Genomic DNA, 144179 nt, shown 5'->3' with positions numbered 1-144179 from the left:
CAGAGAAAGGAAGAGGAGAGGAGGAAGTAGAGTTATAAGAAACGCTAAAGGTGCGGTTGGATAAGTAGGAAGAGAACCAGTGAAGTGTACAGTCACAGAGACCAAAGGCGTGTAGTTTTTTGAGGAGGAGGGGATGGTCAACCGTATCAAAGGCAGCAGAGAGGTCCAGGAGTAGGAGTACAGAATAGTGTCGATTGGTTTTGGATGTTAGTAGATCGTTTGTTAGTTTTAGGAGAGCAGTTTCTGTGGAGTGTTGAGGACGAAATCCAGACTGAAGGGGATCAAGAAGGCCATTATCAGCAAGGTGGACGCTCAGTCGGTTGTAGACCAGACGTTCGAGGAGTTTGGATAAGAAGGGGAGCAAGGAGATGGAGCGTAGGTTGTTAAGATTGGATGGGTCCAGTAAGGGCTTTTTAAGTATGGGTCTGACAAGTGCATGTTTTAGAGAGTTAGTTAAGATGCCAGAAGAGAGGGAGAGATTAAAGATGTGGGTTAGAGAGTGTAGCATAGGGCCAGAGGGTGAATGTAGCATTTGTGAGGGAACAGGATCCAGAGGACAGGTGGTAAGGTGGACATTAGCAAGTAGTTTAGCAACTTCGTCTGTAGTGGTGGGGTTGAAAGAGGGAAATAATGATTGTGCCTGTGGGCATGAAGTGTAAAGCGTGGAGGGTGTCGGCACAGTAGAGATCTCCGCGCGAATAGTATCAATCTTCTGTTTGAGTGATTGGCGATCTCCTGGGCAGTGAGTGAGTTGGTGGGTGGAGGCGGTGGAGGACGAAGTAGAGAGTTGAAGGTGGAAAAGAGTTGACGGGGACAGGATGATAAGTTGCTAATGAGAGTGGTAAAATAGGTCTGCTTGGCAGAGAGGAGGCTGGAATTGTATTTTTGGAGGGCAGATTTATATTGGTTATATATTCTGGGACTTAGTCTTACGCCACAGGTGCTTTTTCAGACTTCTAGTATCATCTAAAAAAGATGGTCCGCTCAAGAACAAACTGTTATGAACCTAAAAAACTTTATTGTGTCATAATACTAAATAGAACAATAATCCACTAACCATGTATATTTAAAAATAGGGCAAAAAAGTCCTATTATGTGCTGGTGGCCACCACAGACATTACACATACATCATAGATTCATGCACTCACACTCATCAGAATAATGTCACTGAAGACCCGGGTCCGTGCAATTTTCATGGAATTCCAAAGCCAGAGTGGCTGCATGAATAATAGACTTTCGGTCCTTCTTAGGTAAGGTGCAAGTGCTAATGATAAATGAGGGTCCCTTCAGATGTGAACCGATAGCCAGTTAGACATATGTAAGTGTCAAAACCGACAAGGTGAAAAGCAAGAGTGTCCTGGTTGGTTGGTAAAAAGTGGCAACTCCAGGGGGGGCAAACTCACATTAAATACATAGAGGATGGACGGAGAATGGCCATTGATAAGATGCTTCCTATATGTAAAGGTACAGTTTAGCTCACCGTCTGGCGTCTTCAATAGAGAGGTGATAAAGCCCAGGAGAGTTGCTGATAGCCGCACTAGTGTGGGTTGAGGAGACGTTCATGCGGCGTGTTAGTCTATTATGGACATGAGCTGTTGCTTCCGGGTCTCCTCCAGCAAGATGTAAGGTGAGTCGCAGGGTTCAAACGTATTGGCGTTTCATACCTTGTGGGTTAGGCAATCAAAAGAGACGCTCAACGTCAGTGTTCACCGCAAGGGCTCAACCTGATGTCTGAGATCCGATCGAGACAATCAGGATGTTCACATCCAGTTACGGGGGTATCCTCATTGATGTGTGAGGGTCTGTGTGCCACCTGCACATGGGTCAGATGCTAGGCGCTTACGCGTTTCGCTTGTTTCCAAGCTTCTTCAGAGCTAGTGTGGTATCGGTAGCTGAATGTTTAAATAGCCTTGCGGCTAGTATTCAATTTCCTGTCATCATGGTCAGCACCTGATTACCATAGCCTAACCTTAATTACATTCACCAAAATGTGCCAATCACACTCATGCATACATCTATGTTACGAATTCAGACAAACCATTGATGGTAGTGGATACATAGAGGTTCAATCTGATCGGCTTGTGTATGTGGTCAGATTCAAATATTACACTTCCCACCATTATAGGAAATGGTAGGGGGGTGACTTGTCAAACAATCGCTGTTAATGCATGGGGCCCATAGTCAGAGAGTGCTGCATTATCGATCTAGTCGGTGCATATATAGCCATATAGTGGACACAAAATGAAATGATAAAGATAACATTATATAAAGGTGAGAAGGGACAATCTGTCATTTCAATTAAATTACATCTCACACATTATATACTATCATCCAAACCAAAAGGCAAAAATATCGTAGCAATTGAGTAAGGTAATTCGATTAATGTATGGTCAAATAGTGGACACACAAGGAATGAGACAATTGAAATAAAAAGCGGAACAGGCTATCATTCCAATTAAATTGAATTACAACTCACATCTTGTGTATTGTCATCCATGCATGGGACAAAAATATTATTGCTAATGAAATTGCAAGTAAAATCGCACATGATAGCTGGATATAGAATAATTCCAAGCGATCTAGATATACAGTTATGTTTGGACATTCCAATATCATTGCCCCTATATGAGATGACAAGGTAGTATGTTATGCAGATTATTGTTGAGATATAAAACCCATAATCAAAGGGCACTGCAGCATCAATCTGATTGGTTAGTATTTGGCCAGATGAGTGACACGGACTAAAGTAAAGAGAGATCATAGACTGCCATTTCACATAGATTGCATCTCACACATTAGATACTATCATCCATGTGGAAGGCAAGGATATTGTTGTAAATCAAATTGCATACAGTCTGTTTTCTTAGAAAATGCCGATCACAGTCAGGAGAAGATGTAGGTCCCCAGTTGAAGTTTATTAGACTCCGGAAGAGTGCAATTAGAGGAGTGAGTGAACCTCCCCCAGCCCGATGCCTCCGTGTCTATAGGAAACTACTCCAGCGCCTCCGACCCGGCTGCGAGTGCTCTCTCCCCCCATAGAACTTGGCGCCTAGCCAGCTGATCGGCTCCCCCGCCCCTGTCTGTCCCGGAGCGCGACGCCGCAATACCAGCTCAGCCGCTCGGGAGAAGCTGTACATCTGAACCCCTTGGAGTGGAGAGGAGGGGCGGTTGTCAGGGCGACGGCTTCGGCTTCAGCACTAGGGGAAGGAGACGGCGGGGACGGCGTGCGCTCTCAGAGAAAGAGCCATTAAGCATTCCCAGAGAAAGGAGCGTCCCTGTGCTGCCCAGGTATCCGGCAGCGCCAAGGTACCAGCTTTTGTGGCCACACTAGGGGGTGTATTAGAAGTGGACTATCTCTCCCCCCTCCCCAGGGGTTAGCCTATTGTTGTGGACAAAGGGGGAGCGGAGACACATGTGAGCCCTGGCAGCCTGACATGTTATCAGCCTATGACCTGTCTTGAGCCTAGGCTGCCTTAAGCAGCCTGTTACACTATTACATAGAGACCTGTGCATATCTGGGGAAAGTTATTTTATGACGGTTGGTGGAGGGCTATATTAATAAGGGATATTATTGGGCCTGAGACAGCACCGAGCGAAGAGAAGAGGAGTAGGGGAAGAGATAAGAGAGGGGGGGAGGAAACATTAACCCCACGAGCGGCTAAACCTTCTCACACATCCCCCCGGCTTATACAACAAGCCATGACCAGGAAAAAGGGAGAGGAATTACAACAACAGGACAACACTAGCTCCCAAATGACCCGTACTTCAAAAGAAAAGGCGAACCAGGCAGCAGTTGCAGCAGCGGCCAAACTGGAAAAGTTTGCTCACCCCTCCACTTCACCATCATCTAAAAACACTCAGCAGCAGCAGGACAGGCCGCAAGCAGGGGGCTCAGGGGATAGAAAGAGCTTAGGAAAAGGACCAGCTGTAACGCACACAATGAAAATGGCGACCAGTAAAGGTTCTGTGGGCGACTCCGCGGGAGTAGCAACCAGCAATGCTGCTGCGCAAAACGCATCAGCAGACGCTGAACCCACGCTGAAAGATGTTCTGCAGGCTGTCAACTCCTGCAAAGCCTCCTTAAACGACCTGAGCGATCAGCTGACGGGATTAAAGGAAGAGATAATTAGGGTAAGCCAAGAACTGCAAAGGACTATAACTAGAACATCTGAACTGGAGGAGAGAGTAAGCCAGGTTGAAGACGATTTAACCCCACTGAAGTAAGATCTCAAGTTATTAAAAACGCAGATGGGACTATATAAAGCGAAAATGGAGGAAATCGAAAATAGGTCCCGCAGGAATAACGTGAGAGTGGTAAGCCTACCGGAGCGGTGTGAGGGCCCCCACCCTGAGGAGTTCTTGGAGAAGTGGCTTAGGGGTATATTCGGGACGGAAACTTTCTCTCATCTTTTTGCCATCGAGAGAGCCCACAGAGTACCAACTAGGACCCCACCATCAGGGGGGTACCCCAGGCCAATAATAATGAAACTTTTTAATTATAGAGATAAGGCAACATTGATGCGTAGGGCCAGAGAACTGGGGGATATTCTGTACAACGGAGTTAAGATCTTATTTTTTCCTGATTATTCCCCAGACCTCCAGAAACGAAGGGCTGAATTTAGGGATATCAAGCGTAACTTACGGACTTACAATATAGAATACGCCCTGTTATACCCTGCACGGCTACGCATTACTGCCTTAGGGTCTACCCATTTTTTCGATACAACAGCAGGGGCAACAAAATGGCTGGAGGATAATAAAACGGGCCTACAGAGTTAAGGGCCAAATAAGGTTATCTAAACCTGGACAGGAAAGGAGGAAAATGCAATCTTTTTTTTTTCTCTTGATTTTTTCCCATTTTTTGTCTTTTTTTTTTTTTTTTCCCTTTGTTTGTTTTCCTCATAGCAAATTAGCAGATGACACGGGGGTGGGGGGTTGGGGGGGGCACGAGAGTGGAAGCACGGATGAAGGAGGTGACTCCACTAGTTGCACATGTTTTTTTGTGGGCTTGGAAGTGGGTCGTGGGAGGGGGGGTGGGGGGGATGAGTGTGGTAGCAAACCACAATGTATCCTTTCAGTATATGTGTGGGAAGTCACTTCTTGTATGGTTGGGAGGGGGGAAAAAGGTCACAAGCGCAGCCCCTAGGGCTAGCCTAACTAGGCAGGGGGGGGGTCACGAATAAGGGTGGGAAGAAGGGGGTTGGATAAAGTTGAAGGGGGGTGGGAAGGGGGGCTTACAGTGAGTCATAGGGATAGGCAATGGCGCAAAAGTAAGGCACACATAGGTATGAAGGGTCGGTTCACAAAAACAAATGCAATGTATATTAGCACAAGTAATTTGTATTTGCAGTTAGAAATTGTAGGGGGGGGGTCCCCGGACGTGGGGGCCCCTTGCCCTCCTCACTTTATCTTTTCTTATTTTTCTTCGTATTTTTTCTTGGCTAACACAATCACAGAGTTTACGATGAGTTTGGTACCCACAAATGTACAAACGATTTTTTTTTTTTTTTCTTTTCTTGGGTTTTTCTAGTTTTTTTTTTTTTTTTTTTTTTCTTTAGATGCCTCTTAAAACATTAAGGATAGGCTCCTGGAACATCAGGGGCATGGGTGATCCCGCCAAAAGGGCAGCAGTATTTTTGGCAATGGAAGCTCACGGCGTCGGACTGGCTTGTCTGCAGGAAACCCACCTTACCAATGATACTAAATCACAGGCTCGGAACCACAAATTCCAAGAACAGTACCACTCAGTTTACACCTCATACTCAAGAGGGGTGAGCATATTGGTGGGGAGAGGCTTTTCGTTTTCCTGCAGGGAAGCCAGAATAGACGCGTTGGGTCGTTATGTCTTCCTGAGCTGCGTTGTGGAAAACCAGCCCCTGGTGATAGCAAATATTTACATCCCCCCTCCGTTTAAAACAGAGACTATTTTGGACCTGCTGGAGTTTGTGGAAAGCAAAGTAGACGTACCGATTATACTAGTGGGGGACTTTAATACAGTTCTGGATAATAAATTGGATCGTTTCCCGCCCATGAACCGGGCAGAAAGGCTATCAGAGGGCCGCTTAGGCCAGCTTCTGGAGGAGGTGGGGTGGTGCGACCTATGGAGATCTCACAACCCAAATATCCGACAGTATTCCTGCTACTCAGGGACACACTCCACTCTCTCGCGCATAGACATGGCGGTAGGCAAATGGGGATGCTATGCAATTAATAGGGAATATAGAGTACAAGCCGAGGGGAATTTCAGATCATTCTCCCTTGATCTTGACTCTGAACCTAACTGTTGGGTCTAGCCGCAAGAGGTGGACAATAAAACCATTGTGGTTGGATTTAATAAGTAGTTCAGCAGAAGTAACCTCTAAATTAAAAGAGTTTGTAACATTTAACTCTGGCTCAGCCCCTGTGGGAGTAGTGTGGGACACCTTAAAAGCGTTCCTTAGGGGACTATTACATCAGCAGGTCGTCATAGCTAAGAAAACGTCAAGGGAATGGGAGGAGAGGGCTAGTAGGGAAGCTACGGTATCAGAAGCACAATATGTGGCGGACCCAACCCCGGAAAAACAGGCGGTATGGCTCAGCAGACAGCAAGAGTATAGAGAAGTAATTAACAGAAGAGTAGAAAACAAAAGACTCTTCCAGAAGCAAAATTATTTTGGCGAAGGGGAGAGGGTGGGCCGGATGTTGGCACTTATAACTAAGTCTAACATATCCCCATCGGTTATTTTCTCAATTAAGACACCGTCTGGAGAAATTACTTCCGACCCCGCCAAGGTCCTAGAGACTTTCTCGGCGTTCTACAGGGATCTGTACAGGTCGCGCAGGGGGCCGGACCGGCGCGATATGGACAGGTTTATGGAAGGGGTAGAGCTGCCTGTGCTCTCGGATAGGGACAGGAGCGAGATGGATTCTCCCCTGACCCTGGAGGAGTTGCAAAAAGCTGTTGCGGAGTTGTCAGGCCAGAAATCTCCAGGCCCGGACGGCTTGCCATTGGAGATCTATAGAAAGTATGGGGAAGTGCTACTTCCAGAGCTCCTAAAAGTACTGGAGCAGTCGATTAAGGACGGAAGGTTACCCCTGTCGATGTCGGAGGCCGATATAGTGGTGATACCAAAGGAGGGGAAAGATTTATCGGAAGTCTCCTCATACAGACCAATATCATTACTGTGTACGGACGCCAAGATTGTTGCAAGGGTACTGGCATCCAGACTAAATAAATGCATTACAAAACTTGTGCATCCAGACCAATCGGGGTTTATCCCCGGTCGGTCCACTAGCACCAATATCAGAAGGGCCTATTTGAATCTTCAGGTATCGGCGGAGAATGAGGGGTCTAGAGCCATATTGTCCTTAGACACCGCCAAGGCTTTCGATAGCCTGGAGTGGGAATATCTTTGGTGGGTCCTGGAGAGGTTTGGATTTGGCCCCGTATTCATCAGCTGGTTAAAAACCCTATACAACCACCCAAAGGCAAGACTCAAGGTAAACAATGACTACTCGGAAAGCTTCCCCCTCGAAAGAGGAACTAGGCAGGGCTGCCCCTTGTCCCCTTTGCTGTTTGTTTTGGCTATGGAGCCATTGGCGGGAGCAGTGAGATTATCAGCCGAACTGCAGGGTTTCCATAGGAACGGCGAGGAAGAGAGAATAGCGCTTTTTGCGGACGATGTTTTATTTTTCCTTGGGGACACGATCTCCTCACTGGAGAAAGTGGTCCATTTGGTGGAGGACTTTGGTAAATTCTCAGGTCTGACCATCAACTGGGAGAAGTCATCGCTTCTGCCGGTCGATCCATCGGCTAACTCTATCCCACTGAGCCTACCTCAATTAAGAGTCACGGGGAAAATGAAGTACCTTGGTGTTGTGCTGTCCAGGGACCCCGACGCGTTTATTGAGGACAACCTGGTCCCTCTTCTACTGAAATTTAAAAAAAAGTGCGACATCTGGTGTAGACTCCCTCTCTCTACAGCGGGTCGGGCCAACTTGATTAAAATGATATGGCTGCCTCAGTTGTTATACCTGCTCCACAATTCCCCAGTGTGGATTGGGGAGAAGTGGTTCCAAAGAATCCAATCCCTCTTTAGGGAATTAATTTGGAAAAAAGGGCAGGCCAGGATAGGTTTACAAAAACTGCAGTGCCCCGATACGGAGAGGGGATTGGGGATCCCCCACCCGTTTACCTATTTTTTGGCTGCCCAGCTACAACAACTTGGTGGATGCGCCACTGATGGAGGGGGAGGTAAGAGTGTCCAAATTATCCTACAGGGAAGCCCTCATAGTTCATTAGTTGAAGCACTGGAGGCAGATTCGCTACGAGAGATCCCAACACTTAAAATTATTACTAAGGTTTGGCAGGCAGCTAAGCGAATAATGGGGTACAAGGGAATCTCGGAATATTCACCAATCTGGAACAACAGGTTCCTGCAGGAACTATTATTAGTTGATAGGAACAAGTTGTGGGAAAGGAGTGGGATACGCCGGCTGACACAATTATACGAGGGGGACACCCTGAAACCCTTCGAGGAACTGAGGCATGAGTATGGGTTGCCAAACTGAGTATTTTTTAGTTACTTACAGATTAGGCACGCCTTGAGTAAACAGTTCGGAAGGCAAACCCCCATATGGTGCAAGATCCCATTATTACAAACAATAATAAAATCAGAGACCTCCAAGGGGTTAATCACAGTGATATATACCCAATTAATAAAGAAAATAAACACACAGGCAGGCTTTCCCGGGGGCAGGGACAGGTGGGCGGCTGACGTGGGGGAAATTACGGACACGCAGTGGAAAAGGATTCTGGAATTTGGACCAGAAGTGTCGGTTTCTCCCGCGCAAAAAGCCTCTCACCTGATGCTGCTGCACAGATCCTACTATACACCGAAAAAGCTTTTTATATTTGGTCGCAGAGCTAATGATGAGTGCCCTAGATGTGGAAATACAGGCGATTTAATCCATATGTACTGGAGGTGCCCAAAACTAGTCAGGTACTGGCCTGAGATTTTAAAGAAAATAAATACCACGCTTAAAACTAACTTAGAGCTAGATCCCAAAACCTGTGTGCTGGGATACGTTACCAATGGACTGGGAGACAGAAGCACGGTGGTAGCAGCAGCAAGATGCCTGTTCCAGGCCAGGAAACTAATTGCACAGTCTTGGCAATCAAGAACTCTCCCTACCCCGGAAGATTGGATTAGAACCGTCAACTCCACTGTGTGGAGCGAAAGAACATTCTACACTAGGTCAGGCAACCACAATAAGTTTGCGAAAATGTGGAACCCGTGGATCCAAGCAATGCCCTGTCCGCTAGCAGTGTTACTCTAGTGCTGAATATACCTGTTCCCCCCATTAATGGAGCGAGGTTGAGTGAGTAGTAGTTTAGAGGTTAGAGCCGAGAGAGAATAATGTATTGAATTAATACCGGCCACCGTATGCGCTTTGGAAATATGGGGGCTCAACAAGGGGGGGTTAAAAGGGGGGTGGGGGGGTGGGTGCACTAGTGAGAGAAGTACCAATGCATAAATACGCACAATAGCAATACGAGGGTACGCGGCCAATTGACTCTGAGAGGCAGGATGTAGGTTTTACACTTGTATTGCGGCACTTTTACAACTATTTATACACTGAAACGCATATGGTTATACAATACCTTACAAAAAAAAAAAAAAAAATCTTTGAATGGCCACAATGATGTGACTGGATTAGAGACATATATGAATATTACTCTGAAGGCAGTCTCTGGATAAAGTTAACTGATGAAAAAAAAAAAAAAAAAAAAAAAAAAGATTATTTACTATTAAATCATTGTTCCAAAAAAGGGGACAAATTAAATTCATTATTCAATCCGGAAGGTTGCATACTGTTTAAATAGAAGATCCACATCTTCTCCTTCTGGTATAGGATCTTGTCGAAATCTCCACGTCTATGGGGTAAGTTAAGTCTGTATATACCCTTAACCTTAAGGCCATCTGGTTTACCTTCGTGTTTTTCAAGGAAATGTAAGGATAGAGGCCGGTCATCATCCTTATTGAGGATGCTCTGGATGTGCTCGCCAGTTCTGATTTTTAGTTCTCTTTTGGTCTTACCAACATAGATAAGACCACACGGGCAAGTCAACATATAGACTACCCGTGTGGTTGTACAGTTAATAAAACTGTTGATTTTAAACTGTCTTTTATTGTCAGAACTGGCGAACACATCCGTTCTATCCACATACCCACACACATGGCATCTGCCACAACTGTACATACCCCTCAAGGGTGGGAGGTCAGTAAGCCAGCTGCGTTTTTTGGGGCGGTTGTACTCTGAATGTACCAGACGGTCCCTCAGATTTGTTGCTCTACGAGCAGTGAGCAGGGGTTTTTTGCTGACAAGCTTTCCCAACATGGGGGCCTCAGACAAGATATGCCAGTGACGGCCCAAGATTTCTTTAATTTGGTCCCACTGGGTACCAAATTTGGTAATAATTCTTAGGGGAGGATGACTTGGGGTTTTTCCCTTTTCTTTGGTGGAGTTCATCAATAGGGACGATCTATTTGTTTGCAGTGCTCTTTTTTTAGCACGTCTGATACTGTACATGCATGCGAGTAACCCCTGTCGCGAAACCTCCCATATAGGTCATACATTTCCCTGTGAAAATCCCCTTCCTCCGTGCAATTCCTTCTTGCACGGAGGAACTGTCCCACGGGGATACCCCGTATAAGGGATGTGGGATGGTGGCTAGATGCCAACAGCAAAGTATTTGCCGCTGTGTCTTTTCGAAAGGTTTTTGTATGCAGCTTATCATCCTTTACAAATACCGTGAGGTCCAAAAATGACAATTCGTTGGTGTCATACGTATATGTTAATTTGATGTTACGATCATTGTCATTAAGTTCCTCAATAAATTGTGTCAATTCAGATGGTAGGCCGTCCCAAATCATGATCACATCATCGATGTACCTCAGCCACAAGCGACAGTGGCTGAGGTACATCGGCGAGGGGTACACGCATTCAGATTCCCAGAGGCCAAGGTGCAGGCATGCATACGATGGGGCCCATGGGGCACCCATCGATGTGCCTCTAATTTGTTTGTAGTATATCCCGAGAAATTGGAAATAGTTATTTTCTAACATGAATTGCAACAATTCAATGATGAATTCATTTTGCCCTGCTAGTAATGGGAATTTATTGTCTAAAAAGAATTGTGTCGCTGCTAACCCCCATCTGTGCGGAATCAATGTGTATAACGACTCTACATCGATTCCAATAAGTAACATGCCTTTGGGTAATGATATGTCTTCCAAGTGCCTCAAGACATCCCGTGTATCCTGAACATATGATGGTAGTTCATGTACAAGTTCTTTAATCAGTGAGTCCACATACTTCCCGACCCTTTCAAGGGGACCCTTCACAGCCGATACTATCGGTCTCCCCGGGGGGTCGGTGATGGACTTATGTAATTTGGGGATGGTATATAGGGTGGGGGTGTTGAAATCACTAACACTGAGGTATTCACATTCTTTTTTAATAATTAGACCTGCCTCAAGGGCTAATTCAAGTTTAAAGTTTAAATCTGACACCATTTGAGGGAAGGGGTTCTGATGTAACCTTAAGTACGTGGATCCATCACGAAGGAGACGCATGGTTTGTTCCTCGTACAGGGTATGGGACATGAGGACCGTGTTGCCTCCTTTGTCACTTGCTTTAATGACAATATCTTTTGCGTTCTCTAGTTCCCGTAGGGCCCTTCTCTCTTCACGACTGAGATTGTCATGTCCTTTATACTCCCAGTTGACCCCAGCAAGATCCCTTTTTACCTGTTCCAGGAAGAACTGAATGTGTCTATGTTTGGACAGGGGGGGGCATTTTTTGGGATTTAATCGTCAATTGGGATGGGCGGGGGCAACTCGGTGACAGCTGGATAGCTTCCCCTTCTGAGTTCCATTCTTGATTTTCATCAAGAAGGGCAATCAGGGCCTCAAGAGAGTCCCGCTCTTGTTTATCTAACATTATCATAGGATTTGACTTCCTTTCTGGACCCTTAGTCTCCTTGTCAGATAGCAACACCATCCACCCCATGTTTTTTAACACCACACTAAAGTGCATATTCTTAGGATCAGACTCTATAATCACTTTTTAAGTACATCTATATTGGCTTGTCAGGCAACTGCTCTATAATCCCTGACTGAATTATTGTTCCTCTCTTCCTAACCCCCTCTCCCCCCAACCCCCCCCTCTCCTTCTCCCCTTTTCTCTCCCCCCCCCTTTCCCCCCCCACCTCTTCCCCTCTCCCCCCCCTCCTCCCCCCCCCCCCCCCCACCCCCGGAACAATGGCCTACCTACTGGCAGATGAGATTGACTTGGAAATACAGTCTGCGTTTTCCAGTGAATCTCCAGCCGCATCCGACCATGATGAGACCCTTAGGAAATTATTCAAGAATCATAAAAAACTAACAATAAAATATCTTAATAGGAAATGGGATATTTCCTCATTGAAGTCCCATATTGAACATAAAGTTATACCCAGAGGACTGAGGGAAAAGGTAGTACCTGCTGCCCACCTACACACACACCGAGATTTTTGGAAATATGGAAACAAAGTTGTCTTGAACGTGGACTAGCAGTTCTGCATATGATTATTAATGAGGAACAAACACAATTAGATGACATCAAAAAAGAGATTGATATCAGTGCACAACTGCTAGAACCATATAAAAATGATCAGGACTTTAATAAATAAAACGACTCGCTCAAAAAGGAGGTTGAAAAAACACAAAAAACCCTCAAATCCACCAAACAAGAGAAATTCAAACAGAATCTTTTAGATTGGGAGAAAGGAGATGTCTTTGACCCCACAGTACCTCGAGGGAGGAGTAGGTCACGTAAGGGTAGGAGAAATCGATCAGGCACATCTAGACCCAGATACACCTCTACTGATAGTGACCCTGAACAACCAGAAAAAACTGTGGCTTTTTTAGACCAGGAAGGGGATGCGATCCCCAGGACAGGCACCCAACCAACTACACCTATGACCAAAACCCAGGCTCAAACCAACAGAGGAAACCGGGGAAAAGGAAAAGAAGGAAGAGAAAACCAAAGGGAACTCAGGTCAGGGCCACGCAAGTTCTAGATAGCCAACAAAATCTACCCAGTGACCCCTCAGAAAAACCACAACCAGATCTGAAGGTTGTTAACCTATCAGATTTCCCCTTAAACCACCATCATATCTCCCTGTTACAAAAGGGTCTAACATTCTCTCCCACTACAACGATGAGTGAGTTTGAGGTTTTTAAAGATATCAATTTGTTTTTGAGGAAACTAATTTTTAGGTACTGGCACACAAAGAGGGACACTCAAGATACAGATATGGACCAGTTAGATAAACAAGAGCGGGACTCTCTTGAGGCCCTGATTGCCCTTCTTGATGAAAATCAAGAATGGAACTCAGAAGGGGAAGCTATCCAGCTGTCACCGAGTTGCCCCCGCCCATCCCAATTGACGATTAAATCCCAAAAAATGCCCCCCCTGTCCAAACATAGACACATTCAGTTCTTCCTGGAACAGGTAAAAAGGGATCTTGCTGGGGTCAACTGGGAGTATAAAGGACATGACAATCTCAGTCGTGAAGAGAGAAGGGCCCTACGGGAACTAGAGAACGCAAAAGATATTGTCATTAAAGCAAGTGACAAAGGAGGCAACACGGTCCTCATGTCCCATACCCTGTACGAGGAACAAACCATGCGTCTCCTTCGTGATGGATCCACGTACTTAAGGTTACATCAGAACCCCTTCCCTCAAATGGTGTCAGATTTAAACTTTAAACTTGAATTAGCCCTTGAGGCAGGTCTAATTATTAAAAAAGAATGTGAATACCTCAGTGTTAGTGATTTCAACACCCCCACCCTATATACCATCCCCAAATTACATAAGTCCATCACCGACCCCCCGGGGAGACCGATAGTATCGGCTGTGAAGGGTCCCCTTGAAAGGGTCGGGAAGTATGTGGACTCACTAATTAAAGAACTTGTACATGAACTACCATCATATGTTCAGGATACACGGGATGTCTTGAGGCACTTGGAAGACATATCATTACCCAAAGGCATGTTACTTGTTGGAATCGATGTAGAGTCGTTATACACATTGATTCCGCACAGATGGGGGTTAGCAGCGACACAATTCTTTTTAGACAATAAATTCCCATTACTAGCAGGGCAAAATGAATTCATCATTGAATTGTTGCAATTCATGTTAGAAAATAACTATTTCCAATTTCTCGGGATATACTACAAACAAATTAGAGGCACATCGATGGGTGCCCCATGGGCCCCATCGTATGCATGCCTGCACCTTGGCCTCTGGGAATCTGAATGCGTGTACCCCTCGCCGATGTACCTCAGCCACTGTCGCTTGTGGCTGAGGTACATCGATGATGTGATCATGATTTGGGACGGCCTACCATCTGAATTGACACAATTTATTGAGGAACTTAATGACAATGATCGTAACATCAAATTAACATATACGTATGACACCAACGAATTGTCATTTTTGGACCTCACGGTATTTGTAAAGGATGATAAGCTGCATACAAAAACCTTTCGAAAAGACACAGCGGCAAATACTTTGCTGTTGGCATCTAGCCACCATCCCACATCCCTTATACGGGGTATCCCCGTGGGACAGTTCCTCCGTGCAAGAAGGAATTGCATGGAGGAAGGGGATTTTCACAGGGAAATGTATGACCTATATGGGAGGTTTCGCGACAGGGGTTACTCGCATGCATGTATCAGACGTGCTAAAAAAAGAGCACTGCAAACAAATAGATCGTCCCTATTGATGAACTCCACCAAAGAAAAGGGAAAAACCCCAAGTCATCCTCCCCTAAGAATTATTACCAAATTTGGTACCCAGTGGGACCAAATTAAAGAAATCTTGGGCCGTCACTGGCATATCTTGTCTGAGGCCCCCATGTTGGGAAAGCTTGTCAGCAAAAAACCCCTGCTCACTGCTCGTAGAGCAACAAATCTGAGGGACCGTCTGGTACATTCAGAGTACAACCGCCCCAAAAAACGCAGCTGGCTTACTGACCTCCCACCCTTGAGGGGTATGTACAGTTGTGGCAGATGCCATGTGTGTGGGTATGTGGATAGAACGGATGTGTTCGCCAGTTCTGACAATAAAAGACAGTTTAAAATCAACAGTTTTATTAACTGTACAACCACACGGGTAGTCTATATGTTGACTTGCCCGTGTGGTCTTATCTATGTTGGTAAGACCAAAAGAGAACTAAAAATCAGAACTGGCGAGCACATCCAGAGCATCCTCAATAAGGATGATGACCGGCCACTATCCTTACATTTCCTTGAAAAACACGAAGGTAAACCAGATGGCCTTAAGGTTAAGGGTATATACAGACTTAACTTACCCCATAGACGTGGAGATTTCGACAAGATCCTATACCAGAAGGAGAAGATGTGGATCTTCTATTTAAACAGTATGCAACCTTCCGGATTGAATAATGAATTTAATTTGTCCCCTTTTTTGGAACAATGATTTAATAGTAAATAATCTAATTGCACTCTTCCGGAGTCTAATAAACTTCGACTGGGGACCTACATCTTCTCCTGACTGTGATCGGCATTTTCTAAGAAAACAGACTGTATGCAATTTGATTTACAACAATATCCTTGCCTTCCACATGGATGATAGTATCTAATGTGTGAGATGCAATCTATGTGAAATGGCAGTCTATGATCTCTCTTTATTTTAGTCCGTGTCACTCATCTGGCCAAATACTAACCGATCAGATTGATGCTGCAGTGCCCTTTGATTATGGGTTTTATATCTCAACAATAATCTGCATAACATACTACCTTGTCATCTCATATAGGGGCAATGATATTGGAATGTCCAAACGTAACTGTATATCTAGATCGCTTGGAATTATTCTATATCCAGCTATCATGTGCGATTTTACTTGCAATTTCATTAGCAATAATATTTTTGTCCCATGCATGGATGACAATACACAAGATGTGAGTTGTAATTCAATTTAATTGGAATGATAGCCTGTTCCACTTTTTATTTCAATTGTCTCATTCCTTGTGTGTCCACTATTTGACCATACATTAATCGATTACCTTACTCAATTGCTACGATATTTTTGCCTTTTGGTTTGGATGATAGTATATAATGTGTGAGATGTAATTTAATTGAAATGACAGATTGTCCCTTCTCACCTTTATATAATGTTATCTTTATCATTTCATTTTGTGTCCACTATATGGCTATATATGCACCGACTAGATCAATAATGCAGCACTCTCTGACTATGGGCCCCATGCATTAACAACGATTGTTTGACAAGTCACCCCCTACCATTTCCTATAATGGTGGGAAGTGTAATATTTGAATCTGACCACATACACAAGCCGATCAGATTGAACCTCTATGTATCCACTACCATCAATGGTTTGTCTGAATTCGTAACATAGATGTATGCATGAGTGTGATTGGCACATTTTGGTGAATGTAATTAAGGTTAGGCTATGGTATTCAGGTGCTGACCATGATGACAGGAAATTGAATACTAGCCGCAAGGCTATTTAAACATTCAGCTACCGATACCACACTAGCTCTGAAGAAGCTTGGAAACAAGCGAAACGCGTAAGCGCCTAGCATCTGACCCATGTGCAGGTGGCACACAGACCCTCACACATCAATGAGGATACCCCCGTAACTGGATGTGAACATCCTGATTGTCTCGATCGGATCTCGGACATCAGGTTGAGCCCTTGCGGTGAACACTGACGTTGAGCGTCTCTTTTGATTGCCTAACCCACAAGGTATGAAACGCCAATACGTTTGAACCCTGCGACTCACCTTACATCTTGCTGGAGGAGACCCGGAAGCAACAGCTCATGTCCATAATAGACTAACACGCCGCATGAACGTGTCCTCAACCCACACTAGTGCGGCTATCAGCAACTCTCCTGGGCTTTATCACCTCTCTATTGAAGACGCCAGACGGTGAGCTAAACTGTACCTTTACATATAGGAAGCATCTTATCAATGGCCATTCTCCGTCCATCCTCTATGTATTTAATGTGAGTTTGCCCCCCCTGGAGTTGCCACTTTTTACCAACCAACCAGGACACTCTTGCTTTTCACCTTGTCGGTTTTGACACATACATATGTCTAACTGGCTATCGGTTCACATCTGAAGGGACCCTCATTTATCATTAGCACTTGCACCTTACCTAAGAAGGACCGAAAGTCTATTATTCATGCAGCCACTCTGGCTTTGGAATTCCATGAAAATTGCACGGACCCGGGTCTTCAGTGACATTATTCTGATGAGTGTGAGTGCATGAATCTATGATGTATGTGTAATGTCTGTGGTGGCCACCAGCACATAATAGGACTTTTTTGCCCTATTTTTAAATATACATGGTTAGTGGATTATTGTTCTATTTAGTATTATGACACAATAAAGTTTTTTAGGTTCATAACAGTTTGTTCTTTAGCGGACCATCTCTTTTAGGGGGCTTTCTCCCGCCCCCTTCCTTTTTCTCTTTATATATGCCCTTATGGTCCATTGAACAACCATTTGATTGCTTGTCAGCTATACACCGTTGAGCCAATCAACAAATGATATGGGTGACATTAGGGGCACAATAATTTAATTTAAATAAACTACGTTAGCGGGTGAAAAATTCCCCCCCCCCCCCCTATCTCTCTCCCTTCCTCCCAGAACCTATTTTTGGATGAATTTAAGGTGTCCTCCTCCCCCTTCTCTTTCTAGTATCATCTGTTTGCCAAGGTTGAAGGGGTCTGGGCTTGAATCTGTGTTTAGTGAGGGGGGCCAGTGAGTTCAGTGAGGCTAGAATTGAAGCGTTGTACACAGAAGTGGCTAGGTTGGTGCAGGATAGGGGTGAGATTTTGTCGTAGAGGTTGTTGATAGCAGAGTAGAGAAGAGAAGGGTTGAGATGATGTAGGTTTCTGCGGGTAACTTTAAGGTGGAGGGAGGGAGAGGAGGTGAAGGAAAGGGAGAGAGTGAAACGAATAAGGTGGTGATCAGAGAGAGGCAATGGATAATTAGAGAGGTTGCATGGAGTGCAAAGGTGAGAAAACACGAGGTCAAGGATATTGCCTTCTGAGTGAGTTGGAGCATGTATCCACTGCTTCAGGTCAAAGGAGGATGTTAGGCTAAGAAGCTTGGAAGTGGAAGGAGTGTTAGTATTAATAGGGATGTTGAAGTCTCCGAGAATGATTGTGGGGATTTCAGAAGAAAGAACGTAGGGTAGCCAGGCAGAGAAGTCTTCAAGAAAGGTTGATACTGGTCCAGGGGGCCTGTAGATCACAGCTATCCTTAGAGAAATTGGAGTGAAAAGACGAATGCAGTGTGCTTCGAAAGAGGAGAGCGACAGAGAGGGAGGTGGCTGAAGTATCTGAAAGGTGCTATGTGGGGCTAGAAGGATTCCGACACCTCCTCCCTTACGTCTGCTGCATCTGAGGCTGGGGGAGTGAGTCCAGAGAAGACCACCATGGGATAGGGCAGCAGAAGATGCAGTGTCAGATTCATGGAGCCAGGTTTCGGTAATGGCGAGTAGGTTAAATGAGTTGGCAATAAAGAGGTCATGGAGAGAGGTGAGTTTGTTGCAGACAGAGCGGGAGTTCCAAAGGGCACAAGAATAAGGGAGTCTGGTCTTGGGAAAAATAGAAATGGGAACTAAATTGTGTTGATTGCGGCTGCTGCCAGAGGGTGCAGGGTGATGGGTGCATGGGGTACAGTTAAATGATGGAGGCCCAGGGTTTGGGGATATATCTCCAGAGGTTAGGAGAAGCAAGAGGGTGAGGGAGGTAATATGGGAGTTGGATTTATATGAAGGGACATGCCCCTGGGTCTTGGAGATTTTTAGTGTGTGTGGATTTAGATTTAGCAGGAGTTGGTGGGTGCAGTAATAAGGACAGGACAGAAGTGAGGGTGATATATATATGCTGTGGGGGGGAGAAGAGGGGTGAAGGAGAGATAGTTTTAGGATGGAGGACAAAGTTGTCAAAAGCAGTGGTAGAGAAAGCATGTTACAAGGAAAAAGAGCTAAAGGAGTAAACAAGTTCACCTGATGTCTGTGTTCTGTTTTTCAAAGTGTTTATCTTGTGTCCCTTCGCTTTGTGCATTCGCTGAAGTGCAGAGTCAGAAGTGCATTCCACTTATAGAAATTGCCACTTTGGGAAAGAGCCAAGTTGCAAATGTGTACCCCCTGCCGAAACTTATTATGAGTTTCGGTGAGAAGTTCGGTGATAAACGTTCTGGCTTGCTGGGCTCTAAGAGCGCCAGCAGTTTCCCGCACTTGTTACTGTGCATGTAGAAAGTTTTTCTGCATTTGGAAATCACCGCTTTCGCCCTGTGCAGAGCCAGGGTGTGCAGTTTGTTCTGCAAGTCTGGTCAGCAAGAGCCCGGGTTGCTAGCGATTTTTTATGTACGGCCTCTAAAGACCGGATTTTGTCCAACAGATTGATAATCTGTTGTTCTCTGGCTTTCTTGATTTGGGATCCTACCTTTATCAAGAGACCCCTAATGTAGCCTTTGTGCGCCTCCCATACCATTGTTGGAGCTACCTCTGGGTTTACGTTAGTGGAAAAAAACTGCTGCAGTTCCCTAGATACCTCCTCGGCAACCTCAGGCAATTGGATCAAAGAATTGTTTATCTTGCATGTCCACTGTTTAGGAGTGGGTTGTAGGAGGTCAATGTCTACAAGAACCGGCACGTGGTCTGAAAATGTTATGGAGCCAATAGAGGCTGAAGTAACCCTGGACAAGAGGGATTGAGGCATCATAAAAATATCAATTCGGGTGTACGAGTCATGAGGGTGTGAGTAGAACATGTAGTCTCTATGGTTCGGATGAAGAATCCGCCACATGTCTACAATATGGAAGGCATAAAAGCTTCTCTTTAGGCATTTCAATGCCGCATAAGAGAGCTGGGAGGGTGACAAATTACAAAATTTATGTCGCCTCCCAGGATCACCACACCTTCAGCAAACTCCCCAAGTTTGGTCAAGATTGGATCCAGGAAGTTGATCTGGTTTGTATTTGGGAGGTATAGGTTCACTCGAATGACCAAGGAGCCCCCTAGTGTTCCCTTTACGAACAAAGCCCTGCCCTTCGTATCACTCAACTTATCCTTCTCCAACCACGGAGTTGTATTCCGAATCAGAACACTCACTCCCTTTGACTTGGAATCCAACGAGCACCCGTGGTATGGCATCGGGAAAAAGCGGCTCCGGAGACCTGGTATTTTATCGGCACAAAAATTTGTCTCCTGGAGAAAACAAACGTGAGCTTTCATATGTTTCAGGTTGGCCAACACTATGGTGCGCTTCTCTGGAGTGTTAAGCCCCTTCACATTTATAGAGACCAGATGAACGGGCTCCTTTTTGCCTGTGGCCACGGTGGGAGCTGGCGGAGGCCTGAGATCAATAAAAGCCAAAAAAAAAGAGGTTAGTAAAAGATCAAGAAAAAACAAAGACAAGAACAACTAGTACGCCTTATGCATATAAGAGACCTAGTCTCAATGCACCACAGTGACTCCAAATATGGAGGCGCTTAACGGGTGCCACCCTATGTGGGGTAAGTGGTTGTATACAGCAGGGGACAGAAACTTCCTATCCCCACCCGCATTGTTTGCAAAGACATAAAACAAAAATTTTGAGTAGCAGAAATGCCAAGGAAAGCCAATACCAATGGCCTATACCGAAATGACTAAACAATCTGCATGGCCTGTCCCACAAGCCACGTCCTGGCTAGCAGGAGGAGGCAGCTGTACCTGGGTTAACCTTTTATTTTTACGTACAACCTATAGTGCAACATATAATAAACCTCAAAGAGAAGAAAAACAAGAAAAAACTTTGTAAACAGTAGAGTCCTAACAAGAGTAGAAAACGGAACTTAAAAGAGCAAGCAAAGACAGTCACGAAGCAATGCATATTGTCAGGCATGACCCTGAAAGGTAGTCCTCCGCTGCCTGGGCCAAACGGAGACAAGAGCTATCTTGTATATGGGCTGACACAGCCGGGCTGCACACATGGGATGAAAGTAAAGCAAGGGGATAGGGATAGAGGGGAGCAAAGGGGGGGGGTATGGGGGAAAGAAGAAAGGGGGGAACGATGAGGGGGGGAGGAAGGGGGAAGGACGAGGGGGGGTGGAGTGGGGGGATATTAAGGAGAGAGAGGGTGGGGGGCTGGGGGGGCAGGAGAAGGAGGGACAGAGATGAATGGAAGATGGGAGAAGAAAGGGGGGTAAGGGGAGAGATAGGGGGCAAGAGGGGGGCGGAAGGAGGGAGACAGGGGCCCGGAGGGCAGTTGGGAGCAAGCCCAGAGGGCTCAGGAAGACCTAGTGGGAGGGAGGAATCCTATAAACGTCACAGGGAAATCTAGTCTCCTTTGTTAGAGGGACGTTGGCAGCTTAGGGAGCGTCTCCCTAATTACATTATAAATGTATTATGAGAAGATTTCCCTATCCGTCATCTCCACCAGCCCAGCACATCAAGCTCCTGAGGCCAAACAGCATCTCCCGCCCCCACCCATCCCCCCCCCCTTAGGCAAGCATTTCCAATCAAGTCACAATGTACTCCCCACATCTGGAATGAAAAATGATCAATGCTGGAGGGGTTTGTGTGTAGTTCTTGGCATTGTCTATTGTTCCTTCCTGTGGTGGATGGGCATTGGAGTCTCTTTGGGAAGCAGGGAGGGGGAGGATGCACCCTCAGCTCCAAAGAGGGAGGGTGAGAGTACACATCTAGCAGTGGTAAGGGGGATCCCAGAGGCTCTGAATGTGGGGTCACCGGGCCTCCCCCCATAGTACAGTGTCAAAAGCAGGATCTGTCCATGGGCCATGTGTCAACCAGCTCTGAGCAGCCCAAGACAAGCTCACTTATGTTCGTAGTTACCCGGGCATCACATTTCAGGATCCTGCACCCGCAACGGTGTCTGGTCTCCTCTTCTGTGTCTGGCGGAGTGGCAGGGTAATCCCGGTCTGGGTGCCCGAGATGTATAGCGGGAATCCCTGGTAGGTAGTGGGCTCAGGCAGTTCGGCAGAGGTATAGGCTCCATGTCTAGAAAGGCAAACAGGTCCGGGAGATCAGAGTGGCATCTCAGGATAAAGGTATCTCTGTTTCTGCAGATAATCAGGTGTAGCGAGAAACCCCAGCAGTATGGCAGGGCTGCGCAGCGTAGCGGCTCCAGCAGAAGTTTCAACATAGCACGTCTTTGCAGGGTGGCCCTGGAAACATCCGGGAAGATGGAGACTTGAGCATCATCAAAATCTATCTGGCCTTTAGACCAAGCGGCTCGGATGATTTGTTCTTTCTGAGTGCACCGGTGTAGACGGCAGATCACGTCTCGAGGTCGGTCATGTTCCGACAGGTTAAGGTCCCAGCGCCCTGTGCACCCGATCGAACTCCAGGCTAGCGGAGGCATCTGTATCCAAAATGCCAAGCAGAATCGCCTGGATAGTGGCCTGAAGTTTCTCAGGGCTAGTCACTTCGTTTAGCCCCCAGATGCACAAATTGTTGCAGCAGCTCCGGTTTTCTAAGTCCTCTGCATGGAGCTGGACTCCCGCTAGATTATCCTGGAACACTGTGTTTTCCCTCTCCAGATGAACAACACGGAGCTCCAAGGCGCTCATATCTGATTCCTCTCTGCTCAGTCTGTCATCTAGCCCATTTACCTCAGAGCAGAGCTCTTGGAAGTTGCGACGGTGCTGTTCCTCCACCCTCATGACCAGAGCCTCCATGTTCACTTTCGTGGGTAGTGCACGAAGCAGGGTCCTGATGTCGGCATTGATGTGGGGTGACTGTGTGGGGGTTCCCGATATGCTCGGAGCGCTGGGTGATGGGTTCAGTACCGATGGTATCCCCTGTAGAGAGCTAGGCACGGGTCGCTGTGAAGCCACCATGGACAGGGAAGGTAAATTTGCGGGCTCCTCTCTGACACTTGTCCCCTCCGGGGAGGCCATAGAATGTGCTCTGCCTTGGAAGAATCGGCAAATCGGGGCCGTCGTGGTAGCTTTCGGTGTTCCCCTGGTCTTCAAACGTTTGCGGTATGTCATGGCAGTGTAGAGGGTGTAGTTATATTGGCATTTCAGCTGATTTTAGCAGGTTGGGAGTCGGGAGCTGTAGCATTGAGCGTCCTCACTCTGCCATGACCAAGCAACACCCCCCAAACACTTTTTATGACAATAACTTGCATATAAGCCTTTAAAATGAGCACTTTTGGTTTTTCATGTTCGTGTCCCATAGACTTTAACGGTGTTCCACGGCTTTCGAATTTGCCGCAACACCGCATATTGTTCAGTGTTCACCGAATGTCCGAACACCCAAAGTTCGGCCCGAGCGTAAGTTCGCCAATCCCTACTAGTAACACTGGGACTGGCGTGGTGGTGATCAGGAACGCTGTTGCTGGCTTTACTGGCCTGGTGACACTGGGGCTTGTGTGGCAATGATTAGGAACGCTGTTGCTGGCTGCACTGGTCTAGTGACATAGGACTGGTGTGGCGCATATTGTTCAGTGTTCACCGAATGTCCGAACACCCAAAGTTCGGCCCGAGCGTAAGTTTGCCAATCCCTACTAGTAACACTGGGACTGGCGTGGTGGTGATCAGGAACGCTGTTGCTGGCTTTACTGGCCTGGTGACACTGGGGCTTGTGTGGCAATGATTAGGAACGCTGTTGCTGGCTGCACTGGTCTAGTGACATGGGACTGGTGTGGCGGCAATCAGGGATACTGTTCCTGGCTTACACTGGTCTTGTGACACTATACAGTTGTGGCAGTGATAGAAACCATGTAGTGATACTGGGACTGGTATGACAGTGATCACTGATCAACAACACTTTTGATGGCGTACACTGGTCTAGTGACTGGGACTGGTATGGCAGTGATCAAGAACACTGTTGATGGCTTAAACTGGTCTGGTGACACTGGGACTGATGTGGCAGTAATCAGGAACACTGTTTCTGGCTGCACTGGTGATACTGGGTCTTGTGTAGCAATAGATCCATCTATGACTGGCTTTAGAAGCGCCCTCTTCCTTTTATATTTCATTCTTTTTGCCTATATTGCAGGATGGACTCTTGAGACCCCGATGTAAGGAGCAGGGGGGACCCTGATGTAAAGGGGGGACTTTGGGCATCTGATATAACTAGGGAAACTCTGGGAACTCTCATTTAAGGGAGTGACTCTAAGGACCCTGATGTAAGAGAGGGTGATTTTGGGGACCCTGATGTTAGAGGGTGACTCTGGGGATCATGATGTAAGGGGGCACTCTGGGGGCTCTAAGGTAAAGCTAGGGAACCCTGGGGACCCTGATGTGATGGGGGAGACTCTAAGAACCCTAATGTTGGGGGAGTGACTCTGGTGACCATGATGTAGTGGGGTTATTCTGGGGACTGTAATGTTTGGGGGGTGGGGACTCTGGGGACAATAGTGCAAGTGGGAGAACTCAGATGTATAGGGGAGACTCTGGGGACTCTGTGGGGGGGGAACTCTGATGCGGATTTGTTAGAGAAATTATACTTTAAATGTCAGTTATGAAAACCACCATTTTGTTTATCGTGGCCTAGATATAATTTATAACTTAGCTATAGATTAGTGATAATATGCTTAGACTCAGCAATATTTAGCTTAGTGATAAGATGCTTAGACTTGCATTATTTGAATACATCCTGTATTTTTGTGTTGGCTTGGTCAGTTTTCAAAGTCAGTATTCTGTAACCATTGTGAATGTAGATAAGAAAGTCTGTAACAGACACTTCCACCTTTCCTGTTGTGTTCAGAATAAAGTTGAAACACATGTGACTGGGCATTTTTAAAACAGGAAAGGGGGGTGTCCAGGACCTATAAAAAAGACATGTACCACAGTATTTTCCTCAGAAATGACGATGACTGCATGAACATGTAATGCAATTCATTTCTCTTGCACATGCAATAAATATTATCTTGATCCTTGAGGATGGTCTTAGACGGTAATTTATTTCCATAACAATTTGGTCCTTCCAGCCGGAAGTCCAAGTTCCCAAGATGCACTGGATCAACTCAGTGACCGATGACCGTACGGCAAAACTGTAAGCCCTCCATCTCAAATTAAACGTTAAAGAGAGGCCGGCCTGCTGAACTAGTGCCTCCCGGGTAGCGACTTATCGGATCAGCACAAGAGACCGCTCTCGGGACAAGGTAAGATTTTTATATATTTATTTATTTTTTTATTTTTATTATTAACCTTTTGGGCTAGACTTGATTAGGAATTTAATGAATAAGGTATTTTAATACATACATACAATATAGAGATTGATCAATCTGTTTCTGTTCTATCTGCTTTACCCTTGTTGAGGGGAAATAAGTGGTCACGTATTCCCCGTATAGCTCCGTCTGTGGCCATCCTGGATGGGCAGACCTAGTGACTAACTTGCGTTTTGGGAAGACGCGCTCAGGGCAACCTGGCGGCAGTCGAGCACTGCGGGTGTTCTGTTTTGTGTGTTCTTGTTTGTTTCTCCGAGTTACTTGTCATTTGATATAGGGGTATGGTCCCATACTAATATCCGAGTGCAGATAAAGGAAATTTGTGGATTAGATCTTAAATCCTGACAGCCTTGTAAACTGCAGAAAATTCCCGTGGGGACACATAAATACTCCTAGATCAAAACATAAAGAATCCCCTGTTGATACAAGGGTGTGGCCTGATAGATTTCCAGGTAACAAACAGAGGACATTTGGTGGACCCGCAGTGTTCATACCAGCCTCATATGTTGTATAAACCCTAAGCAGGCACATAAATACTCTTTGATCAAAAATAGTCCCAGATAAAAAACCTAAAGAATTCCCTGTTGATACAAGGGTGTGGCCTGATAGATTTCCAGGTAACAAACAGAGGACATTTGGTGGACCCGCAGTGTTCATACCAGCCTCATATGTTGTATAAATCCTGAGTAGGCACATAAATACCTTTGGATCAAGGATTGAAATGTTTTGATAGGATGAAAGAACAGTTGGGAGAACTCAATCTCCTTGTAATTCTGTAAATACTCTCTACAAGTTAGTGAAGTATTAAGTAAATAGACACCAATGTTTTAGCAGAACACGAGATCAGTAATCTAGATGTGATATATCATGGCTAGAAAGTCTGTGAGTGACTGCAAGTGATAAGATACTGCGTGTGTGTGTGTTGTGTCATTGTGAGAAGACCTTAAAAAAAAAGAGCTCTGTGTGCACGATAAACAAAATGGGTATGATCCATGGAAAATCTGTTGGTATGAATGAAGATGTTAAGTATATGTGTAGTCTAGACAAATGTGAATGTGAAATTTCTTAAGAGGTGGAAAACAAAGTATGATTTTGATGGATCTTTAAATAAGGATTGTTGTGTAAAACTGTGTAGAAAGTTTAAAAATGATGCCGGAATGAAAATAAGGAAACAGAAGAAATTAGGCCTTCCCCAGGCAAAGAAATAGCTTGAGGAGGCTAACCGTAGGTTAAATTTAGAAAACCATAAAAAGACTATGTTTTTGGACAAAGAGGAGGACAATAATATGACCATCCTCCGAAGTTTAGTGCAGCAAGTATTGGCTGAACAAAATGCAGCCGACAGCCCCCGCACATACTTTGGAGAACTCTCCAACCCCACCGACAGTCGCTGCTCCCCCTCCGACTTCAACACCCGCTCCCAATTCCCTATATCCTATTGCAGACCTGCAGTCCCCACCACCGTATGGGACAGAGGCATGCAATAAGTCGCCCACATTGACCCCCGACTATCGACGAATAACCCTTTTACCATGCAACCTGGCTCTCAACTGTTTGTTGTTCCTCCGTGGTCACCTGGATCACCCGCAGATGCAACCAATTCTCCTATGGATGCAGCTAAACCCCCTCTCAAGATGACTCTTGCTGCCCAGAGGAGTCCACAAGGGACCCCCCTTACAGCAACGGTTACAAAATTTTTCAGGGATCTGGTGAACAAATTGATATCCCCCTCAGCAGGGGAACAAACAGAATGTGGAGAGGAAGAGTTTCCACTAATTGAAGTTCCTGACCCTAGGGCAGGACAAAATGTAGGAGGTATAGTAGTCCCCAACACTATGATGGTCTATCGCCCCTGGACCCCCGAGGATGTTTAAAAAGCTACTGAAGGGATACCACATCCCAAGGTCAACATAGCTCAATTCAGGGATTGTATCATGGGAATGATTGCTAGCTATCATCTCAATGGGAGGGAAATAGAGCAGGTCATCAGACAGATCCTGGGTCCCGACTGGCATCATGTAGTGGGAGATTGAAGTGGATTAAACAACCAGGGAGGAGTGTTGCCTCATAATGATGCAGCACTCGAAAACAGGAGAAATGCTTTTATAGCAAGGATAGAGAATAGATGGATACATCGAGCCGATTGTCCATTATAAATCAGTGTGTGCAGGGAGAAGAGGAAACAGTGGACAATTTCATTGTTAGGATGAGGGAGATTTTCAATAATCACTCTGGAATAGAAGTCCCAGTAAATCAAGTAAACGATAGCCCATATGAGCAACAGCTAAAGAATGCTCTCTTGAAGGGGCTGCTTGCCCCTATATCAAGTTTTGTTACCAAACACATGATCAACCATAGGATCTGCAGACTTTAGGAGCTGATTAAGTATAGAAAGAAAGGGAAAGTGCTTATGGTAGGTGAAGGTAATGATGTGTATGTCATTGAGAAGGAGAACAGAAGGATGGGAAACACCCAAACAAGGCCCCGCATTCAGGATTTTGAGGGGAAAAAGAAGAGGGGGGAGTGTTTCCTGTGTGGTAAAAGAGGACATTTAGCAAGAGAATGCAGGTCAAACAGAGAGGAAGAAGCATGACTAGATGTTGGTATGTCTGCAGAGAGAGTTACAGAGGAAAATGATGAAAAAGAATCTTAAATTTTGGATGTGTGCACTGTTGAAACTTGTTTGCATGCTGAAGTCAAACCAGAAATAGCCTTGCTTGTGAAGGGTAGATGGGTAACATTTCTCTGTGACACTTGGGCTTGTAGGATCCTAATACACCCACTGGATTTGCCCCCAGGGGTAATGAAAAAAGGTGTAGTATATGTAAAATCTGCAAATGGGTTGATGCACCAGGAGGCCGTGTCTGAAGGCCTTACTGTGGAAGATCCACAGACAGGTAAAAAAGCTCAGTGTAAAATTGTAATTTCAACTAAATGCCCTGTTAATTTGTTGGGTAGAGACATGTTGCACGCTCTTGATATTTCTGTCGTACCAGTGGAGGGAGGTCTCAAAGCCCATCGGCTGTGTGAAAAACAAATCACAGCCATGGATAATGAGCCCCGATATTGGTACAGCCTGGATTTGCAAACTGAGGGATTAAATATACCCAAAACCAAATACCCTGGCAGAAATAATTGAAGAAGAGCCTGCGAGGAAAGGGTATAAGGTCCAGACAAACCTCTATTGCACCATGTACTACAGAAAGACCTCTGGGCCCGATAAGTCCTATGAGAAACAGTTAATGAGTCTCACTAACACTGAAGTTCTCTTAAAATGCTTGTACTGTGATAAGGAAGGAAATAGCGTGGCTACTTGTCTTCTACCACAGCCTATTCTGCAAATATACAGGCAGGATACTGTACCTCATGTTTCGGTTACCCGGAACCCCAGGGTATCATGGCATGAGCTAGGAGAACTTATCACTGACTGGGTCCAATTGACAGAAGAGGAACTAAAATCCAGAGGGATTCGGAGGTACAAATTGGCGTGGTTTGTTAAGTGTACACCCAGAACTCACATGATTAAAATTTGTGACAAAAGCCAGTGACTGACACTTTTGACCCAAGAGGAAGAGGATGCCCTAAAAGACGTCCCCGATTTCTTGTGGTTAAGAGGAAAAACAGACGTAGGCCTAATTAAAACAGCCAGTGAGGCCTCACCAAAAACAATATCCACTTAGGAAAGACGCTGAAGAGAGTGTAGATCCCTTGATAAAGGAATTATTAGTAAAAGGTGTCATCATTGAATGCCCAGATTCACCATGCAACACGCCCTTGTTCCCAGTTAGGAAACAGAAGGGAGGGGAAGATGGGTGGAGACTCGTGCAGGATTTATAGGCGGTCAATAGGGCCGTATTACTGAGGGCCCCGGTGGTCCCAGACCCGCATGTCCTCCTGAACGACCTCCACCCAGAGAATAAGGTATTTTCTGTCATCGATATCAGTAACGCTTTCTTTTCCATTCCCTTACACAAAGATAGTCAGTTCTGGTTTGCATTTACGTACAAAAAAAAAAATACACATACACGAGGTTACCCCAGGGATATTGTGAAAGTCCAACTATATTCTCACAAGAAATTTCCAATAATTTGTCTCGGTTTGTACCTCCCAGTGGGAGCCAAATTCTCTTGTATGTGGATGACATTTTGGTAGCGGCTCCTACAGAGCAACAATGTAAAATTTAAACCTTGGCTCTGATGCATTTCCTCGCAGACCAAGGTCACAAGGTCAGCAAAGACAAATTGCAACTGTGGAAAGGTGAAATACCTGGGTTATATTTTATCTCAAGAAGGCAGACATTTGGATGAGATCCGAAAAGAGGCCATCCTTCAAGCCCCAAACCACATACCAAAAAAGAAATGATGTCATTTCTTGGCATGGCAAATTTCTGTAGAGCATGGATAGCAAAATTATGCTACGGAGGTGGCGCCTCTTTCTGATCTCATCTATGGTTCACTAATGTCTGCAAAAGATTCCATACAGTGGAATGTGCAAGCAGAGGATGCATTTACAAAGGTAAAGCACCTCATTGTGGGTTTCTCTGTGCTTGGTCTTCCCAATTACAGTAAAACCTTTTATCAGACTGTAGATTGTAAGGAAGGGTACATGACTTCTGTTCTCACACAGGTTTATGGGGACAAGCACAAACCAATTGCATTCTATTCAACTAAATTAAATCCAGTGGCCCGGAGTTTGCCCCACTGTGTACAAGCTGTAGTAGCACCCTCATTGGCCATACGGTCCTCTGCACTGATAGTACTGTTCCACCCCCTGGTACTTAAGGTCCCACATGCCATTTCAGTAATCTTATTACAAGACAAAATCTCCTATTTATCTCCAGCCAGGCATCTATCATGTATGACTACTCTTCTGGGACAGCTGCACCTTTCAACCGAGAGGTGTACCACATTGAACCCAGCCACACTGTTACCAACACCTAGTGACGGGGATCCACATGATTGTATAGCTCAAATTGATGAACGGGTACTCCCTAGGAAGGATCTCACTGATGTTCCCTTTCCAGATGCTGACATTACCTTTTTTGTTGATGGGTCTTGTAAAAAGGATGATAAAGGGGTAAATCAAACAGCATACGCTATAGTAACACATGACCAGGTCATTGAAGCCAGACCGCTTCCCAGTTCCTACTCTGCACAACAAGCTGAAATTATTGCCTTATCCAGAGCCTGTAGTCTAGGGGAAGAGAAGAAAATAAATATTTATACAGACAGCCAATACGCTTTCTCTACTATACACATATTTGCCCAGCAATGGAAAAATAGGGGTATGATTACGTCCACAGGTAAACCAATCTCACATAGAGATCTTATCCTTGCCCTTCTAGAAAATGTACAAAAACCAACACAAGTGGCTATTTGTAAATGTACAGCACACAGAAAGGGAACAGATCCAATTACTCTAGGGAATGCACTAGCAGACAAGACCGCAAGGGAAGCTGCTACAAGACAGCAAATAACACATATATACTATACAGGTCCCCAAGAAAATGATGAGGTACGGAAAGCTATTGATAAAACATGGTTATCAGAAATGCAGAAAACATCACCGGCAGGTGAAAAACAAAAGTGGTTATCTAAAGGGGCAACGTTGGTCAATGGTATATACACAAGTACAGAAGGTAAACCCATCTTACCTACATCACTGTTTAGATATGCTGCGTTATTGAGCCATGGCAAGCCCATATCTCAAAAGGAGGGATGGTACAGGTGATCAACAAGGTGTTCACAACATATTGGTTTATGAACTATTCTAGAAATTTTTGCCTCACATGTCCGCTTTGTAACAGATACCATGCTCAAGGTGCTCTAAGACCCTTAAGGGGCCATTTCTCACAACCCCCTTATCCCTTTCACACAATATGCGGGCACAGTAGAGAGACACAATGGTACCTTAAAGAGTAAACTAAGAAAATTGATAGAGGAAACAGGAAAGAACTGGGTTCAGTGTTTGCCAATGGCATTGTTGAGTACAAGAATTACCCCTACTGCTAAAGGACTAACACCCTATGAAATGCTGTATGGTAAACCTTATTATATTCCACAACTTAGAGCATTTGCTCGAGATGACGAGGAAATGGACTATGAACTGGCAAATTATATGAGGAAGTTGCTAACAACTAAAGAACTCCTATGCCCAAATTCTCTTACAGGTCAAGAAATTAAATCAGAACAGGAAGATCTTGTACAACCTGGATATTGGGTCTGGATAAAAAAAAAAGAGAAAGACTTGGTCTGACCCCAGGTGGGAAGGACCCTATCAAGTATTGTTGTCTACCCCTACTTCAGTAAAAATCGTGGAACAGATACCTTGGATACAATTCACCCACTGCAAGAAGGCACACCATTTGATTAAAAAGACAGATTAAGAATTAAGTACCACACAACAGAGGAAGAACATGGTGCAATATGAACTCATAGGGGTAGAGGGAAGATCCAGAGAGAGACTTATGTTCAAGCCAGGGTATTTTACCAAGACATGGAAGGGGAGAATACTTTTTGCAATATTGATAATAGTGGGCATAGTTGTGGAAATGTATATGCTTCTTGACCTTATTCCGATATTGAGCATAATGGGTCAAAGGGGGGAAAGACAGATTACGAAGGGACCAGACGGTGCCACCATAACTGTTACACAGGGTAAAACCACCACCATACAATTCGATCTCAGTCAGGTCATAGACATTGGGCATCAAACGTATGTCTTTGATGGCAAATACCTATGCTCTACTCCAGAATGCGGTACATGGGCTGACATATGGTGGTCATCCGATGATGACGGATGGCTTGTTAGTTCTGCCGTGATCCCTGAACAAAGGAAGGATCAGGTAGAACGTATATCAATGTACAGCCTAAGAGGGTGGACTGGGAGCTGTCAGTCCCATACTATACGTGGGAAGTGTAATCCCATCTCAATAACAATAAAAAACCCACAGGTATCAGATGCTGGAGTTTATGGACTAGGAGTATATAGGGCAAATCAGGGTGATCTACTAGGGAGAATTACTATTAAGGTTGTAACCCCTGGTCAGACCAACCCAGCCCCAGAACCAACACAGTTTAAACTTAATCCCTCTTTGGTTCAAACAGATTTTACCTATAAAGAACAATTAAGTATAGAAACAGGATTTGGAGACAAAAATGAATGGTTAGAGTGGATCAGATACACAACCCAATCTAAGGGGTTAGGTGATTGTATTTCTTGTGCAAACCCAAGACTACAACTAGCCACCGCTCCTCTCCCTGAAGAGGAAACAAACTTGACTTGTATAATAAGAATGTTTTCAGAAAATATTACTGGGCCGGAATGTGCAAATGAGAAAAAGAGCTACCCTAAGACTAAACTGCAAAGTATACCCCCATCAGTACAAGCATTACCAGGAAATTTTACTTGTTTCTCTAACAATGACAGGAATGGTACAAATGTTGGCACCCTATCCCCTGAATACTGTGCAACTACAACCCTTACTACAGACATTAAGTACCAACTAAAATGGTTTCAGGAAAAGAAACAGCAATTGGCTGATGTTTGGTGGCTGTGTGGAGATAAGAGACTAAGGCCCAGACTACCACCTAGATGGGAGGGTAGTTGTGCCCTTACCCGATTGCTGCTTCCCTTTTATATAGTTCCTATGAGTGATAAATCAATGAAACTGCCAGGTAAATACTATTTTAAAGAAATTAAGCGAGAAACACAACAAGGATCATTTGACAATCGAGTGTATATAGACGAAATAGGTGTTCCAGGAGGAGTTCCAGATGAATTTAAAGTGCAAAATCAAATAACAGCAGGACTCACCTCACACCAGCCCAATAAGAATGTTGACTGGATAAACTACATCTACTACAACCAGCAGAGGTTTGTGAATTACACCAGAGATGCTATCAAAGGCATATCAAAGGCATAGCAGCACAATTGGACGCCACCTCTTTGACAGCGTGGCAGAACCGTATAGCGTTGGATATGTTGCTGGCAGAAAGGGGTGGGGTATGCAAAATGTTCGGCACCTTCTGCTGCACTTTTATTCCAAACAATACGGCACCTGATGCAAGTATCACCAAAGCCTTACAAGGCCTACAAATGCTATCCGAAGAATTAGCCGAGAACTCTGGTGTAGAGAACCCACTGACAGGACTCTTCGAAAAATGGTTTGGTAAATGGGGTGATCTTGCAAAAAGTTTGCTTATCTCTATTGTCATGGCAGCCGCAGTTCTTACATTGTGGGGATGTTGCTGCATTCCCTGTATTAGGGGAATTCTTCAAAGACTGATTGACACATCTTTAACAAAAACTATGCTCCTCCAGAGCGGCACTGAACTATACTCGGAACCTGATGATGAATTTACAACTCTCGCTAAGGGCTCATCTGTCTAAATGATAATACCTGGTAAAATAAAAGAACCTGGATGTTTGAATTATTGACATTATGAGTACAAAAGGAGGGAGATGTTAGAGAAATTATACTTTAAATGTCAGTTATGAAAACCGCCATTTTATTTATCTTGGCCTAGATATAATTTATAACATAGCTATAGATTAGTGATAATATGCTTAGACTCAGCAATATTTAGCTTAGTGATAAGATGCATAGACTTGCATTATTTGGATACATCCTGTATTTTTGTGTTGGCTTGGGGAGTTTTCAAAGTCAGTACCCTGTAACCATTGTGAATGTAGATAAGAAAGTCTGTAACAGACACTTCCACCTTTCCTGTTGTGTTCAGAATAAAGTTGAAACACATGTGACTGGGCATTTTTAAAACAGGAAAGGGGGGTGTCCAGGGCCTATAAAAAAGACATGTACCGCAGTATTTTCCTCAGAAATGACGATGACTGCATGAACATGTAATGCAATTCATTTCTCTTGCATATGCAATAAATATTATCTTGATCCTTGAGGACGGTCTTAGACGGTAATTTATTTCCTTAACAGGATTCTTGATGTAAGCGAGAATCAAATGTAAATAGGTGGGCTCATCTTGATGCTGCACTCTATATGTTGTTATGATGTTACTTACTCCTGACCCCTGGACTCTATACATTATGTTGTATATTACATAGTCCTCCTGACCACAGTGTACATTGTCCCAACAGTTGCTGGTTTTAAAGAAGTTCTTCCTTTAAGGTAGACTCAGACCGAAAAGGATCTCCTTGAGGAAGTCACATGACCAGAGACGAAACCATTTTGAGGTGAAGTCAAGCCAAACAGGAAGTGGGATTGGAATGCATGGTTAGAAGGTGATGCTGATTTCCTGATTTTTCTTAAGGAGACAGAATATTGTATGCCTACAAGTGATATATTCATGTGCACATTTTAAGTGCACTGTTCCATGTGAGTATAATTTTTGAGTTTTAATAACATTTTAATCTTTTAATACAGTAAAACACCATGATGGCCTTTTTTGATTCTGTTTGAGCCTTGTTTTCTGGAGGATCCATCTTATTGAAGCAGAAGCAGCTGGTAAAGCAGACAATATCCTATACAATTTTCCCCCAGGGTGGGGAAGGCATGCAGTGACACTCTGAGGTCTAACATGAAGGTGAGCACACAGGATCGCGGTTGAGCAGTACATTTTTCAGTGGACTGTTTTTCATGACACAGAGTTTATTTCATTAGATTTTAGAGTTGAGGAAACATTTTTTTTAATTAACTTCATATTAACTTCATATTCACACAATGGAGGTTCTCACCATGATTCACTATATACTATATACAGTATATACATATATATAAAACATTTTTTGAAGTTCTGTTTATTATCACATGTGCTGAGATTATTTCATATTGCACATAGGGCACTTTGCAGTGATGCACAATATATATATTTGGATGTATATACCCTCAAATTAAAGCTGAAAGTCTGCAGTTAAAGCACATCTTGTTTGTTTCATTTCAAATCCATTATGGTGGTGTATATACACACAGTATTATATATATATATATATATATATATATATATATATATATATATATATATATATATATATATATATATAATACTGTGTGTATATACACCACCATAATGGATTTGAAATGAAACAAACAAGATGTGCTTTAACTGCAGACTTTCAGCTTTAATTTGAGGGTATATACATCCAAATCAGGTGAACGGTGTAGGAATTACAACAGTTTGTATATGTGACTCCCACTTTTTAAGGGACCAAATGTAATGGGACAATTGGCTGCTCAGTTGTTCCATGGTCAGGTGTGTGTCATTCCCTCATTATCCCATTTACAAGGAGCAGATAAAAGGTCCAGAGTTCATTTCAAGTGTGCTATTTGCATTTGGAATCAGTTGCTGTCAACTCTCAATATGAGATCCAAAGACCTGTCACTATCAGTGAAGCAAGCCATCATTAGGCTGAAAAAACGAAACAAACTCATCAGAGAGATAGCAAAAACTTTAGGTGTGGCCAAATCAACTGTTTGGAACATCTTAAAAAGAAAGAACGCGCTGGTGAACTCAGCAACACCAAAAGACCCGGAAGACCACGGAAAACAACTGTGGTGGATGACCGAATAATTCTTTCCCTGGTGAAGAAAACACCCTTCACAACAGTTGGCCAGATCAAGAACACTTTCCAGGAGGTAGGTGTATGTGTGTCAGGAGAGTGTCGGCTGCCTGGGACTCTCAATCCTCATTGGCTGAGATGGCAGCGTGGCGCCATTGGCTCCCACTGCTTTAAAGCAAAGTCAGTGAACCAATGAGGAGAGAGAGAGGGGCAGAACCACAGCTCTGTGTCCTAATGGACACACAGAGCAGCGGCTCGGCTCAAGCTGCTTGCTGTGGGGGCACTCGGCAGGAGGGAGGGGCCAGGAGTGCCGGGGAGGGACCCAAGAAGAAGAGGATCTGGGCTGCTCTGTGCAAAACCACTGCACAGAGGAGGTAAGTATAACATGTCTGTTATTTTTAAAGAAAAAAAAACTGAGACTTTAATATCACTTTAACCAGGCTGTAAGGGTTAAAAAAAATTCCTGCCATTTTCCGCCGGATCACTGCCCTATACTTGACCCCTGCAGATCAACCAACATAAAAGGGGCTGCTCTGGGAGCTTTTTCTGGGGAAATACTGCCAAAATGTAGCCAGATACTCTGCTGGTGAGATCAGTCCTTTGGGAGGGGGGGTGATAGGAGCCTAATTAGGGTTGCTGGTGGGGTTTCAAGTTTGGGACCCTATGGACTTGTAGCTGGGAATCAAGGACTTACTGCCTTTGTGGATTACTGCCAATCAATGATTCTAAGGGACTTGTAGTGCATCCTGTGGATTATTGCCTAAGTGGCCTTAAAAAGGATTGCTTTATGGACTTGCCTTCTATATAAGGTACACACACCCTATGGATATTAGAAGAGTTCTGTATAGGAGCTGTGTTGAAACTGCTTTGTGATAACTGTACTGTATTTAGCAACTAACTCAGTAAAGGTAGTTTGTTTGTTTACTTGCTTTACTTGGTCTGAGGTCTCTTAACCTCTTCCCACCAATGCCTTCCGGCCCTTTAAGAACTTCTAGATGCCCTGAGGTGGGGGGTGTCACAGTGATCACATGATCGGAAAGCTCCTGATCACAAGTATGTATCAGGAGCTTTCCCGTCCCCTCTAATGATTGAGCTGGGAGCGTGCAGGGCATGCACTCTCAGCACAGTTTTGTGTTTATATAGGGTCGCATATATGTGGCCTCTCAGCGTTAAAGCCCACCCGCGAAGAGGCTACACATATGCATACGGCCGTCAGGAAGACATTAAAGGGTGCATGCACAGCATATCAAAGGAACAAGGCTTGCAATACAGCAAGGGGACTGAGCTAGAGGAAGATGTGTTTGTGTCACATGCAAGGCAGCCATTCAGTCAGGAGACAGTTCGGCCAATCAGAAGGTGACGGTTAGTCTGGTAGAGGGGATTAAGTGGTTGACAACCATGGGATGGATCAATGGGAGAGATGTGATATGAACTGCTGGATTAGTGGAGCCCGGTATAGGCTGGGCAGTACCGGCCTCTAAATGCTGCACACCTGGGAGTGGTGTCCTATATGCAAAGGAGTACGTAAAGTGGAACTCCATCCAAAAGGGGAAGTTCTACTTTAAGGCCTCCTTCCTCTCTCCTCTTCCCCAAATGGCAGGGGGGCGGGGGTTAACAGGTAGGTGATCCAACCAGAAGTTATCTTCTCCCCCTCCCTCCCCACAGTCATCTGGGACATGTCACGGGTCCCAGCAGACTGTGCGACCATTCACAATGTGCAGAGCAATGGTCAACCGGCTGTGAAGCTGCAAGCTGGCACAGCTGAATGTCCAGAGTTGAGATGCTGGGGACAGAAGATGGAGGGAAGGGGCAGCTTGGTTGAGCACATCGCTGGATCCTGGAACAGGTGAATGTGTGTTTATTAAAAGTCAGCAGCTACAGTTTTTGTAGCATCTGACTTCTAATAAACACAAAAATGGCTGGAGCTTCTCTTTAAGTGTCATCAGTGTAATGTAGTCAGCGCAGAGAGCAAAGTGTTTAACAGTGTCATTGAAGTGTCATACAGCATTAGTGAGTGCAGTTCCACCTGTCCCCACCTGGGAGCCTAAGTATCACCCACAAGGGTTTATGGCCCTGCTGGCAGGATTGTTTATTCAACATGCTTTACATGCTCCTTACAGGCTGTGCAGATGCATTCCATTCCCTAATCTACTTTGTGTATATAGGTGTGTTCTGTTGAGAGAGGGAGAGATATTTTGTTCAACCCACTGGTTGAATGAAAAAGAAAATGGCTAATGTATGAACTGCCTTAGTATGTGGTAGTGTCACATGCTCTGACTGGACACAATTACTTAAATGTTCCCTTTTGTTTGTATCTTTGCAGTGTGAGTCTTTTTGACTGGACTGTCGGTCTGTGCTTATGGTACATTTTTATTCAATGCATTGTATTTTGACTAATTAATTAGGAAGTTTTGAATTTTAAGTGCCTGTAGAGATGGGCTGAACATCCCCCGATTCGGTTTGCACTAGAACTCTTGAACATCGCAAAAGTTTAGACCCCAACCGCAAACCCCATTGAAGTCTATAGGACCCTAATTAAAAAAATCAAAAGTCCCCATTTTGAAGGCTTATATGCAAGTTATTGTTGCTCAAGATTCCAATTCCTGTGTTGGCAACAATTGTCTCCAATATGGCCACTATCCGGTCTCCGGATTTTGCCATTACGGAGACTGGAAATGACGCTGCAACGCATGACGTCAACACGACGTGCATGCGCGATATATGGGGGCACCGGAAATCACAATGGATGCAATTTTTTTGTCTATACAGAGATGGAATGGCCCCCAAGGGGACATACTAGAGAACCTCTGATCATTTTCTTTAAAGAGGAGTTCCACCCATTTTTATGTTTATTAAAGTCAGCAGCTACAAAAAGTGTAGCTGCTGACTTTTAATAAACACACATTTATCTGTCCCATGATCCAGCGATGCGGGCGCCCGAACCCTCGCTTCCTTCCCTCGCCTTTCCGCGGCACCGGCATTGCAAGTGTGGGCACCTGGCTGTGACAGCTTTCAGCTTCACAGCTGGGTGCGCACTGCACATGCACAAGTCCAGCAGCGCCTCCCCATTGGTCAGGCAATCTTCTGGGACCTGTGACTTGTCCCAGAAGATTGCAAGGAGGGAGGGGGAGAGGAGAACTTCCCGTCAAAACTAGGTACCTGGCCCCCCCAAAAAAATGGGGGACGGAGTGTTTAAAATGGAACTTCCCCTTTTGGGCAGAGCTCCGCTTTAACTTGATGGCCTGATTCCTATAGTGGATAACATAGAATTGCACAATAACTTGTAAGTACCCCCTTTCTACTCTTTATTATTATTATTATACAGGATTTATATAGCGCCGACAGTTTACGCCGCGCTTTACAACATTAGGGCAGACAGTACAAGTACAATACAATTCAATACAGGAGAACCTCTATTGCCACCTTCAGATAATCTTCAACGAGTTTTAGCTCTTAACTCAGAACGGATTTCGGCTTGTTGGGGGGTTTCTGAAGGAAGGGAATTATGGCCTTATTAAGGGTCTCGTGTTCCCACCTCTCGGGCGATGGTAGGTCCCCGGGGGTGGGTACGGTAGGTTTTCTGGATCAGCCTCAATGCTCTCCCTGTGGAGGGCGGAGTCCTAGCACAGTGAGTTCCCGTCAGGGGTGCTGGGATTCTCCGCCAACACGGGGAACATCAACATCAGTTTTACCTAACGTATCAAAGGCTACAGTTTACGGTTTTGAACCTTTGTTTGCTTGCGATATCCATGCATAACTACTATCCCTTACTAATGGGGGATTCTTCCAATATCCCTTTGTAACTTATGTTCATCTTTGTACTGCACTGCTCTTTAATAAAGCTTTAAATTTTGAAAAAAAAAAAAAAAATTCAATACAGGAGGAATCAGAGGGTACTCTTTAATACATAAATAATAAGTCCCTGGATAATTATCTTTTAAAGTGAGAGATATGCAAATTCCAAACATTAAGTGTTAAATATCATTTAAAATGGAAGTAAATGTAATACTCCTTAGAATCTCTGCTCGATTTCTTAAGCTATGGTGTCGGATTTATGGACATGATCCAACAGTCCTTGTGTATCGTGAACAATAAACCACAACAATATTATTTGGGCAGTTTGAACTGTGAGAGCACTCTAGCTAAAGATAGCACACTATGTAAGTGTTATTAAATGTATTAAATAAGCTCAATATATGTGAGCATGATGTATTGATTTGAAAACAAATTTGTTCTATGTTACAGAGTGGGAAAAATCCCTGAATAATTTTTTTATTTCGAAAGGGAGGACAAAAGGTTAGTGCCATTATGGCCACCACCATTCGTGGCTCAAGCTGCTGTGGCATGAACCACCTCTGGGCTTGCCCCAGCAAAGCTGAAAGAATCTCTGCTCCAGTGTGGCTCTTGTCCCCTAGACAGACCAGCTGAAGCACTGCATGGCATCTTTTAGCCCGACTCATTGAATAGCCCCTTGAATGTTTAGGGGGTACTGCTGGTTCATAGGAAAATTCAGCAGAGGAGGGCATGGAGGAGTAGGAAGTCGAGCTGACAGATCTTGCATCATGACCACCAGCTGTATGGAGACGTGGCAGCAAAACAAGCTCCAGCACTGAGCCTTGTCCTGCATCCTTCCTATTTGAAAGCAGAGTTACCCATTGTGCTGTTAATTAAATATATCGTCCCTGACCATGTTTACTGGACCACTTGTCGACAGTAATGTGGACCTTGCTGCTGACTGCCTTGCCTAATGATGCCAAAACATTGCCTGATGGTACAGAACTGGAATGGCCTTAAGTGAAAAGAAATATCAACTGGGAACCTGCCATTGTGATACAGCACATTCTGCAAATTCACAGAAGAGGGCATAATCCACCAGATGGAAAGGCAGGAGTTGTAAAGCCAGCAGTTTGGACAAGCTGAAATTTAGATGCTGGGCATGTGGGTGGCAGGTAGTGTATTTTTTATTTTCGCTGCAGCAGCTGTGGCAGAGAAATTTGCCTGCTATGCTCTACAGCTGGGGGTGTGCTGCTGGCATATGTGTTGCAAAGACCTGTGACACTGTTTACTATGCCATTATGCCTGTTATCGGAGGCTGCTGAGAGGTCATGAGATATAGCGGAGGTAGACATGAAAAGTGAGGAGGAGAAAAATTGTGACCTTTGTGTTTGGCTTTCAGGTGCTCATGCCAACGGGCTGAGTGTTGGGAGGTTAAATGCCTGGTCAAGCATGTGGTACCCAAATGGCTGATGTTTTTGCCACGCTTGATCTGCAAAGATTGCAAGTTGCAACAGTGCGATCAGCTGCACATGTGGTAAAGAAAGGCTATACTTACACTATACTCACACTACTCTATACTGACACACTATACTCACACTATACTCACACTACACTCAGAGTCACAATAAGTGAACACACTAACTTGCTAGTAGCAAACTGAGCCCTGCTTTGTCTATCTCCACTACAACAACACACTGCCAAAGCTTCCTGTGGGAAGGAACCTTTTATTGTGTGGGGTTGGGCTATGAGCACTGAGCCATGATTGGACAAAGACATCATCACTTTGTCCAATCAGGGCTCTGACAGTGCTCTGTGCCGTACTTGGCAAAGCCTTGCACCCAATCAGTGGTTGCTTCATCCAATTAGGGCCCTGGAATGCACTGTGAAGCGTGTAGTGCATTCTGGGTGCTGGACAGGCAAACATCCCGCTGAGCGCCCCCCGCAAATTCAGGTGTTCGCTGAACGGACGAACAGGCAATGTTCGGGCTGAATTTGTTCTCATCCCCTGTTTGTCCAACTCTAATTACCTGTCTAAAACCTATAATACATTACAATGACAATTTCAGTCATGTGATGTCAGATTTCATTAGGGCTTTATTACACACAAAGGATTTTACTTCACTCAGGTAAACCCAGGTATTACCTTGTAAAAGTATTGGTAACATTACAGTTTTGCTGCACCTAGCCTATGTAAAGAGCCAAGCAAACCCACCCACTATATGCTGCCGGCAGAGAAATACAGGAGGGGTGGATACAAGACCAGTCATCCTGAGGGCAGCAGTGAATAGTCAGTGTTACAGGAAGCTCTTCTACAGAAGCAAAGTATCATACTGGATTGCTGCATAAACCTGGAGAAAATACACAAAGCACACCAATATTCAAGTAGTAATTAGATCTACTTTAAGAGTAGTACTGAGACAGGGTGCCGCAGTGTTTTCAGGAAGATATGTATGTGTTCAACATAGTGGCGTAGCATGGGTTGTCAGCACCCGGGGCAAGGCAAGTAATTTGTGCCCCCAAACCCCCCTGACATAAAGCCAGTTATAGGTTATAGGACAGGGGGGGAGAGAGAGGGGGAATGAAAGAGAGGAGGATGAGAGAAGGGGGTGAGAGAGAGGGGGATTAAAGAGAGAGAGGGGAGGGATGAGAGAGAGGGGGGGTTAAGGAGAGAGAGGTGTAGGATGGGAGAGAAAGGAGGGATGAGAGAAGGGGGATGAGAGAGAGAGAGTTATAAGAGAGAGAGGGGAGGAGAGAAAGGGTGAGAAAGAGGGGGGATGAGAGAGGCGGTGAGAGAGAGAGGCGGTGAGAGAGAGGGGGGTGAAAGAGACGGGATGAAAAAGAGAGGGGAATGAGGGAGAAGGGAGTGAGAGAGAGGGGGATTAAAGAGAGAGCAGGGAGGGATAAGAGAGAGAGAGGGAGGGATGAAAGAGAGCGAGGGGGGTGAGAGGGAGGAGGAGAGAGAGAAAGGGGGGTTACAAGAGAGAGAGAGAGAGCGGAGGGATGGGGGGGGAAGAGGGGGGTGAGAGAGGGGGATGTGAAAGAGAGAGAGGGGGAATTAAAGAGAGGGAGGGATGAGAGAGAGAGGGGGATTGAGAAAGAGAGAGGGGGATGGGAGAGAAAGAGAGAGAGAGAGGGGGGGTATGAGAGAAAGACAGAGGGGGATGAGAGAGAAGGGAGATGTGAGAGAAGGGGTGAGAGAGAGAAAGGGGGAATGAAAAAAAGAGAGGGGGAAAGTGAGAAAGAGGAGGGTGAGAGAGTGGGGGGACAGAGAAAAGATCAGGGTTAGAGGGGGTGAGAGAGAGAGTGGGTAAGAGCAAGAGGGGGGTGAGTAAGAGAGAGAGGGGGTGAGAAAGAGAGAGGGGGTGAGAGGGGGGGGTGAGTGCAGCAGCAGTGGTAATGAGTAGCTGCCTGTGTTATGAAAACTGTGCCTTCCTGTGAAACCCGCCCCCTCCCTAACACATGCTTCACCCCGCAACCCATGCCTTGTCTTGCGCCCCATGTACACAGATTACACTGTAAGCTGGAGTATGGGACTTCCGTTGTCGGGGCGACTCTGTTGCTGCAACGTGCCAGGGAAAAGCCTGCCATGTCTGGATCACGGTGTCTGTGTTGAGGGACAGGTGGGGATGTACGGCTGCTTCGTTACGGTCTGCGCTCCTCCAAATGTGTAGCCCAGCTGCCCGCCCCCCTTCTGTTACATATGTGTATTATAAATATGCTTTAGATTACAGCTTCCCAATTTTTTATAAAATTCCCTTTTTTCATTTGGTGACATCATAACTTGCATTGAGAAAGAGCAACAATGACTGGGAACCCGGAGAAGGTATCGAGTAAGCACCACCATTATTTTGCTCACTGTGTGGTTTTGCTTGTAAAAACTAAAATTTCCATCATGCAGTGGTGAATTATAGTTGCGAATAGGAGTGAATGTAGGTGGGATAGAGGAAAAGGTGGCTGATCTAAAACCTGCTAGTCATTCTTTTAATTGCCTTCTGTTTATCAAATGATGCAATGATATGGGTGGGTCAGACCAAGACGCGTTCTTACTGATAATGGTATTACACAGGGGATGTTACAAGGCCCGTGGTGCCGTTCTTACATAATGGAAATTAACTACCTCAGACCCACGCTGTAGCCAAAAGATGACTACAGCATGTCTCTCTTGTTCTGGGAGGGCATCCATGAACGTCCTCCTAGAACCACGCACCCCCCTCCCCCCCTGGCGCACGCATCGAATGCACTCTGTGGTCGCATTGTCTTGTGGACGCAGTTGATCACAGATTGCAGAAAAGGCCCAATCATAGCTGACTACCACATCTAAGGAAACTTGCTAGTTATTGGCATTCCTGTAACAGCGTGAGGAGAGGAAAGCCAGTAACCTGCAAGTGTGACAGGGGACAATACACAAACAATCCGGGCACTGATCATCAGTGCCTTGATTATCAGTGCAGCCCCATCAGTGCTTCTCAGTGCCCATCATTTCCGCCTGTCAGTGTCCATCAGTGCTGCCTATTAATGTCCATCAGTGCCGCCTATCAGTGTCAATCAGTGCCACCTTTCAGTGCAGCCTCATCAGTGCCTTCCCATCAGTGCCCATCAGTGCCGCCTCATCAGTAAATTTTATAACAGAAACTAAGAAAACATGTTTTTTTTCTGTCTTTTTTCATTTGTTTAGCAAAAAATAAAAAACCCAGTGGCGATAAAAATATGACCAAAAGAAAGCTCTATCTGTCTCAAAAAAAATGATAAAAATCTTATATGGGTACAGTGTTGTATGACCGCACAATTGTCACTCAAAGTGCGACAGCACTAAAAGCTGAAAATTGGCCTGTATTGAAGTGGTTAAAGTGGTTGTAAAGGCTGAAGGTTTTTTACCTTCATGTATTCTATGCTTGAAGGTAAAAACTTTCTGTGTCCAACAGCCCCCCCCCCCCCAATACTTACCTGAGCCTATTTGTGCACAAGAGCCTCGGCTCTCTGGGGACTCTTTCTACTTATTGGCTAAGACAGCAGAGGGAGCCAGTGTCAATCACAGCCAGTTAGCCAATGAGAAGGGGGGGCAGCCGCGGCTCAGTGTGTGAATGGGAGCGAGCCTGCTTGGGTGCCCCCATAGCAAGCTGCTTGCTCTGGGGGAACTCGACTAGAGGGAGGGGCCAAGAGCGTTATCAGGGGACCAGAGAAGAGGAGGATCAGGGCTGCTCTGTGCAAAACTCACTGCACAGAGCAGGTAAGTATAACACGTTTGTTTTTTGTTTTTTTTATTTTCCTTCAATATCTTTTTAAAGTGGACCTTCATGCCAGGAAATTTTTGCACATGCGCACAGATGCTCTGGGTTTCTGCCATGTTCATGATACCAGAAACTAGCAACATCCGTGCACGTGAAGGAGAATCCCCAGTGCCTTCATAGTCATGCAGTGGATCTCTGCCAGGTCTCAAATACAGACATCAGAGATTTGCACACGCACTTATTTTTAAAGATAGCGACAAAGTGGGGGGATAATATAGTCAGGGTGAAGTTCTGCTTTAAGTGGACAGAGCCCTCCCTATGATCACTACCAAAGGTTATTTCTCATTTTTATTTGGAAACATGGAGAAATTGCTAAGTTAGGGAAACATATCAGAGTCTAGTGCTTGAGAAAACGAATGCAACAAAGAAAAAGAAACTTTAAACTGTAACAGTACTCTCCACTGAAAGAGCTCTGGGAAAGTGAGCCTTCTAACCCGCACTTGTAGTGTGAAAAGAAATGTAGATGTGAAAACATATCATAATGAGTTATTATTCCCCTGGCAAATGCAAACAATGCTTCTCTCTGAAAATAACTTCATCCAGGAAAAAAACATGCTTAGTGTTCCAGTGGATCACAGCAGCCAGCCAAAAGTTTTCCCCTGCAGCTAAGGGAAGAGGAGCTGGCAGCTGCCCAGGAGAGGGAGTTTTCTGCCTGTATGAAGTCATTACTGATATTCCACAAGCTAAAAAAAATGTAAACCCTCACTTCTAAAATCTCGCTCAGATGGAGGGTATGCATGCGACACACCCCTGAATCTGAGAGTTAGCCTTTTGTAGTTTGGATAATTCATCTTTCACCTCCCCCTGGGTGGAGCAGAGGCTTACAAGAGAAGCTGGAATGTAGTTGTTAGGAGTGTTTTGCTGCAGCCTGGTACTTCGCCTACTATTCTGTCCAAGCAGACTGTCTGCGGCTTGCCTTCTAATACAACTCAGAAGAAAAGTTAGGCATCTGACTAAATCACAGCAGAATCATGGAAGAGAATTCAATTCAATTAGAGCATGCCATAAGCGAAGAGTTTCACAAGGCTGGTGAGCATGAAAGTCAGGAGCTGGTGGTGCCCAGCCACAGCCCTGCAGAATCACCAAGCTCCAGCCCCACACCTCAACAACATGGAGTGGATTCCATCAAAGACACCAACCAGGTCAACGCCATCACAGTTCTCACCCTGCTAGATAAACTGGTCAATATGCTGGACTCAGTACAAGAGAACCAGCAAAAAATGGAAAAGAGGCAGATCGACATAGAAAACTCTGTCAAGGGGATTCAGAATGACATCACAAAGTTATCAAAGAGTCATACTTCTACAAGCAACACTGTCAGCAAACTTCTGGAAAAGTCTCGCAAAGTCAGCACTAACATGAGGGAAGTAAAGGATCGCATGGACAAGCAGACAGCGCAAGTGAAAAAACTGGAGAACAACCAAAGCCAGCTACTCAGAAGGAATAACTTCAAAGTCCTGATTTTCCAGGTAGGTGACACTCATGGGGGAATTTACTAAAACTGGAGCACACTGAATCTGGTGCAGCTCTGCAAAGTAACCAATCAGCTTCAAACCTCAGCGTGTCCAATTAAGCTTCAACAATAAATCCTAGAAGCTGATTGGTTTTTACGCAGAGCTACACCAGATTCTGTGTGCTTCAGTTTTAGTAAATCTCCCCCTCTGACTTTAAAGTCCAGATTTTCCAGGTAGGTGACACTTGGGGGTTGATTTACTAAAGGCAAATAGACTGTGCACTTTGCAGAGTGCAGTTGCCCTCTGCAAGTGCAATTGCTCCAGAGATTAGTAAATGAGGTAAGGCTTGACTTTGCAAAGAGTACCCAATCCTGCGCAAAGAAAATGAAAAAAACAGCATTTTTGCTTGCACATGATTGGATGATGGAAGTCAGCAGAGCTTCTGCTCATTTACTAAGCTCTGGAGCAACTGCTCTTGCAGAGGGCAACTGCACTTTTTAAAGTGCACAGTCTTTTTCCCTTTAGTAAATCAACCCCTTGGACTTCAAAGGCCCCTTCCACATGGGGCAGAACTCCGCCTGCTCAGCAGAGAATGGCGGATGATTGGTCCGTGTCCACTCCACTTATGCAGAGTGGACACAGACACAACCCGACCTGATCCACTAAGCAGATGAGGAACAGATCCCCATTCATCTGTTTTTAGCAGATCGGATCGGATTGGATGTGAGCGGGTGTAAATGAACACGTCTGTTTACATCCGCTGCTCCGTAGAGGATAATGGAGGCTCCGATTGGGTGCGCCTGAAAAACTGAACGGCAGACCCAATTGGTCCGCCCATGTGAAAGGGGCCAAAGTCCTGATTTTCCAGGTTGGAGACCTTTGGGCTTCAAAGTCCTGATTTTCCAAATAGGTGACACTTGGACTTCAAAGTCCTGATCTTGCAGGTAGGTTACATGTGGACATCAAAGTCCTAATCTTGCAGGTAGGTTACACTTGGAGGTGATTGGTGATGTTTAGAGAGCTGGGCAGTGTCAGACTCTTTATACGCCGCCATGTATGTGTTCATTTTTCCAGCTCCACCCTGGCTATGATTTATACAAGCTGGTACCCTGACAAAGCCACTCCTGTTTTACTGTTCTGCAGCTAGTTGTTTCATACTATGTAGGAATATCTACATTCTTCATCTGAGACTAGTTGTATCCTGTAGTAGTGTCATCTAATCACCTGATCTGTGCAGTTACATTCTTATATCTTTATAAAACCTTCTTCTGTCCCCTTTGCTTTATTAACGCTAGCAGTTCTGAGTATCACCTTGCTGCTTGGACTGACTGCAAAACATATCAGGAGAGACCGCTGGAACGTAATAAGAACATTCTAGAGGAAAGAAGGGAAAGGGAGGGGGCATGATTGAAACCTTTATAATTGTGAAGTATATTATTACATTCAATTACTATTTTTTTTAAAAACTATGAAGCTAAGATAAAGAACACATGGGCATGACCTCAAACTATCAGGAGGAAAAAAACTAACGTTAGAAAGTATTATTTTACCAAAATAGTAGTTAATGCTTAGAATAGACTTTCAGCAGAGCTAGAGAGTCAGTCATCGGTAAGTCAGGCAAAAAAGGTTAAAAACAAAAAAGGAGGTAGACATGATAGACTACTTGATCTTTTTCTGCTGTCACTCAGTTTTTATGATTGCCAGCAGGCTAGCAGAGACTGAACTGTACATTAATAAGCTATTTAATGTCCAGGTTTATGATCAGAGAGCCATGGGTAACTAACTTCTCCTAAATATACAAAATAATATTATATATCTCTATGGTAGAGATTTTCCTTTTGCACTACAACCCTGATAAAAGATTATCATAGTACAACAAAGTAAGTTATTATCTATGACACGTTCAACTAGGCTGCATAGTTCAAAAAAATATTAAAACTTTTTTTGTAGGGTTGAAACCATACATGGCTGAAGGGGTGTGGTCTTTTGGCAAAAACTGCATTTCCCAAATGCCGTGGAAGGAATGACCTGCAGAATATCCACAAGGAAACTTGTACTGAGAGAAACATAAGGACTATCATTGCTAACCTTGTAAAACTGCTATCTGCCTGGCTGCCACTGCTTTCAATTCTTTCTGGGTTAGTGGTCTGGAACAAGCATGCAGCAAGGAAAGTCAGTGATGTAAAAATTTCTGATCTTGTGCCTACCCCAGGTCAATGACTCAAAGTATTGACAATTATTGGGTTACAATGACAACCAGTATTTTCGGAAGGAGAGTCAGCAATGGTTTCCTACAAATCTCATTTCCCATAAATGGTTATTAAAGTCGATAGTGGAACTAATTAAAAATGCAATATAAGTACAATATCCTAGACTTTGATAAACTGTAATAAGCTGATGCTGGCTTTTCAATAACAGCATGTACTACCTTTATATTAGCTGCAGTATGAAGTATCACAATGAAGGGTACCTACAGTATGCACACAGTTGACATGTATTTCATTGGGAACCTGGTCTATGGAAAGGTGCACTTATTTAGTGTATGTTACCTAGGTATGGGCTATGAACTAAACTACTCAGATATTAGGTGAAAAATTCATTTTTGGCTGATTCAATTTTCTACAAATATGCATTTAATAATCATTAAAATTAGGGAGTTATGCTGACCGTAGATAAGGCAATTTGGTGGCCTATAGGGGTTTATTTACTAAAGGCAAATCCACTTTGCACTACAAGTGCACTGCAAGCGCACTTGGTAGTGCACTTGGAAGTGCAGTCGCTGTAGATCTGAGGGGGACATGCAAGGAAAATAAAAAACAGTATTTTTGCTTGTAAATGATTGGATGATAAAATCGGCAGAGCTTCTCCTGATTTCAAATCTTCCCTTCAGATTTACAGTGAATGCACTTCCAAGTGCACTTTCAAGTGCACTTGCAGTGCACTTGTAGTGCAGAGTGGATTTGCTTTTAGTAAATTGACCCCATAGTCATATTTGTTTCTTTATTCAATGTGACCAAATAATCACAAATAGAGTGTAAGTGGATCAAAAAGCCACTGTGCCACCTGAAAAGGTATTTTTGTTCATTTTCTGCCTTTTGCTATCTTGAAACCAAGTAACACTGGTGATTGAAATCTGATTGAAAGCAACAAAATTTGCATGCATTTGGTCAATATTAACCGCTTCAACCCCGAAAGAATTTACACCCTTCCTGATCAGAGCACTTTTTGCGATTCGGCACTGCGTCGCTTTAACTGACAATTGCGCAGTCGTGCGACGTTGTACCCAAACAAAATTGACGTCCTTTTTTCCCCACAAATAGAGCTTTCTTTTGGTGGTATTTGAATCTGTGGTTTTTATTTTTTGCGCTATATACAAAGAAAGAGCGACAATTTTGAAAAAAAGCAATATGTTTTACTTTTTGCTATAATAAATATCCCCAAAAAATATAAAAAATATATTTTTTTCCTCAGTTTAGGCCGATACGTATTCTTCTACATATTTTTGGTAAAAAAAAAATCACAATAAGCATTTATTGATTGGTTTGCGCAAAAGTTATAGCGTCTACAAAATAGGGGATAGATTTATGGCATTTTTATTAATAATTTTTTTTTTTTACTAGTAATAGCAGCGATCTGCGATTTTTATTGTGACTGCAACATTATGGCGGACACATTGGACACTTTTGGCGCTATTTTGGGACCATTCACATTTACAGTGATTAGTGTGATTAAAAATGCACTGATTACTGTGTAAATGTGACTGGCAGTGAAGGGGTTAACCAGGAGGGGGCGCTGTAGGGGTTAAGTGTGTCCTAGGGAGTGATTCTAACTGTGGGGGGGAGGGGCTGTGTGTGATTAACACTGATCACCGCTCACGATTACAGGGAGCGATGATCAGTGTCCTGTCACTAGGCAGAATGGGCAAATGCTTGTTTACATCAGCATTTCCCCATTCTTCCTTACCGTGAGACGATCGCGGGTATCCCTGCGGACATCGAGTCCACAGGACCCGCGGTCAGACTCATAGAGCTTGTGGCAGGCGTGCGAGCGCACCTGCTATCCGGACCTCGCGAGATCACGTACATTAATGTGATTTCACGCAGCGGAGCCAACCTGCCGCAGTAAAACTGCAGTGGCTGGTCCGCAACTGGGTTAAAGGATAGGTTCACCTTTTGAACATGTTAAAGGGGTTGTAAACCCTTGTTTTTTTTGGTTTTTTAATAAACATAACAAACATGCCTATGCTTACCTGCTCTGTGCAATAGTTTTTCACAGAGCAGCTCTGATCCTCCTTTTCTGGGGTGCCCCGCTGGCACTCCAGGCCCCTCCTCTTCATCTGGTGCCCCCCCCCCCCCATGGAAAGCCGCTTTTGTCCATTGTCCTGCTGTTGCATCCATTGACACAGACAACGGGACTCGGCCCTGCCCTTCACTCCCATGTCACTAGATTTGATCAACAGCAACAGGAGCCAATGGCTCCTGCTGCTATCAATCTGTCCAATGAGGAGACAGACAGCGGCTGGAGCTGCTGCGCTCATGCACATCGCTGGATCGGATCGGGCTCAGGTAAGAAAAAGGAAGGGTGATCTGGGGAGGGGGGAGCTGCAGCACAGAAGGTTTTCCACCTTACTGCATGGAATGCAGTAAGGTGAAAAACCTTGAGGCTTTACAACAACTTTAAGCCTGTATTTAGGGGGCAACATGTTCAGCTATGGCAACAAGTAAGGAAATCCTACATAACACTGCCGATCTTAAAGGAGGTATAAAGGGGGCATCCCAGGTAGAAGGACGGGGGGGCGGGGGGGGGGGGCAGGAGGGAGGAATCAGATCCAAGGATAAATGAATTCAGTTCACTAATGCTAAATGTATCTGTATGTGCTGTAAGTATGTATGGGTTGCAGTGCCTTACTGTTCGTTCAGAATGTATACACATATAAAAAAAGTACTTGCATTATTGCATAATACAACACACAAATGTGAATGTGCTGTGCATTGTAGTGCTCTGCATTGTCAAAAATATTGCAGGGACATTTTTTCTTGTGTTGAGCACATTGACAGTCCATTTAAATTGAATAGGCTGCTTAACACAAAACACCTTAACCCACAAACAAGCGCATTAAAGCATACGGAACATCTTTTAAATTAAGTTGCCCTTCTCTTTAGTCTTTCCATTTCTTCTTTAGTCTTTTTGTGAATAGGTGCCCAAAAATGAAATCTTAAAGACAGAAAGAGAGAAAAAGGGGTGCTGTATATTATTTTCTATAAAATGTTTTCTAATAAACCTTATTACAAGGTGTTTCCAAAACACTCAGATTGCAAAGAAAACCCAGTCCTGCTTGAATGATTCCTGTAGTCTCTGTGAGCTGTTAAAGGCTATCTAAACCTAAGAACTATGCTGAATTTGTTGCAGCTTATAAGTCCTTAAATTTGGTGGCTGCATTTGTTTTCTTTTTATCAGGCTAAACACATTTCCTGCATAGTAAGGAAAAATACCAGCTGGTCTTGCCAGAATTCCAGTGTCCTTGTACCTTCCTGTGGACTGAAGTGATATTTTAAACAAAGTTATCAGCTTTCCCAGCTCTCATCTATAAATCACATCCTCCCTATGTAATGGAGACGAGAAGAGGAGGTTTGGTGGTCCAAACCTGAAGAGCAACTTAGGGAGACAGCGCCATTCCTTTATAGACACAGTACAAAACACGTGTTACAGACAGGATCACACGTGAAAGTAAAAGGGAAAAAAACCTGAAGCATAGTAATTAAAACATCATATTTAGCTGAAATATATTAAATTTGTGTTCAGATATGCTTTAACCACTTCCCAACCACCCTATAGCAGATATACTTCTACAGGGCAGCTGTTCTGTGCAGAATCATGTATACTGTATATACGTGATTTTGTACTTCCGCCTAGGGGGCATGCTGCTTCTGGTGTGTTACTCACAGCAGAAGCCGATCTGCGGGTGCCAGGCAATGGATGTCCGCCGACACCCGCCGTTCATCGGGCAGAGACAAAGAATTGAGCTCTGCCTATGTAAACAAGGCAGAGCTCTGTTCTGACAGGGGGAAAGTGATAGATTTTGTGTTCCTGCAAAACAGAGAATAAAATCCATCACTTCCCTTTGTAAAAGCACTACACAATTTACACAAAAATACTGGTTAAGCACACAGTTAACCCTTTGATCGCCCTAGATGTTTAACCTCTTCCAAGCCAGTGTCATTAGTACAGCGACAGTGTATATGTTTAGCACTGATCACAGTATTAGGGTCACCAGTTCCCACAAAGTGTCAAAAGTGTCAGTTAGTGTCTGATCGTCCACGTCAATCTCTCAGCCCCGCTATAAGTCGCTGAATGTCACCATTACTAGTATAAAAAATAAAATAAATACAAATTCCAGACTATTGACCAAGGTTTGTAGACATATAACTTTTGCGCAAACCAATCAATATACGTTTATTGTGAGTTTTTTTAACAAAAATATGTAGCAGTAATACATATTGGCCTACAATGATGAAGAAATTAGATTTTTTGAAAAAAAATTTTATTAGATATGTTTTATAGCAGAAAGTAAAAATATTGTTTTTTTTTTTTTTTTCTAAATTGTCAGTCAATTTTTGTTTATAGAGCAAAAAAATAAATAATGCAGATGTGATGCAAATACCACCAAAAGAAAGCTCTATTTGTGGGGAAAAAAATGACATAATTTTATTTGGGTATAGCACCGCACGACCACACAATTGTCAGTTAAAATAACGCATTGCCGTATCACAAAAAATGGCCTGGTCATGAAGGGGGGTAAATCTTTCGGAGGTCAAGGACAGGAAGTAAAGGGAAATTTCCATCATGGACACAGACAGCAATACAAATCTTACTGGGATTCTTACCTTTCTTACCTGAAATCTTAAAAAAAAAAAAGACTACTGCTTTCTGAGTCTGTTGCAGATTGCCCATCACTTCCTGTACATCAGTCCCTATCCCTGTAAGAATTTAAAGTGAAATCTAAACTCCCTGCATCTATAGACACCAGGGATCTAACACTAGCCTCTCTATCCCTGTAGAGAAAAGATGAGTATACATACCTTTTTGGAAGCCGATCTGACCCACTCCGAACCCGACCTCCAGAGCTGGGAGCTCTGCATAGGACATGACCGTCAATGGCTGTGAGATTAATGGAAAGTGACGTCACCCATAGAGTAATTATGGGGCTTCCGTTGTCCTCCGTCTCCTCTGCACCCGCCTACACAGAGAAGTCGCGGCTGACAGCTCAGTGTGGGATCCGGTCGGAGTGGGTCAGATCGGCTTCCAAAAAGGGATGTATACTCGTTTCTGCTTTACAGGGATAAAGAGGTTAGTGTTAGATCCCTGGTGTCTATAGATGCAGGGATTTTAGATTTTGCATGGACTTCCACTTTAAGAAAAGAGTGGGTCCTAAAGTAGACTAAAGTGGTTCCAAAAGCGTAAAGTATCTTACCTTAATGTATTTTCTCCATTAAGGTAAAAAACCTTCTGTGATCAGTACCTACCCAGCCCTCTCCCTTATACTTGCCTGAGCCCAATCTCGATCCAATGCTGTGCCATTTGCTCCTGCTGCTGTCAATCAAATACTGTGACGAGGGAGCAGGGGGAGTAGGGCCAACTGTACAAAAAGTAGAATGGGAGTGTAGGGCCAAGTAGGGTCTATAGACACAGGCAGTGCAGCTTGGGATTTTACATGGTATATCTGCCAGTAATACACGTCTAGTCCTAGGATGACATCTCTCACCCACCCCACTGTATGAGGACAACAGAAACAGGACAAGACTACTACAAACTCCCCACCTCATTACTCTTGTCTATAATATAGATATATGGATCACCATCATCCTGTTATCCTCAATAACAATATAACTGATAAAAGTCGAGCACAAGCAAAAAGCACAGGAAGTCATCAGCTGACGAGATTTCTGTTAAGATCACATTTGTTTTTGCACTTATCAACAAAACACTTTCAATTGCATATATACCAGACCAAAAGTGAGCAAATAAGAGAAGTTGATGGCAATACTATTTATTAGCATTAACTATTATCCTCAGACTAAGCCAGCCCATACATTAATCACTTTTTCCCATTCAGCCACTGGGTTGAACGAAAAATAATAAACAGATTCCCCCATGTGCACATACAATGTGGATGGAGAATCACTCCCATTGATCTATACCTGGTGGCGCTGATTGATCTGGAAAAACGCGTATCAGTAGATTATCTTTTGTACAGCCAGGGTGCCCATACATGGATACATGGATTTAAATTCGTTCAGCTTCTCTTCAAAAGGCTGGCCTTTGTGCGTTTGTTGCCCAAAAGAAGCTCCTTCTCCTTTTTGGGCAACAAGCTTTCTGCGTTTTTAAAAAGCGAATTTTGACACGATCGCAGCGTGATTCTGTCTCACGACAATTGCTGCAATTTTGCACCATGTTTGTGCTGCAATTTAGAATGAATGATACCCAAAGGCATTGTGCACACTCACCTTGGCGATTGTGGCAATCCTATCTCAGATCCAAATCGCCAAGTGTGAATGGGGCCTTACTTCCTCTTGCTACACTTGTGATTCTGACAGAGCTAGTTTTTGTCAAGAGGCTCCCAGCACTGGAAATAAATGAAAACTCTGCTGTGTCATCAAGGGAGAAAAATTAAAGATGTCTTATACCAAAGCACTCTCTACACACAACCGGATTTTCCGACAACAAATGTTGGATGTGAGCTTGTTGGCTGAAAGTCTGACCATGTGTAAGCACCATCGAACATTTGTTGGTGGACTTTTCGCCAACAAATGTTGGCTAGCAGGTTCTCAAATTTTCCGCCAACAAAACTTTGTTGTTGGAATTTCCAATCGTGTGTACACAAGTCCGACACACAAAAGTTCATGCATGCTCAGAATCAAGCAGAAGGGGCCGCACTGGCTATTGAACTTCCTCTTTCTCGGCTCATCGTATGTCACCACGTTCCCACGTTCGTAATTGTTGGCCAACATTTGTGTGACCGTGTGTATGCAAGACAAGTTGGAGCCAACAACCTTCAAACAAAATTCCATGGTTTTGGTGGCGGAAAGTCCAATCGTGTGTACGGGGCATAACACTTAACCATCACCCACCTCTGCATGAGTAAAGTGATATTTCCCCAACAGGACACAGATAGCAAAAATATAAAAAGAAATGTAACTATTTTCTACTGTATCGAAAACCGAAAAAATATATGGCTTCATATGACGCCTTAAGAGTTCCCTTCACTGGAACTAAGAAGCAAAGCCCAAGCCCTGCAAAACAACCCCACACCATAATCCCCCCTCCACCAAATAATTTGGACCAGTGCACAAAGCAGGGTCCATAAAAACATGGATGAGTGAGTTTTGGGTGGAGGAACTTGACTGGCCTGCACAGAGTCCTGACCTCAACCCAATAGAATACCTTTGGGATGATTTAGCGGAGACTGCGAGCCAGGCCTTCTTGCCCAACATCAGTGCCTGACCTCACAAATGCGCTTCTGGAAGAATGGTCAAACATTCCCATAGTCACACTCCTAAACCTTGTGGACAACCTTCCCAGAAGAGTTGAAGCTGTTATAGCTGCAAAGGGTGGGCCAACTCAATATTAAACCCTACGGAATAAGACTGGGATGCCATTAAAGTTCATGTGCATGTAAAGGCAGGTGTCACAATACTTTTGACAATAAAATGTGCGTGTGTGTATATACTGTGTATATATATATATATATACTGTATATACACGTATGTGTGTTTGAGCTTTGGGGTGCACACCCTAATGCAATAGGCTGTGCATGCCTATGTACTGTATGTATATAAACACACTTGAGTACATTGTATGTGTTATTGTAAGTCAGCTATATTAATTCAGTTCAGTGTTACACAGAATAGAAATTAAATTTTAAAACAACTTGCACTAAATGCAGTGAAAGTAATATTACAATGAATTGGTCATGAATAATTTTCCATATAGTTCTGACTTTTAGGTTTCACTAAATATTAATATTATCTGCTAAAGATTATAGAGGGAAATGCAGTCTAAAAATGGAAACATGAATCAGCCTTTTATCAAACGTATGTCCATTTTTGGTCTGTAAATCCTAGTTTAACTTTTGCCATGAGAATTTCCCAGTTTAGAGAGAGCTAGAGAAAAGGAGAGGGAGTGAGTTTATGTGCAACTATGTAAGTAAATGTACAGTTTTGTGTGTGCCTATAATATGCTGCATTTTCCAAATGTTGGTCATGCAATGAGTGGAGCTGAATATTAGTTTCATTCGGGACCAAATGGTGAGTACACATCCATGTGCCGCTGAATGTTGACTGCACCATGTATGGACCTGCTCTTGGCGGCATCAGTAGTGGGAGAGCATGGATGTTTAGGCATTATGAATTTCCAGTGGCCCAATAGTGTATATTCATATTCATTCACAAAATAGCTAGAGTTACTGAAAAGAAAATTTGTGTATATACCTTAGGAACATACAATGGATACATACTATAAAACATTTTACATTATAAACATTTTCCCTTGTCAAAAGAAGTTTATTGAGTATACAATGTTATAAAGATACATAAAGTAAGTTTACAAGGATCTATAAAGTAAGCTCATTGTTTTACAGTAGGGTTTATATAGGTAAATATCATGAAATTTCAAATATTAAACATTGGGTTCACGTAAACCTAAATTAAAGATATATATCATTTCCTTAGTTACTTTTGTAGGTATTTAAATGATTTATACCTACTATACATATTGTTTACAAGTAGAGTATATATAGGTCAAATAAATTCTGATAATGAGCTTTAATCGTAAGGTGGAGAAAAGGAAAGAGAAAGAAGAAAAAGGGTTGAAAGGTAGAGGTATGGTCCACAAGGTTGTCCCGCTCGTCAGTTTATTATTCTTTTTAGTTCTCTTTGAAGCCTTAGAATGGGTGTCTCTGTAAGTCATTTAATCTGTTACCATGGCAACAGGACAGAGTCATTGAAGTTTGACAGGAACTGTTGTTTTATCCAAGGATGCCAAAGTTTTTCAAATTTTGGAATTTGATTTTGATCGATGGCTACCACCTTAGCATGGGACATTGTATTATTCATTCTGTGAATTGTTTCTGCTAGTACCAATGTAGGAGATTTCCATGCCTTGGCCACTGTTTGTTTTGCAGCCATTATTAGTTGGATCATGAGTTTGAATTGAGAGAGTGTTAACCATTCCGGTTTTAGATTAAGTAAAGTTAAATATGGATCTGGTTGTATTATTTTTTTAAATATTTTAGATGCAATCACGAAGACTTCCTTCCAGAAGGTTTGGATTACTGGGCATGTCCACCATATGTGTAAATATGTGCCTATTTCTGGGCATCCTCGAAAACAAAGAGCTGAGGTATTAGGTGAATATTTTGCCACTCTAGCGGGTACAAGGTACCAGTGAGTTAGGACTTTATAATTTGTCTCCAGTGCTAAGATGTTGGGTGAAGATGACTTAGATGTGAGCCATATGTTAGACCAGTCCGTGTCTTCTAAAGTTCGTCCCAGGTCCTCCTCCCACCTCTGAACGTAAGAGGGTCTATTAAGATTTGCTACTCCATATAATTGATTATAAAGTGATGAAATTGTACCTTTAGCAAATGGATCTTTTGTACAGATTGATTCAAAAATGGATAATTGGGATAATGGTGTATCCCCCTTTAGGAATGGTGTATAGAAATTTTTGATTTGGAGATATCTAAATATCTCAGAGTTTGGTAGATCATATTTTTCTCTAAGCGATGGGAATGAAAGGAATGATTTAGATGCTATGAAGTCATTTAGTGTCTGAATGCCTGATGTTGTCCAAGCTTTAAAAGAATTTGGGTAGATCCATGCCGGATAAAAGGCCGGATTTCTGATAAAAGAAAGGAGAGGATTGTGTGGAGATTGTAACTGATATTTGGTTTTTAGTTTATCCCAGAGAGATAAGAAGTGTTTAGTTATGGGATTATGAATTTTAAAGCGGTCTTTAGGATCAAGCCATAATAAATTTGATATTAATAGAGGGTCATTTTCTGAAGCCTCTATAAATACCCATAATGGGATTTCCTGTTTTGCATGGTATTTGGACAGACTGGCCAAATGTGCTGCTCTGTAGTAGTTAGTAAAATTAGGGTATCCCAGGCCTCCTTTATTTTTGGGAAGATGTAGTGTGTGTATAGGTATACGTGGTTTAGAAGAGCCCCATATAAACGAAGTTGCTCTTTTTTGTACTATTCTCAAAAAATAGGAAGGAATTGGAATAGGGAGGACTCTGAATAGATAAAGCAATTTGGGTGGAATAGTCATTTTGATTGCATTAATCTTCCCTATCCAGGATAAAGGAAGTTGCGACCATTGTTTTATTAGATTTGTGATCTGTCTTAATACAGGAGGATAATTGGTTGAGAATAAGTCAGAATGAGATGCTGTTAAATGAATTCCAAGATATGGGATTGATTTTTCTGCCCATGTGAATGGGAGTGCAGCCCTAGCCGGGATCAATTCCATGTTTGTGAGTGAAATATTAAGCACTAGGCATTTCTTAGGATTAATCATAAGGCCGGATAGGGCTGCAAACCCATCAAGAGCTGGTATTAAGTTAGGACCAGAGACCTGTGGTGATGATAGAAAAAGTAATATATCGTCTGCAAATATACATAATTTGTGTGTAATACCTCCTACTTCAATGCCAGTTATAGTTTGGTTTGTTCTGATGTATTGGGCCATGGGTTCGAGTATAAGGGCAAATAATAAGGGAGATAATGGGCAACCCTGTCGGGTACCTCTTTCGATATTAAAGGCTTCAGATTTGTATCCAGCATATTTTATATAGGCTTTGGGTTTATTATATAATGCTTTGATCCATGTTAAAAAGTGGGGTCCAAAACCCCATTTTTGTAATGAATATTGCATATATTGCCAGGATACTGTGTCAAATGCCCTCTTAATATCGAGAGATAGAAAACATAAAGGGATTTTCCGTTTTTTAGCAATATGTGCCAATAACACTGCCCTGCGTATATTATCGCCTGCCTGTCTATTTGGCATGAAGCCTACTTGATCTCTATGTATTAATTTTCCTATAATGCTATTGAGGCGTTTTGCTATTATTTTTGCTAATAATTTAATATCAAGGTTTAACAGAGAGATAGGCCGATAATTCACACAGGAAGTATCATCAGAAAGGGGTTTTGGGATCATACAAACAATTGCCATTAGTGTTTCTTGCCGAAAAGAATGTCCATCTAGAAGTTTGTTAAAAGTTTCAGTGAGAATGGGAGAGAGTATTTCTGAGAATGTTTTATAGTATAAAGCCGAGTAGCCGTCTGGGCCTGGTCTTTTGTTAAGTTTTAGGTCTTTTATGGCGTTAGCAACTTCATCTATAGTTATAGGCTCATCCAAACTGCTTTTTTGATTCTGAGATAACTCAGGTAAGGTTATTTTTGAGAAGAAGGATTCAGCCTCTGTAGGATTAAATTCATTGTTTGTCTTGTATAAAGTTGCGAGATGTGGGTGAAATTTATGGACTATTTTAACTGGATTACAAGTGTAAACATTTTTTGATAATTTCAAACGTATTGGTTTGAAAGATTTGTTAGTTGAATTTAATGCCCGAGCCAAATATGTACCTGGTTTGTTTGTATTCATGTAGAAATTGTGTTTGGAGTGTTTGAGGGATTTATCAACTGACTCAGTGAGAAATAGATCGTATTCCAATCTAGATTTTTCCAGATGAGATTTTGTACTCTGAGATGGATTATCTTGAAATGATATGTAGGCTGCATTAAAATTGAGTTCTAGTTTTTTTGCTAGATTTTTGCGTTCCCATTTAAATAGTGCCATTTGTCTTTGTATTGTACCACGCAAGACAGGCTTATGAGCTTCCCACAGTGTTATTGGGGAGATGTCTGTTGTATTATTAATTGATATGTATTCCTTTAAAGCTTGTTCAATGGCCATCTGATGTAGTGGGTGTTTGAGCATTATGTCCGGTAAGTACCACGTTGGGTCATGCGCTTTTGGTATGGCTGAGGCTATAGTAGTGTATACTGCATTATGGTCAGACCACGGAATCGGAATTATATCTGATGCAATAATTTCTGGTATCATTCCTATTGTTAGAAAAATATGATCTATTCTGGTGAAGGTTTGATGAGGGTGCGAGAAATAAGTGAATTTCTTTTTCATTGGGTTACTTTCTCTCCATGAATCTACCAGATTGTATTTGGAAAGAAGTTGAGAAAAAGGTAATCTAGAGGTTATTTTGGATGGTGTAAAAGGTGATTTATCTAGAAATGGGAGGAGGACCTGGTTCGAATCCCCACACATTATCACTGTTCCTATTTTGTGTGTATTAATCACTTGTAATATATGTGAGAGGAATGGTGTAGGTTGTTTGTTAGGAGCGTAGTAGGAAATCACAGTGATTGCTGTATCCATTATATAACCCATGAGTATCAGGTATCTACCTTCTGGGTCTTTAATTTTTGATGATAAGGTGAATGGTGTGGATCGGTGAAATGCAATTAGAGTTCCCCTTTGCTTGGTACAGGCAGAAGCCGTGTAAATTTGTTGATAAAAAGGAGAAATATATTTTGGAGTAGAATCTTTGGTGAAGTGTGTTTCTTGGAGGCATACTATGTGAGCCTTCTTGTTATGGAAAGTACGGAAGGCTTTGGTCCTTTTTTGAGGGACATTTATTCCCTGAACATTCAGGGAAAGTATATTCAGTGGTTCCATGGCAATAGATCAATGACTTACTTTTTGTTATGCAGAGCTGACTGCGCAGATCAACCTGTGTGGACTGAAGAGATGAATAGATAGAAAAGAAACCAGTGAATTCTGGAGTAAAGAGTAAACAAAAAACATATGAGATTAGATGATACATTGTATAAATTATTTTTTGCAAGTAATCACAATTTACCCGTGAAAGAGAATAAATATCTCTCTCAGGGGAATAAGTGCCTTCGTCACACTCCCACATAATATGGTTGGGAGAATGAGGAGGGCTAATGGGGGTACACGGATCTTCCGCTTACAGGAGAGAAGTGCTATGTCAAAAGACATCAAAATGATGTTTCATTAATTGGAGTGCAGAATATAGTTTTTGTTGAAATGATTTATTCCAGGGTGGTTGTATATGGTTAGTCTTGCCCTAGGCTAAATAATTCAGTTAGAAAGGTACTGTTAATAACTTTGGTATTGATGAAGATAGTTTGAATTATTTTGGGATTTTAACCCTTTTAGAGTAAACAATTACATATTTTATTCATACGTAACTGTTTAGATATGTTAACTCATAAAATTGAGGTTGTATTGCTTCAGATTAGAATAAACAAAAACATAATTCTAGGAACTAGTTAGGTAATAATATATTTGTTTTAAGAAAAGAAAGAAAAAGCTTCCATTACTTCTGGATTATTGAACATATTTGTCCTAAAAAGTAATACATTTATTGTTATTACCTGATAATATATAACTGAACAAGAATTTCCTTATTTCACTTATATATTCTAAGGCTATATGAATCAGAAGTAATAAGAAATATAACTGGAATGTAACATGATCCCACACAGTGTGTGACTATCAGAATGCAGTTACATTCAGTTATAAATATAGGTTTTTTTATAGAGAACCATCTCTTAGTATAATAAATGAAGAGATATCAGGAATTAGGATGTCAGTCCATTGAATCTTCTTGGTCCATGGATGATGTGGCATAACGGCCTCTTTTGTGAGAATGATGATTCCCATTTTGTTCTGAAATTTTCTGGGTGCTGCCTGAAGGTGAAGATGATGCCATTCTTCTGCGTGTGGGAGTGTTGCTGCTTGTGGGTTCTGTCAGATTTAATTTTAAAAGGGTTTGTTGTAGTTCATCTGCTGATCTGCTTCTGTAAATTGTACCTTGGTAGTTAAATCTGACTGAAAAGGGGAAGCCCCATTGATACATAATGTTGTGGCGTTGCAGTTCCATTAGTTGGGGTTTCATGGATCGTCTTTTAGTAATAGTAAGTTGGGATAGGTCAGCAAAAATTTGATAATTGTGTCCTTGAAAATTAAGTTCCTTTTTTTCTCTTGCAGCAATTAGTATTTGTTCTTTCGTTCTGTAATAATGAAATTTTGTGATTATATCACGTGGGGGTCCATCTTTCTTTTTGGCTGTGAGGGCTCTGTGTACTCTGTCCAGTTCTAAACCTTCAATAGGGATATCTGGCTTTAGTTCTTGTAATAGAGCAGTAATAGTAGATTGCAGGTCTGTCACAGTTTCAGGTATTCCCCTTATGCGTAAGTTTGAACGTCTGGCTCTATTTTCGTAATCTTCGAGCTTAGTTTGAAGTATTAAATTCTCTTTTTTTAATTGTTCCAATTCTGTTATATTTTCTTGGGTTGTAATTTCAATTTCATCCATTTTTATTTCTAAGGCTGCGGTGCGGTTTCCCAGCTCTCTTATTTCTTTGGTTAGGCTTTTTGTTATTTGGTCTGAGGTTTGTTTTAAAGCCTTATGAAGCATCTTTTCAAATTGTAATAATATTACTGGGGATACTGAGGAGGCTTGTGGAGAAGTTTGTGAGAGGATTTGTTCTGTATCTGACTCAAATGGAGAGTCTTGCTGTGACATTTTCTGTCTGTGAGAGCGCCCTGATGCTGTATCTTGTGAGGTGACTGGAGCTGCTTCAGCTGCAGTGAGTGCCTGTGAGCTCTTTGTGAGGTGATTTTTATTTCTGCCATGGTTTCCTCCCAGTACCATATTTCCTGCCCAAACTTTCACAGTTTGTTCCCTGGGGCAAAAAGGTTCAAATGGATACCTTTTGAGCCTGCAGGCTCCGCTTTGTCCTTCTCTTCTCTCCTCAGCGGTGTGGAGCGCTAACAATGCATGTCTGCTCTGCTAGGCTCCGCCTCCTGCCCCTTCAACATTTTCCACTTTAGTCAAAACTTTAGTCCTGTCTATATAGAAACTTGGCCCTGATTCGTGCTTACTGCTGTGGGCTCATTACTTAATGATGAGAACACACAATGATCTATGGAGATTCAAGAGGAATACATCTACTTGAAGGAACTTTGTCACCATATTGAATATTTTAAAAGTAAAAGCCCAACTACCCTTGCAATGGGGTCCTCCCATATGTCTAGGGGGCCCTTGTTATGTCTAGGGAACAGAAACAGGCTTTGTTACTTACCCTATTCCTTAGCTCCAGTGCTGCCCTCTTCTCCCCAATGCTCTGGGTTGTGGCCAATCCCTCAATGTCAACAGGTACAATGCAAAGGTAGTAACCCTCCATTGCACCTGGTGGTGGAGAGCATGTGACCAAGGCCAGGAAGACTTTAGAGAGGTGGCTGCGGGGGACCATGCTGGACTGCGTAGTACAGTAAGACTTTACTCTTTTTTCTGGTACCCCTACACAGAATGAGCACTTAACCCTTGCAACATGGGGAGCTCCACTGCATGTGTAGTTTTTTTCTCTAATTCCTGTAGCTGGGTTTGAATGCATGTGTTGCCTTCGGGTAATGCTTTTATTTTAGAACTGCAAGGTTATAGATGACAAGAAAAATGTAAAGAATCCAACACTTCCATGTCAGATTCTGTGCCGTTCTGGCTGCTCACTGCTGCTCCCTTCACCCCTTCTCTGCTGCTATATCAGTAGTCTCTGACAGTGGCTCCTGAAGGACAGCTTCTCTATATCAGGTTACAGCTATGACACTGTGCTTGGGAGAGCACTTGTGCAGGGGCAGCATCACCAGTAAGTAGGAATGAGCCGAACACCCCCCCCGGTTCGGTTCGTACCAGAACATGCGAACAGACAAAATATTTGTGCGAACATGCGACCACTGTTAAAGTCTATGGCACACGAACATGAAAAATCAAAAGTGTTCATTTTAAAGGCTTATATGCAAGTTGTTGCCATAAAAAGTGTATGGGGACCCAGGTACTGCACCAGGGGACATGTATCAATGCAAAAAAAAGTTTTAAAAACTACCATTTTTTCAGGAGCAGTGATTTTAATAATGTTAAAAGTGAAACAATAAAAATGAAATATTCCTTTAAATAGCGTGTCTGGGGGTCCCCTTAGTCTGCCTGTAAAGTAGTGCATCTTTCCGATGTTTATTACAGTACCGCAGCAAAATTACATTTCTAAAGGAAAAAATGTCATTTAAAATTGTTTGCGGCCGTAATGTATTTTCGGCTCCCAGTAATATAGATGAAAAAATATTGAAAAAAACAGCGTCCATACAAGGCTCTTCAGGTCTGGTGTGGATATTATGCTCCAAAAATTTTTTTTAAAAATGGCGTGGGGGTCCCCCTCAAAAAAAAAAAAAAAAAATGGCCCTTCAGGTCTGGTATGGACTTTAAGGGGAACAATTTTTAAAAAAAAAATGGTGTGGAAGTCCCCCCCAAAATCCATACCAGACCCTTATCCGAGCAAGCAGCCATGGCAGGCCAGGAAAGGGGGGGGATGAGCGCCCCCTCTCTTGAACCATACCAGGCTGCTTGCTCTCAACATGGGGAGGGTACTTTGGGGTCCCCCAAAGCACCGTCCCCATGTCGATGGGGACAAGGGCCTCATCTCCACAACCATTGCCCAGTGGTTGTGGGGGCCTGTGGGCAGGGGGATTATTGTAATCTGGAAGCCCCCTTTGACAAGGGGGCCCCCAGATCCTGGCCCCCCCCATGTGAATGGGTAGGGGTACATAAAATGTAAGTGAAAGTGTCAAATAAGTAAAAACGACAGGAGACAGTTTTTGACAACTCCTTTATTAAAAAAAAACACAAAAAAAAGTGTACCGCGATGTCCATCCATCTCCAATCATGGCGCCTGATGACCCCAAAAAATCTAAAAAGAAAAAAAAAGCTCCGCCCTGATGGGAGGCGCCCCGCCGACTGCTGTCTCTTAGCTGTTTCAGCTGTTGCATAGGCAAGGCCGGGCCACCTGCTGAACCCACCCCCTCCGCGGTCACATGACGTCAAAAGGGGGCAGGGTCACCCAGTTATGTCACCAGGTGGCCCCACCCTTGCCTATATAACAGCTGTCACAGCCAAGAGACAACAGTTGGCGGGGCGCCTCCCATCAAGGGGGAGCTTTTTTCTTTCTATTTTTCAGTTTGTCGGACGCCGTGATTGAAGATGGATGGACATCGCGGGATGAATATAGGAATTGTCAAAAACTGTCTCTTGTCATTTTTACTTTTTTGACACTTGTACCCCATACCCATTCACATAGGAGGGCAGGGATCTTGTTAAAGGGAGCTTCCAGATTCTGATAAGCCCCCGCCCGCAGACCCCAACAATCACTGTGCAATGGTTGTGGGGATGAGGCCCTTGCCCTTGGACCCCAAAGCACCCTCCCCATGTTGAGGGCAAGAGGCCTGGAATGGTTTACTTTATAGTCAGCATCTACCCAGATGCTTGGACCGGCAGCTTGCTCAGTCTCTCAGCGAGCCACTGAGAGCCTGAGCCAGCCGCTCCCGCCCCCTCCATAGTCCAGGGCTCCAGCGAGCTCTGGAGGGGCAGTGCAGAGAGCTGGAGACTCCCAGTCTCCAGCTCTCTGTGGCCTGGAGAATGAGAGCCAGTGGTGTTTGATCGCTCAGTTCTCAGTCTGGAGCCAGTGGGTGACAGATGCAGCATTGGACCGAGGTGAGTATAATTTGTTTTTTTTATAATGTAATAAAGTTATTTACCGTATTTATCGGCGTATAACACGCACTTTTTTTCCCTTAAAATCAGGGGAAAATCATGGGTGCGTGTTATACAATGATCCCCGCTAATTGTGATCTATCGGCGGCAATCGCCGCCGACATTCACATAGCGTGTCGTTTTAAATATGGCGCCGCAGAGTTCGGAGGGACTTGGCGGCGCTGAACGAGCGCCGCCGAAATCACAGTGACTGCTCGGAGCCGAGATACACATAGTCGAGTGTATTCGGCTCTTTCCGGTGCCGCTCACAGTCACGCCCAGTCCCGCCATTGGACCTGTGTTATGTCCATCATAGGGCGGGACTGGGCGTGACTGTGAGCGGTGCCGGAAAGAGCCGAATACACTCGACTATGTGTATCTCGGCTCCGGGCAGACACTGTGATTTCGGCGGCGCTCGTTCAGCGCCGCCGAATCCCTCCGAACTCCGCGGCGCCATATTTAAAACTACTTCACATGCTATGTGAATGTCGGCGGCGGCAAGCATGGACACTGGGGGCAAGGCTGCACTGACCACTGGGGCAAAGCTGCACTGACAAGGCTGCACTGACAAGGCTGCACTGGGGCAAAGCTGCACTGACAAGGCTGCACTGACAAGGCTGCACTGGGGCAAAGCTGCACTGACAAGACTGCACTGGGGCAAAGCTGCACTGACAAGGCTGCAATGGACACTGGGTCAAGGCTGCACTGACACTGAAAAGGCTGCAATGACACTAACAAGGCTGCAGATGAACACTGGTAAGGCTGCATTGATGGCCATTTTAATGTAAGTTTTTTTTCCTTAAACTTCCCTCCTAAAAGTTTTTTTCCTTAAAATTCTCTCCTAAACTTGGGGTGCGTGTTATACGCCGGCACGTGTTATACGCCGATAAATATGGTAGTAACAAATCTCAAAGACACTGTTGTGGATTATGTTAACAGTGTCAAGGGATCTGCAGTAGCAGGTCAGTTTTTAGTATGTGTGTATTTCTTCCATATGTAAACAGTAATTCACTGTCGATCCACTTTAAGATAATCATCACAGAGGACAAGCGGGCACACTTTACGCCTGGAGGAAAAGAGATTTAATCTCCAAATACAGAAAATGCTTCTTCACAGTAAGAGCTGTGAAAATGTGGAATAGACTAACTCAAGAGCTGGTACTGGCCAGCTCAGTAGATTGTTTTAAGAAAGGCCTGGATTCTTCCTAAATGTACAGAATATAACTGGATACTAATATATATTTATATAGGTAAAGCTAATCCAGGGAATATCCGATTGCCTCTTGGGGGATCAGGAAGGATTTTTTCCCCTGCTGGAGAAAATTGAATCATTCTTTATAGGGGTTTTTTCTGCCTTCCTTTGGATCAACTGTGGCTATTGGATAGTGTATATTGAGGTTTTCTATTTGAGTGTGTTGGTTTTCTTTTCTTTTTTTTTCTCTCTGTTGGCTGAACTGGATGGACTTGTGTCTTTTTTCAATCAGACTATCTATATGTTAACTAAGTGAAACGACCAGTCAATGCACTTTACAAGATCAGGTGATTGGTCCTGTATCCACCCCCTCCTGTAATTATCTTCAGACAGCCAGTAGTGGGTTATCCCGCTGGGCCCCTCCTACAGCGCTGCTCTCTGCACAAGTTATGATGTCATCGCTCCTTTTAAATGATAATATCTAGGTTTGTAAAAGCACTTGATGTACATAAAGTGGATTTATATCGTATGTCTCTATTGTAGAATGTTTTTAAATGAACGTATTTGTGCATTAGTGCTGCTTTAATTTTGCAATTTTCATGATATACAGTGCACCATTGTTTCTAATAACAACCCTGCTAATAAACATTTTTGGTATGCTGCTGGTTGTGTAAATGTCATTTTTGGCAAGTATTTGTTTGAGCTGTTTCTCCATGAACTAGGAAATACTTGGACTCCTGTCACATTTCTGTATGTGGTGTAAACCCAGCTCTAAATATTTTACATTCCTTTGTGCACATAGGCCCAACCCAGGATAAGACTGAGCTGCTTTGTTATGTAGCTAGATGTAGCTAGTTTTCATACATCTTTCGAACACCAGCATACTTTTTATAGTTTTACATTTGCACACTGCTTATTTCATTTTTCACTACTCTTATTTTAAACTTTGATCTTCATTCATTGTCTTAGTCTCATACAGTACATTGCTTTGCAGCTGCATAACTTTTATATAATATATTCAGAAGGTAGCAGTCCCTGTTCTAGTTTTACAAATAACTTCAATACTGTTCAGTATATGTCATTGTTGCCCAGGGCAATGTATTATTTTCTAAGCTGCCGAACCTTGGAGTGCTGGATCTGTTGGTGGAGTAGATGAGTGATGTGAATCACTGGGACTGAATCATGTGGCTCTGCATTGTGCTTCGTGCTTGTGGTGAGTAGTGAATGGACTGCAGTGACCACATAGTGGGTGACAATTATTACCACTGCATGGTCACGATGGATGCTTTGGGTGCCAAGCAAATACTACAGCTGCGATTTAGCTGCAGTATATGAAACCAAACTCCAGGCAGATATAAAAGAGTCTCTTACAGCCTGTGTACAGAAGAGCTAAGACTGAAGCACGAGAGGGAGAAGCAGCAAAGTAAGCCTATCATTTTTGCTGCAGTGGTCATGTGTGATAATAGGAGGAGAGAACAGAGTGACAGAAAGAGCAATAGTGTTCTGCTTTTCCTTTCATCATTCAATCAAAGGCTGTGGGGGGGAAATCTGTAAGGGTTACTTAGCCACTTGCTGACCAACAGTACGTCTTCCCATTCATGTGCCCATGGGATATAGCAGATTGCTGTGCTTGGTTTCAGGCCACTTTGAGCAGCCAAGATACCAAGTGATCGCTTTGTGATCACATGACATCTAGTGAACAACAACTATGAATGAAATCCATTTATGACATCATTGTTTACTTCTGTGCGTGAGCTGTGATTGGTCAGCGGTGATCACAGGGTACCTGGGCCAATCACAGCACCCTGTACCATGTGATAGCTGTGGCCAATCACAGCATCACAATAATAAACAATGAGTCATGAATGAAAGACATGCAAACACTGTTGAAACAATTGCTATTACAGTGATCATCTCTGTAACAAGAAATCCCTGATTCCCCCGCATAGTACAGTGTCACTTTGGTGACACTGAACTACTGTGATCTTAAAATTTGAAAAATGAATTAAAAAAAAATATATTTTTTTTTTTTACATACCGTCACCAGTCAGTATCCCTGATCACTGCCATGCTAGTCATATGATAACACTGTACTGCACCGGTGACAGTATGTTAAAAAAAGTGAAAAAAAATGTACTTAATGTCTCCATTTTCCAAAAAATGATGACAAAAAATTACAACTTAAAAAACTTGCTAAAATCTCTTACTAAATACATTGAACTGGCTACTTTCCAAAAGGGGGTCATTTGGGGGATATTTGTATTGTTCTGACATTTTAGGGCCTCAAGAAATCAGTTCATCAGGATTGATCAATTTTCAAATATCTATACCAGATGCTATAACTTTCACACAGACTAAATAATATACACTGATTTGGTTTATGCTTGCTAAAGAAATGCAGCAAACTACATTTTGACCTACATTTATGAAGAAAGAATATTTATTTGAAAAATTTTCTAACAGAGCCTAAGAAAAACATGTTTTTTTCAAAATTCATTCAAAGTTCATACAACAAAAAATAAAAAAAACCAGTGGAGATTAATACGACCAAAATAAAGCTCTATTTGTGTGAAAAAAATATATAAATTTAATTTGGGTACAGTGTTGCATGACCAAGCAATTGCCAGTTAAAGTAGCACAGTGCTGAATAGCAAAAATTCCCTGTTCATGAAGGTGGTAAAAGGTGGTAAAAGTAGTTAACACAAAACTAAACATCAACTGACTATTTCCCAAAACAGCTACATTCAAAGCAATGCTTTGACTGTTACTTCTCACAGTTGTTTGTGCTCTCAACCAAGCTGTCAAGCCATCAAATGGCTGGTGTCATTTGCTGCATCATGGCAACTGTAGCTAAGATGGCAGCTATCTTGGCTGTAAAGAATAGGAGGCTTTAGTTTATTTTTGAGTGGAAAAAAATATAAATCAGGTCCCTGTATTGTGTGCCAGGGACATGTTAATCTCAGAACTAGATGGAACAGATATACAAATTCTTTGACATATAAAACAGCTCTCCTATATGTATTTCCTCTGTGTGTTTAGCTGTATCCCTAAAGGCCAGTCATAGATTGGGGCGGTTGCCACTTTTTTGTGTCCAACATCCGCAAAAACAAGGCAGCTGTGACTAAACTCTTATCTTTTGCTGTAAAATAATGCATCGAGGGAAAAAGAATCTCCTCAGAGAGTACAACATTGGGGGTAGTGTTAACCAGCACTACAGAGGAAAAAGATTTGGGGGTACTTATTTCAGATGATTGCAAAATGAGCAAACAGCGTGATCAAACAGTGGGAAAAGCGAATAGAATTCTAGGATGCATCACTAGAGGGATCACCAGCAGGAGGAAGGAGGTCCTGATTCCCCCTATATAGATCTCCCCTTATATAGAATAGTGAGACCTCATTTAAAATATTGTGTCCAGTTCTGAAGACCTCACACAAAGATATTGATAAGATAGAACGAGTCCAGAGACGGGTAACTAAAATGGTGAGCGGTTTGGGGGATAAAACATATCAAGAGTTGGTTGAGGTTGCAAACAGGAACAAATTGGAGGCAATACTGCTCAGTCTGGATGCCGAAAAAGCCTTTGATAGTCTGGGCTGTCCTTTCCTGTTTGCAACTCTCATTCGGGCTGGTATTGAAGGCCCATTCCTCCGAGCTATCACTCACCTATACTTGGCCACTACGGCCCAGGTCCGCACTCGATTCGCCACCTCCCCTACCTTTCTGATTTCTAACGGGACTCGCCAAGGCTGCCCACTTTCCCCTCTTCTATATGCCCTATGCATTGAACCTCTAGCAGCCCATATCAGAAATAACCCAAGTATACATGGTATCCCAGTCCATACTAGAGATTTTAAGATTTCCTTATTCGCGGATGATGTCCTTCTTACTCTCACCCAACCTCATATATCTCTTCCGAACTTACAGGCTGAGTTGGATCGATATAGCACCCTCTCGGGTTATAAAATTAACAGTTCAAAAATGGAGGTCCTCCCTCTCAATCTATCCCATCAAACACTATCAACACTTTCGCAAACATTTAATTATTCTTGGCAGTCCTCTTCCTTAAAATACCTTGGGGTACATATCACACCCACATACGACACTCTATATAAAGCTAACTTTCCCCAACTGTTTACCTCTATCAGAGCCTCCCTAACCAAATGGAAATCTTTGAAATTGTCCCTTTTTGGTAGACTTGCAACCCTGAAGATGACGATATTACCTAGACTTTTATATCTTTTTGAGACGCTCCCTGTTCCCATCCCATCCTCACACCTAAAGAGACTCCAGGGCGACCTAATACATTTTTTCTGGAACTATAAAAGACATCACATTGCTAGATCGGTTTTATACGCTCCTCCTAATCAAGGCGGACTGGCGTTCCCCAACATAGCTAAGTACTACCTAGCAGCCCAGTTAAGACCTGTAGCCTCCTGGTGTACTTTACATGCCTATAATAGGTGGACACAGATTGAGAAGTTATGGTTAGCCCCCATCCACCCGAATTTCATGCTTTGGAGTTCTGATATACCACCTGGCAGCGTACAACTGTTAGGACCAATGGCCCTTTTACGCACACTATGGCGACGTGCCAAATTGACGTACCTGCTCTCTTCCACAATCACTAGTGCCGAACTTAAGATTCTCTCCCATAACAGACTTCGAAAAGCTATGTTTAGTGGGTTCGTCGCCTAAGGGCATGAACTCCCGCACCTACCAGATCCTGGTCACAGATTTTTCACCGGATGGGCCGCAGCATTCATATATGGTTAAGTGGGAACAGGCCTTGGGCACAGACCAATCCTTAAAGACCTGGCAATCCATATAGACCCAGGCTACTAAAAGCTCCATATGCACGCTTTATAAAGAGAATCAAAATAAGAGTCTATTCTACTGGTATCAGACCCCTGATCTGCTCCACTCCATATACCCCGCGGCGGATTCCCATTGTTGGCGATGTTATAAAGATAAGGGGACGTTATTTCATGTCTGTTGGACCTGCCCTCTAATCATCCCCATCCCCTTTGATACTGGGGTGCTCCTCGATCCGAAGATCTTTCTTTTAGGTCTCCCACCTGCCACCTTCTCTAAAATATCAAAAAACTCTTAGCTCATGTGCTCACTGCAGCACGATGTTTGGTGGCTCTAAAGTGGAAAAAGAGGGAACCCCCCTCACTGTCTGAGCTGCACTCCGGGATCAGAGGTGTTAAAAGAATGGAATATCTTACGGCCTCATTAAATGATACTCTTGATAAGCATAACCATATTTGGGAACCTTGGGTCCTGTTGGAGACTCCTGCGATCTAACGCTCTATGTCATTTGCGTATTTATGGCCCATTCCTTCTCGGGATGTCCTGGGCTCTGGAGGCGGGTGGCTGTCCTTTTTCCCTCTCCCTTCTTCTCTACTCTTTTTCCTTTCTCTCTTTTATATGTACATACACTTATGCAGAGGGTATTAATGGATATACTGTTTGAGATGTATAATACTCCAGCAAACTCATCCTGTTTAATCACTAAATGTTTGCACCGAACGGATTAATCGTTCAAAGGTCAGCTGATTGACTGTCAGATTGACCTGTAATATTACAAACTCTATTTTCTGTACCCAATGCTGCAGATTTGTATATTTTTGTGAAAAAATAATAAAAAATTGTCAGTTAAAAAAAAAAAAAAACATATCAAGAGCGACTTCAGGAACCTAATATGTACAGTCTGGAGTAAAGAAGGGAAAGGGGAAACATGATTGAAAAACCTTTAAATACATCAAGGGGGTGAATAAGGTTCAGGAGGGCAGTTTTTTCAATATGAAACCAAAATCAAGAACAAAGGGACATGACCTCAAACTGGAGGAAAGTTTAAAACGAATCTTAGAAAGTATTATTTTACTGAAAGGGTAGTTGATGATTGAAATAAACTTCCAGCAGAGGTAGTGAGCCAGTCAAAAAAAAAAAAATTGGGCAGACTCAATGGACTACTTGGTCTTTTTCTGCCATCATTTTTCTATGTTTCTATGCTTGCTTGAAGGAGTCCATGTCCAAAATACAATATTACAACATGTGAGCTCAGATTTGGCCAAGTGCAGCAGTGCCAATAAAAAATGAGTTGTTCAACATTGTATGAGGAAATAGCACCTAGCTTTGCATTTCCAGAGCTAGAAATATCAGATACCGATGGCACAGATTTTAAAGTGACCCTACAAAACAACAAAAAAGAGGGTGCACCAACCTAGTACATTATCATAACAAAACTTTTATTAAGAAAGTAAAACAACAAGTGGGTACTCACAAACAAGTGTTTGATACAAGCATGTCTAGAGACACAGACAAGACTGTCTTCAGTACACCGTACTCAGCTGATGGCATTGGAAGACCTCAGAGCTCTGAGAAAGAGTGTTGAGGTACAGAAAGGCCTGAACCTCAACACGCGTTAGCCATCTATCGATGTTTAGAGATCTTCCATGCCATTATCGTAGTATGGTGTATTGGAGGCAGTCTTGTCTGTGAGTACCCACTTGTTTTACTTTCTTAATAAAAATTTACTTATGATAATGCACTAGGTCGATGTGTCCTCTTTTTTGTTGTTTTATAGTTTGTGCAAGGAATACCAGCAGTCCTAAAAGGGCAGCAAGATGGGTGTGCTCTGTACTTGCAAGATCAAGCTGAGAGGAGAGTCAATTTTACCCCTAAGCCCCACACCTGAGCACAGGAGGTTATGTTTCAAATTACGTTATTTAAAGTGACTCTTTCAGAGGGTTGAAAAAAACAGAGCTGCAAGACCATGGGAATATAGCAGATTAAAGCTTACCTGTTGGACAGCATATCTAGCTACCCTAATGAGTTTCCTGTAATCATATAACATATGCTGAGATTTTTCAAGGACCCTTTAAGCCAAGCTGTACAACAAATTAGCTTTGTAAATAAATCTTATTGGTGCCTGATGTGAGAACAAGAAGGTCATACTGTATTGACCATGCTGTTCCATCTTTTCATGTTTCCACTAGAAGACTGGCAAACAGATGATGCAGTATTTGTATATTTTCCACAGTGTAATTTTTTCCTTATTCTGTCCCAGACTTTCAAAATATAAACTTGGAGAATCGAAATTGGAGAATGGCATTGAGCCCAGAATCCTTAACACTGGCAGTGCTTCTCTAAAAGAAAATGTTCCTGGCCCTCTGGAGTTTTTACGTTTTTTTTTTTTTTTATTGGGTGTGTGTGTTGTGAACTGCAAGGGTTGAGATTTGTGTCTAAAATAACTTTTTTTTAAAAAACAGGAATTTTGCAAAGTTTATTACACAGCTTCACTTAGATAACTTAAAGTAAAACTTTATGTAAATGATAAAAATGGTTGATCAGGTCGGGATTTTTAAAGCAGAAGAGACATGCTTTGTCTCTTCTGCATTAACCACTTCAGCCCCGGAAGAATTTACCCCCTTCCTGACCAGGCCATTTTTTGCAATACAGCACTGCGTCGTTTTACTTGACAATTGCACGGTTGTGCGTCGCTGTACCCAAACAAAATTTATGTCCTTTTTTTACCACAAATAGAGCTTTCTTCCTCAGTTTAGGCCAATATATATTCTTCTACATATTTTTGGTAAAAAAAAATTAAGTTAATTAAGTTATCAGGTCTACAAAATAGGGGATAGATTTATGGCATTTTTATTATTTTTTTTACTAGTAATGGCGGTGATCTGCGCTTTTTATCGGGACTGTGACATTGCGGCGGATGGATCGGACACTTTTGACACTTTTTTGGGACCATTGATATTTATACAGCGATCAGAGCTAAAAATAGCCACTGATTACTGTATAAATGTAATTGGCAGGGAAGGGGTTAACACTAGGGGGCGATCAAGGGGTTAAATGTGTTCCCTCAGTGTGTAAATGTAGGGGGGATGGGACTGCCTGGGGGAGGAGACTGATCATTGTTTCTATATGTTCCCTATACCCCTTAAAGCGACCGACGTACAGCTACGACGACTCGCCCAGTATAACTGTGGCGGCTGGTAGGGAACCAGGTAAACTTACCAACCTGCCTGTCAGTCCTTGTACAGTGAGCTGCACACATACGGCTCACTGTAGAGATTTGGCAATACCGAAGCCAACTGAAATCCCGTCCATGTGTAGGAGGGATCTAATATCAGCCCAGCCAATACTTAATATTGGCCAATGCTTAATACCCAGAAGCCGGGCACTCAAAGATGTCAGCAGCCAGTGGGTAGCTCTAGGATGTTGCATCACTGAAGTCTAGATGAGTATAGTTCCACTTTAAAACAAGCCCTTGGACATGACTTTGTGAAATTATTTCCATATTTAAAATAGGTAGCATGTCATATATACAGTATATGATATAATAAGAATTCCATAGTGCCAAATACAGACGTGTATTTTTTTTAAATTCTTGTAAACAGAAATTAACCAAACTGTTGACTTTTTTATATAAAACATTTTGCTGAGCACAAGTACTGCAAAGTTGAAAGACGGGAACACCTAGGAACAATCTATGCAGGTTGGCCCTGCACTGCTCGTTGAAACTGCTAACTAAACTGAAGTTCTTGGCTAACAAGGTGCTCTTCTAGCTAATAGGTTCCCCAAACAGCTGTGGTACCTTTTTAGCATTCTGTCAACAGTCAGCCTTTCCACCCAGCAACAAGTGTGCAAAAGCTATATTCAGGATTTTAAGAATTTTGAGGGGGACCCCATGTCGTTTTTTCCTTTCCTTTTTTTTTTTTTTTTTTGTAGGGGGGTCACCTGAGGTTAGACCTAGGGAATCCTCTGCTGACAGTAGGATTGAGTCATGGTTGTTAGGATGCTGATGGGTGCCGACTCCTTAACAACTGGCTCTATTACAATCAAACATTAATACATCCCTTAAATAACATGCGCTAGGCCACTACTTATTTAACAAATGTAATTTATTTTCGTGATTAAGGTTTGTCAGTTTATGCAGTATTTTCTGTGCATTTGTTATTTTTGTGGTAAATGCTACATAACTGATAGTGAGCTTACTTTTGCAATATGGCATGTACAGTAATATATGGATCAAATGAGTCATGTGTTCCAAATATCACATGCAATATCCATTAATGGATTGAGCCCATGGTATGATGAGTCATTGAGGAGTCATCATATTTTTTACATGCTGATAGGTTTATGCTCAGAGAAAGCGAAAGTATGTCTTTAATCAAAAAAAAACTAATAAACAAGTATTGAATATGTTTGCTTAATTTATAATGATATAAGCAGACATCTTGTGGGACTTGTTGGGTATATTGATCCAATTACTGTATTTATCGGCGTATAACACATGCCGGCGTATAACACGCACCCTAATTTTAAGAGGGACGTTTCAGGAAAAAAACATATTTTTAAAATAAACAACTTTGAAGCAAATTAAGGGTCAGTGCCCATCAATGTCCATCTGCAGCCTGATTAATGTCCTCAATGCAGCCTGATCAATGTATCAATGCAGCCTAAATAAAGTCCTCAATGCAGCCTGATAAATACATCAATGCAGCCTGATTAATGTCCTTAATGCAGCCCAAATAAAGTCCTCAATTCAGCCTGATTAATGCATCAATGCAGCCTGATTATTGTCTTCAATGCAGCCCAAATAAAGTCCTCAATGCAGCCTGATCAATGCATCAATGCAGCCTGATTATTGTCCTCAATGCAGCCTGATTAATGCCTTTTTTAAACTACCCAGAGCCGTCATCTCCTCTCCACTCGGCTCTCACGTTACACACACACACAGTCCCGCCTCCACCATCGGCATTGGACCAGCTCCTGTGATAGGCAGAACACTGATCCAATGCTGGTGGTAGAGGTGGGATTGTGTGTGTGTGACATGAGAGCCGAGTGAAATCCAAGAAGCCGAGTGGAGAGGATATGACGGCTCAGTGAGGTACGCTATTGGCGTATAACACGCACCCCTGCTTTGCCCTGGATTTTCAGGGGAAAAAAGTGCGTGTTATATGCTGATAAATACGGTATATGAAATAGACAGGAATCAGTCTGCCTGCCTGACATTTTTTACATGTATGCAAACATCAAGGCAACACTTGCAATGTGAACACCAGACAGCAGAAAACTTATGGAAGTAGCCCAGCCTATTACAGTATGTGGACCTTTACCTTGTAAAACAACCCATTCAGTTTAAAATAGCAATGCAAGGCAAAACATTTGTATATACTATATACACACACAAACATTATGTATATATATATATCTATATATATATATATATATATATATCTATATATATATATATATATATAGATATATATATATATATATATATAGATATATATATCTATATATCTATATATATAGATATATAGATATATAGATATATATGAAAAAAATATCATGAAGTACCTTCAGCATATTGCATATTGTTAAAAAGAAACTTCACTTTTTTACATCTCAAGACCTAGTCTTCACTTAGTTACTGAAGCCTGTTTATTTCTGACTTCATAAGTAAGCCTATCAATTACCATGGCACTGCACAGTGCAAGCACCCTTACTAGTCACTGAATCTGGTATGAAGAACAAGCGCTTAAACCTGCACTAGGGCACAATGTAGCTTAGTCAGAGAAATTTGCTCATTAGGAAAAGAGCAAATTATGGAAAAATAAATCTTTTTACTTCGGTAGAGTAATGAAAAATAAAATCTAATTATGATGTTCTTGTCTTGCTGTAAAGTTGGTCATAGACTTTAAATTGGCAATAAACATTTAGATGCAAATATAGCTGTCTGTATCTCTAGCCTCTTCCTACCCATGGTACGTCATATGACGTCCTTGACTTTGAGCGGGGATATCTGAATGATGCCTGCAGCTACAGGCATTGTTCAGATATTGTCTTTTGCAGCCAGTGATTCCCTACACCATAAGAATGATCATAGCGGCTATTCCACCGCTTGATTGTTCTTACTGGTGGCAGCGCTTCCATCGGTGAGTCAGAGAATGGACCCGCCGGCCCTGGATGTTTACCATAGAGATTTCTGGCGGACCACATGGTCGCTATGATCGTTCGGAGGCCAGGCGTGATGTTATGATGTCACGCCCGGCCTCTGCATTCAAACAAATGGTACAGCCTTGGCTGGGAAGCTGGGATTGTTTATATTATATTTTTGATTTTAGGCTTCCCAGCCTAGAGGTGAGATGTGGGATCTTATTGACCCCATATCTCACTGTAAAGAGGACCTGTCATGCCATATTCCTATTACAAGGGATGTTTACATTCCTTGTAATAGGAATAAAAGTGGTCATTTTTTTTTTTTATAGTGTCAAACTAAAAAAAGAAAAGTAAAACTAACAAAAGAAAAAGCAAAATGTAAAGTGCACCTGTCCCCGTGTGCTCGCATGCAGAAGCGAGCGCATACATAAGTCCCGCCCACATATGAAAACGGTGTTCAAACCACACATGTGAGGTATTGCCGCGAATGTTAGAGCGAGAGCAATAATTTTAGCCCTAGACCTCCTCTGTAACTCAAAACATGTAAGCAGAAAAATTTTTAAAGCGTCGCCTATGGGGATTTTTAAGTACCGTAGTTTGGCGCCATTCCACGAGCGTGTGCAATTTTGAAGCGTGACCTGTTAGGTATTTATTTACTCGGTGTAACTTCATCTTTCACATTATGCAAAAAAATTTGGCTAACTTTAATGCCTTTTTTTTTTTTAAGCGTGAAACTGTTTTTTTTTCCACAAAAAACGTGTTCAAAAAATTGCTACGCAAATACCGTGCGAGATAAAAGCTTGCAATGACGGCCATTGTATTCTCTAGGGTCTTTGCTAAAAAAAAATATATAATTTTTGGGGGTCCTATGTAATTTTCTAGTAAAAAAATGATGAATTTTACATGTAGGACAGAAATTTTAGAATTGGCCTGGATGGGAAGTGGCTAGAGAAAAGAGAAAGGAGAACATCAAAACACCCTTGCTGCCAGCCTAAACCCAGGGGCGTTATACTCCAGGAAGGAGAAGGAGAGGTTAGGTTAGACACTTTCCAATATAAGTAGTCTTCTAACTGAAGGCTAGTAGTGAGCATAGTAATACCATTGGAAGCCATATCTTGAACACAAGCCACTGGGCCAGCCACTTGTACAGTGATGTTAACAAGTTAAAGCAGCATCACAAATTTGAATGAAGTCATTTAGCTATTACTAACACCTCCAAGAGTACATTTATCTGTTTACACAAATTTACATTTCAATATGTCAATTCCTTTTGGAAATTATTTTTAGTTTACTACACTTACATAATTATAGTAGTGGTGTATGAAATGTGATACTGAGCTTGGACCTCTTCCATGAAATGGCCTTACAGTTTTATCTAAACAATCTCAGCTTCACCTTAGGGGAAATCTGAAAGTATAAACTAACTGAAAATAAATCATTTCACTTATGTTAAACTAAATAACACTTTCTAAAGCTCGCAACTTTTCAACATTACAAACTAGAAGTTGAATGTCTGGCCTTTTCTTTTCTTGTTCATCTAATGTGGCATATAAATGTAACGTTTTTCCGTTATGTTCAAACAAAAAATACTGGTTTGGCATTTGTTACGGCTTATTTTTTTCCATTTGAAATATGTTACGTAAATTGAGCAGTGAAGAATTAGAATATTACATACATTATTTTCAGCAGCTGAGACATGTTAGTTGTGGGTCAAAGTGACTGATAATCCTGAACAGCTTTCAGCTGATAACGATCATATGCTGACACCCTGTTTTCAATGCCTTTCAAAGGCATTTCACTTCTGCTAATGTCCATTCTGTTTCAATCCACCAAAATAAATGGTTTTAATTCAAGACCCTTATGACTTTCTTATGTCTCTAATGTAATAACAAATAGGGAAAAATGAACAGCTAGCACACATGTGCACAGATCCTTACAGCCTTTAGATGACCTATATATTTAACAGTTTGTGGTATTTAGGCTGTAAAAGGCAGTTCCCAAAGATTACCACCCAGATTTTCTTAATTTTAGGCTGGGTTCACACTATTGCTGTCAGGCCACCTGAGTGCACAGAGTCTAAGAGCCAGCGGGTGATTCCCAGGTTGTGACCCCTAGGGCCTCCCAATTCATGCTCATGGTAGACTACAGGGAGGTAGAGAGGAAGCAGCAGACTGTGACAACAAAGGATAGTCAGGATAGAGCCAAAGGTCGGGGGAAAAAAGAAGGTTAAGATAGTCAGGGGATAGCCAAAGGCCGGAGCAACAAGCAGGTAAGGATAGTCAGGGGATAGCCAAAGGTTGGGGTAACAAGCAGCTAAGGATAGTTAAGAACAAGCCAAGATCGGTAACTGGAATCAGACATAGAACACACATCAAGTAACACATGGAAGCCAGACACACAATATAGATCAGCAGGGCTGGCTTGCAGTGCATAGGTTAATAAAGAGTTCCCTGATAGGGGCTGGGGTGGAGCCATGCTTTGAAGACTTAAGCAGCCAGGTGAGAGTGGATGGCCTTTTAAACTGAACACATGGAGAGGTAAGCTGACAGACAAACATTACTGCCTATCCGTGACAATTGAGAACTGGAAAATAAGCCTTTTAACAGTAAAATGCCCATTTAATGAAAAAAAAGTCAGTACCTAAAAATTAACGATCGCTACAGATATAATACACAGAAATGTGATAGTAACACACAGATCGTACCATAAAAAGGATTTTCTTCAGTAAATCAAATATAATATACAGCTTCTTATCAGCACTGGCTAACAAAACAGGACTCACCAGCCAGGAGGTGGGCACAAGCTACACAGGAATCCAGAGATCACAGATAGTTCTCATTACAGGGTCGAGGAGCTGCTCGCCATTCACAATGTTGATCCAAAACCAACAGACCTGATTACTCACAGGTTCTCCTCTTCAGTCCCCTTCAGATTGTACAAAGATCGTATGGTCAGATTGTAATATTTATGTTATGACTTTAGTAATTAAAGTCTGTTGTTTTTAATTAGATTTCCAATAGCTGTTCTAAATTTTGTATATACTAAAGCTGCCCATACATTAATAAAACTGACCTGATTTCCTCAATCCACACATTTGAGGTGGATGGGGGAATCTTCCACATAGTGTAATCGTATTCTGACAGCACGGAGACTTCCCCACCGTCAGAATACACAGATCAGTGCTGCTATCTGTAGCTTGCATTGCTATTTAAGTGACTAAAATCTGATAGGACGGTTGAAATTTAAAATATAGGCATGCTGACATGATCAAGATGTTATGTTGTCTTTGTAAAAACTGAGAAAAGTGTAGAAAAAAATAATCCAGTCAGCATCGGTTCTGTGAGTAAAAATACCTTGTGCATAGTAAATGGAGAATAGTGAAGTCCACAACACCTTGAATGCCTACAGCCCACACAACAGTGGTGTATGGAAGTTCATCTCACGGCATGCACTACATGAGGTGATCTTTGAAAAGTAGTGCTAAGTAAAAGAAGTGCATGTCAGCAAAGAAAGAAGAGACCAAAGTAAACATGGACTCACCGAAAATGGACAATCAAGGGATGCCTGGCCCAAAGAGTTATAAATGATCCCGCAGCATGCAGATAATTGGGTCCTAATTTGATGTGTACAGCATGGGTCCATCTTGTCTTGGATCAAAGGTTTGGGTTTGTTAGCACACATTATGCTGCTTAATAGCAACTGAAAATCATTTTAATGCCACAGCATACCTGAGCAGAATATTGCTGTAAAGGATTGGAATGTTAAAAATAACCACCACTAACAGGCAGATAAAATGGTTTCAGCAGCCAGATCAAGCAGTGGTAATGCCAGAAGAGACTAAAGCTCCATATGAGTTCATTTTAAAATAACTTTATTTTTTAATACAAAGGATGACTGATATCAACACTCGCTACTGCTATTCAAGGCCTTATTGATATCTAACTGCTAGAGCTCAGGAATCCAGAATCATAATATCGTTTTGTGGTATAGCTTCCCTGTTTCAAAACCATTTTCTGTCCATTTTACTGGTCATTAACTCCTGACCACAAGCCAACCAAGCATTAGGAAGTAATCTCATTAAGCATTACTACCTCAGGATAAAGTGACAATGAGAATAGTGCTTAATTCATTTTTTATAATTATTATCTAATAGCTCACAGGATGAAAAGAACTTATTCGTGATTGGATTTGAAAAAAACATTAATTTTTAAAGATATAATTGGTATTTCTCGCTGTGATAATTGTCTGCAAATGGCTGAGCATTCCTTGGCAAACCCTTCCTGATGCAGCAAACAAGGCTGTGAATTTACACAGCCTTTGAGACAGGAGAATAACATATTATGTGATGGGTTAAATGCCTTCGCTTTATTAACCTAAACATAGATCAGAAAACACAGTAACTCCCCTTGCACAATCTTTTCTTAAACTGTTCTGAAATTAGAAAAAAATGAAGTATTTATATACTAAAATCCAGTATGGGGATTTATCGAAGCTGGAGCAGATAGAATCTTGGGCAGCTGTGCATGGCAACCAAACAGCTTATAACTTAAGCTTAGCATTGAAAAGGAAAGATAGAAGCTGATTGGTTGCCATTCATATATGTTTCAGATACTAGCTTCTCCAAATTTGAAGCATTCCCCTCAGTTTATTTACAATAGTTACTTAGAAATATAAAATCATTTAATTTAAAGATGGGAAGAAAATGTTTAACCCATCTAATTATAGGGGTTGATTCACTAATGGCAAATAGACCATTCACTTTGTAAGAACACTCACCACAGAGCTTAGTAAATGAGGTGAAGTTTTGCTGACTTCCAGACTTCATTATGTTCTGGGTAAATTACATTCATTGAAAGTGACCAGCCTAATTGCCCATGGTTTTGCTTGAAGAGAATTTAGGTTGTGTTTAGTGTTATTTGTAGATATAAAAAAAGATCAGAAATAAATAATCTCTTGAAGAAATGTGTGGCAACTGTTATGTGTGTAATTATACATGTTCGTATGTGTAGTGCTCAGCTTTTTGTTGTACGGTGCTGCACTGCAAATTGTCTGTGCTTTACTGCTCCTTCACACAAAGCGAATTTGTAGGACAACTTGAAAACAAACTTGAACACAATGCACTCTGTGTGTGTAGGTTGAAATCTCATCATTTAACAGCTGTTAAAGTGTACAGTATGTCTGAAAAAAACAACACTATGCAGTACCTTTCTGCCGGAAATCCAGGAAATAGCTGACAACACTCCCTCTATTGCTCCAAAATTAAAAGCAGCGCCATCCTTGTCTGCTAAACAACACAACTTCACCTCTCCCCCACCGCTTTCTGTTCTTCTCCATGTTCATAGATTTATTTCTTTCCCAGCAAAACAATAGTGTCGGGACTTTTGCTGTAATTATTTATTATTATTATACAGGATTTATATAGCGCTGACAGTTTACGCAGCACTTTACAACATTAGGGCGGACAGTACAATTACAATTACAATACAATTCAATTCACTACAGGAGGAATCAGAGAGCCCTGCTCGTTAGAGCTTACAATCTAGGAGGGAGGGTCGAGTTATACAAAAGGGTAACAGCTGTGGGGGATGAAATAATGGAAAAAATTGTGCAGTTGTTAGATGGAGGCAGGATAGGCTTCTCTGAAGAGGAAAGTTTTCAGGGATTGCCTAAAAGTGGATAAATTTGGAGACCGTCTGGGGTACGGAATTCCAGAGGATGGGCGAGGCTCAGGAGAAATCATGGAGGCGGATATGGGAGGAGGTGTAGTTGTAATATATGGATATGGGAGGAGGTGTAGGTGTAATTGGTGTAGTCAACCTCAGATTTGGTTGATCTGTTTTGGTATTGTCCCAAACTCAGACGTTACTGGTCTGAAGTTATTCATGTTAGTAATAGGACTTTCATTCAGTGTAGCCCCTTTGAACATGTATTTTGGGACATTTTGAGTCCTCTTCTTTAGATGAGTATAAAACTCTAGTAGCCTCCAGGGAACTTTTCATTGCACACAGAGTGTTTGTGCTTAACCACTTCAGCCCCGGAAGGAATTACCCCCTTCCCGACCAGAGCATTTTTTGCGATTCAGCACTGCGTCGCTTTAGCTGACAATTGCAACGTTGTACCCAAACAAAATTGACATCCTTTTTTTCCCACAAATAGAGCTTTCTTTTGGTGGTATTTTATCACCTCTGCAGTTTTTTCATTTTTTGCGCTATAAACAAAAAAGGACCGACAATATTTTTTACTTTTTGCTATAATAAATATCCCCCAAAAATATATAAAAAAAACGAATTTCTTCCACAGTTTAGGCCGATATGTATTCTTCTACATATTTTTGGTGAAGAAAAAAAAATATCGCAATAAGTGTTTATTGATTAGTGTGCGCAAAAATGATAGCGTCTACAAAATAGAGGATAGATTTATAGCATTTCTATTATTTTTTTTTTTTTTACTACTAATGGCGGCGATCTGCGATTTTTATCGGGACTGCGACATTATGGCGGACAGATCGGACACTGTTGACACTATTTTGGGACCATTGACATTTATACAGCGATCAGAGCTACAAATAGCCACTAATTACTGTATAAATGACACTGGCAGGGAAGGGGTTAAACACTAGGGGGCGATCAAGGGGTTAAGTGTGTTCCCTGGATGTGTTCTAACTGTGGGGGGATGGGCTCACTACAACATGACAAAGATCACTGGTCCCGATGACAGGGAGCAGTAGATGCCTGTCATGTTGCTAGGCAGAACAGGGAAAAGCCTTGTTTACATCTCCTTGTTCTGCCTCTCCTCGCCGCAATCGCGGGCCACAGGTGAACATCGAGTTTGCAGGACCCGCAGGAACGCTCCCATGGCGCTAGATGGCAAATTCCAAAGGTATGTCCTTTTGCCTGCCCGTGCCATTCTGCTGACATAAATCGACATGCGGGGGTCGGCAAGTGGTTAAAGGAGTTTCAACCTCTTCCTTTACAATAGTAGTAGTAGTAGTAGTAGTAGAATGGCTACAGGAACTGAGTAGATGTATTTTATATGAGAGGAAAACATGTGTTTCACGTAGTATTAAAGTGTTATTAAACCCAGGACCCTGCATTCACTATATCTGGTCTCCCACAGTACACAGAACAAGCAATTATTTTAGTAAATATAAACTGCTAAATACCTTTTCTCATCAGCACTTAGAGCAGTCTTGTGACTTCTATCAATGTCCAGCCAAGCACTGGTTAAAACTTGTAGGAGGAGTTTTCTGACTGTCTTATGAGACTGCAAGACCCCTGACTCTGTGTCTGGACAGTGCTGATTGGCCCTGTGCTGATCACATGCACTCTCCCAAGAAAGAAAAACCTCTCTAGCAATACACACTAAACTGAGCATGACTCCATAGACTCTGAAAATTATCAGGGGACAGTGAAAGGAGGGGAGGATCAGAGAAGCCAGGATCAAACAGCTTTTTTACACAATTCAGGGGGATTAACCCTTTAGGTTCCACAGTGAGTATAACAAGCATGCTTTACTGCATATAGAGACTGATTTTACTGTTATGGGTTTAGTAACACTTTAAGTTTAAATTTGATCATATATGAAAATACTGGTTGGATTCTACATATTTTGATAACCTGTAATCTGTATGTATTACCGTATATACTCGAGTATAAGTCGATCCGAGTATAAGTCGAGGCCCCTAATTTACCACAAAAAACTGGGAAAAACCTATTGACCCGAGTATAAGATGAGGGTGAGAAATGCAGAGGGTCAAAAATGCCCATCTGCAGCTGCATGCCTCCCTGTGTCCTGTGCAGCCTACCTGTATCCTGTGCATGTGTCCTGTGTCCTGTACATGTGCATGTGTCCTGTGCATGTGTCCTGTACATGTGCATGTGTCCTGTACATGTGTCCTGTACATGTGTATGTGTCCCTGTGTCCTGTACATGTGTCCTGTACATGTGTATGTGTCCCTGTGTCCTGTTCATGTGTCCTGTACATGTGTATGTGTCCCTGTGTCCTGTGCATGTGTCCTGTACATGTGTATGTGTCCCTGTGTCCTGTACATGTGTCCTGTACATGTGTATATGTCCCTGTGTCCTGTACATGTGTCCTGTACATGTGTATGTGTCCCTGTGTCCTGTACATGTGTCCTGTACATGTGTATGTGTCCCTGTGTCCTGTACATGTGTCCTGTACATGTGTATGTGTCCCTGTGTCCTGTACATGTGTCCTGTACATGTGCATGTGTGCATGTGTCCTGTGTGCATGTGTTCTGTGTCCCTGTGCAGCCTACCTGTGTCCTGTGCAGCCTCCTTGTGGCGATCTCCGATCAGCGTGTGATAATACACTTCGGCAGCCATTCCACTGCTCAAAAGCCACGCCTCCTCCTCGTCTGTGATAGGCTGACCGCTGTTCTGCCTGTCACGGACATTCTCTCATTCTCATACCACGGACGAGGATGAGAGAATGTCCGTGATAGGCTGTACACTGACAGCTGTTCAGCCTATCACAGACGAGCAGGAGTCGCGGCTTTCGAAAGTTGGAATAGCCTCCGAACGAATTATCACTCGCCGGCCACCGTCTGCCTGCATGACACGCTGATCATGCAGACAGACAGTGGTGACTTGAGTATAAGTCGAGGGGGGCACTTTCAGCCCCAAAAAAAGGGCTGAAAAATTCGACTTATACTCAAGTATATACGGTATTTGTATTTTGTAATTACTTTTTATATTTGCTTGGGCAGGGGGGGTATTTTGTTTTGTGGGGGGGTATGTCTGGTTGATAGGATATGCTTATGTCTGTATATTAAACATTTCTTGAATAAATGCATTGAATTAAATAAAAAAACAATACTGCTGCCCTGACTACCAAGAGCCTGTTCTTGGAATATGAAGTTGTGGGCTGCTGCTACAGCACTCCTTCCAACCAGCAGCTGCCGCACAAGAAATTTACAAGCCTGATGGTGACATTACAGAGAGTAATACAAGCTGTTTCTGGTTGCAAGGAAATAAGTTAAAACAAATAATACAGGTGTAGCGCTGACAACTTTTGTTGTTAGTCATATGTGTGTTGTAAAAGAACATAAGTTGATCTAGTGCCATCTAGTGGACAATTGAAAAGGTACAACACGTTTATGTTTCATGATTAAGCGAAGTGACATGGAAGTGATTGATTGTTTACTTCTGAACATTAACTATGACCTACCCACAATGTTCCTGGACAGGAGAAGAACTGAACTGCATTATGGGAGGATGGGAGGATATAAAAGGGCTGGGAGCGGCCCAGCGGGCAGCTCCGATGGGTCATTTATCAAGCCAAGGTCCTATGGATTTAGTTTGCATAGATTTCCTGTGTCTAGAATCTGACCTGAGTGGGCAAGGAAATATTCTGGTAGTCACAGACCATTTTACCAGATATGCTCAAGCTTTCTCCACAAAAGATCAGAAGGCAGTCAAAGTGGCAAAGACACCAGTGGAGAAGTTCTTCGTCCCTTATGGCCTACCACAGAGGATTCACTCAGATCAGGGAAGAGACTTCGAGAGTACGCTCATCAGGAGATTATTGGATCTGTTGGGAATTCAGAAGTCGAGAACTATACCCTATCATCCACAAGGAGACCCTCAGCCGGAGAGGTTCAATAGAACTCTTCTCAATATGTTGGGGACACTAACCTTTGAGCAAAAGCCCAACCGGAGTAAGCATATTGCCACTTTAGTACATGCATATAACAGCACCAAGAGTGACGTCACAGGATATTCACCTTATCGGCTGATGTTTGGGCGAGAGGCTAGATTACCAGTGGACCTGGCTTTCGGAACTTCTCTGGACCACACCTCAGAGACTTCTCACCGAGGATATACAAACAGGCTGCGAGAGAGTCTGAAGATTGCTTATGAGAAGGCTCGAACTATGTCAGTCAACAGAGGGAATAGAAATAAAAGGAACTTTGACCTCAAAGTAAGGATTCAAGATATACAACCTGGTGACCGAGTTCTATTAAGGAATTTGGGTATTCCTGGGAAGCACAAGCTGGCAAATCGCTGGAGGTCACAGCCATACATTGTATGTAAACAGCTCCCAGGACTTCCAGTCTTTTAAATCAGACCAGAAGGAAGTGCTGGACCAATTAAGACTTGGCATCAGAATCACCTTTTGCCCCTTACTGATGCAATCAGGATAGTCCCCGAGGAGGAGTTATCTCCATCAGAGGTCGCACAAAGGCCTGTAACTAGGTCTCAGTCTGGGACTTTAACAACTGAAGATAGTGAGGAAAGAGACATGGACATTAGCTGGTTGTGGTCATCTGATATACCTGAAGCTGAAAAGAGTGTTTTATCCCCGACAACTGAGGAGGGTAGTGAGGCCCTCAGGCCAGAAGCTCCAGAGTTTATACCATTGTCCGAAAGAGCTGAAACATGTTTATCTCCCTCTGAAGTAGAAGAAAATAGTGTTCATTCAGAAATAAAGGACACACCAAAAGAGCAAAGGGGAAAAAGGAGCATTCGCCCACCCAAAAGACTGACATATGATACATTGGGCGAGTGTTCTAAAATAACAAAAGTTACCAGCAAAAGGAATGTTGATGAGCCTAGTCCTTCTTCAGTCAACCTGGACAATGAGAGCCCTGTTTCACCCCTTGACACATCTGTATCTGATACTAAGGTGACAGTTGTGGGTACACAGAATAGCTTTCCAACACCTGAAAATTGGTGGGAGGCTCCTCTGTCGGTCCTGTGCACTCGTTTAGAGGCTAAGATGTGTAGCAGAAACAAGGTCTTGCATATCTTTGGGGACCAAAGATTCAAAGCAGGGGGAGTATGTAGCGCTGACAACTTTTGTTGTTAGTCATATGTGTGTTGTAAAAGAACATGAGTTGATCTAGTGCCATCTAGTGGACAATTGAAAAGGTACAACACGTTTATGTTTCATGATTAAGAGAAGTGACATGGAAGTGATTGATTGTTTACTTCTGAACATTAACTATGACCTACCCACAATGCTCCTGGACAAGAGAAGAACTGAACTGCATTATGGGAGGATATAAAAGGGCTGGGAGTGGCCATCTTAGGTCTCTTGTTCCTGGGACACGTGGCCTGCCAGCAGGACTCTGTGGGTGTGTGTGTCCAACAGGGTTGTGGCCTACCTTGTGAAGGAGCGGAGCAGTGGCAAGGATCCTGCCATCGTATCACAGTGTGCTGAAGCAGCAGAAGTGATTGCTCTGGAGACCCGTGGGGGAGGTAACCGAGGACTCCCGGTCATTAGTAAAAGGAACAGTGTGACGGCGTGTTGGAGGCTCCATGCGGACTGAGAACTGCTGAAACGGAGACATCCATCTGCCCGGATCCCGTGTGGTGAGAGGGTTAACACCCGGAACTTTGTTTAATACTACACACATTTAGGACGGTTACAGAGTATTGCTGGGACTGATATTCCCACGGAACAAGTTAAGTTGGAAAACATTACATTTGCATAGATTTCAGTATTCAACAACGGATATTAGATGTTTGTCTTCTTCATATAAGAACACTTAATAAATCTTCTGGATTATAATTGTCTTACTGTATTACCTTACACTGCGCAACACCCAAGAAGAACCCTCTGTGGATTACAATTACAAATTTGTAGCTAGCGAAGATTGAAGACATCAAGACTATCTCTTTTATTGCAGGGCCCTGCATTTAGTTACAAAGGGTAGTGACTTTACGGTTTAGAGCAGAGGGAGCTCCCTGGTATAGATATATATATATATTTAAATATATTTGTGTTTCTTACCAAGATTGTCATAACTGTCTACTATACTGTTGCACTACATTGGTGTGATAGTGTAGTCACTGTAATAATTCTTTATATAAATATATCATTTATCCCAACAAAGAAGTTATTTTGGTTACAGAAGTTTATGTGCAGTGTTGTTATTTCTCCTGCAGGTGGAGCTACAAGCACCCAGGTAGAGGTAAATATAACTATAAGTGTGTATTGTGGGTTAAAGTTGGTATTGACATCATTACAACACTGAACTACAGCTCTGTCAAGGGGATTGAACAACTTAAGAGGGGTGAAGAGAATAGAGGACAGGCCCAATAATAAACCAGAAGCTCCACCGTGAGTTATTGCTACACAGGTAAAGGAGGTTTGGGCGTAAATTTTGGTCATGCCTATATAAATTCTTTTAGCAGTTAGAGCCATTATAGTATCAAATCTACTCAGCTTCAGGTGTCTAAATTACTTTAAATACTAACACAAAATAAAGAAAGACATTAACATTGCAAAATGTTTTCATAAAAAACACACCATATATTCCCTTTGATAGAATATAATAGCTCTTTTTCATAATTGTATGTATAAAAGTAGCAGGACATAGATGATGGATTATGAATTGGACTAGCATAGAACTCATCTTCTGTCTCCAGCCATAGCTGTTACGAGTATATGACAGAAGAACCATAATGTGATTACATGGGTTATTTTGATTTATTCATGCAATTTTTTTCATGTGATTTTTTTAAATTTGTTTTAATGATGAAAAGCATGCTAAGGTTTGTTTCAGTTTAGGCATCTAAGTAAACCTGTGCCTTACCTTTGCAGGGTAAAACAACAGGTGCACATTATTGCCCATTATATCATTAATATTGTAGCAGGATGACCCCATGCTACTGTTTACACTAGGTTTTATGGGTAGAAAGCACACTAGTGGCTCAGGTGTGTGCTGCATTTATAGGTGAGCCAGAGTTTGAGCTCAAAGCCCCACCCTCCCGAAGGGGTCAGAATCTTTAAGGGAGACAAAGGTGCTGTTGTGCAACATGGTGTCCGGGTCAGGACAGTGTGAGGGCCAAGCCTGAGAGAAAGTCCACGAGGAACAGTGCAGCTAAGAAACTGTACAGAGTCTATGAGAGATGAACAGCTAGGTAGCTGTAAGGAAGATGCAGAGCTGAAGTGCAACGTCTGTGCATAAACACTGGGACGTGTTTCAAGGTCAGGAGGACCACAAAGGTGCTGAAAGTTCAGGAGAGACCCTAAAGAGGTACTTGGAGCAGTAAAGCTGCCACAAGAGAGCCAAGAGGCTGAATTTTATGTTATTGCAGTGATGGTGAGAACCCCCTGTGTGGGAAGACATAACTGTATGAAAATTTGGATGATCGTTTAAATAAAAGTGGGCAGGAAAGCCCTGAAAACTATATCTGGTATGGAGTAAAATCAGTATTTTGGCACTACCATTGAGCTAAGAAAGCCAGGCGTGTTCCAATATATTACTCACCTTTCATTCACTTGCCCACCACTGCAAATGGAAAAACTTGTTTCCTCCTGGATATAGAGGAAGATCTAATTTCTCCCTAGGTGTTAGCTGGAGTATGTCTGTGAAGATTCTCATTTATTCAGGTCATGGTATATCAAGTAGTAAGTCACATCTAACTGAACTTGTTCAGTAATGTTGAAGAAGTTTTGTAGCTTTTTAAAGCCACTTCTTCAGTTCCAATAAGTAGGACAACATGTTTGCAAGATACTTGAAAGAGGCCAACTACATCAAAACAGAAAAAACATCATTAAACAGGGGTGGGGCAACACCATCTGTCTAGCACATATAAAGCAGTTTTAACTAGACATGTGCAATTCATTTCGGTCCGAATATGAATTCAGAGAAATCTTTGGTTATTCGGAGGTTCGGATGTATCCAAATCTCCGAATGAAATAGTAATGGATTTTTTTTTAATTTGTTTTGTTTATTCGTTTTCTAACAAATTGCAAAATTTTCAGAACAATTTAAATTCAGATTCAAATTTTGTGTGAAAAATAGCTGGTTGTTAAGGAGCAGGCTGGGAAGCCAGTCGCTGCATCCTTAACAACCGATGACTCATCAGTTGTCAGTGGGCTTACCTGTTGACAGCTGAATGTACACAGAGTTGCAGACAAATAAAAAAATGGGGCATGCTGGGTCAATGACATTACAAAGGGGCGGGTTTATATGCGAATGACAGATAAACATAGGGACAGGTTACCCGGTGACATCACTGGGTGATCCCGCCCCAAAATGACACTCACCCAATGGGAGATAGACATGGTGGCAGGGTCATCTGGTTACGTCACCAGGTAACCCCACCCCTATGTTTACCTGTCATTCTGTGTCCCTGGATAGGATAAGTTGTGTTCAGCATATGTTTTTTTTTTCTCGTTGGGGTCGGCCTTTTTATGCTTTTATAAAGAAAGGACTTGTAAAAAACTGTTTTTTTTCATTAAAGAGGAACTGCAGTCTGTAGGGGGCAGGATCTTGGAGCACTCTTGAAAGATGGGCTTCCAGATTCTGATAAATCACTCCCAGGGTTGTGGGTTGTGGGAAAGAGGCCCTTGTCCCCATCAACATGGGGCAAGGTGCTTTGGGCCCCAAAGAACCCACCCATGTTGAGGGCAGGTGGAGTGGTATGGTTCAGAACAGGGGGCATTTGCTCGTTTCCCCCTTTCCTGGCAGGCCGCATGCTCAGATAAGGGTCTGGTATGGATTTTGGGGGAACCCCGCGCAGTTTTTTTTTTAATTTTGGTGTGGGGTTCCCCTTAAAATCAATAACAGACCCAAAGTGCCTGGTATGGATTGGGGGGGCCCACTCTGTTTTTTTTATGAATTTGTATTTGCTGGCAATTCGGGTTACATTCAGCTGTCAGCAGGGAAGCCCACTAACAACTGATGACTCATTGGTTCTTAAGGACATGGCAGCTGGCTTATAGACCCGCACCTTAACAACCAGCTACTCTTCACACAAAATTTGAATCGGTCCATTTTTCAAATTCTAATCGTTAAAATTTGGAATTTGTTAAATTTAAAAATGAAATTAAATAAATCAAAATGAAAATAAACAAATTCTGAAACGATTTAAGAAAACAAAATTAGTAACATAATGAATCTATCTGAAACTAAACAAATTTTTCCGCTCTGCACATGCCTTGTTTTAACATCTCTACCCTGACGTTTTGACAACAGTTCACAATTTTAGCCAGGTAATTTGAAGGATTCACATCCATGAAGCCTTCCTTACACCAAGGATGGAATTATGTAACTAGAACAGGGTGGTTCCACAATTTTCACACCTCCCATCCTGTTCTTAAACAATGGTGATTGTCTCCACGTGTATACCTATGTGAATATAAATGCTGGGGTATTTTCTTGACACTCACTATAACTGAAGAAGTGGTTTGGATAATCTACAAAACTCCTGCCTTTTCTCCTGGCAGGAGAAAAGCAGCTGCAAAAACACTCCTAAGCCACATTTTTTGAAGTGTGTTTAGGTGCGTTAATCGGTTGGGCCTTTATTAATTTCATTGGCTAGAATATTAATTTATTCTTGCCATTGAAATGAAAATATGCTCAAGTGCTAAAAGTGCTTAAATGTTAGCATTTAGATGCATTTAGGTGCATCAGGCTTTTTTGTGCTCAAAAGCTCCTCTCCTGAATGCACAAGTGATGTTTTTTTTACTGCCTCTAAACTACCCTGCTTGTAAACTCTTGTAAACGTCTATAGTGTGCATAGACACATAGGTTAATATGGAGGGGATTTTAGAGGCAAAGAAAAAAAAAGCTCAAACACCTGTAAAAGTAGCGTTTTTGAGCTCAAGTGTGCATGAGGCCTCATAAAAGAAGTCCAGTTGAATGTCAATAACTACTACTTGAATTAGCTGGAGTATTCTAACAAGGGTGTAAATTGTTAACTATGCGCATCACCAAGGCTGGTAATATGAAAGTGCTGAGGGTTAAGATTTTAGGATGATACTGTAATTTGCTGATGGTTGGTGTTTCAGACCCGCACCTCAGAGAGAGAATACCCTAGTTGAGATGGACTGTAGAAGCCATGTGGAAGGTGTCATTGTTACAGATAACAAAGATTTGTTGTGCTTTACTTTTTAACCACTATCCCATTGCTATAAGTTAGAAAAATAAAGAGATTAGTACATGCAGCATTGCTGGTTCATTTACTAATATATTGGAATAGCAAGTGTCCTGGAAGGACAAAAGTCAGAACATTGGAAGTATGACACAACCCTTAGGCTAGTGTTGACATGTCACACTGCAATAGTCTATGTTAGGAAAATGTAATTTTCACAGCTGCCTTTTACTTGAGCAGTCATACAGGGAATGGCTGTATTTGTCAGGTGTTTAAGATACACCCATTTGCACCTCACCAGCATTTTAAGTGCTAATTAGGAAATTTTGTATCCATTGTTTTTTGTTTTGTTTTTTGTTGTTTTTTTTTAGAAATACATGAAGTCCCAATATATATAATTCATAGAGCAAAATAGAACAGCAGATAGAAACATTGTTCTCAGAATGTCAGATGAACTGTCTTCACAGGTCTAGCACACAACTGATCTCATAAAATGCTTTTTAGATATATTTTGTTTTGCTCTAAGCTAGCCATGACCATTGGTGGATACCAATAACAAAATATATAGTGCAGTACTGCCTTTACCTAATTCACAGAAAAAAAAACTTTCAATAATCAAGTGATATAAAAATATGTAAAAAAAGTAAATATTACTAACAAATCAACACTGTGTAAAACTAAATCACAATAAATTAAACAAGTGTATTATTGTGTAAAATACATCTCAAAGTATCATATTATGAAGGTGAGCAGGTTGCAGTGACACTGGTGATTGGGCTTCACTTCACAGTTTGTAATTTTAACCTCTTCCCGCTAACATATGCAGCCTCTCTCTGTGTGGGCTTTAACGCCATTGAGAGGCCGCATATATGCAGCCCTATGTAAACACTCTTCCATGCTAAAAGCAAACACCCTGCGCACTTTCAACACAGTCAGTGGCGGGGACCGGAAAGCTCTTAACCACCCCGGCGGTATGATTATGTCAGATTTTTGCATGTTTTGCATAGAAATTTGGAGTTTTATATTGTAGGCCTGTAGTTCTTAGTAATAACACACTTAAATCTGTCCAAACGAGAGTCTAGTAGACATCCCAGGTAAGATAAAGTTTGAAACACGAAATCATAAATTATAATATAATAAATAACTATAAATCATTAGAAAAATAATAATAATAAAATGAATTTCCCCATGATTCACTATCGCTAAATTCTGCAAGTGTTCTAATTTACTAATGCTGTTTTCTAGAAAGAACAGTATATATAATATAAAAGTGCAGGCAGGACACTGGACAAAGCATTAGAGACAAAAGAGATGTGAAATGATTTGATAAAGTAATGTAATCTGTAAGATTACAGTGTACTGTATGTGTTATGTGTACTTTTTGAATTTGCCGTCGGGCTCCCCCCCATGCGTCGCGACACCCGCAGGGAACGGAGCACAAAGAGCATCAGGCGGAGGACACAGCCTGCAGACACAGCGGGGGGACATCGCAGGATCCTGTTGACAAGGTAAGTAACCTGGACCAGGATTCTGCAATGCAATCCTGAGTGTGGCTCGGGGTTACCGTTTAATGGTACTGAAATTTAACCCCGGGATTACCACCAGGGAGGTTAAAGCATACTTGCGATCGGGAGCTTTCCAATCATGTAACCGCTGTGACAGCCAATCACAGCGGTCACATGACCTGAATGTCCGCCTCCGCCTCCCGGCATCTAGAAGCTCTTAAAGGGCCAGGAGTTGGGCACGTACAGTATATTTAATGAATGCTCACAGTATTTTGGTTATCTAACACTTTATATGGGAACTCTGAGATTTTACACATTAAGGCCCCATTCACACTAGCGCGTTTTTTGATGCATTTTGCATTTTGCAGAAATGCACGGGAATTTTTTAACATGGGTTCCTATGGAACATGTTCACATCAATGCTTTTTTGTATCTCAGCGTTTTTGGAAAGGGTCGGGGACTTTTTTTCATGCAAAAAGCAGCGTTTTGCATGTAATGGTTTTCAATGGACAAGCATCAAAAACGCAAGTGCTGCGTTTTTGCAGCGTTTTTGCAGCGTTTTTGATGCGTTTTTGGTGCGTTTTTGGTGCGTTTTTGCCGTTTTTTTTTTTTTTTTTTTTATTTTTTTTTTTTTTTTGTAATTTTTTTTTAAGACTGTAAAAAAAAATGAAAAAAAAAAAAAAAAAAAACGCAAAACGCAAATCGCGGCAAAAACGCGGCAAAAACGCGGCAAAAACGCGGCAAAAACGCGGCTCAAAAACGTGGCAAGCATGAAAAAAAAACCTCCAAAAACGCTCAAAAGCAACATGCATAGGTGTGAATCGAGCCTTAGGCCTTATTCATCCATTGAAGTCTATGGAACCAAAAACCAGAAAAAAGTCCCTGGCCCCTATCATAAAATGCACAGATGTGAACTACATCCACAGAAAACCATGTTAAATGGACTGTAGTGTGTTTCTACAAAACTGAAAACGCACTAAAATATGCATAGGTGTGAACCAGGCCTAACATACTTTTTGGATTTATTGTGATTTAATTTCACACAGTGTCATTTTGTGGATAATATTTAGAGTTTTTCACCATGATTTTTTATCGCTTGGTTCTTAAAAGTTTTTTTACTATAAATAGGTTCAGTGAGGGAAGCACTGCACTACATATCTTGTTACTGGTACACATTGGGGTGGAGAGTTATCACTTCCGAGTGCTAACTTGCTCCCTGGTGTGATTGTGATAATTGCACAGATTTATATTTGATTGATATTTAAAAAAAAAAAACGAACTGCGAGACTTTGAACAGCTTTAGTTTTGATGAACAGTAGATGGAATGGAATGTATTTCATTTGAACTGAAAGTTTAATTGAGCTTTACATTTAAACAGAGAGAAAACTTGCAAATCCTATAATGTGATTGGATTAACATCCTACAATGTTGTTTTCTGTATACATTAGTAGCTATTTATAGTTTTTAGGTATTTATAATTTGGACATTTAACGCTAAGGGCCGGTTCACACCACATGCAGTCCAGTTTGTTTTTTTCTGCATCAAAATCCATGAAAAGTAAGTTATATGGTTTCCAATGGCATAGTTCACACCAGTGCTTGCAATTCTAGTGCGTTCCAGTTCCAGAAAAAAAAGTAGAACATGCTGAATTTTTCCTGCACTGGTCTTTATTGGAACGCACCTAAAAGCACCAAAAATGCACTGAAACGCACCTAAATGCACCAAAAACGCACTGGAATACACATGTCCTTAATTAGGGTTATGAAAAAAGAGGGGGAAAAAATGCACTGGACTGCATCAAAAACTCACCAAAAATGCATCAAAACGCATCAAAAACGCGCATGTAGAAAAGCTGGAATGCACCCAGGACTGCGTTTCTATGGTGTGAACTGGCCCACAGCCCTTTTTATGAATTCCACTAAGTCAGCTAGAGCCAGTTCCTGTGGAAGACGTTCCCACATTTAAATAGCCCTTAGGCTCGATTTACACCTATGCATGTTGCTTTTGAGCGTTTTTGGAGGTTTTTTTTTCATGCTTGCCGCGTTTTTGAGCCGCGTTTTTGCGGCGTTTTTGCCGCGTTTTTGCCGCGATTTGCGTTTTGCGTTTTTTTTTTTTTTTTTTTTTTTTTTTCATTTTTTTTTACAGTCTTAAAAAAAAATTACAAAAAAAAAACAAAAACAAAAAAAAAACGGCAAAAACGCACCAAAAACGCACCAAAAACGCTGCAAAAACGCTGCAAAAACGGTGCACTTGCGTTTTTGATGCTTGTCCATTGAAAACCATTACATGCAAAACGCTGCTTTTTGCATGAAAAAAAGTCCCCGACCCTTTCCAAAAACGCAGAGATACAAAAAAGCATTGATGTGAACATGTTCCATAGGAACCCATGTTAAAAAATTCCCGTGCATTTCTGCAAAATGCAAAATGCATCAAAAAACGCGCTAGTGTGAATGGGGCCTTAGGCTCGATTCACACCTATGCATGTTGCTTTTGAGCGTTTTTGGAGGTTTTTTTTTCATGCTTGCCACGTTTTTGAGCCGCGTTTTTGCGGCGTTTTTGCGGCGTTTTTGCCGCGATTTGCGTTTTGCGTTTTTTTTTTTTTTTTTTTTTTTCATTTTTTTTTACAGTCTTAAAAAAAAATTACAAAAAAATAAAAAATAAAAAAAAAAAAAAAAAAAAACGGCAAAAACGCACCAAAAACGCATCAAAAACGCTGCAAAAACGCAGCACTTGCGTTTTTGATGCTTGTCCATTGAAAACCATTACATGCAAAACGCTGCATTTTGCGTTTAAAAAAGTCCCTGACCCTTTCCAAAAACGCAGAGATACAAAAAAGCATTGATGTGAACATGTTCCATAGGAACCCATGTTAAAAAATTCCCGTGCATTTCTGCAAAATGCAAAATGCATCAAAAAACGCGCTAGTGTGAATGGGGCCTTACAGTAAATAGCCCTTTTGTACGAAGGTTAAACCCCTTTTCCACCAGTCACAAGGAATTCAATAATTATTTATGAATAACTTTGAAGTGACAGGAAATACAGAACTAAATAAAACTTGCAAAAATAAAATTTTGAAGCTGTCACTGTTTACTTCTAATCAAAAAATATGTTCCTTCAACTGTATGCTGATCCAATGGCTTTAGTAATTACTAAGGGCCCTTTCACACTGGGGCGGTTTGCAGGCGCTATTGCACTAATAATAACGCCTGCAAACTGACCCGAAAGTGCCGCTGCTTTCATTCCAGTGTGAAAGCCCCGAGGGCTTTCACACTGGAACGATGCGCTGGCAGGACGGTAAAAAAAGTCCTGCTAGCAGCATCTTCGGAGCTGTGAAGGAGCGGAGTGTATACCGCTCCTTCACCTCTCCTGCCCATTGAAATCAATGGGACGGCGCGGCTATACCGCCGGCAAAGCCCCGCTAGCAAACGCATACCGACGGTGTTAGGCGCTCGTCTTCTCCTTGTGGCCTAGGCTCTTGGGAATGTGGCTCAGTGGAGGTCCTCGCCGGCGGTTAACCAAAGACACATACACACATAGGTATGCTGAAAATGATTACAAGTCTTTATTTTTAGATTCGCTTTTTTATGCTGTCTTTACAAGACTCTGCCCACAATTTGGGGGCCAATCAAAATGATAATACATATTAGCATATTCGGTAATTTCCAAACATATCCCAATCTTGTGATTTTCTAAACATTAATAATACCTACATCTTGTGATATCAAAAATGGTGACCCCTGTAGTTCAAGTTAATAGGTCAAAACATTCCTCATCCTCTGTCACTTGTCTGCTGGACAACCGCAGCTTCTTTAAAAAAGACAGAGACAAAACCACAAGCAGATGTTTCCTCAAATAAACACAGGAAAAGAGGAAAAGACATATATGAGATATTTCAGTAAATCATAAGGCAGTCTGATCTTAAAAAATATACTAAGATATGTTTCTGATTATTAAAGCAAAATAAGCAATGTGAAATCATGAACAGAGTGAAATCAACAATTAATCAATTAATCAATAATGTAATGTAATATGGAATCTCCTTACAATCCTCCCTTTGACCATTCGATATCATCGAAATGGTCATTCTACCTATTCGTCACGCCTCAAGGAGTCATATTCCTCGGCTACCTTTTCATCATGCCTTAAGGAGTCGTATTCCTCGGCCTCATTTCCCTGGTTCTCGTACCATACCGTGGGATCTCTGGTAATGGAAGTCAGCTTCATGGTTTCGGAAGGTGCTTTGCTACCCTTCTTGTAGAGGCATTTAAGTAACATGAAGCATGCATACAAGAACAATATAAAAAGCAGTATGGTAAAAATTGTCATTGCAGTGTTCTTTAACCATGAAGTGAGACCTCCCAAACTGAACCCGGTAGAGAAAGGGTCCCATGTTTTCCCAATATCCCTTGCATCCTGTTGTAGCTTGTTTACCTCTTTTCTGTGTTGTGCAATAATGTCATAGTAATCAGGGATCTCGATACTCGTGTTGTGTATCCAAGTGCAGCATTCATAGTCCTCAGTAATCTCACAGAGGCCAGTGAGGGCTGCACTCATGCTTTCTATGGCCAGGTCATGTAACCCTAGTTGCTTTCTGATTGCTCTGGTCTCTAGGTTTAATTTTGAGATGTCATCAGAGTCTTTTTCCAAGATCTCATCAATGATCGAGGTGTAGTTATTTAGTTTCTTCATCAGATCTATTCCCCAACCTGTCCAGGAAGGAAACCAAGCCCAGGTCATATCTTTTTCTAGGAACATTTCTCTCTTTCCAAGATGTTTTAGAGGGTATCGTGGGTGGGTGCTAGCTTTAAGTAGGTGTCCTTGCCCATTATCCCCGACTACTCCCATTACAGGAACTATTTTAGCAAGGTAACACCATCCCTGGGGTTCTTCAGGAATCCATGGGTAACAGAGCTTGCCACAACAGATGTAGGTTGTGTTACCTAGTGCCAAGGGTCGTTGGCTAACAACGGTCCTTGCACCCTTTGAATGACCAGATGCCATCAGCAGAGCTAGCAACTGTGCGACCGTGGAGTGGGAACTAGAATTAAAGAGGTCATAGATGGTAGCATTTATCACAGGGTCTGAGGTGCGAAAAAGTGAGTTATCGGTGAGGGAAGCCATGGAGACATTAAGTTTTGACCTTTTGCATACCTCAGCTCCCCTGGAAATGTTTCCCAGTATGAAACACCAATCTGGAGCATGGCTTCTACCCACGATTTGAAAACTGAGGGGCTTGTTGGGACTTTTTCTTATGACATTGGCAAGAACTATGGGGGGAGTTCCATTCAAAAAAGGAGTGATGTTTAAGGGAATGGCCATCAATGGGATTCTGGCTGTACTGGGGTGGAGTTTGCTACATATCCAACATTTCTCAAAACCAGACTTCTGTGCATAACTGTACTTAAACTTCAACAACAACATCTTGTCAGTGAAACCTGAAGGGGGTTCAGTGGGGGATATACTTCTTTTATATTTTATACTAGATGTATTGGCTGTCTGTGTATTTCCACATATCCCTTCTAGTGACCCTAAATCTTCTGGATGGTACACACAATTTGTTATTAACCAAGTAGGTATGAATACTATCAGAATCAGACATGTCCAGAAGCATAATGTTTTTCCTGACACAAAGGTGGAAATCATTTTGTCAGGTACTGTATACAAAGTTCTGTTTCTTGTTTCTTCCTGTTGGTGGGGGATTCGTCTCGTTGGTCCGAGAGATTTGTTTTATGCCTTCTTGAATGTCCTTCAAATCTGGTCGCTGTTCCTGGTCAGAGGAGTCTTGGGGTGCTGGAGGAGGGTCAGGGGTCTGGGGTTGCTGTGGACACTTCTTTAACCGGCTGGCGTGGATCCAGGTGTTTCCCAGATCGGTCAGTACAGCAGTTCTGGAAACCTTCTCTATTCTCCAAGGTCCAGAGAAAATGGGTCCAACCTTCTTTTTGTGTGCCAGTTGTTTCACCAGTACTTTGTCTCCTGGGATGAAGGGATGAGTAGGTTCTGTTGAAAGAGGAGAAAAGGTGACAGAAACTTGTTCGTTCATATCCTGTAGCATACTTACCAGATTTTTCACGTACATTTCCTGTTGAGAATAGATGTTAATGTCAGTGTTTTGATCTAAGAGGGGCAGCTCTATGTTTGCAGGAACTCCCATCAAAATCTCAAAGGGTGAGAGTTTTGTTCTAGCATGTGGTGTTGTTCTGATCTGAAATAGGACAGAAGGAAGGTAATCCAACCATCCTTTCATGGTGCCCCCCGTGGCTTTTTTTAACTTGTCCTTAATGTTCCTATTCATTCTTTCCACTACTCCTGCACTTTGTGGGTGGTAAGGGATGTGCAGTTTCCACTGTAAGCCTAGTAGCTTAGCTAAAGTCTGTGTAACAGAGGAGCTGAAGGCAGGCCCTCTGTCTGACCATATGGCCGTTGGTATTCCGAACCTACAAACCCAATGGTTCAGTATGCATTTGGCAGCAATTTTGGCAGTCTCACCTGTACATGGAATTCCTTCAATCCAGCCTGACCATTTGCATACGATTACGCAAAGGCATTTCAAATTACCTCTTTGTTTGGGCATGTGTGTGAAGTCTATTTGCAAATCTGTTAGGGGACCCAGGGGTGGGGGCAGGTGGCCATGTAATCCATGATTTTTCCCTTGGACATTGTTTTGTGCACAGGTTAGACAACTGCTGGTGAGGAGTTTTGCCTGTTTACTTAAGTTGTTCGTGCAGAAAGACTTTGTGTACATGTTTGTTAGGGCGGTGGTACCTATATGTCCTGGACCATGGAGATAGGAAAGTATGAGAACACTGCTTGATTCTGGTATGCCCAATATCTTCCCCTCTTTTGACCAAAGACCTTCTTGGTCCTTGGTCAAGCCATCCTTGACCCAAAAAGAAACATCCTCTTCTGTAGCTAATCCCTGTATTTGTGCCACAACGGTTTTGAAGTTGGGTGATGTAAAATGTTCTTTGAAGAACATTGTTGTGGGAGCTGGCTGACCAATGTATAGGGCAGCGGCTTTTTTCGCTTCTCTGTCTGCCAGAGCGTTTCCTTTGGAAACTCTGCTGTTATCCGATGAATGTGCTTTTACTTTGATGACCGCTATCCTCTTTGGGAGAAGAATCGCTTGCAGGAGTGCTTTAATTTGTGTAGAGTTAGCGATTGGCTTGTTGTCAGCGGTTTTAAATCCTCTATTCGCCCATATTACGCCATAGTCGTGCGTGACACCAAAAGCGTACCTACTATCTGTGTAGATGTTTACCTCCTCATCAGAGAAAAGTATGCAAGCTCTTGTGAGCGCCTCCAGTTCTGCTACCTGTGCTGAGGAGGGTGGTAAGGCTTTTGCTTCCAACACCACATCAGGTAGTTGGACAATGGCATACCCTGTCAGGAATGTTGCATCAGAGGGGCGAGTACAACTGCCGTCTATGAAGACGTCCTGTACTCCTGGTAGGGGAATGTCAGTGAGATCTGGGCGAGGGCTGGTTATTGCTGCAACCTGTTCAACACAATTGTGCTTCTGATCAGGGTCTCGCGGTAACCTGAGCAAAGAGTGCAAAAGACGGACAGTGGGATTACTTGGTGGTGCGTGTTTGAGAGTGAGGTTATCAGTATTCAGAAGTGTGATCTCATACCCACTAAGCCTCTGTGCTGTCATATGCTGCGTGTTCATGTTTTGCAGGAGGTGAGTTACTGAATGAGTAGTGTAGAGAGTCAGTTCATGGCCTAATACTGATTTGTTAGCCTCTTGAACTGCCATAGCACAAGCAGCAAGGTTTTGTAGACAAGATGGCATCCCTTGTACTTGGGTAGGCAACTTTTTTGAGAGATAGGAGACTGGTCGGTACCCGGTTCCATGTTGCTGTGTCAAAACCGCAGCAAAAGAATTTCCCGATACCACACAGTATAATTGAAAGGGTTTGCCATATTCTATCAATCCCAGGGCGGGGGCCTGAGTCAGACTTTTTAACAAGGCCTGAAAAGCACAGAGCCTTTCTGTTGTCCAATCTACTGTCTTTGGGGCGGTGGACAAGGTAGCCTCCCTCAGAATGCCATCATAATATGAACAATCTGGGATCCATTGGCGGCAATATACGATTGCGCCCAAGAATGAGAGCAAAGTTGCTTTGTCTCTTGGAGGACTGAGAGCCTGCAGGGCTGCGGCACGTTTGGGGGATACCAGCCTGGTTCCCTCCTTCAGAATGCATCCCAGGTATTCTACCTGACTTTGACACCATTGTATCTTCTTCCGCGATGCTAGGTGGCCAGACCTGGCCAGGTGATGTAACAGAGATGTGGAATCGACCGCACAATCTTCAGCAGATCGACTGCACAGGAGCAAGTCGTCCACATACTGTATTAGTACCGACCCGCGCTCAGCAGTCCATGACTTAATTGTCTCATTAAGGACCATGGAGAAGGCTGCTGGACTGTCCACATACCCCTGAGGTAATCTTGACCAGGTCAACTGCTTTCCCCTCCCCCATGAGAATGAAAACATGGGCAATACCCCTTCATCGATCGGGATGCTAAAAAATGCATTCGCCAGGTCTACTACTGTGTAGCAAAGGGAATCAGCAGGTATTTTCAAAAAGATGAAAGAAATATCTGCTACCAAAGGTGGCAGAGGTATAACCTGCTTGTTCACGGCCCTTAGGTCCTGTACAAGCCTCCACTCCCCATTTGCCTTTTTCACAGGGTAGATTGGTGTATTCCAGGGGCTTATAATGTGTTTCAGAATCCCTTTTGCTATGTAATCATTGATTAATGGTGTGATGCCTTCAATTTTTTCAAGTGGCAGGGGGTACTGCTTGTGATATTGTACTTCAGCGTCTGGACGCATTTGTGGTGTGTAGGGTGTACAGTTAATAAAACCCACACTCCCTTTGTTGTCTGCCCATATAGCATGTGTTTCTAGAGTGGGTGGTAATGATGCAAAGAGTCCCCTGAAAGTGTGTCTCTTTGGAGCATGTAAATCACAGAACGGCGAGCTGGCAGTGAGGGAGCCCCCTCTGTCAAATTTAATGGTGATATTTAGTTTTGAGAGTAGGTCCCTCCCCATTAAAGATACTGGGCAATCCACAAGGACAGCAAAACTCTGGGTACACAGTTCCTGCCCTTCTGGAGTAGCCACGGGCAATGGTGGAGTGATGGGGTGGGTAATTGATGTCCCATTTATACCAATAGAGTTTCCCTCAGTGCAGTGCGGTGTGTCATATATGGCATCATTCAAACTACTGAATGTAGCCCCTGAATCCAACAATAGACATATCAGGTGATTGTCTACCCGCAATAGTACCTGCGGAAGACTCTTCCATGATGGATTGTAACACACAAGGCTGAGGGACGGGACATACTCTTGGCATCCCTATTGTGGTGTCCGCCGAGCGGATGGCCACTGCATCGGAATGCGTGGGGGAGGTCTGTTAGGCTGAGGCTGGTATTGGGGTTGTGGTTGGGGTGGTTGGGGTTGTGGTGGGTGAGGATACCTGATATCCTGAAGGCGACGGGGGGTGGTGTTAAGATTCCTACCTCTCCCTCTCTGGGCGTTTGTTCTAATTCTGTAGGGACATTGGGACTTCCAGTGCCCCAGTTCCCCACAGTTAAAGCACCCCTGGTCTGGTGGGTAACCCTGATTTGGGGGATAAGATTGCATTGGTGGATAAGGTTGCATTGTCATTATGTGGGTGGGCGGAGTCCCACCAGTTGGCAGAGTCTGGGTTGGTGTCAGGGAGGGAAAAATGCCACCCTTCTGTTCAAATACCCCTGATGTTTCTCGTGACCTAGCATCCTTCATAAATTCATCTGGGGGTTGTTCTGCCCACTTTGGATTAGTGAATTTAAGCAACTGTGTCACCTTCGTATCTCCACCAGCCATAATGGTGGTGGTGAACAACTGGGGGTTGGCGTTATCTACTGCTTTCCACAGACCATATACCCGGGTACAAAATTCATAGAACTTTTCCTTCGGTCCCTGTTTTGCTAGGACAAGTTCCTGAAGTGCAGATGAACCCTTGTATATGGTAGACCAATGATTCCCCATACCTTTCCAAAAAGATACCCAATCTTTATCTTCTTCTATGTGGGCTGTCCATAAGGCATCTACGGGATGCCCTTCTGGGCTGTCAGGGTCAACTATACTAAGGATCCCTGCTATATCTTCTTTATCCAGGCTAGTCCCTGCACTGTATTTTGCAAGGAAAGCTCCAGCCTCCCTAGGGCTTTTCTTTGGGCTGGGGCATAACTCCTTTATTTTTGACAGTGTGCCTAGGGGTAGGGGAATATGGACTACCGTCTCCCCTATATGCATGAGTGGTGCTTTAAAGGCGGCACCTAGACTTTCCTGTTCCATGTCTATTTCTCTTTCCTCAGTAGAGGATTCACCCTGCTCCCTTTCCTCCTGTGGGGGTTTCTGGCTTATGGCCGGTTTTGTTTGGCTTCTGAGTGTGGTGGATGGTTGTGAAATTATCTTTTCCTTGGCCTCCTTAATCCTTCTTGCTTCTTTCTCTAGTTTCCTCTCATATGCCTCTAAATCTTCCCTTTTCCTCTGTATCCTTTCTTCCTCTTCCTGCTGTCTTTTATTAAATTCTTTCTGTTTCTCCTCCCATTCCTTTTCCTTGGGGCTTAACTTCCTGACTCCTTCCTCTTCTCCCTTTTCCAGGGACATTCCATCCCTTTCTTCCTTAGTTATCGCAGAATACTCTCTCATCTCACCTTCCCTCTTATCTAGCTCCCTTTTGTAATGTTCTAGCTCTTCCTCCCTCCTAGACATTTTCTCCTCTAATTCCTCCTTTCTCTTCTTAAACTCTTTTAACTTCTCTTCTAATTCCCTTTCCTTCGGATCCAACCTCCTAATCCTCTCTTCTTCCTTCCTACGTATACCTTCTACCCGGACTTCCTCTTCCCTGTTTCTACTTTCATTTTCCCATCGTGTAACCTGTGCCTGATCAGCTGCACTATATATCATGGTAGCTAATACTGCTGGATCCAGAGATGGATACAGCTGAAGACATGGACCCAATGTTCCATCCTCCTGTTTAACCATCACATAAGGGGGGGGTGCTTCGGGTGATAGGGCGGGTGAGTTTACAGGTTTTGGTGTGGGGGCTTTAGTTACATACTTTGTTTTATATTTGGCTAAGCATTTGTTCCATGCTTTGTAACAATCTTTCATGTATTGGGTGTCTTCCCATTTCCCAGGTGGGTAAGAGTGCTTGTGCACCTGACACACCTTGCTCACTTCCTTCCACTCGTCCTCAGAACAGGGTCCCACTGGCCCTGGGTCATGTATCCCCAGCTGTTGGCTCCTCTCTCTGACCTGTGTCCAAAACGGTTCTACCTGTGGCCCCGGTAGTGTGTTTTTAACATACTCATAGGGAGATGGATTGGCCATGGTCTGGGTTGCTGCAGAATTCCCCATCCAATAACCTTGGTAGTGTGTGTCTAGTACAGGGACAGAGATGAAAGCAACCTGTTTGTGCTATAATCTGTTCCCTGACTTGGGAATAAGTCCCCTCGTCTGTTATCGCTGTGGGGCTGATATAGCTATGAAGGTTAACCCTCAGTACTCGGTATAGGAAACCCCTCCTTGTGGTAGGATATACTCCCCTTGCACCAAGTCGGTATGAGAACCCGGTTGGTCTAGTGGTGAGCAGGATCCACGTCCTGTCAACACTAAGGAACAGTAAACCAAAGGTGCAATGTGGGCAGGCGGGCGCTATCTCACTACAGTCAGGCTCCTGTCTTAGGTCGTTCATTTAGTACATATATGTGTAATACAATATCAACAAAAAAATCCTCTAAATTAATACAGTACTTTACATTCAGTTGTCATACACATATATTATCATACACTTATCTCTAATTCTCTAATTCTCTATACACTCTAAATACTTACGGTGTTACCTAAAAGAAAAAACAAGCAAGAAAACAAGCAAAATCTTATATATACAGTGGCAAGATAAAGTTACATTATATGAACATGTTATAATAAGTATAATAAGTGCACTTTTCAATATTTTCCCCAAAAATTGGGCGTCCACTTAGCCACTCCTTATACTACGGGCGTATTCTATACTTCCCGAGTTTTAAACACACATATATCTACTCAACACAGCAGTCAGACCAACCTAGGTCAGACTATAAAAAACCAAAAAAAACCTCTGCGAGCCCTTTAACCCTCCAAGGGGCTACAGCCCTAGCCCGTTGCGAAGGCACAGTTATGTAAGTGGGTGGATATACAAGGCTATTTGAACAAGGCAAGCATCAACACCAGTTACCTAAAATAGGTAAAAAAGGAGCAGAATGTCTTACCTGTTCAAAATACCACCCCACTTCTGGTACCAAAAACTGTTAGGCGCTCGTCTTCTCCTTGTGGCCTAGGCTCTTGGGAATGTGGCTCAGTGGAGGTCCTCGCCGGCGGTTAACCAAAGACACATACACACATAGGTATGCTGAAAATGATTACAAGTCTTTATTTTTAGATTCGCTTTTTTATGCTGTCTTTACAAGACTCTGCCCACAATTTGGGGGCCAATCAAAATGATAATACATATTAGCATATTCGGTAATTTCCAAACATATCCCAATCTTGTGATTTTCTAAACATTAATAATACCTACATCTTGTGATATCAAAAATGGTGACCCCTGTAGTTCAAGTTAATAGGTCAAAACATTCCTCATCCTCTGTCACTTGTCTGCTGGACAACCGCAGCTTCTTTAAAAAAGACAGAGACAAAACCACAAGCAGATGTTTCCTCAAATAAACACAGGAAAAGAGGAAAAGACATATATGAGATATTTCAGTAAATCATAAGGCAGTCTGATCTTAAAAAATATACTAAGATATGTTTCTGATTATTAAAGCAAAATAAGCAATGTGAAATCATGAACAGAGTGAAATCAACAATTAATCAATTAATCAATAATGTAATGTAATATGGAATCTCCTTACAGACGGTAAAGCACCGCTTACAATAGCGGCACTTTACTGTGAAAGGGCCCTAAGACAATGCAGTTGATTTTTCTAAGGTAAACAGATTGTTCCCTCTGCAAGAGAAAAACAATGCCCAATCATGTGCAAGGAAATTTAATAAAACTGCACTTTGTGTGCACGTGATTTGATGATGAAAGTCAGCAGAGTTTCACCTCATTCACTCATTCATATTGAATATATGATATATTAAATCAATCACTAGGGATGGGCTTTATGTTCGGGTCAAACATGAGTTCGACTCGAACATTGGCTGTTCGCCCGTTCGCTTAACAGCGAACAATTTGGGGTGTTCGCAGCAAATTCGAAAGCCGCGGAACACCCTTTAAAAGTCTATGGGAGAAATCAAAAGTGCTAATTTATGCTTTAGGCTTATATGCATGGTATTGTCATAAAAAGTGTTTGGAGACCTGAATCAATGCAAAAAAAGTTTTAAAAAGGGACGTTTTTTCGGGAGCAGTGATTTTAATAATGCTTAAAGTGAAACAATAAAAGTGTAATATTCCTTTAAATTTTGTACCTGGGGGGTGTCTATAGTATGCCTGTAAAGGGGCACATGTTTCCTGTGTTTAGAACAGTCTGACAGCAAAATGACATTTCTAAAAAGTCATGTAAAACTACTATCGCTAGCGCCGGCTATAATGAATTGTCAGTCCGGCAATACATATAAAAGTTCATTGATAAAAACAGCATGGAATTTCCCCACAGGGGAACCCCGAACCAAAAATTAAAAAAAAAAATGCGTGGGGGTCCCCCTAATTTCCATACCAGGCCCTTCAGGTCTGGTATGGATATTAAGGGGAACCCCGCGCCAAAATTTTAAAATAATAGGCATGGGGGTCCCCCTCAAAATCCATACCAGACCGTCTGGTATGAATTTTAAGGGGAACCCCGTGCCAAAATGTAAAAAAAAAAATGGCATGGGGTCCCCCCAAAAATCCATACCAGACCCTTATCCGAGCACGCAACCTGGCAGGCTGCAGGAAAAGAGGGGGGACAAGAGAGCACCCCCCCTCCTGAACCGTACCAGGCCACATGCCCTCAACATTGGGAGGGTGCTTTGAGGTAGCCCCCCAATGCACCTTGTCCCCATGTTGATGGGGAGAAGGGCCTCATCTCCACACCCCTTGCCCAGTGTTTGTGGGGGTCTGTAGGCGGGGGGGCTTTTCAGAATTTGGAAGCCCCCTTTAACAAGGGGACCCCCAGATCCCGCCCCCCCGTGTGAATTGGTAATGGGGTACAAATGTACCTCTACCATTTCACAAAAAAAGTGTCAAAAAGGTTAAAAAACACAAGAGACGGTTTTTGACAAGTCCTTTATTAATCTCTTCTTCCATCTTCTTTCTTCTGGTCTTCCTTCGGTGTTCTTCTTCTTCCTCCATCTTCTTCTTCTTCCTCCGCTATTCTCGTCCCGCATCTTCCTCTGGCTTCTTCTCTGCTCTGTCCGCATGATCCGTCTCAGTGGGAGTCTTCCGCCATGTGACGCTTCGGTTCTTCTGACACTTCTTATATAATGAAGAGCGGGGCTACCCGGTGACACCGCCCTCCTCTGACGCACGGGGACTTCCCTCTGGCTTTCCCCGTGTTGTCAGAGGGGGGCGGTGTCATCCGTTTACATAACTGGGTATGTATGTAAGCATTGTGAAAGACATTCTTACCTGTAAAGCTCATTACTTTGAAAAATTATTTTAAAATTCTCATTTGATTATGTAGTGATATTAGTAAAAATCACTTTTTCAAATGTTAAGTTTTTAAGTATATACTTTGTCATTTATTTTCCCATGTGTGAATTATCTAAACTTTACTAATGTAATGCCTTTTTTTGTTCAGGAAGAAAATGAAATACCTGCAAGCGTCTTTGTGAAAGAACCAACACCAATTCCAAGCATTACAGAAGGCACTGAAGAACCCACTGACCCAAACAAGGTACAGGAGGAGACCATGCAAACAATTGACCTATCTTCAGATGATGAAATTAATCATGATGAGGATGGCCATGATGACAGCATAGATGAAAAGTTTGGGCCCAGTAGAGCTGAGAAAATGAAGAGATCTAGTCTAAAGAAAGTAGATAGCCTGAAAAAAGCTTTTTCACGTCAAAATATAGAAAAGAAAATGAGCAAGATTAGCACTAGAATTGTGTCTCCAGAAAGAAGAGAAAAAATTAAAAAGTCCTTTACACCATCCCATAATAAAACTTCAAAAGGTTCATCATTCAAAGCTCCAATAGCCTTTAGTGTGAAGAAATCTAATGATGAAGAGACACATACAGAGACTGAGGAAAAAAAGGAAGCTGTAGAAGAACAAGATGAGAATGAGCAGAATGGCAGTCCAGAACATGAAAACACTTCTCCAACAAAGGATGTAAAGATGCTTGAAGAAGTAAAGGTGACTAAAGATGCCACAGATAAAGAAGACAAAGCCAAGGTAGTACAAGTGGTGAGGAAAAGTACAGAGTTGGCTATTGTTGAAGACGAAGAAGATAGTGAAATAGACCTTGAAAGTGAGAATCCGTTTAGCCCTGAATATAAGCCAAAACCTGAGGAACTAGAAGAATCCTATGAAGCACCTACTCAGTCAACTGCTCTCCAAATAGACCAAAGTGCATAAGTTGAATTGATTTATAAGCTTCTGATTTTAAGTCATTGGTTTATATGGAAATGAAAGCTGTTAAAGGAGTACAGGCGGTAATATGTTTTGATAAAGAAAAATCTTGTTTTAGAATGGAGCAATATATTTTGTTGAGGATGCTGCTTATACATTTATCTCTTAGAAAGTCTTGCAAGTAGCTACCAATTTTTAATCTTTTGTTAATTTTAATCCTAACATATTAACCTTGAGTTTATATCACGTTAAACAGTGACTGCAATATTATCCTTTTACAATAATGTATTGTAGTTTTATAGTTTGAAAGAACTTGGTGGTAATTAATCATTATTGGGCCTTTAAGAAGTGCACCACACACATTGACATTGTGAGATCAGAGAATACACCGCTCTAAGGTATCAACTGGGAATCGGTCAGAGAAAGAAGTGAGTATAGTGTGTTAACTGAGTCTGAGTGACTTATGGGAACTTTGTCCTGAACCTTCATTTTCTCTCCACCAGCTGCCAGCTACAACAAATCAGTTGGACATCTCCAGTGTCCAGGAAGTTCATCAATCTCTAATTTTGAAAAATTCTCAGACTTGGCCTTTCAAAAGTTTTTGCCAGGATTAAGGATGCAGCTCTAAGTGTAAATGACACATTACTCTCACTTCTCTCCCAAGTTTCATCAGTGCCCAGTTGATAGCATTTAATTGGCGAAAAGAGTATGCAAGGTGCTCTGTGTGATAGAGAACTGTTAAACACAGCTGCCTCTAGGGCAAGTTATATAACATTTGGTATAAGCACCTAAAGGGAATATGACATGAAAAAAACAACTGTCTCTGAAGCTTCTGATACTATCTGCCATTCCATGATTTACAGATTGCTTGTTTGTCTCGAGGCAGTGAAACTGAGCCTGTTTAGATTTAATGTGAGTGAAGTCATTACCTGAGAACTTCTATGTAGCCTAGAAATCATTCATCAGATGCTTCTGAGAGAGGGCCTTCTTCTAATGACAGATTATTATAAAAGAAATTTGAAAAAGTTTGAAAATCTGTGTATTAACACACCTCAATTTACATAAAGTTGGCCTGGCTGTCATTTTAAACATTTAAAGGTACACACCACTGAAATGGACATGGGATTACATAGAGAACACAATTTACCTGTTTAGAACTTTTGTGTTTAATCCAGACATTGCAATAGTGCATGAGTCCTGGAGAGGTATTCCCAATCACTCTTACTGCTAGCTCCTTGCTATCTATTCCTTACAAAAAGGAAGACATTACAGAGCTAAGACTTTAGGAAGTACACTTTGAATGGCCCCATGAGGTGCTCTCTGAAATCTGCAGTGGTTAACACAACTTTCAAAAAAAGGAGAAATGAATGACAATTTTTAACATGCGCACAGGTAGAGTGCTGTTGCATGTCTGACTTCATAGGGCAGAAGCCTGGGAAGTCAGTGCTTACTTACTAACAAAGAGGTTGATTTACTAAAACTGAGTGCAAAATATTGTGTAGTAGCTTAATTGAACAAGCTGAATTTAGAAGCTGTTTGGCTATCATGTACAGCGGGCACCAGATTTTGCATTCTCCAGTTTTAGTAAATCAACCTCAAAGTGTACCTAACAAGGAAGGAATATACCTTATAAAATCAGTGGCAGACAACTTGTAGTTCCTACTGTTGGGCAGGACTTTTATTGTCCATGGTTCAAAATGCCTGACAGGCTCTCTTTAAATGAAGTCACCCAGGATTTCATAAGATGTGTTGCTTTAAGTAACATTCTGTTTTATAAAAAGGGGTCTAAATTAACAAAAGGACATAGTTTTCCTTTACACTTATTATCACAGTTTTATAAAGATTTTAATAGTTTTAACTACATTAGCAAACAGTAGACAACAGCTGTATGTTTGTATATGTGTGTGTCTGAAATGTGTATATAGACTGCTTTCTTTAGCTGAATTTACTGTAATTATTGGTGGGGGTGTTTTAAAGGCAGTAGAAAGTAGTATTGGTGCTTGGAGGAATAAGGTTCTCACATATTTGAGACATTCTGTATTTTCACTAAGAATTTGACACAATAGGCTCACCCATTTTTAAGGAACACCAGGGACTAAGTAATATCATTATTATCATCATTTTCACCTTAGGTAGTCTAAGGGAGTAGAGAGGGTCTATAAAGCTAAAACCTCCTGTTTTAAATACTCACCCAAATACTACTGTATATAGTAAATAGAATATAACTACTGCAGCTCTCAAGAAATATATAAAATAGTCACTCTGAAATTGCCCCTTATTTGTTACTAACTATATGTGTGTAATGTAAAACAGCCATTTTAATCTGAACATTAGCGGTTTGGACATTATGCACAGAATAGGGAAATATTTAATGAAAGAGACACTATTATCCCTCACAACACTAAATATAATATGTATATCTGCTTGCTCATGTCTATGTACATTTTTGAATTAATGTTAATAATCCACACATCACAAAATATAAACATGTATATTTGGCTTGCTTATGTCTGTATGTATTTTTATATAGTTTATGCTTATGTATGGCCTAGACTTGGTAACTGCCTAGGACTACTCTGCTGCTTTTTCAGTCATTTTGTACAATCTTTTCCTCTAAGCAGTGTATAAAAATGACTAGAGTAGGACCACTTCATACCAATTTGTTGTTAAAATAGCAAGTGAGATTATTTGGCAGTGACTGAAGGAAAAACAGCTGGTATTCTGATAAACAGGTACACGTTACAAACTCACCACATGTTTGCCTCTCTTACTGCTGCCCATATACACACAGGGCAGCACATGTACAAATACAGTCTGCACATCCCGAGGCAGCTGGAGCAAAAGACAAGTCACATATACCTGCAAGCTCAGCTTGATCTAACTTGCAGATAAACTCTACTGAGAAAGGATGGGAGGCGTTGAAGAGAACGGAAGAAATTCAGCATATCAGTGGGAAAGGTTGATCAGGTTTCCAGCTTGATCAATTGACCATTGTCCCTAAAAGTAAGCAGTTGCCTCGAAGGACCATTTTAGACATCAGATTGCTGACCAATTTGTTCAAAAAAGCCAGGTCATATGACAGTTAGTACCCACAGACCTGACAGTTAAAGCTGAACTCTAGCTTTAACGTAATGCAGTTAATCAAGTGCATTTTGTTAAATGTTGTCATTATCACTTTACTTTTAGTGACTTAAATAATTGTTCAAAAGTTTGCTTCTGTCAGGTTGCCCGGCTGCAGAGGGATAATATAGGCACAGGTCTGCCAGAGGGTGCCAGGAAACTGTGCTCCATCCACTAATCAACAGCACTACCTACTCTGTAAATGTACTAAGAGATTGGGATGTGCTGGAGCCTGAACTGTTTTATCTGCACCAACCGCCACAGACATTCCCTTGCTGCCCATGAATGCTTGGAATTCACTTCCACAGCATTTCTTATTACCAGAAATATAAATATAACATTAATGGTATGTCTACAGGTCAGCTTTAAGACCCAATGCCCTATACATTTGAGCTTTCACCAACACACCAGTAAACATATTTAGAGTTCCTGGATAACCCTGGTCAGTAGCATCTTCTAAAGCTAAACCAGTGTTGTAACAGTGTAAGTGGGTGTTCCACCTGGGTAAATTATAATAGTACAGGTGGTACTAGTACATAGACCCAGCATAGATTGATGGTGATGTATCGCAGATCTACAGTTATACTGGAGAAGTAAATATACATGTCAGTCAACGGGAGGCTCATGTATGGCTCCAAATTTTTACTCTTATGGTGTGGACAGTATTTTAGGTCATGTAAGTACATGGTATGATTGCAATCCTAAATTTACCAAAAGTTAGTTTTTGTGTAATATAAGCAAGTTCAGGAAAAATTGTATATGGGTTATAGTGTGCTATGCTGTTGAATGCAGATACAGTGATGAACAGAAGGTGGCATAGATAGTGTACAATTTACATTTATATAGTTAAATGTTCTAACTGCTGTGATGTATTGAGTAAATGGACACTGTATATATTATGGTAATTAGTTCTTTTACCAGAACACAATGTGCACATCTGTTTCTTCAGTTTCTTTATTCTGGCTGCACTAAGGTCTGATGGTTTTAGAATATTTAAATGGCATATTTATGTAATAAGCCATGGGATGCAATTACTTTGTACCATCTCATCTGTCACATGTTTATCATTCCTGACTCTGAATTTGCAGAATAGAGAGTGGAGCAGCCAGTTTCTTTTTATTTTTTTATCCTAGACACTTTTGTCAGTTTTGTCCTTATTTCCAGTCATTTCTCATGACCATGATGTCCATGTCACAGATAAATATTAAAGTTTAAAAAGCACATCCATATGGCTAATAATATCACTTACCTGGATCGTACTGTATCTATTCATCATATGCTATTATGTCATTTACTCATTTCTGTACCCAAGCTGACCAGAGCTAATACTGTTGACAAGAGGAAAACAAGAAATGTAGATACCTGGGATAATTATCATTTCTGCATTTAACAGTATGGTGGGGCTTCAGTTTTGGAGGAAATCAGGTATGCAGTAAGAGAGATGCAATTATTAAACTGATATAACACAGACATGATGAAATTCTTCCAGATTAGAGGCCACATATGTATGCACAGTTTATTGATAAAGAAACGGGAAGGTTGGAACTTTATATGAGGCATAGGACAAGGGAGTCGGTGGCTTCCATCCCTAAATTGTGAGACTAACTTAAAAGGAATAGGATTGGGACTTTTTGTGAAGCATGCGGTTAAAAAGGTAACAAATATGTCGGGCGAGTAAATTGTAGTGGTATTAAAAATGCTATATTATAATACAATATGATTAAAAAATATTTTATGTTGAATAAAATTGATTCTATACATGTAACACATATAAGCATCATAGCATATTATAATTAAATATAAAAATGGAGAATTAACACTTGGACAGATACAAATAGTGTGAAGGTTCACTGACTCACCCCTATTGAGGGGTGGGAGATCCCGGAGTTAGGTAGCAATTGGACAGAGAAGGGGAGCCTTAGATAAAGAATTACCGAGATAAAAATAACTCCAAAAGGGAAACACACAGTGGTGTAGCAATATCACAAACTAGAAAATATTTATGAATGCAATAAAAGTTCCACAACAAAAACAGCAACCTTCACCACACCATAATAAAAACTATTTAAGACAACTTTGTCAGAAAGCTCACATTCATTACCCACTTGCACACCTCCAGACAACCATATGCACTAATTAAGATACTTAAAATTAGTGATGGCCAGAGTCAGTGCAATTGTTGTATGGCTAACAGCAATTAGGGGGTACATCAAAAATAGTCCTTGGAAACAGTGGGGAGTGGACTAAACTGGCCATGTTGTGTGGACTGATGCTGTATTTTCAGGTGCTTGTAGGCGCAGGTTGAAGATTAGAGTATAGTTTAACCACCATGCAATGTAGGCTAGCAGGGGAGTGGAAGAAGGGAAGGACAATTGCTGAACTTTAGCCTGATGTACAGGGGTGAGGAGACTTCCACACAGCGGTGGTAGCAGCGGTACAGTAAAGGGATGGAAAATCGGGAATGGCATCTCCCTGGAACAAGCTCACCCAGATACTCACTAATGCTCAATCCTCATTGACAGGTTGTTCACGATAATAGCAATCCCACTAGTCTGTTCTCCCTCCGAGTTCCACAGACCTCAAAAGTAGCAATAGGAGTGGAGCAGATTTGAAAATCAAGGTGTGTGTGAGATAGACATCTCCTCTAAATCTTCATAGCCTGTAAGGCTCGATGAGCGCCGTGCATGCGAGTTGCTATGCCTGCTGGAAGTTGGCCAGGTGCAATGGCAGGTGGAGAGAAGCCGTGTGGATGATGATGGAGCCGGGTCACATGACATTATGACGTCTAATTGCTGTTAGCTATACAATCTCCTTTATATAAGGCCATACAACTATTGCACTGACACTGGCCATCTCTGTTTTTCACCTAAGTATCTTAATTAGTGCATATGGTTGTCTGAAGATATGCAAGTAGGTAATGATGACTGTGAGCCCGGGTCCTCTTTCTTTTATCTGATTTCTGACAACGTTGTCTTAAATAGTTTGTATTATGGTGTGGTGAAGGTTGCTCTTTTTGTTGTGGAACTTTTATTGCATTAATAAATATTTTCTAGTGTGTGATATTACTACACCACTGTGTGTTTCCCTTTGGAGTTATTTTTATCTTGGTAATTTTATATCCAAGGCTCCCATTCTCTGTCCATCATAGCATATTAGCATAATAACATAGTAATACATAGTAATATCAGACTTTTTTGATCCATATACACACTGTATATATAAAACATTCATAATTGTTACAGCATGGTACAGTAGAAATTGCCTGTGATAATACTAAGATATAAACACGTTAGTAGCATCAAAATACCTTGACGCATTTCGTGGAAGACCTCCACTCATCAGGAGAAGATGCGGAATAGATATCTAAAGATATTAATGGATAGTTGTAATTAACAATGGGTCTCAATATAAGAGAGGGGGGTGGGATTTACTCACCAGACATATTTGTATCCTTTTTAACCACATGCTTCACACAAACTGTTTTTTTGCTTTTAAGTATGCACAGTGTATGTTGTGGTAGAAGTTGATATATTATTTCATGTAGATTGTAGTCAAAATAGCTGTAATATAAACATGCTGTCACCAAGTGAAGCTATGCTGTACCTTATACAATGTATACATAATAAGCTGATAGCACTACATATTTGTTGCACAATACACATGTAAATAATAAATTCAAAATGCTTGTTCAAAGCACTGATGACATGTTTTGATGAATTTTGTGTCAATAACACATAGCCTGAAGGAAAACAGTAAAAAATAAATAAAAAAAATAGGTGAACACCGTGAGCCTGATTTACTAAAGCAAATAAACAAAAGCAGGGGTGAATCACTATAGTGTACTTCCATTGTGGGCATGCAGTAGAATGAGGATGTACCCACGCATGCACGATATATCTAATGCATATGACGCAGTCCTAGTTTACCAATGACAATGAACTCCCAAATAATGTTGCATTTGTGCCTTTTGTTCAGATTAAGTGTAAAAAGGGTTGCATGTTTCAATATTTTACCTAAAAAAAAATAAATAACACGCTAATGTGACCATCTCAATAAGGAATGAAATATGAAAGTGTCAGGCAAAGCAAAGGTCTTAAAAGTCAGCTTTTGTGTAAGTTTTTTTATACTGTAATTGGAATCTCTTTTCTAAGCATCAGCACATGGATTCTGCTATATCGGTTGGAGCACGAGTTTCTGCACATACATACTAAGATAGATGTATGTACAGTACATTATCCCTCTAAGTATGGTTGAGAAATTGCAAATTGTTTCCTGGATGGTGCACTGCCCATGCATGTGACCCAGAAGCTAGCAGCAATCACTGTAGTAGTGGTACCTATTACAGTGATTTCCAGCTTCCATGGGGATCAGCCAGGTATGGCACATGCATAACTAAATTGGTCCAAGCTGGACCAATGTAACTATGCAAAAATTTCCATACCTGGAGTCCAGCTTTAAAAATAACAACAGCTACAGTAGTTGATCTAAAAACACAAGAGAAAATGCCTTGTATTTAAGGAAGGCATGTCATGACTCAGCTGGCTTATATTCAGACACTGGAGTGTGACAATTCACAGCCAACCACAGCTTATTTTCCTGTATCCACACACATCACTGGCACATAGTCAGTATGTTATGGATATGATTCAGATGTCTTTGAACAATATACGTGTCAACGCACACGCATATCCTTAAATCAGGCCCTGCATATTACAATATACCATAGAGAGTTTAAAAAACTGTACATATGCACACCATGGCAAGACAAAACAGGTCATTAGTAAGCATCTTACGATGTCTACATATATAAAAGATATTTAATCCAGATATAAAATGGTTACATCTTCAGAATCTAATGGACAATGCCAAGCGTCTATGAGTAAAATACGTTTGACTTTTGGTGTAGGCAACACTTTGAAAGGGGTACTGTAATGAGTATAGAGAAGACAGGGAAAATTCCTTGATGGGCGAGTAAAGATGGCAGGTTAATTTACAGTAGATCTTGCTCTTCACCTCTTCAGTAACTGCAATGCACTGTAGCACCCCAAACATCAGTGCCCTGGGGTATATTGTACTGCAAGGACACAGGAGAAATGAAATATATGCTAGCCTTGCGTTGTACTTACCAAGGCAGGTGATGGTTATTGGAGGATAAGCAGTGCTCCTAAGAAATACACACACAGTTAAAAAAAAATTATATTATGCGATTGCCAAACTAATTTTATAATATACTAAACTATGTTTACATTAAATTTACAGTCAAATTAAGAGGGATAATTTTATTTATGTAATTCCCCTCAACTTTACTTTGAACATACAGTTTTATTAGTTTTTGAACATATAGTTTTATTATTTTAAATTGCATTTTTTTTCATTCATATATAATGAAAACTGAAAATGTAGTATTCAGTTATTGGGCTAAAAAGAAAATATTCTTTTTTAAACAATCATTTTAATCATGTTTTGTACTATGGCTCTAAACATACAAATACTTTGCATGTTTGCATTTTTATTGCACATTCACTATTATATATTTGACTTATACAGATCAGGTTGGACAAATCTCATGAGCTATACAGTTCTGCCTCTGAAGAAAATAGCCTTTTCAGTTTTATTTAAGGACAAAGGGTGCCACTTAAGAGTCTAAATTGTTTGCATTTCCATTAACCCATACTCTGTAGCACCTTTTTGTCTGCCAGTTGGGTTTAAAGTAGGCCTAAACTAAAAAAGTGAAGTGCTACTATCTTATAAGGAACATCTAGTAATGTTAATTGTGCCTAAGCTGTACCCTGAAAGATGTTTTGTTTGGAATTCCTTCTAAAAAATAGCAGTGCACTTCCTGGTATGTGAGTATGTGGTATGTTGTACCCATGTCATTATAAGGGGATATCTGCAGTGTGAGATCTAAGGCTCTAGTGCATCTGACTAAAAGTATCAGGAGATCTGACGCAAGATTTGGTAATGCCACCACTATGTTGCCCTCTGTTCATCTTGCTGGAGGCTCTGGCGTAAGAAAGCAAAACCCTGTCTCTAACAAGATGAACCCCTCTACCAAGATGGATGCCTCCACAGAAAGAAAGTGCAGAACAAGGTATGATGACTAGTCTTTTGTTTGTTTTTTAGGGCACTGCTTCCAGGGTTCAGTTCCTTTTTAATGATCCCCACAAGCAGTAACCAACAACTCTTATTCGCTTTCTTTGAGTGTAGCCTTAAGCAGGCAGGACTCGGGTGCTGTTTGGACTCTTTTCCACGTAAGACAGGCATCAGTTTTCAGAATAACTAGATGTAAAATACCATAATAATTTGTCCAACCCTGATACAGATATGTTTATGTTTAGATATATAGTAAAGACTGTAACTTCGAATAACTACTGCAGAACGCTGGGAAGGTTAAAATGAAAAAAAAACCTTACCAGGCAAAGTTACCTTTATAGAGAATTATGGCAAAATCTTATGTTTATATTTAGTTGCACTATGGCTGAATAGATACACATGAACATGTGTATATTCACTAATAAAATTAGTATGCATAAAAGCATAAACAACACAAAAGCATAAACACTGAATAGTAATATAGTAGCGCCTATTCATTTACTGACAATTCTATGACACATATAGCTTCCAAATTATTTTTATGTTATTATTTTTGATATTATATTCCCTGCTTCTTTTGAATTTTTAAATACATCTTTATTGCTGAATGTATTTAATTATCAAAAACGAAATTTCATTGCATGTGCTTGTCTGATTTTGAATGACCAGATCTTAAGATATTTTAATAACTTTAAGACAGAGGAAAGTTGTACAGATCCATGTATTTAGTTGTGGTATAGAAATGTTGTATAGATTTGTTTTTATCAGTTAAAGGAAACCTCTACTGAGACAATAAGGAGGCAAAATATTAATGGCCTGGCTGACTTTGTTCTCAGTGCATTTTGAGTCACTGACTCAGAACAAGAATGCAGCAAGTGACAATAAAGGGAGCCTATGGATTGGCTAAACAACCAGAAGAATAAAGCTGGCCATAAATGGATTGCATTTCAGCCAGTTCATCAGTGACCATCCAAGATTCGATCCAGTTATGGGCAGGCTGATTGTATCCAAGTAGATCCATCAACAGACTTGGGTACAACCAGCATGTTGGATTTTAGTATGCGATTATTGCCAGCATCTATAACCACTAGCAGTAATCACCGTGTTTTCCCGCCAGGGACAGGTGACTGTTTTGATGAAGCAATCAAGTGATTTTCTTTCCTGCAACCTGCGATTGCAGGAAAGAAAATTGCCTGCTTAACATTTTGCTCAGTGCAGGTTTCCTGTAAATTTGGTTATGTTATGGCCACTAAATGTTAGTTTCACATCTGGTAACAACAAGCAGTTGGGGGTCAAATAAATTGTTTATAATGATGTGTGATTGGTCAAACACTGTGTTGTTGGTTCATTTTAGAAAAAACAACTTCAAAGTAGAGTACACTTAGCTTAAGCAAATTATATACTCCTGGGTATATCATGTGATTTTACAAAGCATTCCTCAACAAAATATAATATATACAACACGATTAAAAGCACCAGGTTTTTTTAGCAGCAGAAGACCATTAATAAAGTTGGTTTAAGACAAACTAATTTTACTTATATTATGGCTTAAATGTATATCAAATGTTAATTTCAATGACTACTAATATGTATGCTAAAGCAGTGTTTCTCAACTCCAGTCCTCAAGGCGCCCCAACAGGTCATGTTTTCAGGCTCTCCATTACTCTGCACAAGTGATTTGATCAGTTTCACTGCCTTAGTAATTACCACAGCTGTTTAATCTGAGGGAAATCCTGAAAACATGACCTGTTGGGGCGCCTTGAGGACTGGAGTTGAGAAACACTGTGCTATGTACAGTATCTCACAAAAGTGAGTACACCCCTCACATTTTTGTCAATATTTTATTATATCTTTTCATGTGACAACACTGAAGAAATGACACTTTGCTACAATGTAAAATAGTGAGTGTACAGCTTGTATAACAGTGTAAATTTGCTGTCCCCTCAAAATAACTCACACAGCCAATAATGTCTAAACCGCTGGCAACAAAAGTGAGTACAACCTAAGTAAAAATGCCCAAATTGGGCCCAATTAGCCATTTTCCCTCCCCAATGTCATGTGACTTGTTAGTGTTACAAGGTCTTAGGTGTGAATGGGGAGCAGGTGTGTTAAATTTAGTGTTATCCCCGCTCTCACTCTCTCATACTGGTCACTGGAAGTTCAACATGGCACCTCATGGCAAAGAGCTCTCTGAGGATCTGAAAAAAAGAACTGTTGCTCTACATAAAGATGGCCTAGGCTATAAGAAGATTGCCAAGACCCTGAAACTGAGCTGCAGCATGGTGGCCAAGGCCATACAGTGGTTTAACAGGACAGGTTCCGCTCAGAACAGGCCTCGCCATGGTCCACCAAAGAAGATGAATGCACATGCTCAGTGTCATATCCAGAGGTTGTCTTTAGGAAATAGACGTATGAGAACTGCCAGCATTGCTGCAGAGGTTGAAGTGGTGGGGGATGAGCCTATCCGAGATCAGACCATACGCTGCACACTGCATCAAATTGGTCTGCATGGCTCTCGTCACAGAAGGAAGCCTCTTCTAAAGATGATGCACAAGAAAGCCTGCAGTTTGCTGAAGACAAGCAGACTAAGGACATGGATTACTGGAACCATGTCCTGTGGTCTGATGAGACCAAGATAAACTTATTTGGTTCAGATGGTGTCAAGAGTGTGTGGTGGTAACCAGGTGAGGAGTACAAAGACGAGTGCGTCTTGCCTACAGTCAATCATGGTGGTGGGAGTGTCATGGTCTGGAGTAGCATGAGTGCTGCCGGCACTGGGGAGCTACAGTTCATTGAGGGAACCATGAATGGCAACATGTACTTGGACATACTGAAGCAGAGCATAATCCCCTCCCTTCGAAGACTGGTGATGGACTAGCCAAGCTTGTCTCCAGACCTAAACCCTATTGAGCATCTGTGGGGCATCCTCAAACAAAAGGTGGAGGAGCGCAAGGTCTCAAACATCCAACAGCTCTGTGATGTTGTCATGGAGGAGTGGAAGAGGATTCCAGTGGCAGCCTGTGAAGCTCTGCGGAACTCCATGCCCAAGAGGGTTAAAGCAGCGCAGGAAAATAATGGTGGTCACACAAAATATTGACACTTTGGGCCCAATTTGGAAATTTTCACTTAGGGGTGTACTCACTTTTGTTGCCAGCGGTTTAGACATAAATTGCTGTGTGTTGAGTTTGTTTTGAGGGGGCAGCAAATTTACACTGTTATACAAGCTGTACACTCACTACTTTTACATTGTAGCAAAGTGTCTATTCTTCAGTGTTGATGCATAAAAAGATATAATAAAATATTTACAAAAATGTGAGGGGTGTATTCACTTTTGTGAGATACTGTATATTGACTTATAATGCGGGTCGGTTCACACTGAGGCAGCACGACTTGCAGCGCGACTGCCTCAGGCCACCCAGAACACGACTCAGCGGCGACTTGCAAAACGACTTCTGTATAGAAGTCAATGCAAGTCGCCCCCAAAGTAGTACAGGAACCTTTTTCTAAGTCGGAGCGACTTGTGTTGCTCCGATTAGAACAGTTCCATTGCACAGAACGGGACGCTACTTGTCAGGTGACTGGGTCGCCTGACAAGTCGTCCCAGTGTGAACCGAGACTGCAAGAGGTGATTTTATTTTGTTTTGTCACAATAAATTCCTATTTTTATGCTATATAAAAGAATATCCTGTTTGCTTCATAAACACAATTTGGTTATCCCATGTTCTGCTGCAATTTGCAGGTCTAAAAAGAAATATTGTACTGTTTATAGTAGCGGTGGAAAGAAGAATGAAAAGAGCAGTGACCATGTCCTTATATCTTCAAAGCTAACTAGGTGATTGCATACGCTGTATTTTTAACACCTATTTTTAACAGAACCACGATTGTCGCTAATTTGTCATTCAAGGAAAATATACTATAGCAGGAAGTGTTTGTTGTTGAATTATTTGTTATGGTGGAATGTTTGGGTAGATTTTCAGGTTCTAGATTTTTTCATTCTTTCTATAGTATTTTTGCTAGCAGCCACTCAAGCTGTTAGGCTGGGATTAATATTGGGAAATGTGTAGTATCATTTTTAATACCAGAAAAACAATTTGCAATACATTGTAACTACATTGCAAAGAAGACAGAACATAACAAAAATACCCAGTTCTAATTTATGTTTTATGCCCATTTACGACTATGTTTAGTCTACCCGCATCCATGATTTTTTTCAAATGTAGGAGGGTAGCAGTGCCTTTAATGTAACTGTCCTGGTTTCAGAAAGTTGAACTAAAAGTTCCTTGCTGCCTGTACTGCAGAACTGGGAAATGTCACCAACTCTTGTACTGCAAAAAAATGATATAAAATAAATTCCCTGATCACATTTGGTTTGTCATGTTACTAGAGAGATTAGAATATGGAATAATATAATAACTAAAGAGGATGGATAATAATATATCAAATATTTAATCTTTTTAAGAATACAGAAAACAAGAATATTGTGATTTTGAGGATGAACCTGGAAAAGTAAAACATCCCCTAAAGGTTATTCTTTGTAGTTTATATAAATGAAAATTGTATTGTTACCAAACATTATATGATTTTTAAGATGTTAAGATTATGGGCACCATGTCCTGTAGGCTTGTTCACCCCTATTTTGCAACAAACACCTGTCTAATAGTGCCACTGAACTCACTTTTTGCAAGTCGCTATTGCCAATAGCCATGAATGAACCCCTATTTAAAAGCAGTTGGGTCTGGTTAATAGTTCCTCTGGTATCAAGAGTTGTATTGTGAGATTGGGTTGTGCCAACTTGACTTCCTTCGGCTCCCTATGGTACCCATTATGCAGCACTGTGTCCTTCTTTATATGTTCAGTAACAATACAGACAACTATTCTCTAGTCTTCTAAGTTCAAAATGATCCAATTCTCAAAGTCACATGAAATCTACAATAGCCTGATCCATTTCTGTTCACATTTTATGCCTGGGGTGGGTTTGGAAAATGATGGTCTTATGTAAGCAAAATATACCACCATCTGGGAGGGTTTCCTAACACATTTAAATCTACTGCCAGTGAAATTACCATTCCTAAGGAACATGAATCCAACACTCTCAGAAACTAACCTCCCATCGATACATGTGGACTTTACAGAGCCCATCCCTGGCAAGGGTGAGGTCACAGAGTGGGACTCGACTACATGAAATTAGTAAACTTTTGATAGGTTTTGTATGATTTTCTAAATAATGGGTGAAAATGAAAAAAAAAATCTGGAAGAGTGATTGTGTATTGCCTTCCACATCTACCAGGTAGATTTCATCAGTTAACACACCTGTACATATTCTAGTTTTTAATTGATCTACCCCATTGTCTGACTTATTTTTTTTACCATTTTAAATAATAAAGATGACAGCTGTGAGTTCTAGAATATATGAAGAAATGTGAATATTTGCAATTCATACTTTTTATGTTTTATTTTTACCACTGAACATTAGTTACTCTTGCCTTTAGACTTGTAAATTGAAATGCAAACATGGTGTTATGACTTGTTTAAAGAAGAACTCTGGCAGGCACTACTTAACTAATCTGACCAAATAATATACATTACTCCAGTGCAATTTCAGAAAAACTTCTAACCCTTTTCTGTACCAAAAGGCAGCCCTAAAAATGGACTAGCCTTCCCTACAAATAACGAAATAAAACAGGCTACCTGTGGCAGAAGAAGACCGTCCTCGCATTGTTTGACCTGCACATAACTGGCTAGCATTTACATTGGTATCAGCTTTCTAGAATCCATGAGAGATGGGTTTCTAAACATAGATGAAGATAGGTTGGTTCCTGTGACACGAAGGCCATTACAGACTGCAAATCGTACAGCAGAGACACTGACACAGTCACCATCCTTGTTAAAATGTCTGCTCTTTTTAAATGTGTTGAAGCAAACCTATGTGACAAGGTTGTTTAAGGAAGGGTGTCTATTGAACGGCAGTAGTAGGTTACATTTAGGTATTTGCAGGTTAAGCTGAGGATTTTTTGGATACTGCATTTTTGGGAAGAACTACACTTACACCTTAAAAGTCATACACATGCATAAGACATAAAATAAAATTATGATCAGCAAGTGAACAAAACTGGAGGTCTGAGCCTAAAACAGAAAAGCTCTGTTGATGTAAACCAATAGGCGCTTTCCTTCCATGGCATTATAAGCCATACATTTCCCTGTGAGGTGGGCCATTGACAGAGTTTTATTTCCTTGTGCTCCCTAGTAATCATGAAGCAGTGTGGACCTGTATAAAAAATGATTTAGGCTATATATGTACACAAGGACATTTGTTAATTTCTGCTCGTAAATGCTAGTATGAGGAACAATAAGCTAAACAAGCATTTCCAAAAGATTTAAAAAGTGAATCTACTGTGAAAGTGAATAATAATTCTCTTCAAACTCGTGTTAACAAGGTGAAAAAAATTTTTATAGCTAATTTCCAATCATTTGCTTCTTAGCTTTATAACACAAAAATAATCTACAAATTTGCTGCTAGGTCTCACTGAGACATCTTATCAGCTCTGCCAGTATAAATAAGGGGAACATTTTTTCCTGTAGACCAGAGTTCTTCTTTAACCTCCTTGCATTCATGTTACTAACTTTCTTGCTAACGCTTAAAAAGGAAAACGTTTTATATGCTCTTACCTAGCATTCAATGAGTATATTAATGATGTATTTTGGAGAGATCCTATTATTACTTTACAACAAATCTTGCAGTTTCAGTTTACTTTAAGCCACACAATAACATTGCAATGCTTATTTCTATTCACAAAAGTTTGACAATTATGCCCTTGTAACAAAATATATGTAAATAAATCTAATGAAATGTTACAGTGTGTCCTGTTTTTTATTGCTGTATGGTTTATTAATAAAAAGGAAATGGTATACCACCAATTTTTATCCTCACAAAATGGAGGTTTAATTTTATGGATAAAGCCTACTTTCACCTGTCCAGTAAGTACATTTCTGTTGTAATGCTAACCAGTGCTCTGTATGCTGTAACTAGCAGTGGGTAGAAAAAGATGATTGGGAGTACCAAATGTACTATTGGTGGCACCCTTCCCCCAACAAAACTTGGTCAGGTATGGAATCCTTCCACCCCTCTACCAATAACCTACTAGATAACCTCCTTCTCATTACGGCAGGATCCTCTCTACCTATAATACCCCTCTCCCCGGCAGTCAGAGCATCAACGTTGGCCTGGAAAAAACATACCCTTAATACCCCTCCTAACCAACCATTACACGCCTACCCCATCCCTCTCAGAGTGTTAGAAAGTCTATTCTTAAAATCCAACACTGGCATACATATGGGATCAAGTCTCTAAGTGACCTCAGATCCCAACAATCAATGAAAGCATTTAGTGCCCTCCAAAACAAATTTAGTCTACCTACCTCTGAAACCTACAACTATATAAGGATAAGCCACTTCTTCAAAACCTCTAAACTCCCTTCCACAATCCTTACACCTACACCATTCCACAGATCTTACTCCCAACCCACATATCCAAAACATAGTATCTCCACGTTCCACGAGGCCCTGAATAACCAAAGACCATACTCCCAAATATCCACCCTTTCCAAATGGGAAGCAGAACTAAATGTCAAGGCGACCCACACTATGTGGCAAAAGGCCTTCAAATCCACCCATGCAGCATCACACTGCTCTAACCACTGGGAAAACTATCAGAAAACTGTACATAGGTGGTAACAGTAGGAGGAAGTAAGGGATTTTAATGGTGCAAGGTAATAAACAGAGAAGAAAAATAGAAAAATATAATTTTAATTTACATTCAAAGTTAAAAAACATATAGATAGTACATATTTCACATGTATTGCGATGTTTATACAGTTACGGTGGTCAGACAGAGCATAAATGTGTTTTGAGATGATATGGCTGCATACTAGCCCGACATGTTTCGCTGAATTGCTTTCTCAAGGGATATGCAGGCCGAGGATTAATATCATCCAAAACTTTACAATTCTAAAGATAAAAAAACAGAGATATAAGCGACAAAAATAGAAAATTATGGTGATCGTATTTTCCAATGAACAAAAGAATAAAATTATACAGAAAAAAAATGAAAAAATAATGCAAAGAAAGCACAATGTCCACTGTACATAGCACAAAAAATGCTTACCCCAGAGTGACCCCAGCCCAGGTCAGTCACCGCACAACCATCAATTGTCACTGAAAACCTGAAACTATAAATAAAGCAAAATAATATATATGTAAGTGACTACACCTATGTGTGAAATTAATATGCGTAGCTATTTAATAAAGAGAAACTAACAGGATTAAATATTAACTGAATCAAAAAAAGGACAATAGCCCAGTTAAGGTTTACCACACACTGCATTACTCTTCTGGTTTAACAACTCTCAGCTAATTCCCTTATTACTTCTCGATAAATTGGTCTTTTATCTTTCAAAAGTAAAGCTGTTTGGATTCATTGTTTGTGTTCAATCATTCCCTCCGTTTTGTTTCCATATTAAATCGATGAGACTAAGTCCTTGGCATTATCTACTTAGTTAGATAACCCTTTTCTTATTTACTTTGTATACTTTTCATATGAACCTTACAGCCTCATTTGCCATTTTTGCAATATTTGTACTATTAATTCCCTCATATCTATATTTGCTATCTACTCGCTATCCTTATATATATCTTTTGTTCATTAGCTACCAGAATAGTCCCCTGCAATCACCATCAGCAGGTGTTCTGAAGTTTCCTTCCCACCAATATGCTCTGTTAACTTACAATTTAAAAGTAAGTAATAATTGATTTTCTGGGCTATTGTCCTTTTTTTGATTCAGTTATTATTTAATCCTGTTAATTTCTCTTTATTAAATAGCTACGCATATTAATTTTACACATAGGTGTAGTCACGTACATATATATTATTTTGCTTTATTTATAGTTTCACCCCTTCTGTCCCCTGTGACTGCACGGTTATGGCCTAGTCAGGTTTTCAGTGACAATTGATGTACATAGGTGGTACCTAACACCCTACAAGTTATCAAAAATATACCCAAACTCGCCTAACACCTGCTGGAGGACTTGCGGCAGTGTGGGTACTATAACACACCTCCTTTGGTTCTGCAAATCCCTCAACTCTTTTTGGAGACAAATCTTTTCCCTAATCTTATCTGTATCACAAATACCTTCACAGCCCTCTCCGGAATTAGCCCTACTCCACTTGGGTATAGAAATATTTCCGCCCATATCTAGAGTAGTGATAATACACCTGTTACTTGCAGCAAAGCTAAAAATCCCCGGACAGTGGAAAACTACAAACCCCGCTTCCCTGAAGTCCACTCTTGCAGACCTCAATCTCCAATGTGAGATGGAGAAAATAGTAGCCAGAAAGAATTTGACCATGGACAAGTTTCTCTTCAAATGGTCCTCTTGGTTATCACATTCTGCGTGCACTGTTAAAGTGTAATGTTTCTTGTTGAATTTTACTGTGTTCTGATTGATAAACTGGTACCCCCCCCCCCCTCTTCAACCTCCTCCTATAACCCTTCTGGAGCTATTTTCATTCATACCTCATTCATACGCATATCACTACAACCTAGTTGGAATTTGCCTAATTTACTACGTGTTCTGAATATGTTACACAAGTTGTATTTAACTCTATGCTCCAGATGGAACATCTGCTGAAATACTACATGTATTAACGATGTATGTAAAAAAACTTCTACTAAAGACTATTGAAAAAAAAAAAAGATTGGGAGTAAGTTCAATACTCCCTGCAAGGCAGCACAGCCAAGACACTGTGGTTGATTTACTAAGACAAAAGGATGTACACTTTACAAAGGGATTTTCATTTTGCAAGAGCATAGTCCCTTAGCTTAGTGAATGTGGGGAAGCTGCGCAGGCTCCATCATCAAATAATATGCAAACAAAAACACTGTTTTTTGTCATTTTCCTTGCATGTGATTGGGTATTTTTTTTCAAAGTGAATTTTCACCGCATTCACTAAGCTCTGGGAAAATATCACTTGCAAAGTGAACAGTCTATTTGCCTTTAGTAAATCAGCCTCCTATCTCCTGCTCTTTCTTTATTACCATAATAACTAGACAATATATTGAATCTGTACAGGCATACACGTAGGACTAGGTTTACTAAAAATGAAGGTCACCTGGAATATTTACTGTTTGTCAGTTCTATAAGTTTAGCAACCAGTGTAACCCTAGGAGTACAATTAATGGAAATGGGGTAGGGACATTCAAAATATTCCCTTTTGTGTTTTTGGGTTCTATAAAACACACTGGCTAATATGCACCGTCCATTATTCAAGCTTCTATAGGCAGAGTTTGCACTCTCTAAATCAACGTTGTTGTGTGTTTGTTATTTTTCCAAGAACGGACAATCTGTTTCAACTTTAAGGCGAAAAACAAAATATAAATTAAAAGAAGTGAAGGATTGATTTTTTGTAGCCTCAAGAGGAGATTTTCTTATGTGTTAGCAGTGGTCCTAAATGTTAATTGAAGCAGCACTTTTTGCAGTTCAAACAATTGGGGAGTATTTATAGGAAAAAATACATAGCTATTTGTCCATCAAAAGTAATATAAACTTGTTCTGTGCTAATGGGACAAAATGAATTGTTCCCAGGCTATTTTCTTTGTTCGAATGTGTGAATGCAAAAAGTATTGCACTATGGCCACCGTGGCATTAACTATCATAAGAAATAAATATGCTTCTCAGCACCATCTAGTGGCCCCTTGTTGTGTACCTTTTAACCACCTCAATACTAGGCAATTTTACCCCCTTCCTGCCCAGGTCAATTTTCAGCATTCATCGCTCTCACACTTCGAAAAAAAATGCGTTTTTCTTAGTTTCTGTTATAAAAATTTAGCAAAAAAGTAGTTTTTCTTCATAAATTTTGACCAAAATTTATACTGCTACATTTCTTTGGTAAAAATAACCCAAATCAGTGTATATTATTTGGTCTGTGTGAAAGTTATAGAGTATACAAGCTATGGTACCAATCATTGAAAATTGATCACACCTCATGTACTGACGACCTATCTAATTTCTTGAGGACCTAACATGTCAAAAAAGTACAAATACCCACCAAATTAGCCATTTTTGGAAGTAGATGGTCCAAGGTATTTAGTAAGAGGCATGGCAAGTTTTTTGAAGTTGTCATTTTTTTCCCATAATTCTTTGGAAAATAAGAAAATTTTTGTATTTTTGCTAGAAAATGACTTAGAACCCCCAAACATTACATATTCTTGTAGCAGGGGCCCTAGAGAATAAAATGATGGGTTTTGCAAATTATTATTAATATTTTTAACCACTAGAGGACCAGCCGCCGCAGTTATACTGCGGCAGGTTGACTGTCCTGGGCCAATCGCCATAGCTATACGTTGGCCACTTTAAGACCACTAGGGGACGCGCCGACAGAGCTGATGCACATGCCCGGCGGCTGCGATGTCCGCCAGGCACCCGTGATCACTCCTGAGAGAGACAGAATAGAGACGTGTCAATGTAAACAGACAGATCTCCGTTCTGTCAGGGGAGAAGAAACAGAACTGTTGTTCATACTAAGTATGAACAGCGATCAGTCTCCTCCTTCAGGCAGTTCGCTGCCCCTATAGTTAGAATCACTCCTTAGGACACACATTTAACCCCTTGATCACCCCCTAGTGTTCACCCCTTCCCTGTCAATGACATTTATACAGTAATCAGTGGCTATTTTTAGCTCTGATCGCTGTATAAATGTCAATGGTCCAAAAAAAGTGTCAAAAGTGTCCGATCTGTCTGCCGCAGTCCCAATAAAAGTCCTAATACAGATCACGGTTTTTACTAGTAAAAAAAAATTATAATAAAGATGCTATAAATACATCTCCTATTTTGTAGATGATATAACTTTTGCGCAAACCAATTAATATACGCTTATTGCGATTTATTTTACCAAAAATATGTAGAAGAATACATAGCAGCCTAAACTGAGGAAGAAATTTGTTTTTTTTATATTTTTGGGGGTATATTAATTATAGCAAAAAGTAAAAAATATAGCCTTTTTTTCAAAATGTACGCTTTTTTGTTTATAACGCAAATAATTTAAACCGCGGAGGTGATCAAATACCACCAAAAGAAAGCTCTATTTGTGGAAAAAAAAGGAAGTCAATATTGTTTGGGTACAGTGTCAGTTAAAGCGACGCAGTTCCGTATTGCAAAAAATGGCCTGGTCATTAAGGGGGAAAATCCTTCCGGGGGTGAAGTGGTTAAACAGCAAGTTTTTTATTGCTTTTTAAACATATGTTAATACAAGATCAACAATTCCAAAGCAACATGAAAGAAGTGAATATAAGTGACAGTATTCATATGTGTTACATGTATGAGGTACATTAACAGTAAAACTTTAATAAACTCTGTTAGTCATTCGGCCAAATGCTCCATGCTTCTTGAAATTTTTTATAAGACAATGAGTTAAAAACTAGAAGTTTCTCATATGTTTTATTCATGTTGACAATATCAATTACCTCTGATAGGTTTGGAGCTAATATTGACTTCCACTGCCTAAGTATTATAGACCTAGCTGACAGGAATATATATATGTGTAACCACCTGTCTATAGTTCTTAGGGTAGATGTCTATTAGGGATGAGCATCGAGTTCGAGTCGAACCCATGTTCGATTCGAACATCACCTGTTCGAGCATTTGTCGAATTGCGAACGTTATGGGCTGTTCACGCCAAATTCGAGTGGCGCGTCACGGCCCATAATTCACTGCGGCATCGCAGTGCATTGCTGGCTGATGATTGGTCAAGCATGCACTATGACCCGCATGCTTGGCCAATCACAGAATTGTCTGTACAGAGAGCCGTAATTGGCCAAAGCCAACCTGGCTTTGGCCAATTATGGCTCAGGGGGTTTAGTACACACCCCACACTATATAAGGCCGCCTGCGTGGCAACCTTGAGTAGTATGTTGCGGCGGCGGAGAGAGATAGGCAGAGAAACAGTGTCATTTGATCTAAGTTATTTAAGCTAGAGTAGGCAGGCGAGTCAGTTAGCGGCACTTACAGTGTATTGTGTGTATATATATGCATCCTAGGTGTTGTGTATATATATATATATATATATATATATATATATATATATATATATATATATATATATATATACACACTGTATTCAGTTTAGCTAGATCCATTCCTGTTATTCTCTTCTTAAAATACTGACAGGCAGGCAAGTGTTTATACAGTATTTACAGTTAGTGTACTGTGTCCTCTGCACAGTGTGCACCTAGAGCTACCTGAAGAAAATTGCTGGTGTTCTTCTGATCCTATTAGTACCACAAGCAGGCAGCTGCAGTATTTACAGTTAGTGTACTGTGTCCTCTGCACAGTGTGCACCTAGAGCTACCTGAAGAAAATTGCTGGTGTTCTTCTGATCCTATTAGTACCACAAGCAGGCAGCTGCAGTATTTACAGTTAGTGTACTGTGTCCTCTGCACAGTGTGCACCTAAAGCTACCTGAAGACAATTGCTGTTGTTCTGATCCTATTAATACCACAGGCAGGCAGCTGCAGTATTTACAGTTAGTGTAGTGTGTCCTCTGCACAGTGTGCACCTAAAGCTACCTGAAGACAATTGCTTTTGTTCTGATCCTATTAATACCACAGGCAGGCAGCTGCAGTATTTACAGTTAGTGTACTGTGTCCTCTGCACAGTGTGCACCTAAAGCTACCTGAAGACAATTGCTGGTGTTCTGATCCTATTGATACCACAGGCAGGCAGCTGCAGTATTTACAGTTAGTGGACTGTGTCCTCTTCACAGTGTGCACCTAAAGCTACCTGAAGACAATTGCTGTTGTTCTGATCCTATTAACACCACAGGCAGGCAGCTGCAGTATTTACAGTTAGTGTATTGTGCCCTCTGCACAATGTGCACCTAAAGCTACCTGAAGAAAATTGCTGGTGTTCTTCTGATCCTATTAGTACCACAGGCAGGCAGCTGCAGTATTTACAGTTAGTTTACTGTGTCCTCTGCACAGTGTGCACCTAAAGATACATGAAGACAATTGCTGGTGTTCTGATCCTATTAATACCACAGACAGGCAGCTGCAGTATTTACAGTTAGTGTACTGTGTCCTCTGCACAGTGTGCACCTAAAGCTACCTGAAGACAATTGCTGGTGTTCTTCTGATCCTATTAGTACCACAGGCAGGCAGCTGCAGTATTTACAGTTAGTGTACTGTGTCATCTGCACAGTGTGCACTTAAAGCTACGTGAAGACAATTGCTGGTGTTCTCATACTAATAATACTACAGGCAGGCAGTCGATTCTGCTAGCTGCAGTATAATCAATATATATATATATATACTGTATATCCCAGCTTTGTGCAGCTACATCTCACTGCAGGCCATTAGTATGTCTGGAAGGCCAACAAGGAGAGGCAGACAGTTACATGCCAATAAAAGAGGGCAAGCAGGCACTGTGTCTAGAGGCAACAGTGCTGGTCGTGGAGACGGTGCATCCTCATCAGCATGTGGCCATGGGACACGCTTGTCCTTTTTTTCGGCAGCTGGCCGTGTTGAGCCGCAATTGCTAGAGTGGATGAGTGGATGACCAAGCCATCCTCATCCTCCTGATCCTCTCTCACCCAGGCTCAGGGTACTTTGTCTGGCAAAGCAACTGCCAACGTGGCCTCTTCGCTCGGCTCAATGGCATCAGTCACTCCTTCCCTAGCCCCACCATGTCCTCCTGAGAAGTCCCCAGAACTGTTTGACCACAGTGTTGGGTACATGCTGCAGGAGGATGCCCAGCATTTCGAAAGGCTCAGATGATGGTACCCAGCTAGAGAAAGGCAGTAACGTGAGCCCAGAGAGTGAGGGTGCCCAAGAAGGACAGCAATCCGGCAGTCATGTTCCCCCAGTTGCAGCATACTGCCAGCTTTCCTCCAGTGATGAGGAGGTAAGGGATGATGAGGAAGTCACTGACTCCACATGGGTGCCTGAGAGGAGGAGGAGGCACATCTCCAACGAGGCAGGATGCCCCTCAGGAGCCCGCTTAAGGGCAGCACACCGACTGCATCACACTGCAGAGCTCCGCATGTGCCGGGCGCTGCTGTCTCTGTGCGTTATTCCAAAAGTTCTTTGGTGTGGGCCTTTTTTGAGACGAGTGCATCAGATCGCACCGCTGCTATTTGCAACATGTGTCTCAAGCATATCTCGCGTGGCCAAAACATCACCCGCTTGGGCACCACATGCTTGTCCAGACATATGTCGACCTGTCATGCAGTTCGTTGGCAAGTGTACCTAAAAGACCCACACCAAAGAACAAAGCGGACCTCTCCTTGCTCCTCATCAGCTGGGATCTCCAATGCCACTATGCCTTCAGTCCTCTCTGAGACCTGTACTGAGAGGAATAAAGGTGTAGAATTAGGTATGTCACAGCCAAGTACTTGCGGGCAATCTGCTATCGGTACACCAACGTCAGATTGCACCAGGCAAATTTCCCTGCCCCAGCTGCTGCACCGCCGAAAGAAGTTGGCTCAAAGCCATCCACATGCCCAGCGGTTGAATGCTAGCTTGGCTAAATTGCTAGCACTTCAACTGCTGCCTTTTCAGTTGGTAGACTCTGCCCCCTTCTGTGAGTTTCTGGAATGTGCGGTTCCTCAGTGGTAGGTTCCCAAACGCCACTTTTTCTCACGGAAGGCGATTCCGGCTCTCTACCGGCATGTGGAAGGCAATGTCTTGGCCTCGCTGGACAGGGCGGTCAGTGGTAAGGTGCATATTACCGCTGACTCACGGTCCAGCAGGCATGGACAGGGGCGTTACCTATCTTTCACCGCGCACTGGGTGACTCTTCTGGCAACTGGGAAGGATGCAGGACAGGGTACAGTAATGTTGGAGGTTGTTCCACCACCACGCCTCCAAAATTCTACTAGTGGTGATTCTGCTACACCTCTCTCCTCCACCCCTCCTCTTCTTCTTCCTCTATGGCCTCTTCCTGTGCTGATTTGTCCTCGGAACCAGCGGTGCTCCGTAGGCGTTCAACGGTCTACGTAAGCACACAGGCAAAAAGATGCCATGCGGTGCTTGAGCTGGTGTGCTTGGGGGACAGGAGCCACACAGGGGCAGAGATTCTGTCAGCTCTGCAGGGGCAGGTTCAGGGGTGTTTGACGCGGGCTTACAGGATGTCCTGAGGCAGGCCATGAACGTCTGTGTGCATTTCCGCAGGTCATATAATGACCGTGCTCGGCTGGCTGACCTCCAAAAGGAATTTAACCTGCCCAAGAACTGCCTAATCTGTGACATGCCCTCCAGGTGGAACTCAACGTTGGCCATGCTGCAGCGGCTCCACACACAGCAGAGGGTCATCAATGAGGACCTATGCCACTATGTCACCAGGACAGGGTCAGAGGACCTTGTTTTTTTTCCCCACGCCAGTGGGCTATGATCAGGGATGCATGCACTGTCCTGTCACCATTTGAGGAGGCCATGAGGATGGTGAGCAGTGACAGTGCATGCATCAGTGACACTGTCCCCCTTGTCCACCTGTTGGCGCATACGCTACGTGGAATAATGGACAGGGCACTTGAGGCAGAACAGAGGGAGGAAGAGGAGGACTTCCTTACCTCTCAAGGCCCCCTTTATCCAGACAATGTTCCTGCGTGCCCGCCGATCACACAGGAAGAGGATGAGGAGGAGGAGGAGGATTGTGTCAGCATGGAGGTGGAGCCTGGCACTCAGCATCAGCAGCAGTCTTCAAGGGATCATTTAGAGTCAGAAGAAACCTATGGACTTGTACGTGGCTGGGAGGAGGTGGCTGCGGATCATGTCATCCTTAGTGACCCAGAGGACTCTGGACCGAATGCCTCAGCAAACCTATGCTGCATGGCCTTCCTGATCCTGCAAAGCCTGCGGAAGGATCCTTGTATTTGTGATATCAAGGGGAGGGATGATTACTGGCTGGCAACCCTCCTTGATCCATGTTACAAGGGTAAGGTTGCGGACCTTATCTTGCCGTCGCAGAGGGAGCAGAGGATGAAACATCTTCGGGAGGCAACGTGTTACTGAGGCTTTCGGTCAGTCACAGAAGGAGCGGTGGAGAAGGTGGCCGTCTGACCAATGCGTTCAGATAATTTTTTAGTCCACAGCCCCAAGGTATGATCGGTTCCAGCAACCATCGCAAGCGTCTGTTTTACATGGTGCAGGAATACCTAGGAGCAAGATCAGACTTGGACACCTTTCCCACCGAAAATCCTCTGGGTTACTGGGTCTTGAGGATGGATCACTGGCCAGAGCTTGTACAGTATGCAATTGAGCTACTGGCTTGTCCAGCATCCAGCGTTCTTTCGGAACGCACATTCAGTGCTGCTGGAGGCTTTGTAACCGATCACAGGGTGTGCCTGTCCACCGACTCGGTCGATCGACTGACCTTAATAAAAGTGAATCAGTCTTGGATCACCACCAGCTACCAAGCACCTGATGCTGATGTAACCGAATAATTTTTTTTTAAATGTCAGATCCCTTCAAGACTACCTATGCTGATGCTGAGTGACTATCCTGTTATGCTGAGTGACTATACTCTTCCTCCTCAATGATCATGCTGATAGCTTGTAAGAACATTTTTGGTTCTGGGCACTGCCACCAGTGGCTAAGGCCCAATTTAACAGGGGCGTGTAATTACAATTTTTGATGCAATATTTTGCAGGAGGGTTCGTTGATGAGCTCAACTACAGTATCTGTGAGGGGTTGCAGTGTTGTGGCACCAGTGCCTAAGGCCCAATTTTTCTGCCCCTGTTCAACAGGGACATGTAATTACAATTCTTGATCTAATATTTCACAGCAGGGCCCATTCCTGAGCCCACCAAGAGTAACTTTGAGGGCTTACAGTGTTGTGGCAACACCACCACCGCCAAAGGCCCAATTTTTCTACCACTGTTCAACAATGGCATGTAATTGCAATTCTTGATATAATATTTCACAGCAGGGCCCGTTCCAGCGCCCACCAAGAGTAACTGTGAGGACTTACAGTGTTATGGCACCAGCACTACCACCACCACCAAAGGCCAAATTTTTCTACCACTGTTCAACAATGGCATGTAATTGCAATTCTTGATATAATATTTCACAGCAGGGTCCGTTCCAGCGCCCACCAAGAGTAACTGTGAGGACTTACAGTGCTGTGGCACCAGCACCACCACCACCACCAAAGACCCAATTTTTCTACCATTGTTCAACAATGGCATGTAACTGCAATTCTTGATCTAATATTTCACAGCAGGGTCCATTCCAGCGCCCACCAAGAGTAACTGTGAGGACTTACAGTGTTGTGGCATCAGCACCCCCACCACCACCAAAGGCCCAATTTTTCTACCACTGTTCAACAATGGCATGTAATTGCAATTATTGATCTAATATTTCACAGCAGGGCCCTTTCCTGCGCTCACCAAGAGTAACTGTGAGGGCTTACAGTGTTGTGGCAACACCAACACCTAAAGCCCCAATTTCTGCAGAGTATATAGGGCAGGCCCCTACTTTCAAACATCCAACTTACAAACGGCTCATACTTGCAAATGGAAGGAGACAACAGGAAGTGAGATGAAATCTACCCCTTGGAAGGGAAATTCTCTCCTGTAAGAGTTAATATGGGAAAAACGTGTCTCCTCTTCACTGATGCTTTATCCCCAATCCTTGTTTCACTAAAAACCCCAAATTGTCAAAAAACATTTGTCATTGGGACAGAAAGTGAGGTGAAATCTTCTGAAGAGGTGCACAGACAGCAAAACAAATGTCACAGGGGTGATAACCCTTCCCTATGTTTTCCAAAAAGCTTACAAATAGATTTTTTGGCTGTAGCTACACTTTAAAAAATGTACCAGTTCAAAATTACAAACAGATTCTACTTAAAGCGGGAGTCCGGCGACCAATCTTTTTTTTTTTTTTTTTAGGTCATCAAGACACTTTGCTAATCCCAAAATAATACTCACAGTTTGGGTGTAATATTTCTGCCTCTGTCTGTTTTCGTACTGAAGAATAACTTTAAAAAATGTGATGCTGGCTGTTTCCATCTTGCTTGTGGGCATGTGAAGCCCACAAGCATTGATTTCCTGGATGCGGTGAATGCTGTTCATTCACAGCTTGTTCACACACACATGATCATTGTTCCTGCACTGAATCTTGGGAAGCCTGACACTAAGCTCCCAGGAGACAGTGCGGCGCTAGGGAAAGACAATAAACACGCCTACTCCCATGGGAGGAGAGACAGGAAGTGCCACAATAAAGTACAATATAAAGGTAATTACAGCGATAAAAAAAATTTTCGTGCGGCATTTGAACATCTATGCAATTAACTGAAGGGGGTAAGATTAAGTTAAAAATTTGAGTGGAACCCCGCTTTAACAACAAACCTACAGCCCCTGTCTTGTTTGCACCGCCTGTATACTGCTGTTCAGACTATATAGGGCCTGGGGTCCCCACGTCTTTCCTTTTTTTAATTTGAGTGCGGGGTTCCCCTTAATATCCATACAAGACCCAAAGGGCCTGGCAATGGACTGGGGGGGGGGTGCCTATGCCATTTGTGTCACTGATTTTCACCCATATTGCCAGAACCCGACATTACATTACAGCCGCAAGCAGTTTTAAATGACTTTTATTCCTTTACAAATGTCATTTTGTGCAGGGACTGTTCTAAGCATGGGAAACAGGTGCCACTTTACAGGCATACTATAGACACCCCCCCAGGTATGATATTTAAAGGAATATTTCACTTTTTTTTTTCACTTTAAGCATCATTAAAATCACTGCTCCTGAAAAAACGGCCATTTTTAAATCTTTGTTTTGCACTGATACTGGGGCAGGACTCGGGTCCTCAAACCCTTTTTAGGACAATAACTTGCATATTAGCCTTTAAAATTAGCACTTTTGATTTCGAACGTTCGAGTCCCATAGACTTTAACAGGGTTTTAAAGTTTGCGCGAACTTTCAGTACGTTCTCAGGTTCTGGTGCGAACCGAACCGGGGGGTGTTCGGCTCATCCCTAATGTCTATACCTAAATTAAGGAGGGCTAGTTCAGGGCAGGGGGGCAGTAGCACACCTGTACATGAGGAAATAAGTTTAAAAACTTGGTTCCAGAAGCTTGTTATTGCTGGGCACTGCTAGAATGTGCAGTAGGTTCCCTACTTGGCCACAATTACCCCAGCATAACAAAGAGTGTGAAGAGGAGAATTTTGCCAACCGAAAAGGCGTGTAACACCATCTGTTTGTAATTTTTAGGGTAATTTCCTAATGGGTGGTACAATGGGAGGTGTTGAGAATAGATTGGAGTGCATTTATTCATTGTTCTTGGGTAAATGTGTGTTTTATCTCCTTTCCCATTTCTGTATGGGGTTTATTTTATAAAACTCGTTTTTGTCTTGCAAAATACCATAGAAAAGAGAGATTCTTTTAGCTTTGTAACCTGAGGACGTATAAAAATTCCATGCTTTTGGATGCGTGACTAATCTTTCTAGGGGGTGTTTTGACAGGAAATGTAGTATGTGGGTAAGTGTGAACGTGTATTGGGGGTAGGCAAAATCCTTCTATCAAAAACTATCTGGTTTTAAGCTTGTTGTTATTATAGTATTGATGGATATTATGCAGTCCACATTTACAAAGAGATTCGGTATTTAACAAAGGGATCATGGCCTCTAGGGTATTCAAAGGGAGAGGGGTGTGGGGTATTAAATCATAAGAATCATGGTGTTTAGAGAGGTGTCTTCATGCTTTAAGTGAGACTTGTGTAGTAAGATGGAGCAAGCAAAATCCCAGGGTTTCCACAGATCACTCAATAGCAATGTGTGGAGATCTCTGGTTGGTGCTAGATTTGCTTCCATTTCCACCCATAATAGGATTTTTATAACAGCTTACCTGTAAAATCCTTTTCTTTTGAAGTACATCATGGAACATAGAGCCATAGTAATCACTATGTGGGTTATAGGCCACCTTCAGGTGCTGGACACTGGCACACCCTAAACAGGAAGTTGCCTCCCTATATAACCCCTCCCATACCGGGAGTACCTAATTTTTTGTAGCAAAGCAATACACGTGTATATTAGAAAGAGGGGCGTGACCTCTGTGTCCCTTAATGTACTTCAAAAGAAAAGGTAAGCTGTTATAAAAAACCTATTTTCTTTAATCGTACATAACGGGACACAGAGCCATAGTAATCACTATGTGGGATGTCCCATAGCAATGCCAACTGAGGGGAGGGAGACACTTAACAGAATTAGGGCAACATGAGACCAGAGGACTTATACTGCTGCCTGCACTACTACTACTATATCCCCATGCCTTTTTACATCCACCTGCTAGAATCTGGTAAATGTATGGATTGAAGACCAAGTTGAAGATTTTAGCCATGGAGGCTTAGTGATGCACTGCCCACGAAGTACTAACAGCCCTAGAGGAGTGCGTTTTGATTTGAGAGGATGGAATCTACCTCTTTAAACCATAAGCTTGAACGATTACTTGTCGAATCCATTTAGAAATAGTAGATTTCGATACTGCCTGTCCTCTTTTAGGACCTTCAGACAATATGAACAAAACATCCGTTTTCCGAATCTGATCAGTCGCCTTTAAGTAGACTTTGACTGCTCTCACCACATCAAGAGAATGTGGTGATTTTTCTTCTATAGAACAGGGTTCTGGAAAAATTAAGGTAAAAAGTTAGGATGAGGACCCAATACTACCTTATCCTTGTGAACAATAATAATATGGCTCTTTACAAAAAAGAGCAGCCAATTCTGATACCCTTCATGCAGCAGACATGGTTACCAGAAAAAATAGTTTCCTTGTCAAAAAGGACCAAGGGAATATGTTGTATTGGCTCAAAAAAAGGCTGTTTTTGTAATGCCGACAAAATTAAATTCAAGTCCCAAGGGTTCAGGATTGACCTAACCGGAGATTAAGCCGTGTTGAATAAAGTTACGAACCAAAGAATGCGAAGCAAGTGGTCATTGAAATAATACCAATAAGGCCGAGACCAGTCCTTAGAAAGTACTCAAGGCCAGCTTTATATCTTACCCCATCTGCAGAAAGTCAAGGATTCTACCTATGACCTATTTCCTGGGGTGCCAACCCCTGGTTCCACACCAGGAGACATATGCTTCTCAGACTCCATAATAATATATCATTATCAGGGCCGGCTTCCTTGCATTAACCAAGGTAGATACCACTGAACCTGACAGCCCACGCTTATTCAGCGTGTGGGCCTCAATAGCCAAACCGTTAAATTTAGCGTTTCTAAGGTAACATGGAATACCGGACCTTTGCGAGAGAAGGTTTGGACGTGGAGGTAGGGTCCATGGGACCACTACCGCCATCCTTATGATCTCTGCATACCAAGATCTTCTGGACCATGCTGGGGCCACAAGAATCACCAACTTCCCTTCCTGCTTGATCCTGCGAAGAAATCGTGGACACACGCAGAAAAGGAGGGAATGCATAAATCAGTATAACTGATTCCATGGGAACACCAAGGCACCTGTTCTGCATGCTAGTGGATCATTTGTTCTTAACATAAAGATGTCGATCTCTCTGTTGAACCTGGATGCAAACAGATCTACGTCTGGGATCCCCCATCTTTGACCTATTGTCAGAAAGATATCGGGGTGAAGGAAACATTCTTCGGGAACAACTGTCGGTGACTCAAAATAGACTGCCTGCCAAATTTCTATCCTTAGAATGAAAAACTGCTGATAGGCAAGGTACATTGTTTTCTGCCCAAGATAGGATATGATTCACCTTTCTCTGGGCCACACAACTTCTTGTGCCCCCTTGGTGATTGATATAGACCACTGCTGTGGCATTGTCGGATTGGATCCTGACAGGATAGCTCTGTAAATTAAATGTCCAGGCCCTCAGGACCAAGCGCTCTGCCCGAATCTGTAGAATGTGAATGGGCAAGGTCATTTCGGATCACTTCCCTGGTAACTGTACGAAGGATTTAACCCTTTGCAGATTTTTGGTTATTAACCATAAACTGAGGCTCCGGCGCACCTTTGGAGTGAGACACATTGGAAAATCTAGAGCTTGAACCCTCTTGTTCCAAGCCGATAAGATACAGTTTTGCAGCAGTCTTGAATGAAACTGAGCATAAGGAACGGCCTCGAATGAAGCCACCATCTTTTCCTCATGCAAGCTGCATAGAAAGATTCATCTTGCTTCGACCACCTTAACCAGTTCCTTTATGGCACTGATCTTCGCCTGGGGCAAGAATACCCTTTTCTGGGTGTATCTATGAACAGACCCATAACCTCCTTAATGGTTTTAAGGAAGATTTCTCTAGGTTGCGAATCCTACCTAGGTATTCCAGGTAATTGAATTGAATGTGATGACCATACTTTGGTCTAAGTGGGCTATCGACTGGTCTATCAAGAGCCGATCGTCTAGGCAAACTATAATCATTATACCTTGGACCCTTAATCTGGCTAAAGGAGGGGCCAGAACCTCTGTAAACACTCAAGGTGCAGTAGCTAGACCGAAAAGCAGAGCTACAACTGAAAATGAAGGTTTTCTGCCTTGAAGTAGATATTACTGGTGAGCGGGGAAATATGCCCACGGAGGTATGCACCCTTGACGTCGATTGACATCAAAAGTTCTCCTCCTTGTAGGATGGAGACAATCGATCGGATTGACTCCATGCCAAAAAGAGCAGATATCCAGGAACCAGTTTAGATTCTTGAGAATAGGTTTGACATCCCCATTTGATTTTGCCATGAAAAAAAAGTTTGAATAAAACCTCAACCCCAGCTCTTTCATGGGGACCAGCATGACCACTCTTTGGTAAAGGATGGTCCAGTGCTAGAAAGAGAGACTTC

General features: G+C 42.1%; 1 protein-coding gene across 1 annotated transcript; it reads left to right on the top strand.

Annotated features, from left to right (window-relative positions):
* Nucleotides 1–45551: 45551 nt before the first annotated feature.
* Nucleotides 45552–115464, top strand: CAVIN2 (caveolae associated protein 2). Its single transcript, XM_073633098.1, has 2 exons — nt 45552–46339; nt 110350–115464. Exons 1-2 carry the CDS (start codon nt 45842–45844, stop codon nt 111127–111129), a joined length of 1278 nt encoding a protein of 425 aa, XP_073489199.1. The 5' UTR covers nt 45552–45841; the 3' UTR covers nt 111130–115464.
* The last annotated feature ends 28715 nt before the right edge of the window (nt 115465–144179 follow it).

Source organism: Aquarana catesbeiana, linkage group LG06 (assembly GCF_042186555.1).
Source record: "Aquarana catesbeiana isolate 2022-GZ linkage group LG06, ASM4218655v1, whole genome shotgun sequence".
NCBI classification, from domain to species: Eukaryota; Metazoa; Chordata; class Amphibia; order Anura; family Ranidae; genus Aquarana; species Aquarana catesbeiana.
The sequence above is the reverse complement of the archived record's forward strand: the minus strand, read 5'-3'. Positions and strand labels throughout refer to the sequence as shown.

Coding starts and splice junctions, on each gene's coding strand:
- CAVIN2 (XM_073633098.1), top strand. CDS start 45,842: ATGGAAGAGAATTCAATTCAATTAGAGCATGCCATAAGCGAAGAGTTT. Junction 46,340..110,349: donor TCAAAGTCCTGATTTTCCAG/GTAGGTGACACT, acceptor TTTTTTGTTCAG/GAAGAAAATGAAATACCTGC.